Consider the following 144,179-nt stretch of genomic DNA (forward strand, 5'->3'; position numbering starts at 1 on the left):
GGACATTGGGTAAAGGCTGTGCTGCCACAGCAAAGGTCCCAGCGTACTCTGGAGAACAACCACATTCACTGGTGCTAGGACAAGGACGTTAAGGGAGAAGCCTGGTGCCAGATGCGTGTTGTGATTTACCATAATCCCTGAAACACTGCTGTTACACAATCGCGTGAACTTTTTCTGGGGTGGGCTGGCACCCAGACGCAGTCTCTGGGCACTGGCAGCAGCACAGTCTCACGAACATTCCTGGGGGAGGACCAGCACCCAGCCATTGCTCAGTGAGACCCTCCCCCAGAGGGTCAGAACAGGTCAAAGCAGCAGTCCCTCAGAAGTGAGGGGTTGGGAAATATAGCCACATCTGAGATAAAACTCAGGAAGCGGGTGCTGCCTGGCAACCTGATGGCTTGGTCACGGATGGTGTAAAAGCCAGGAGTGGAAGGAAGCCAGAGAAAAGGGCAGGGTGTGTGATTGCTGGTTGGGGAGAACAGAGTTCCAAAACTAGAGACTGGTAGCTGGGTGACGCCATTTTCACCCCTCCTACACATCAGCATACATACCTACATGTGCCACAACAATACACCCCAGTAAGCTAAGCAGCGCCATCTAGTGGAGAATGGAGCCGTTACACTAAGCCCCGTCCAACTGGGCCAACCTTGCTCTTCAGGAACACCACAAGTCTCTTCGCCTGCTTGGTTTATGAACTATAAAGTGCTTCATAGTTTGACCTGTAGGGGAAACCAATGTAATTTCAATCATGCTTAAGTCTGTTTGCTGGTCCATCTATTCAATTTCTTTTTTCACTTTTCTTATTCTTGAATACAGAAAGAGAAAAAATTTATCTTTATTTTCCATTTTTATTGAAAATATTTTTAATTTTTTTCTACATTTTTACTTTGTTGTAAATTTTTCAAATTCTATTTTACTTCCATCATTTCATTTTATCCTATTTCATTATATTCATTTTTTTCAAATTTTCAAACATTCTTCTTTTTTTTGCTTTTCTTATCTTTCCCTTTATTCTCTAATCTATTCAATCTCCTTTCAGCAACCAGATCAAAATACACCTAGGATCTAGCATCCTTTATTTGATTTTTTTGTGTTGTTTTCAATTTTTTAATTTTAATTTTTTGTCTTATTAATTCCTTTTCTTCCTTCAAAATGATGAAACAGGAATTCACCCCAAAAGAAAGAACAGGAAGAAATGACAGCCAGGGACTTAATCATTACAGATACAGGCAAGATGTCTGAATCAGAATTTAGAGTCATGATAATAAGAATACTAGCTGGGGTTGAAAACAGATTAGAATCCCTTTCTGTGGAGATAAAAGCTAGTCAGGATGAAATTAAAAATGCTATAACTGAGCTGCTATCTCGAATGGTGCCACAGCAGCAAGGATGGATGAAGCAGAGCAGCAAATCAGCAATGTAGAGGACAAACTTATGGAGAACAATGAATTAGAAAAAAAAAGGGGGAGACTAAGGCAAAAGAACACGATTTAAGAATTAGAGAAATCAGTGACTCATTAAAAAGGAACAACAACAGAATCATAGGGGTCTCAGAAGATGAAGAGAGAGAAAAAGAAGTTGAAGGGTTATATGAGCAAATCATAGCAGAAAACTTCCTAACCTGGGGAAAGACACAGACATCAAATTCGGGAAGCACAGAGGACTCCCATTAGATTCAACAAAAACTGATCAAGGCATATCATAGATCAAATTCACAAAATACTCAGAAAAGGAAAGAATTATGAAAGCAGCAAGGGTAAAACAAGTCCTTAACCTACAAGGGAAAACAGATCAGGTTTGGAGCAGACCTATCCACAGAAACTTGGCAGGCCAGAAAGGAGTGGCAGGATATATTCAATGTGCTGAATTGGAAAAATATGAGCCAAGAATTAATTCTTTATCTAGGAAGTCTGTCATTCAAAATAGGAGAGATAAAACGTTTCCCAGACAAACAAAAATTAAAGGAGTTCCTGACCACTAAACCAGCACTGCAAGAAATTTTAAGGGGGACTCTCTAAAGGAAGAAAAGATGGAAAGTACAAAAAAGACCAAAAACAACAAAGACTAGAAAGAACCAGAGAATACCACCAGAAACTACAACTCCACAGGCAACACAATGGCAATAAATTCATATATTTCAGTATTCACTTTAAACATCAATGGACTAAATGCTCTAATCAAAAGACACAGGATAATAGAATGGATAAGAAAACAAGATCCATCTATATGCTGTTTACAAGAGACCCACTTTAGACCTAAAGACACCTTCAGCTTGAAAGTAAGGGGATGGAGAACAATCTATCATGCTAATGGTCACCCAAAGAAAGCCAGAGTAGCCATACTTATATCAGACAAACTAGACTTTAAAATAAAGACTCTAACAAGAGATGAAGAAGGGCATTATATCATAATTAAGGGGTCTATCCACCAAGAAGACCTAACAGTTGTAAACATTTATGCTCCAAATGTGATAGCACCCAAATATATAAATCAGTTAATTACAACATAAAGAGACCCACTGATAATACCATAATAGTAGGGAACTTCAACACCCCACTTGCAGCAATGGACAGATCATCTAAACACAAAACCAACAAGGAAACAATAGCTTTGAATGACACACTGGACTGGATGGACTTAACAGATATATTCAGAACATTTCATCCTAAAGCAGCAGAATACACATTCTTCTCCAGTGCACATGGAATGTTCTCCAAAATAGATCACATACTGGGACACAAATCAGCCTTCAACAAATACAAAAAGATCGAGATCACACCACACATATTTTCATATCACAACGCTATGAAACTCAAAATTGATCACAAGAAAAAATGTGGAAAGATAACAAATACTTGGAGACTAAAAACCATCCTACTAAAGAATGAATGGGTCAACCAAGAAGTTAAAGAGGAAATTAAAAAGTACATAGAAGCCAATGAAAATGGTAACACCACAGCCCAATACCTCTGAGAGACAGCAAAGGTGGTCATAAGAGGGAAGTATATACCAATCCAGGTATTCCTGAAGAAGGAATAAAGGTATCAGATACACAGCCTAATCTTATACCTTTAAGAGCTGGAAAAAGAACAGCAAATAAAACCCAAAACCAGCAGAAGACAGGAAATAATAAAGATTAGAGCAGAAATCAATGCTATCAATACCAAAACCAAAACCGAACAGATCTACGAAACCAGAAGCTGGTTCATTGAAAGAATTAACAAAATTGATAACCCCCTAGCCAATTTAATCAAAAAGAAAAAGGAAAGGATCCAAATAAATAAAATCAAGAATGAAAGAGGAGAGATCACAATCAACACAGCAGAAATACAAACAATAATAAGAGAATATTACAAGCAATTATATGCCCATAAAATGGACAATCTGGAAGAAATGGACAAATTCCTAGAAACATGAACTACCAAAACTGAAACAGGAAGAAAGAGAAAATTTGAACAGACCCATAAGCAGTAAAGAAATTGAATTCATAATCAAAAATCTCCCCAAAAAACAAGGATCCAGGGCCAGATAACTTTCCAGAAGAATTCTACCAAACATTTAAAGAAGAGTTAACACCTATTCTCTTGAAGCTGTTCCAGAAAATAGAAACAGAAGGAAAACTCCCAAACGCTTTCGATCCCAAAACCAAAGAGAACTATAGACCAATTTCCTTGATGAACATGGATGCAAAAATCCTCAACAAGATAGTAGCCAACCGGATCCAACAATACATTAAAAAAATTATTCACCACGACCAAGTGGGATTTATATCTCAGATACAGGGCTGGTTCAATATCCGCAAAGCAATCAACATGATTCATCACATCAATAAAAGAAAGGACAAGAACCACATGATCCTCTCAATAGATGCAGAGAAAGCATTTGACAAAATATAGTATCCTTTCTTGATAAAAACCCTCAATAAAGTAAGGATAGAAGGATCATACCTCAAGATCATAAAAGCCATATATGTAAGACCCAATGCTAATATCATCCTCAATGGGGAAAAACTGAGAGCCTTCCCCCTAAGGTCAGGAACAAGACAGGGATGTTCACTCTCACCACTGTTATTCAACATAGTATTGTAAGTCTTAGCCTCAGCAATTAGGCAACACAAAGAAATAAAAGGCATACAAATTGGCCAGGAGAGGTCAAACTTCCACTCTTTGCAGATGACATGACACTCTATATGGAAAACACAAAATATTCCACCAAAAAAAATGCTAGAACTGATCCATGAATTCAACAAAGTTGCAGGATATAAAATCAATGCACAGAAATCAGTTGCATTCCTACACACCAATAATGAAGCAACAGAAAGAGAAATAAAGGAATCAATCCCATTTACAATTGCACCAAAAACCATAAAATACCTAGGAATAAGTCTAACCAAAGAGGTAAAAATCTATACACTGAAAACTACAGAAAGCTTATGAAAGAAATTGAAGAAGACACACACACAAAAAAGGAAAAATACTCCATGCTCCTGGATAGGAAGAACAAATATTGTTAAATGTCAAAACTACCCAAAGCAATCTACATATTCAACACAATCCCTAACAAAATAACACCAGCATTCATCACATAGCTAGACCAAACAATCCTAAAATTTGTATGGAACCAGAAAAGACCCCAAATAGCCAAAGCAATCTTGAAAAAGAAAACTAAAGCTGGAGGCATCACAATCCCGGACTTCAAGACGTATTACAAAGCTGTAATCATCAAGACAGTATGGTAGTGGCACAAAAACAGACACTCAGATCAATGGAACAGAATAGAAAACCCAGAAATGGACCCACAAACGTATGGCCAACTAATCTTTGATAAAGCAGGAAAGAATATCCAATGGAATAAAGACAGTCTCTTCAGCAAATGATGCTGGGGAAAACTGGACAGCAACATGCAGAAAAATGAACCTGGATCACTTTCTTACACCATACACAAAAATAAACTCAAAATGGATGAAAGACCTCAATGTAAGACAGGAAGCCATCAAAATCCTCGAGGAGAAAGCAGGCAAAAACCTCTTTGATCTTGTCTGCAGCAACTTCTTACTCAACATGTCTCTGGAGATAAGGGAAACGAAAGTAAAAATGAACTATTGGGACCTCATCAAAATAAAAAGCTTCTGCACAGTGAAGGAAACAATCAGCAAAACTAAAAGGCAACTGATGGAATGGGAAAAGATATTTGCAAATGACATATCAGATAAAGGGTTAGTATCCAAAATCTGTAGAGAGCTTATCAAACTTGATACCCAAAAAACAAATAATCCAGTGAAGAAATGGGCAAAAGCCATGAATTGACACTTCTCCAAAGAAGACATCCAGATGGCCAACCGACACATGAAAAAATGCTCAACATCACTCAAAATATGAATCAAAACCACAATGAGCTACTACCTCACACCAATCAGAATGGCTAACATTAACAACTGAGGCAACAACAGGTGTTGGTGAGGATGCAGAGAAAGAGGATCTCTTTTGCACTGCTGGTGGGAATGCAAACTGGTGCAGCCACTCTGGAAAACAGTATGGAAGTTCCTCAAAAAATCAAAATAGAACTACCCTATGACCCAGCAATTGTACTGCTAGGTATTTATCCAAGGGATACAGGTGTGCTGTTTTGAAGGGACACATGCACCCCCATGTTTATAGCAGCACTATCGACAATAGCCAAAGTATGGAAAGAGCCCAAATGTCCATTGATGGATGAATGGATAACGAAGATGTGGTATATATATACAATGGAATATTACTTGGCAATCAAAAAGAATGAAATCTTGCCATTTGCAACTACATGGATGGAACTGGAGGGTATACTAAGTGAAATTTGTCAATTGAAGAAAGACAATTATCACATGATTTCACTCATATGAGGACTTTAAGATACAAAACAGATGAACATAAGGGAAGAGAAGAAAAATAATATAAAAACAGGGAGGGGGACAAAACAGAAGAGTCTCATAAATATAGGGAACAAACAACGGGTTGCTGGAGGGGTTGTGGGAGGGGGGATGGGCTAAATGGCTAAGGGGCATTAAGGAATCTACTCCTGAAATCATTGTTGCACCATGTGCTAACTTGGATGTAAATTATAAAAAATAAATAATTAGATTTAAAAAAAAATCCAGGGGTGCCTGCGTGGCTCAGTCGGTTGAGCATCCGACTTTGGCTCAGGTCATGATCTCACGGTTCATGAGTTCAGGCCCCGCATCAGGCTCACTGCTGCCAGTGCAGAGCCCGCTTTGGATCCTCTGTCCCCTTCTTTCTGCCCTTCCCTGGCTCACATGCTCTAAAAATAAATTAAAACATTAAGAAAAAAACACATCCAAATAAAAAGCAGGCAAAGGCTTGAACCTAAAGTTCACTAAAGAGGTCACTGTATATGAAAGGCAAGTAAGAGATCCTCTTTCTCCACAGTACCCAGTAGCATGGCTAATGTAAAAAGCACTGGCAATACCAAGTGATGATGAACAGGCAGAGTGCTAAAACTCTCTTTAATTGCTGGTGTGAATGCAAAAATGGAACAGCCACTCTGGAAGAGTCTGACAGCTACATTAGACCATATGACGTACTCCAAGGTATTTACGCTGCAGTAATGAAATCTTATGTTCACACAAAAACCTCCACACAAATGTTTATAGCAGCTATATTCATAATTGTAAAAAAAAATGGGAAAAACCACACTGTCCTTCCACTGGTGAATGGATGACCAGCTGTGGCCCATCTGTACCGTTGGATACTATTCAATAATCAAAAGGACAGCATCAACAATACACAGAAGAATTGGGATGAATTTCAAAGGTACGATGCTCAGCAAAAGTAACCGATTACAAGAGATTACGTACCTCATGCTTCTACTTACATGACATTCTCAAAACAAAGCTATGGTGTGGAAAAATATGTCAGTAGGTAGCAGGGTGGGGTGGAGGAGAGCTGGGAGGGCTACATTGCATGAGTTAGTGCTTGGGAGAGAGAGGACTGATTGGGATCTTAGTTGTGGTACTGGTGACATGAATCTATATACATGCTAAAATACAGAGACCTACACACCTCTTTAAAACAGGACCAGACAGGAAATCTAACTTTGAAAATCTGTTCTGTAGCAGTCACTTCGAATGTAGTCTCATTAAATCCTCACAGACTGCACGATTGGTTTATTATCTCTATCTTGCGGTCAAGGAACCTGAAGATACTCAGAGATACTCATGAACTTGTGCAGAGTCACATCACAGTGAGTGGTGTGGACACTGGAGTCCACTACCCAGACCCTTCCTCCACCTCAGCTCCTGGGATGGTCAAGTCTGCCCACAGAAAAGACAGGCTGTCCTATTTGTTGATGTCACTTACATGTCTGGCTTCTATGCACAGCTGTGCTTGACTGGACCTGCTCAGCTCTAGTCACGTGAACTGCAGCAGGATCCCTTGGGCTTCTTGGGCTGCTCTGCATATGCGGGTTGGACTGGGTGATTTTGAGGTATGTGATAATATTGACCTAATGGGAAGAATGCTGGACTAAGACCCACCCGTGTTCAATTTTGACTCCTCCCTAGGTAACTCCATCCACTTCCAGGAAGGTGTTGCTGTCTCTTAGCAATGCATTTTAAGCCCAGATAGGATGTCAACCTGAGCTTCAGACAGTATTCCTAACTACCTCTTCAGACGTATCTATATGCTGTCCCACAGGTACCATTTCCTAAAACCAAGTTCCTCACTACCCAGCAGCCCAGACAGCAAAATCCTCAGTGTAAGCCAGACACCTAGGAATCAGGGGGGTCTCCTGAAAACCCCTTGCTCCCCACAACTCTCAGATCCAACATACCTCCCGTGTTACATCCTAAAGCTCTAGCATCTACCACTTCTCCATCTCTGTACCACCTTCCTGCCTCAGCCTACTTCCAAGACTTATCCCTGGATTCCCTCCAAATTAGTCTCTACCCAGCAGTAATGGGAATTTTTCAAAAATACAAATCTGACCATATTGTCCCAACTAAGTATCCTCCAAGGGCTTTCCAGTATCTTGGGATAAAGACAGTAACTTAATGCAGCTTCGTTGCCTGTCTCTCCGTTTCCTTCTCTATCTTCCCCTGCAGCTTCCTGCAACCCTGTGTCCATCCTGGCTTCAAACACAGCGGCTTGCAGGTATCGAGCTGCGTTGTGCCCAAGGCCTTTGGACGTACATTTCTATTGGCTGACACACTCTTCCCCTTCCCAGTCCTACCTTTTGCCAAGTTAACCTGCTTCCTTTAAGGAAGCCTTTCCTGACCTTCTACACTGTAGAGCCACACTGTCCTCAACGTAGCTACTGGCCATGCAGTCCATCAAGCAACTGAAATGCATGACTGCTGCTGAGAACTGGACATTTTGTTTTGTTTAATTTTAATTAATTTCAACTTAAAAACCAGTACCAAGTTCAGTAGTCATATTTAAAACAATGAGGGGGTATGAATCTTGTTCTTTAAACTATAAACTTAATGAAATCTAAATACAGATCAAGTATTTCCACAAAATTTAGCATCTGAATTGAGAGGCACTGTAAAAGTAAAGTGCATACGAAATTTCAAAGACTCCACAAAAAATAGAAATGTCAAGTATCTCATTATATAAAAACACAGGCTGTATGTTATAATAACATGTTAGATATAATGGCTTAAAAATAAGAATACTAAAGTTCGTTTCACCTGTTTCCTTTTCCCTTGCATTAGTCAACGTGGTAGCATCATATTTCTATCAGATGCAGAGGGCATTATCCAGAGCAGGCATGGATGGCCCTCCAGGCTGGGGTTCTCACTGCCTACCCTCAGTGGAGGGCAGAAGGTCTCGTGGGCTGGGATGGGTATCCTTGATTTGAGCCAGCCTTGTGCACCAGGCCAGTCTTCAGTTCTCTCTTCCGTCAGAAGCCCGCCGAAAGGAAAAGAAATTTAAGATGATGGTAAAATAGCTCCACCTAGGTAACAAGTTCCCTACCAGGATATCATTACACGGTTACCTTTGCCAGAAATTAGTTTGTAAGGCACATTATCACATTCAAGTGCTCCCACCTGAGACTGGCAAGCCACCTTGGGTCTCGGGCAGGTAAAGTGTGCTCCACAAGGCAAAGGGAGGAGGCAGAAAGCTCGGCGGCAGCCCCCCTTCTGTCCCCCTATATGCTTTGCTGCCAGGCCACAGCGTATTGGCAGTTATGGAAAAATCGAAGCACATTTAGTGATAGAGCAGGAATTTAATTAATTCATCCCTGCACTTATTGTACTCCTGTAAGATGCCTGGCACCAATAGCATTCGGTTCTGGATACACCATAGTGAGCAGCACAGGTGGTCACCTCAGAAGGGAGTAGTTTAGGGCTTGGATCTCCAGATCCTTATTACACTCTTAAAAATGACTGAAGGACTTCAAAGAGTTTTTCTTCAAGTGGGTTGTATCTATCAATTTTTACCATGTAAGAAATGAAAGCTGAGAAAATTTTAAAATATTTTTTTATTAATTTGTTTTAACAGATCAAAACTAGCCCCATATATGGTGACATAAATTAATAGAAGCAGCTGGATTCTTCTATGTGCAGTCAGGTCAGCCTGTTGCGCTATTACCCATCACATGGCCTCTGGGAAACAGCTGTGCACTGAACCATACACTCCTTTCTAACATTTGAAAGCTGAGTTTTCAAGTTAATATTTTTTCCCCTTTGGAGGACGCATCGTGAGGATGGCAGAATCAGCAATTTATCCACAATCATCAAGCATTCATCCCTGATGAAAACTATTAAGCCAAAATTAAGTATTTTAGTAATATTTTTGTAGCACAAAAAATGAAAACTAAGGTAAGAGGAATGTGAAGGAATCTACAAAACCATAAATAATATTGCTTTAAATCTTGACACAACCTAGGCTCTGAGAATGAATGGGCGTCCTATCAGCTGAGTCTCCATTTCTCTTCTCAAAGGCACAGTCTGGGCAACATATCCAACAAAGGGGTCTTCCTTGGGCTCCAGTGCCCTGCTGTCATTTACAGGTACTGTACTATTTGAAACCATCCACCTCTGCAGATGCAAAGACTATCTGTTTAAAGCTCATTTTGATGGCTCCCCAGACCCCTTCAGGCTGGACTTCTGATTTCTCCTTTCTTTTTGACCCTGAATTCGGAAGAGCTTCTTCCTGAGGTCCTTCTGTCGCTTCAGTTTCTCTTCTTCCTCCTTCTGCTTCACCTTGAAGTGTTCTTTATTGTGCAAATGCCGTTGTTCCTTGGCCTTCTTCATCTTCTGACTGTGCACCGTACTTAGAGCATCCAGCAGTGCAAGGATCTGACAAGGACAAAACATGAGCATCAGAATACTCTTACAGCATGCTTTCCTTCTAAGTTTCCAGGGGCCTAAACACCTCAGCTGATGTATCAAAACTAGAAGCAATCCATGATCCAAATGAACATTAACCTACGAAAAATTTACCCTGAACTAGGACATCATAATTTGCATGGAAGCAGAAATAGGAGCGTATCTAGAGCAAAATACTTAAATAACGGCTTTCACCACAAAACCACCTCTGTTAATCACTCTGGATACTATGGACAACTACGATACAGTGATTTGCCAGCTGGATGCTTCCGTTACTCCCCCATTAAAATGTGTAAGACACAGCATGACTAAACAAAAGGGAAATAGACTCTGGCCTCTCCTCTAAATTTTGGTGCTAGTGCCTTGAATAAGTCTGGCCCTTACCCTTTCCCAATGAAAAATGAGAATGCAGAAGCACCACATGTGCTACTTGAAAGTGCTATTTTCACATCTAAATGCAAGATGCAGGAAGCCATTATCGACAGTACCTTCCTTTCATGAGGTTCCCGTATGACGGCTGGTCTCCGCCTGTCCTTCGGTATCTTGCCTGCCTTTGCTTGGGTCTTGGGCTTGTTCTTAAATGGCAGGGCCTTCTGCAAGGCTTTTGGAATGTGCAGTGAATTAAAATGTTTCTTTTGCCTCAGGATTGGCTGAAAAGAAAAATAAAGACAGTGATGTATTTGAATGATGCTCTATATGCATTTAAAACTTGCCTAAAATCTTCTCAGTGAATTGATTTTTCCATATGATCAGTAACACCAGAGTCTGCTGATCATCAGAAATGAGGATTCAATTGTCTATCAAATATGGATTGCCTCAATGAATGTATACTTCTCTGTTGCAAAACAGAGAAATACATAGAATATATTGATAGTTCTTCCAAAAAAACAACTGTGTCCATGTCTATGGTATGAACTATGGGAATCTCAACAGAGCAGATGAACAGATCCAAAGTTTCTTTTAATGGAAAACCCACGCCTTATTTTGGGGACACTGAGGTAGTTTCTTGTATCTGAAGAATAATCTAGCTGTTCATCTTCACAGTCAACCTCTGTGAATTTAAGGTCATAGTTCTTCCTCCAATCAGCAGCAGCTGAAGTGTCCCCATCCCTGACTGCCATTAAAAAGTTTAACTTTATTCTGTTTCTAATGGAAAGCCAGCTGAGAAAAAGGAGATTAAAATGACACAAAGGCCAAACACCCTCTGCATTCAATTTTTACAGGAGTCTAATTTCTCTGCTTAAATTGAGATGATCAAAATTCTTAGCTGCCTCAAAAATACTAATAAGTTGAAAGTCGTGCCCTAGGTCTTTACCAAGGCCAACATCAACTATATAGAGAATATTTCTGCCACGTCTTTAAATTTACTATGAAAGACATCATCCATGATAATACTCAATATTCCTCTATTTAGGAACCTAAAATGCTTAGAATGAAGGAACTTGGAGAAGTCACATTCTGAAAAAAAGACTAAGCATCATAAGCTAGACAACAGGTACCACATCCTGTAATACATTTTAACAGAAATTCACATAACATAATTCAAAACTGTATTATTAACTATTTCATTAAAAAAGTAATGACGGGGAAACTTCTGTTTCTGGCAGAATGGCAGACTGATATCCTGAACTACCCTCTTATTACAAAACAATTAAATACCCAGCATTAAAATAAATCTTTTCAAATGCATTAACGTGTGAAGAAAATAACAAAAGTTCTCCAAGACCAAAATCCAAATGAAATGGGATTTTGACAGGCACTGAGAACTTAAAATAAAAAAAAATAGTGATGACGCCAACTACTGGCAACTATTGGTGGTGGGAATCTAACCTGGTATGGCTCCAGAATACTACAAGCATCATCCAGTGAAGCTGAACACATGCATACCCTATACCTGGCAATCCTAACCTGGGGGGTCTATGTAAAAGAAATGTGTGCATATGTATATCAAACAAGTCACACGTAAGTATTCAGGGTAGCATTTATAATGGCCCAAAACTGGAAATAATGTCCATCAATGGATAAAACTGACATTGTCACATAATACAATTCTACTTGACAGTAACAAGTGAATGCCTGCTGTACAAAGAACACGAATGAGTCTCATAAAACCGAATGAAAGAAAACAGGCAAAATAGTTTATGCGGTATTTTATAAAACTCAAAAAAAAGGCAGAAATAATTTACCTGTCAGGAGTCAAGATAGTGGCTATCTCTGAGGTAGAGATGGGGTATTGACTAGCAGTCATAAGGGAGGCTTTTGTTATGCTGGTAATTCTATTGCTTGATCCAGGTGACAGCAATTTTGGGTGTGTTAAAATTCATGAGCTGTATGCTTATGATCTGTGTAGTTTTCTGTATGCATGTTAACACTTCACTACAAAGTTTATTAAAACTTTCAAAAAAAACCCACCCACATTGCTTCAATAACAATTAGCACATTAGTGTTTTTAAAAGTAATACATGTATATGGCAGGAAAAAAACAGTTCAAAAGAGTATACAGTGAAAAGTCTGTCTCCTTTCCAACCCACGAAAACTATTACCACTTTCCTGCATTCTTGCCAAAATACTCTATGAATATACACCATGTTCATTCAAATTTAACATTAGATTTCCTACTTGAAAATTCAAAACATTCAAAAACATTATGTACAAAGCATCTGGATGTCCCCCATCTACAGAGCACATGTGTGACCATACCTTATACAAAGAATCCTTGTTGGGCTTTAGTCGGACACCATGGGCAAGCCGGAGTTGACCGGTGGTCCGCATTCCTGACCAGGTGTCTTTCTCACCAACTGGTTTCAACAAAGAAGTCACTGGGTTATAGAAGGCTGGAATGGAGACGGGATACCAAGTCCTCATGAAGACAATATCTGGAAAGAGAGGTAATTTACTTGAACATTTTCAAAAGAAAATTCGTAACGATCCTGTCAAACAAATGAACATTCACCCCAAACTTCTCTAGTTAGTTGCATGGTATTTGAAGAGAGACTTCACCAAGTAAAATTTTAAATATCACAAAACTCTTACTGGGTCTGAATCACATGGCTCCACACACAGCATGACTTAGTACACCGCCTAAGATGCTCCAACTGGGGAGAGCTGGAGCTGATTCCAATTTTCTAAAACCTAAACTACAGCCTTGAATCCACACTGGCTAGAAATCAACAGCGAACGGTAACATGCTGTTATGATTACACCACGATTATATTTACCACTCATCAACAACTTATCCTCAAAGCTGGCCCGGAAAGCTCCTTCTGGAGCCCGAAGTGCTTTCTTGATCTGTCCCCTTATGCCACTGACAGTTCGAATCACAGCACCTTCAAATTTGGCCACTTCCAAAGCAGAATTAAACATTCCCTACAGGTATAAGAAAAAAAAAAAAACCCCACATAACACAAAATCAGATATGTTACTTCCTAGTTTATAAGTAAATCCTTGGTTAAAAAAACAACTCATTTAATGGTGATAAAATAATCAAAATGTATTTTCCCCACTACGAGTGAACTACTACGTCAAAAGGAATACAACTCTATTTCATTTTCCCCAAAATAATATTAAGATTCTACTGTAGGTTCATTAGCATGCTCATCACTGATATCTCTGTAGAAGAAAAGATCAAAAAGATATGTACTAGACTGAACAGCCCTAGATAGCCTCTGCTGTCATCTCACAGCGCTGGACTGCAGCTCATATCCTATGACTTAGGTGCACGTGCTCAGGAAATAATGAGTGTTGGATAAATGCTGGTGATATTATTACTTTATATAAAGAATATTTTATGATCTTAACACTGTATTTTTAATGGAAACACCCTACTAATAAAATTTTCAATAAATGCCACTCAAACCACCCTCCCACGTTACACTGCAGAACAGAGCGTCCATTTCTCTGTACCCCTGGCCAACAAGTATTTTACAAAATACTTGGTCTATTTTTCTACTGAGCTATTTAACAAACCTATGATTTTCCCCTTTTCTTAACACAAAACAAAAGGACAGGAAACAAAACCCAGTGAATGAGATTATATATTTTCACTATTAGCTCTGTCACAGTCTCACATGGAATAAGGAATAGCCTCAATTAGTAAATATCTGTTAACTTGATCTTAAACTTTTCTGAGCATACTTAAGTAACAGAAACCAATATAAAGAAGTAAACCAATATCAAAGACCAAGTTTATAAAAGATTTCAATACTCTTCTGAATGCATCAGACTGTATTTTAGAAGTATTTCATTCCTTCTTTCACAAAATATACATTCATAAACGTGAATATACAGATATACGGACCTTAATGAATGATGTATTCTTGAAAATTTTATATGGAAAACCAGTTAGCTTTAATTTCTTCACAATTTTTATGGATTTATCCAGATCAAGGACAACTCCTGTGGCAGCTATCCGGAAATCAGGCTGGGAAGAACCCCCAAAATTTGAATACAGGAGTAACATCAAGGAGAAAAACTACAATTCTATGATGCAATAAATTACCACAGTGCATTTCACTTACAATCAACTAAGAACAAGAAAGAATATGTGAACATGCAAAGCAATTATTTTAGCAAAAACAATGTGAAACTATAATACATGTAATAAGCCAAACTAATGATGATGTCTTGAATATTCTCCAGAGGGTGATTTCATAATCACGTAATTTCACAACAATGACTGATTCAGAATGGAAAGCAATATGAAAATCTGGTTACAATGTTTAAGAAATTAAATTTTAGACCACCAGGTCAGATTCCATCTGCTCATTGTTCAATTTTTATGTCAAACTGGGCCGATAAAACCTGCTCTGATTGATCAAACGAAGACTGTGTGAACATACTCTGCTAAACAAGCAGTACCAAGGGGTAGTCTTATGTCTACCTGGCATCCGGTATATCCCTAGAGCCGAGTACAACGCTTAGTACATGGTGAGCACCACTTAAATATTTTTAGAAAAATAAGTCCAAAAAACGCATACAAATATAAAATGTTATCAGTACCATAATAATTCTTCTACCTCTCCCTTCTCCATTCCCACACCTTACTTAAAAAGACACAGGAAAACTAAAAGCAAAGAGAAGCTTACTATAAATACTAAAAACATGTCACTTGCAACTTAAAGTTTCATGTACATATTCCATATTTAAGATATATTCCTCAAACATAATCTGGAAAATAAAACATTCAAGATATTTACCATTATGCCACTAACAGACTGTACTGCCAAGAACCCAGTTCCCTGTGGAGTAATAGGACCTTAAAGAAAATAGAAAAAAAAAAAAAAAAGAAAGAAATACAGTGAATCACAAATTTTGGATTCTATTTTAAATATGTACTCCAATCCAAAAAAAAGAGAAAGAAAAATCTTATGAATTGAGATTTAATGGGGAAAAGCAAAACCATAACGATAACGAGTAAACGGTTTAAATCAATCTACAAGCAGCTTATTCTAGTAGCGTATTACCCCAAAAAGTTGCTCCACAATGCATATGCTGTGGAGTGTACTTTAGAAGCCTCTGTCTCCCATTGTGGTCTTCGATGTAATAGAGTGGAATGGTCTGAAACCTCCTCCACCCCACAGAGAAAATGATTGGATCTCGGGACTTGAGGATTTTCTTATACCAACGATGTTTCTTCAGACGCATCTGAGGGGAGAAGAGATTTCAATTTCAATAAGATTATTGGTGGAAGTACATCCAAAGAACCCCAAATGTCAAGCATGCAGCAAAGGGTACCTACCTGTACATATCCGACATTGCCTTCGCTATTGCCCAAACCACCCAAAATCATTGGGTAATGGGGGTCGAAGTTAAGCACAAATTCACAGGGGACATTTTCTATCTCAATTCGAACATACATCCCAGGTCGAAAACCCTCATATTGAACTCTGGCTTCATCATCTTGATCTTCAAATTCTGCTCGATTAAGCTATATATGAGGTGGGGGGGGGGGGAACAATGAAAAAAACACATAGCTGTTATCTTAATAAATGTAAGGTTAACATTTTTAAGACAAGCAATTTCTCAATAGAGGAACATGGACAGAATCATTTACGTTTTATCCTTATTAAAAATAACATGCACTCTTATCTTTACGGTTTGTTTTCTTCTTTGCTACTCCAAGCACAGCAAACGCAAACAACTCTGAAAGCAGCCCTTCATGCTGGTCAGCGAACACTCTTAACTTCTTTCTTTTCTTACTCTGCAAACAATTGTTTCACACTTTTCCTTTCTTTGAATATCCAGTATCTCCTCCCTCATTCTCACTCTCAGCTGCTGTTTCTTAATTCACTCAGGATCTAAGTACTCTAAAAGAACTTCCACAGTCAACTCCTCTACCAGGGTTTACACCCCCATTCAGCCTTTTATTATAGCTTGTTATCATTATATCTATAACTTATTATATTACTGAAATTAATTAAAATTAAAAATTTTAAATTCAGTCCCCCGGTCACAACAGTCACATTGCAAGTGATCAGTATCAACACGTGGCTCGTGGCTACAATGCAAGACAGCACAGATATACATTTCCATTATCACAGAAAGTTCTACTGGGCAGCCGTTATAGCTTATTTATCCGTGCCTTTATTCAATGCCAAACTTCACTTGCAGTACTAGCTATCATTCACTTTTATTCCAACAGGTCTTGCCTGTTATTTCTCCCGTCTTAACACCTTCTTTTGACTCTTTCTCCAACTATTGCCCCATTTTTCTGCTTCTCTCTGAAGTAAAATGGCCCAGAATTTTTCTATAGTCATGGCCTCTGGCCTCTGCTCCCATTCTTTTGAATCCTCCCCAAACTGGTCTTTAACCCACACTCCATAACAATGTTTACCAAAATCATGTAAGGCCTCCACATTCCCAACCCAGTTGTCAATCCTGTCTTCATCACAGTTAACACATCAGCAGGATTTAAGATAATGTATCCCTCTTTCCACAGCAGTTTCCAGCATACCTCATGTTCTCTTAGACGCCTTCTATCTCCTGAGTGCTGCTCAATCCCACTGCTGCTTCCTCCTCTCTAGCTGGCCTCTTACAATGGAGCAGCCACTGTCAGTCCCCGTCCTCTCTCCTGTCTCCATGCTCACTCCTCAGGTCATCCCATCCATTTTATGGTTTTAAGTAGCATCTAGATGCTGAGGGCTGTACATCTGAGTCCCTGGCCCCAACCTCTTTCCAGAGCTCCTCACTGACTACTTGATGCTCCACTTGTCTGCGACAGATCTCAAACCAAACAGCTCTAAACTTCACCTTCCTGGACAAACCTGCACCAACTAGAGGCTTTCCTATCTTACTGACAACTCGACTTCCAGTAAGTCATCCTTGTTTCCTCTCACACACCCCACACTCAATCTACCTTTAATCCACCTTTCAAAAGTATACCCAGAATTTGACTCTCTTTTTCCTCCATGCCACACACCACCCCACCCCACAGTGTGAGTCACCTTAATCTTACTGAACTCTTGCCACAGCAATGCTTTCAAAGGTAAGCAGGTCACACATATCTCTCCTCTGTTCAAAACCTCCATTGATCCCCATTTCACTCAGCATAAAAAATTCAAAGTCCTTTACAATGGCCTACAAGATTCTAGGTGATTTTAAGTAATAAATGAATTGAAGCAAAGACTTCAGAACTACCTTTACATGTCTTAGTTACTTCTATCAAAGGTCGGTACAGACTTGGAACCTACACATTAATGGCTAACCAGGAGGTACTTGAATAGATGAAGGCCTAGGTTGGGCAAAGCCTGCTGATCACATTTTTACAAATCACATTATTTAACCTGTATAAGATGTATTAGGGTATATTCTAGCTTAAAGGCATTCTTGGTACCCCCCACCCTTGTCAAAGCGCAATTCAAACACTCACCATCACCTGCACACACATCTTTGTGTGTCCTTCAGAGTGAGTTCATCAGCTCAGTCTGTTTAGCATAGCAGGTAGGAGGGCCAGATTATCTCCTTTTCAGCATTCTACATGCTCCCTTTATCTCCACATCTGACCTGACACTTGAAATATCCTGTGAACTCTGCCCAAGGTGAGTATTTAGAAAAGCTTCCCTGGAGAGCATTGGTACATGCATAAGACTGGTATGTGCAAGAATCACCTGCCCATTCAAATTATTTAATTATGGCTCCAGGGAGCAGTAATCAGAATGCTACAGCAATGCTTGTATTTAAATAAATAAATCATTACACTGTGAGATCCTCAACAGTTGCAGCCTATCTTAGCCATTTTTGCTACCTCAATGCTTGGTACAAAATAGACACTGGTATCTTTCTGGTCCATTTCTGACTGAAGAAACTATCAGATGATCACATGAATAAACACTCATCTGCAGCTTGACCCAAGAGTCCAAACAGGAGGCACAGAAGCAGGTCAGGGAGTAGAGACCTAAACAAAATTACATATTCACAATACTGTACTATAGCCTTGAAATGAAGCTGATAAGAACCAAGTTTTCTTACCTGTGCTTGTTTATGCATTTCTCCTTTAAGATCATCAAAATATGTGCTTTCTCCTTCATCATATTCTGCATCAAACATCTCCTTCAATTTTCTCTTTTTATCCAAATGCTTTTTCTTGGCACTTTCCTCTGCATTGGGGTCAATTTCTTCCTTAACTTCTTCTACATCTTCAATCTTAAATTTCCATAAGAGAAACAGTTGTAAAAGTTTGTGGAGATCTTTTCTTTAAACATTAAAGCAGATTTTTAAAGTTCTTTTTTTTATGTTTATTTTATTTCTTTTGAGAGAGAGAGAGAGACAGAGAGAGAGAGAGAGAACAAGCAGGAGAGGCAGAGACAGAGGGAGAGAGTGGGTCCCAAGCAGGCTCCACAGTCAGCACATAGCCAGCATGAACCATGAGATCATGACCTTGGCTGAAATCAAGAGTCAGATGCTTAACCAACTGAGCCCTTCAGGCGCCCCAGATTTTTAAAGTTCTATCCGAGCTGCAAAAATCTTGGTTGTGATCATCATGAAAAAAAAAACAAAAAAACAAAACAAAACAAAACACAGAATTTGGCTCTAAAAACATGTACTGCTACAAGAGGCATTTAGGCATCTGCAGCACAATAAACTGTCACTCCTTCATCTGGCTGGAATGCCAAATATAAATAAAAATAACAAGTATTCCCACCCAGATGCTCCCCAGAAATTGTTCTAAAGAAATATTGGGGAGAATAGGGATTTAATTATTTTAAATGGTACTTAAATTTAAGAAGAAGAGAATGATGGCAAAAGGAATGGTAGAGATAGAGACAGTGACTTGGGAGATAAACTTCTATGACTGAAGAATTATAATGATAACAAGAGGTAGTAGGTGTCCCCCAAAAGATCAAGAATAACTAACAACTTTGATCTATTCACAACCTCCATATTTTTAGGAAGGAATCCATCCACTCTGTAATCTACACAGATAGTAAGTAAGATGTGCATTTCTTTTTAATGATAATTTTTTTTAACGTTTATTTATTTTTGAGACAGAGAGAGACAGAGCATGAACAGGGGAGGGGCAGAGAGAGAGGGAGACCCAGAACCGGAAGCAGACTCCAGGCTCTGAGCCATCAGCCCAGAGCCCGATGCGGGGCTCGAACTCACGGACCACGAGATCGTGACCTGAGCTGAAGTCGGACACTTAACCCACTGAGCCACCCAGGCGCCCCAAGATGTGCATTTCTTAATATGGGCCTCTCTCAGAACATAATGACCACAGATCAAGGACCATAATTCACAGCCAGCCACGGCAAAGTCATACCTGAGTATCTGGGCCTGGTTTTCCCTTGTGTACATCCCCTGTTTCCAGGTCTTCAAAGTCACCATAGAGCTCTTCTGGGAAAAGAACATCCAAATAAATCCTCTGTGAATAGGGCCAGCATGTGACACTCTAGCATTACCACATGCACTGTGCACTCTGAAGCCCAAACCTCATTTTTACCCTTCTTATTGCTACACACCCCAGGAGAATCCTATACATACATAGCCTTCTTTTTCTTGTTAAATTATCAGTATTTCATTACCTGTTTAAAATTTTTTTTTAATGTTTATTTTTGAGAGAGAGACAGAGAGACAGAGCTTGAGTAGGGAAGGGCCAGAGAGAGACTGAGACACAGAATCTGAAGCAGGCTCCAGGCTCCAAGCTGTCAGCACAGAGCCTGACATGGGGCTCAAACTCACGAACTGTGAGATCATGAACTGAGCTGAAGTCGGACACTTAACCGACTGAGCCACCCAGGCACCACTTTCATCACCTGTTTAGATGAAGCAAATGGACACCCGCATTTCCTTACTTTACTTCAATAGCTCACTTAACCAAGAGCGATCTTCCTAACACACGTGATAAACACTCTGTAGCAGAGACGCACACAGAGATGCGTAGATTACCCTGCAGGTGAGTCCCCAAGACCAACAGTAACCCAAAAGTGACATGAAAAAAACATGGCTTGATTAATAAATCCCACATGGGAAAAAGAGTCTGAAAGTAAGATCAACACAGCACAATGAGTGACATATCTAGGAAAAGTCTCAGATTACATAAAATACAGCCTTTAGAGTAAGACTGGTAGCTAAAACAGTGCCAAACCACATGCAGAGCTCATTAATTCATTCATCCTTTTGTTTTCGGAACTCCTAAGTTTAGCTCTGGGTCCTATCCTTAAAAGAAAAAGATACTGAAACTCCTTCAGGAAGCAGTATTTAGATAAAACATTTTCATATAAAAAAGAGCCAAAGAACCAAAGAGCCAAGGAAGATACAATAGATGAGAAGATTCCATTTGTAATAAAAACAAAAAAAGGATAAAATACTTAGTAATGAGCCTAAAGAGAAATGTGCTGGAACTTTATTTTAAAAATTTAAAAAAGCGTTAATATGCTACCAAGGAACACATGGAATAACATTAGCTAACACTTTCAAGTGCTGTATATACCAGGCACTACTCTAAGTGTTTTACATGTCTTAACGACATTCTTCAACATGACCTAATTAAGTAGGTGTTATTAATGTTATCTACTAAACAAATATAGATTACCATATATTTGAAAAAGATGACTCAATATCAGGAAGCTGTCAATTCTCCCTTCACCAGTTATAATAAAAACCACCACCAAGAAAAAGACCACTTATGGAATGGGAGAAGATATTTGCAAATGACATATCCAATAAAGGGTTAGTATCCAAAATATATAAAGAACTTATACAACTCAACACCCAAGAAAACAAATAATCCAATTAAACGTGGGCAGAAGATATGAATACACATTTCTACAAAGAAGACAAACAGATGGCCAAAAGACACATGAAATGATGCTCAATATCACTTATCATCAGGGAAATGCAAATCAAAAACCACAATATCACCCTACACCTGTCAGAATGGCTAAAATCAACAACACAAGAAACAAGTGCTGGTGAGGATGTATAAAAAAAGGAACGTCTTGCACTGTTGGTGGGAATGCAAGCTAGAAAGACAACATGGAGGTTCCTCAAAAAATTTAAAATAGAACTACCATATGATCCAGTAACCGTACTACTGGGTATTTACCCAAAGAATATGAAAATACTAATTCAAAAGGAATATGCATCCCTTTGTTTATTGTAGCATTATTTACAACAGCCAAGTTATGGAAGCAGCCCAAGTGTCTATCAATAGATGTATATAAAGATGTGGTATAAATATACAACGGAATATTATTCAGCCATAAAAAAGAATGAAATATTGCCATATGTAACAACATGAATGAATCTAGAGAGCACAATGCTAAGTGAAATAAGTCAGAGAAAGGCAAATACCATATGATTTCACTCATGTGTAAAATTTAGGAAACAAAACAAATGAATAAAGGGGGAAAAAGAGACAAACCAAAAGCCAGACTCGTAACTAGAGAGAACAAATAGATGGTTACCAGAGGGGAGGTGAGTGGGAGGTAAGTGAAAAGGGTGAAGGAGATTAAGTGCATACTTACCATGGTGAGCACTGAATAATATACAGAATTGTTGAATCACTACATTATACACCCGAAACTAATATAACACTGTATGTTAAGCATACTGGAATTAAAATGCAAACAAAACAAAACACCACCAAGAATTTCTGGTCTGGAAAAGATAGTATAGACATTTTCTTCTGTTCCTCCCAACTAAGTATAACCAACTCCAGAAATAACACAAGAGCCTAAGGAAAACCAAAGTACTCTGAAAGGTAGAAAGAAACAGAGAGCTGGCGAGGGTCCCCAGGACCAGAGGAATGACATAATGACCAGTAGCTCACTACACCCACAGAAAGGCAACTCAGAGCCACTGTTTCCCAACCTCCAAGCTAGCAACCGAAGGTAGACCAGATAGACTCATTTCCTACCCCAGACAAATTTGGATCTCAGCAACACTGGACAAACAAGGCAGCACTGGCAAAGAAGTGCTTTGAGAGCCCCACTGACAATAAGTGATGAGAAGTGTTCACCTTCCCTGAAGAGCTTGAATATCCTTTCCTCCACACCAAGATATACTAGGTGGCCAAGGGCTACTGGCAAAGGGACATTCTGCCACGCCTGAGACTCTCCTCCCTCATCTAAAAACAACGTGTGCCCAGGCAGGACCAGCAAAGATCCTCCTACAACAAGCAAACTTGCCCCACAAGCCAAGACAACCTTCCCCTACCTAGCCAAACCAGGGGCCCAGACTGAGGAAGCTCCTCTGTCCTCTCAAACAGCACCTGCAGAGAGACCAATGGCATAAGATAAACTAAGCAGATCAAAATAGCACCACAAAGGCTCTAAAATTAAATTGTCATTAGAACCACCGTCCACAAAGTACACCAGGACCTGCACACTAAACCCAAACAGGATGACTGCCTGCCAAAATAAAAAAATTACACAGGACCAAGTGTCTCCTAACGTAATAACCTAAATGTGCAGGACACAATAGAAAATCACTTTGTCATACCCAAAACTGGGAAAATTATAAGTATAATGTGAAAAGACAACTAACTGACTGACACCAACACTAAAATGAATCAGATGTTGAAACTATCTAAAATCTTACAGAAGCCATTACAAAAATGCTTCATCAAGCAACTACAAATCTTATGGCAACAACCCAAAAACTGAAAATCTCAGCAAAGAAACTGAAGAACCAAACAAATTATAGAACTGAAAAATGCAATGAAAGAAATTTAAAAGCTTGCTAGATGGGATCAATAGTAAGAGTGGAGATGACAGAGGACAGAACCAGAGAACCTGAGGCTAGATCAACAGAATTCACCTAGTCTGAACAACATAGAGGGAAATAACCAAAAAACAAATGAATAGAGCCTCACAGACTTGTCAGACAGAAACAAAAGATCCACCACTTATGAGATCTCACAAGGATACTGGGGTTGAAAGAAATAATGATTGAAGCTTCTCAAATTTGGTAAAAGACATAAACTTACAGATTCAAGAAGCTGAGAAAATTTCAAACAGAGTAAATCCAATGACATCTATACCAAACTTCTGAAAACGGAAAGCAAAGATAAAATCTCGAGAGCAGCTAGAAAGAAATGACAGATTACCTGTAGAGGCACACCATCAAAATGACAGTGCTTTTCTCCTCTGAAATCATGAAGGCCAGAGGAAGTGGTACAATATTTTTTATGTGCTGAAGAAAAGAACGCTTTGCTATGAATTCTACATCCAGTGAAACTACCCTTCTGAAATAGAGGGGGAAAAGACATTCTCAGATGGAGAACTACAGGAATTTGTCAATAGCAGACCTCCCTTGAAAAATGGCTGAAGAAAGTTCTTAAACAGGAAATTATAAAAGGAGAAATCTGGGACCATCAGGAAAAAAAGAAAAAACAAACAACAGAAATAAAGATACATACAACAAACTAGCCTTCTTATGAGTTTTTAAAATCATATTCAATGATTGAAAAAAAATTATAACATTAATATTCAAGCCAATAATATTTAAATGTAGGAAAGATAAAGGGACCTAAATGGAAAAAAGGTTTCCATATATTACCCAAAATGGTAAAATGTTGGCACTAGTAGGCTACTATATTACAATGAGCAACCACTACAAAAACTATACAAAAAGATACTCTCAAAAACACTGAAAACATATCAAGATAGAGGGAAGAAAATGAAAACAGAAGAAAAACAGAAAAAAATAGAAAAACTAAAGCCAGAGTAAACAAACAACAAAATCAGGGCACCTGGGTGGTATATAGTCAGTTGAACGTCCGACTCTTGATTTTGGCTCAGGCCGTGATCCCAGGGTTGTGGGATCCAGCCCTATATAGAGGCTCCACACTCACTGTGGAGCCTGCTTGAAATTCTCTCTCTCCCTCTGCCCCTCTCCCAGACTCGCATGCTCTCTCTCTCTCAAGAAAAAAAATAAAATATCAGACTTAAGCAATTACATATCAGTAAGTACCTTAAATGTAAATGGCATAATGTACCAATCAAAATACAGACAAATACAGAGAGGACAGAAACACATAAAACTATTATATATGCTATTTACAAGAAATTCCTTTCAGATTTAATGACCCAAGTAAGCTGCAAATAATGGAGAAATATATACCATGCAACTCATCTTTTAAAAAAAGCAAGAATGGTTATATTAATATGTCATAAAATAAACTTCGGAGCAAAGAAGAGGATCAGGGCCAAAGAAGGACTTAACTGAACTGTAAGACCTAACATTTCATGTGCTTCCTTGACATCTTTGAGCCTCACAGGGTCTCAAAGACTTAGTTGTGAGCAGGCCTGCCAGCCATGTTCCTGCCCTACAAGAAAGGCTCCCCACCCTGTTAGTTCTTTTTCAGTTGGACCACCTGCACCCTACCTACTCCTCAACCTAATACATTTCACTTCACCTCTCTGCCAGCCCACGAATTTATTCAGACACATTAATTACATCACCTCAAGGGAACCAATCGTCATCCTATGCTATTTAGGTGCAAAGCCTGCCTCCCAAAGCCCCCTGGTTGTTCAATCCCTGTGTGGCATGCAGTGTTCTCTTCCCTCAGGCTGTGAGCATATGTGACTGATAAACTGTTGTCAATCACATCTGTCCACTGTCAGGTGCTGTGTGTTTGGCCTTCTCCATAACCCTAGAGCGGGAATCTCTCCCTCACCAATGGGGTAAATAGGAGGTGACCATAATACATAGCAATAAAAGGATCAATCTACCAGAAAGACATAATAATCCTAAATGTGTGTGCATCAAACAGAACCTCAAATATAAAAAGCAAAAATTGATAGAGCTGCAAGAGATAGGTAAGTCCAGAATTATACTTGGAAACTTCAACATCCTCCTCTCAGCAACTGATAAAACTAGTCAGAAAATCACCAAAGATGGAGCACCTGGGTGGCTCAGTCAATTGAGTGTCTGACTTTGGCTCAGGTCATGATCTTGTGATTTGAGACTTCGAGCCCCACATCGGGCTCTCTGCTGTCAGTGCAGAGCCCACTTCAGATCCTCTGTCTTCCTCTCTCTCTGGTCTTCCCACACTCACTCTCTCTCCCTCTCTCTCTCAAAAATAAACCTTTTTTAAAAAATCACGAAAGATATAGAAAACTTAATATAACCAACCTAACAGAATCTGACATATATAGAACACTATACCCAACAATTTTTAAAGTACCCACAGAACATCTACCAACACAGGGCACGGTCTGGGTAATAAAGTGAATCTAAACAAATGTAAAAGATTTGAAATCGTAAGGGGATGTTCTTATAATATAATGTAATTAAATTGAAAATCAGTAACAGAAAGACAAGAAAATTTCTAAACATTTTGTAGTTAAATAACACACTAAATAATGCACGAGTCAAAGAGAAGTCTCAAAGGAAATTCATGAAAACGAAAATACAACATAAGAAAATTTGGGCAAAACAATTAAGCAATGCTGAGAGAGTAATTTACAGCACTAAATACTCACAGCAGAAATGAGAAAAGGTCTTACACCAATAATCTAAGCAGACTGAAAAGTACAAAATAACCTAACACAAGCAAAGAACAGAAATAATAAAGATATGAGCAGAAACCAACAAAATTAAAAACTGGAACACAGATATGAAACCAAAAGCTGATTATTTGAAAAAAAAAATCAACAAAATTAATAAACGTTACTGACAAAGAAAAAGGAGGACACAAATCACCAGTATCAAGAATGAAATGGGGGCATGTGGGTGGCTCAGTCAGTCAGCTAAACATCCAACTGGCAATTTCGGCTCAGGTCATGATCTCACAGTTTGTGAGTTCAAGCCCCATGTCGGGCTCCACACTGGCAATGCAGAACCTGCTTGGGATTCTCTGTCTCCCTCTCTCACTGCCCCTCCCCTGCTCGTGCTCTCTTGCTCTCTCAAAATAAATAAACAAACTTAAAACAAACAAACAAACAAACAAAAAACAGAACAAAATAGGATTATCACAACAGATTCTGCAGCTATTGAAAGGTTATTGGATGAACACTAGGATTACTACCCACTCATAATACCCAAGCTAGCTTCTTGGAGAAGGCACTTAATGAAACTTCCACTTCCCCAAAGCCTTCGAAATTCCTTGAAAACCAGATAGCAAAATTTGGACAAGATGGAATAAACTAAATTATTTAAAGTATCCTATAACTATTAATGAAATAAAATTTGTCATTACAACTGCCAAGAAAGAAATCTCCAGGCCCTGACCTTTTCACTACAGATTATACCAAATACTTAAAAAATTACATTCTAATTCTATACAATCTCTCCCAGGAAACAGAAAATTGGGAACACTTTGCAACTCATTTTATGAAGCCAGTATTATTCCAATACCCAAACTAAATGAAGATGGTACCAAAAAAAAAAAAAAACCCAAAACAAAAAACCAACAACACTATAGACCAGTATTTCATAAACTTAGATGCAAAATCCCTTCACAAAATACTATCAAATAGGGGCACCTGGGTGGTGCAGTCGGTTAAGCGTCCGACTTCAGCCAGGTCACGATCTCGCGGTCCGTGAGTTCGAGCCCTGCGTCGGGCTCTGGGCTGATGGCTCAGAGCCTGGAGCCTGCTTCCGATTCTGTGTCTCCCTCTCTCTCTGCCCCTCCCCCGTTCATGCTCTGTCTCTCTCTGTCCCAAAAATAAATAAACGTTAAAAAAAAAAAATACTATCAAATAAAGTTCAAAAACATATACAAAGAATTATATATTGGGATGCCTGGGTGGCTTAGTTAGGCGTCTGACTTCAGTTCACGTCATGATCTCATGGTTTGTGGGTTCGAGCCCCATGGCGGGCTTGATGTGGACTCAGAGCCTGGAGCCTGATTCGAGTTCTGCATCTCCCTCTTTCTCTGCCCTTCCCCTGCTTGTGCCTTTTTCTCTCTCTCTCTCAAAAATAAATACAAATAAATAAACCTTAAAAAAAAAAAAGAATTCTATATCATGACCAAGTGGGATTTATTCCAGTATGCAAAGCTGGTTCAAAATTCAAAAACTGGGGCACCTGGGTGGCTCAGTCAGTTAAGTGTCCAACTTTTGGTTTTAGCTCTGGTCATGATCCCAGTTTGTGAGTTCGAGCCCTGAGTCAGGCTCCGTGCTGGTAGTGTACAGCCTGCTTGGGATTCTCTCTCTCCCTCTCAAAATAAGCAAATAATCTTAAAAAATTCAAAAATTAATCAATGTAATTTACTGTATCAAAATTCATACATGAAAAAAATTAATATATGAATAAAATTCATATGATCATATCAACTGACACTGAAAGGCATTTGAAAAAATTTACTACCCATTCATAATTAAAAAAAAAAAAGAAAAAGCACCTCCCAGTATACCAGGAATAGAGAGAAATGGAACACATAAAGAGCATCTAGAGAAAAAACAAACTAACATCATACATAACAGTGAAAACCATTGGGAAAAAGGCAGAATTTCCTCTTAGCACTAATCCTAGTCATTACATATAAAAAAATTAAAAATAAATATAAATATATTTAACATACATATAATTATAATTGCACTGCTGGTATTTACCCAAAAAATATAGAAACACTAATTCAAAAGGTACACGCACCCCATGTTTATTGCAGCGTTATCTACAATAGCCAAATTATAGAAGCAGCCCAAGTGTCCACTGACAGATAAATGGATAAAGAAGATATACGTATATGTGTGTATATATATATATATATATATATATATATATACACACATACACACACACATACACACACACACACAATGGAATATTATTCAGCCGTCAAAAGAATGAAATCTTGCCATCTGCAACAACATAGATGGATCTAGAGAGTACAATACTAAATGAAGTAAGTCAGAGGAAGATAAATATGATTTCACTCATATGTGGAATTTAAGAAACAAAACAAACAAGCAAAGGAAAAGAGAGACAAACCAAGAAACAGACTCTTAGTGATAGAGAACAAACAGATAGTTACCAGAGGTGAGGGAACTAGGGGGAGAGGGATTAAAGAGTACACTTACTATGATAAATAAATAAACAAACAAAATGATTATTAATAAATAAAAATAAACGGCACACAGGTTGAAAAGAAACAAATGATACTGTCCCTATTTGTAGATAACACAATTGTCTATGTAGAAAATCCCAAGCAATCTACAACAACAAAAATCCTCTCACAACTAATAAGTGAGTTCAGCAAAATAAGATAAACACACAAAAATCAATCAAAATGAAATACTAAAGTATAAACTTATCAAAATATATTCATTATCAGGATGCTGAAAATTACAAAATACTTATGAAGGAAATTAAAGACAAATAAATGGAGAGACATACCATGCTCCTGAATTAGAATACTCAAAATAGTAAAGATTCTCCCCAGTTAATCTATGTTTAATGCAATTCCTATCAAAATCCCAGCAGGTTTTCTGTAGACACAGACAAGATTATAAAATTTATACACAAAGTCACAGGCCCAAGGATAAACCAATCTTGAAAAAGAAGAATAAAGTGAGAGGAATCATTCTACCCACTATTAATGTTTACTACATAATCACAGTAACCAAGATATGGGTGGAAGGACTGCACATGAATCAATGGAACCCAGAAATAAACCCAACGATGCTCAACTAATTTTTTTTTTACAAAGGTGCAAAAGCAAATAAATGAAAGAAAAAATGCTGGAGGAATATACACCTCAGGCAAAAAACATAACCTTTAACCTAAACCTCACACTTTATAAAGAAATCAAGATAGATCACTATCATACATGGAAAAGAACAGTTTAGGGGCACCTGGGTGGCTCAGTCAGTTAAGCGTCCGACTTCAGCCAGGTCACGATCTCGCGGTCCGTGAGTTCGAGCCCCGCGTCGGGCTCTGTGCTGACTGCTCAGAGCCTGGAGCCTGTGTCCGATTCTGTGTCTCCCTCTCTCTCTGCCCCTCCCCCGTTCATGCTCTGTCTCTCTCTGTCCCAAAAATAAATAAACGTTGAAAAAAAATTTTTTTTAAAAGAAAAGAACAGTTTAAAACTTTTGGAAAACATAGGCACCTGGGTGGCTCAGTCAGTTAAGCTTCTGACTCTTGATTTCAGCTCAGGCCACGGTCTTACGGTTTTGTGAGTTTGAGCCCTGCGTTGGCTCTGTGCACTGACCACACGCAGAGTCTGCTTGGGACTCTCCCTCTCCTCCCTTTCTCTCTGTCCCTTTCCTGTTCACGCTCTCTCTCTGTCTACCTCAAAATGAATAAACAAGCTTAAAAAAAAAATAGGAGAAAAGCTTCAGGATCTAGGAATAGAAAGTAATTCCTGGACTTGACATTATTCCTAAAAGTGAAAAAATGATAAACTGGACCTCATCAAAATTAAAAAGTTTTGCTCTGTGAAAGGAACTATATTAAGAAAATGAAAAGATAAGCTACACACTAGGAGAAAACATCTGCAAACCACATATCCAATAATGGAATAAAATACATAAAGAACTCTCAATATTCAACAGTAAAAAAAAAAAAAAAAAAATCCAGTAAGAAAAAGGGCAAAAGACATCCACAAATATTTTGTAAAAGAATACATTGCAAATTATAAAATGCAGCAAAAATGGCAAAATGCTCAACATCATTAGCCATCAGGGAAATATAAAATGAAACCACAGTGAAATATCACTATCAGATTAGCTAAAATAAATAATAGGACACTGAATACTGGCAAGAACGTGAAGAAACTGGATCATTCATATATTGCTGGTGGAAATACAAAACAGCCCAACTACTCTGGCAGTTTCCTATAAAGCTAAGTATGCAATTACCATACAGCCCAGCAACTGTATTCTTAGGCATTCATCCCAGAAAAATAGGAAGTTTATATTTATATAAAAATCTGTACACAAATGTTCATAGCAGTTCAATTCTCAAAAGTCAAAAACTAGAAACAACCCAGATGTACTTCAGTGGGTGAATGGTTAAACAAAATGCTACATCCTTATCAGGGAATATTACTCTGCAATAAAAAGGAATGAACTACAGTCACATGGAACAACTTGGATGGACCTCTCTAGGAACTATGATGAACAGGAAAAAAAAAAATCAATCATAAAAAGTTACATATTCTATGATTCTATTTAACATTCTTAAAAATTATAAAACTGTAGAAATGAAAAACAGGTAAGTGGCTGATGGGTCAGAACTTGGGGATGGGTGACAGAAAGGAGCTAAATGTATTTATAAGAGTAATACAAGGTATCCTTATGGTGATGGAAATGTTCTGTCTGGTAACTGTATGTAGACACATAAACCTACACGAACTAAATACAGAGAACTAAACACACACACAAACAACACATATGAGCATAAGTAAAACTGGGGAAATCTATATAAGATCAGCAGATGTTATCAACGTTAATATACAGGTTGTGGTCTTATACTATACAGTACCCAATACAAGATACAAGAAATCTATCTGTATGAAATATATATTAAAAAAGCTATGCATTATAAATGAGTGATTTGGCATGGTTGCAGGATAGGAGATTAATATACAAAAATCAGCCATTTCGTGTAATAACAAGTGCCAACTAAAATTAAAATATCATTTAAATATTAATAACAATACAAAATATTTAGGAATACATTTGTTAAGAAATAAGTGAGAACAGCATCCTAAAATCACTGCTAAAAGAAATTAAAAAACAGAGGCACCTGGGTGGCTCAATTGGTTAAGCGGCTGACTTCGGCTCAGGTCACGATCTCATGGTTCGTGAGGTCGAGCCCCGTGTCGGGGTCTGTGCTGACAGCTCAGAACCTGGAACCCGCTTTGGATTCTGTGTCTCCCTCTCTCTCTGCCCCTCCCCCACTCACACTCTGTGCCTCTCTCAAAAATAAACATTAAAAAAAATTAAAAAACAAAATAAATGGAGAGATTTACTTATGTTCATAGATCAGAAAATTCAATATTGTTAAAATGTCAATTTCCCCAAAATTGTTTTACAAATTCCACAAAATCCCAATCAAAACTGCAGGGGTTTTTTCTGGTAGCAATGGGTAACTCATCTTAAAACTTAAATGGAAGTGCAAGGGACCCAAAATCGCCAGGGACCCAAAATTGCCAGAACAACTTTGGAAAAAGAATAAAATTTGAAGACTTAAAATACCTAATTTCAAGATTAATTATAAAGCTGTAATAGTGCAGGGACACCTGGGTGGCTTAGTCGGTGAAGCATCCAACTCTTGGTTTCAAGCTCAGGTTATGATCTCATGGTTCGTGGGTTTGAGCCCTGTGTCAGGCTCTACACTGCCAGTGCAGAGCCTGCTTGGGATTCTCTCTCTCTCCCTCTCTCTGCCCCTCCCCTGCTCGTGTTCTCATTCTCTCTCTCAACATAATAAACTTTAAAAATAAATAAATAAAAATAAGTTAAGCTATATATAACAGTGCAGTATTGCTATAAAAATAAACAAATATATGAATGGAACAGAGCCCAGAAATCTTGCCCATATATGGTCAACCAATGAAAGGCAATTCATTGTGGGTAAAGGACAGTCTTCAATAAATAGTGCTGGAAAAAGTGGATATCCATAAGCAAAAATAAAAGGAAACCTTGATCCATACCTAATACCACATAAAAAATTAACTCAAAATGGATCACAGAACTAAATGTAAACCTAAAACTGTAAGAGTCATAGAAGAAAATATACAACCTTGAGTGGGGCAAAGATTTCTTAAATACATTATCAAAAGCACAGTCCGTTAAAAAAAATACGGCCTTCATCAAAATCAAAAACTTTTGTTCTGCAAAAGACACCATTGAAAATATGAAAAACAGGGGTAGCTGGGTGGCTCAGCTGGTTAAGCATCCAACTTCAGCTCAGGTCATGATCTCATGCTTCGTGAGTTCAAGCCCCACATCAGGCTCTGTGCTGACAGCTCAGAACCTGGAGCCTGCTTTGGATTCTGTGTCTCCCTCTCTCTCCCCTTCTCTCAAAAATAAATATTAAAAAAAAGGTTTTTTTTAGGGGCGCCTGGGTGGCTCAGTTGGTTAAGCGTCTGACTTCAGCTCAGGTCAGGATCTTACGGTTCATGAGTCTGGGCCCCACACTGGGCTCTGTGCTGACAGCTCAGAGCCTGAAGCTTTGCTTTGGATTCTGTGTCTCCCTCTCTCTCTGCCCCTCCTCTGCTCGTACTCTGTCTCTCTCTCTCTCTCTCTCTCAAAAAAATTAACATTAAAAAAAAATTAAAAAAAATTTTTTTAAATATGAAAAGACAAACTACACACTGGGCAAAAATAATTAAAATCACAAGTGATAAATGACTTAAGGAAATTAAATAGATTAAAATACTGGACAAGAGGTTTGACATTCACCAAAGAAGAAACAGATGGAAAATAAGCACACAAAAATGCTCAATATCATTAGTCATTAGGAAAATACACAATAAAACCATGAGGTATCATTCTATATCTAAAACTAAAAAGACTATATCAAGTATTGGCAAGGATGTAGAATAACTGGAAGTCTCATAAAGTGCTAATGGCAATACAAAATGATACAATCACTTAGAAAAACAATTTGGCTATTTCTTAAAAAATTAAACATACATCTGCCATATCCATTTAACCCACTGTGAGATATGTACTCAAGAGAAATCAAAGCAGTTGTTCATGCAAAAACTTGTGTAAGAATGTTCACAGTAGCTTTATTTGCAATAGCCAAAGCCCAGAAATAACCTAAATGTCCACCAACAGGTGAACAAACTGCAGTGCATCATACAATGGAATATTACTCACTAATGAAAAGAAATTAAGTATTCAGCAATAAAAAGGGATGAAGATGCAAGAGCATGAACATATCTCAAAATAATTATGCTGAGTAGAAGTTAGCCAGAAAAGGGCACATCCTGTATGATTCCATTTATATAAAATTCTAGAGGGTACAAATTACTGTATAGTGACAGAAAGCAGGTGAGTGGTTAAAAGCACTCAAACACACATAAATGAAGAAGGATAAATATCCTTTAAAGAATAATTTGCAAATCAGAAAAAAAAATATATCTACATCTACATCTACATCTATATCTATATCTATATCTGTATCTATGTATCTATATATCCCATTAGAAAAGTGAGCAAAGAACACAAAGAATTCACCAAAGAAATGCCATACCCAACACATCTGAAAGAAATATTCTCATTTACTGGTAATCAAAAGAATGCCAGTTATAAATTTAAGAAACAATTTTCCTTTATCAAACTGCCAAAAATAACATTTTTTTATGGGTGGTATTCAATATTGAATGAAAGCAGTAAAATGTTAAGTACTAAGATACACTGCTTATGGGCACATAAGTAAGAACAACTTTCTGAAAAAGCTTTTGGCAGTTGTGGTCCATAGAAATCACTCAATAATTCTAACTTTTATGAATCTAACTTATGAAAATAAAAAATGTGATCCAAGACTTATTTCAAGGTGGCCCAGTGTAGAGTTAATTATAATACAGGCAAAGTAAATTGCTTAAATGACAAACTGCGAACTGAATTAGGATATGACAGAATAAAATCACAAACATGAAACCTTTGAAAAAATTTAACAACACAGTATATATAAAGTAGAATTATAACTAGAAAAATTTTAAATTTATAAAAAACTAGAAGGAAAAAAATCTCAAAAAATTAATAAAGGTTTTTTTAACATAGGCGGAGATTATGGTATGACATGAACTTTGTATTCTAAATGTTCTACAATGTATACTACCTTCATCATTAACAGAAAATGTTGAGTACATTTTTCACACACACACAAATCCATTTTTAACAAACACATGATAAAAGTTATGGAAAGCTTCTTACTTTTCTTCAAGGTCCACATCTAATAAGTCAGTTAACCAAGGGAAGAAAGTAAGATCACGATAAAAAGAGGAACCAGAATACTACCCATAAACTCCTCTGTCAGCATTCCCCAAAGCATTTCACGTTTGCCTATTATTTCCAACCGTTAAAGATATGGAATAAAACAAAGTATAGATAACAGTCTTCTCTGAAGAACACTGTCCTTTACTTACCATCTTCTGCTAAGATCTTGGCTGCATCTTTATCATCTTCCCACTTCCCAGTCACAAAGCAATCTCTGATACTGTTCATGACCTTACACAAAAAAGTCAACACTTAGCTGACATGCTCCAATTACTCAACAAAACAAGTGCTATTAAGAAACAGTAGCAGGTGAAATACTTTAAATACTTTTCAAGACACACTTTTTTGGAAATTCTCATTTCAAGTTGGGTGAATGAGATAACCTTATCTTTGATGTAGATAGTATAACCACAGAGATAAAAACTTAAGTGTCTTAACATTAAACAATGGTTGGAGAAGTGCTATTAGCCCACTGACCTCATAAGTAAACAGATATTTACCAATGCAACTGATTTTCAAAGTTCATTAGTGTTCCTAAGGCAATACAGTTAGATAGCATTTAGGAAGTTGGTCTTACTATTTGTTAATCCAGACTTATTACGGTTATTTGAAAATTCAACTCTTTGGCCAATGATAATATTCTGACAATGGCAAAATGTCTTATATGAGCACAACAGGGCAAAAAGTACTGATGAGGATCCCAGTCTCGGACCCGCTGGGTCATCTAGTATATACATGTAGTAGATTCTGGGTACCCCTCTTAAATATAGTAAAGCCTTGTACATAACTCTCTGTTTCACAGTCTGTTTCCTGGGGAACCTAAGATAGCACATGTCATTTACTACCAAGGCTTCAAAAAGCACACTTATAGAAATCTTCAGACAGGTCCTGGCTTTCACCTCAATCACATTCTGGTCATGAATCATGTTTTTCATACACAACCTCACTCTCAAAGAGTAGCCTTGAGGCTAGCATGATTACAATGGATACAGAATCAAATTCGTTAGCGTTGGTGGTATAGTGGTGAGCATAGCTGCCTTCCAGAATCAAATTCGTTCATTTACTCATTCCTTCATGCCTATAATCACTCACCAAATATTTAAAGAAAATCTGCTCTGTGCTCAGAAGCTTTGCAGGGCACTGAAGGATGAAAAACTGTTAGAAGAAAATCCTTACTTAATGAAGATTAACAACTGACTTAGGGGAACCAAAGACCAAAAAATAATAAAAGAGACCTTTGGTGATAAAAACACTAAACAAACTAAGAGTAGAAGGGAACTTCCTCCACCTGATCAAGAGCATCCATAAAAAAACCCCACAGCTAGCATCACACTAAATGGTGAAAACTGAGGGCTTTCCCCCTAAGATGAGAAGTAAGACAAGGATGTCTCCTCTGACCACTTCTATTCAACACTGTACTAGACGTTCTAGACCGGACAATTAGGCAAGAGACTGAAATAAATGCATCTAGTTTAGAAAGGAAAACTACCTCTACTCACAAATGATATGATCCCATATATAGCAAATCCTAAGGAATCCACTGAAAAACTATCAGAATAAATGAGATCAGCAAGGTTGCAAAATACAAGATCAATATAACAACAATAAATTTTGTTTCTATACACCAGCAATGAGCAATCCAAAAATGAAATTGAGAGAACAGCTCCTTTTGCAATGGTATTGAAAACAATACTAGGAATAAATTCAACAAAAGAAGGTCAGAGCTTATACCCTGACAACTAAAAAATGTTCTTAAAAGAAATCAAAGAGCAGGGGTGCCTGGGTGGTTCAGTCAGTTAAGTGTCCGACTTTGGCTCAGGTCAAGATCTCACAGTTCATGAGTTTGAGCCACGTGTCGGGCTCTGTGCTGACAGCTTGGAGCCTGGAGCTTGCTTCAGATTCTGTGTCTCCCTCTCTCTCTCGCTCTCTGCCCCTCCCCGTTCACAATCTCTCTCTCTCAAAAATAAATAAACATTAAAAAAATTTAAAAAAATGAAATGAAATGAAAGAGCCAAATAAACGGAAAGGCAGCCCATGTTAATGTAACAGAAGACTGAATATTGTTAAGATATCAATACTATCCAAAGTGATCTACAGATTCAATGCAATCCCTATTAGAATCCCACTTGGCTTCTTTGGAGAAATGGAAAAGCTGATTCAAAAATACAGAAAACACAAAGGATCCAGAAAAGGCAAAACAATCTTAAAAAAGAAAAATAAAGCTGGAGAACTCATGCTTTCCAATTTCAAAACTTACACAAAGCATTAGTAATCAAACAGTAAGGTACTGGCATAAAGAAAAATAGAAATCAGTGAAATATAATTAAGAGTCCATAAATAAGCCCATGTATCCATGGTGAAGTGATTTACACTCAGGGTGCCAAGACAAGGCAATCGGGAAAGAATAGTTTTTTCAACAAATGGTGCTAGGACAATTGGGTATCCACATGCAAGAGAATGAAGTTGAACTTTTCTCACACCAAATACTAACATTAACTTGAAATGGATCAATGACTTAAATATAAGAACCAAACTATAAAACTCTCAGAGTTTATAGGAGTAAACATAGGAGTAAACCTTCGTGATCTTGCATTTGGCAACTTTTTTTTAGATAGGATACCAAACATAGAAACAACAGAAACATAAACAAGTTAAACCTCATCAAAATTTAAAACTCTGCACTTCAAAGGGCACAGAAAAGACAACCTACAGAATGGGAGAAAATATTTGTAAATCACATACCTGACAAGTTGAATACATAAACAACTCTTACAACTCAATGACAAAAAGACAATGCAATTTTTTAAATGGCCAAACAGTAAGAATAGACATTTCTTTAAATGGCTAGTAAGCACATGAAAAGATGCCTGGGATGTTCAGGTAGCTCAGTTGGTTAAGCATTCAATGACCGGTTTTGGCTCAGATCATGATCTCATGGTTTGTGGGTTTGAGTCCCGTGTCAGGCTGTGCGCTGACAGTGCAAGAGCCTGCTTGGGATTCTCTCTCCCTCTGTCTCCCTTGCTCATGCTCTATCTCTCTCTCAAAATAAATAAATAAACATTAAAAAAAAAAAAAAAAAAGATGTCCAGCACCATAAGCTATCAGGGAAAGGCAAATCAAAGCTGCAATGAGATACTACTTCACACCAATAGAATGACTATAATAATAATTAAAAAATATATATGCAGATAATAACAAGTGTTGGTGAGGATGTGAGAAATCAGAAGCCACACACACTGCTGGTGAGAATGTAAACCTACGTAGCCACTTTTGAAAAGAGAAATGGGGAAACATGAGGAAAACAACTTTGTTTTCAGTAATCATATTAATAATAATACATGTAATGTTATTCTGACACTGTTTTGTACATAGGTAGGGTAAAGCAAATTAGTAATTTTCTAATTTCATCATCTTCAAAGTCAAATGGAATTAATTCTCTCGTGGAAAAACAAAGATACACATGTAAGATAAAAGAGGTTAAATAAGAACTCTGCAGGTCTGCATCTGAATTGGATTCTCCTAGCTCTGGTCACTGAAAGGCCTAGAAACAATGACCAATCCACAGCAGTGTGTATTCCTATGCCTAGACTGTGATGCTGAGATGCCATTTTCCTCTAAAAGGAATCAGGACTTCTTATGGCTGCTTCCAAGTCTGGCATCAGAAGTGTACGAGACGATGCTGCAACACCTCATCAGATCAGGCAGAAACAAAGCAATCAAAGACTACTAGGATCATGTCAAAAGAATCCAGGAACCCACTGGCCAGATATGGGATAAATTTATGAAAGAGTATCAAAAAGGATAACAAGTTCAGTGGAAGGAAACACTCAATGATATTAAATTCTATGAGCTGAAAATGATACTAAAAAAAAAAAAGTCACTTTTGGAGAATCATTCTGAAAACTAACAAAAAGAATCAAATATTCATCCTGCTTGTATAGAAATGGGTAAGCAAATAGATGAGGGGAAGTTTCCCTTTAGTGGGGTATTCCAGCTAATAAATTAAGAGCAATTTGAACAGAATATCACCATTTTACATCCTTAATAAATTAATGGATCTAGCTAGGCATTGAGGCTCAACAGATTTTATTTTATTTAAAAAAAAATTTTTTTTTAACGTTTATTTATTTTTGAGACAGAGAGCATGAACAGGGGAGGGAGGGTCAGAGAGAGAGGGAGACACAGAATCTGAAACAGGCTCCAGGCTCTGAGCAGTCAGCACAGAGCCGGACCCGGGGCTCGAATTCCCGGGCCGCGAGATCATGACTTGAGCCGAAGTCGGACGCTTAACCGACTGAGCCACCCAGGCACCCTGGCTCAACAGATTTTAAAATCGTAAGATGATTTTATGTGCCTCCTAAAAACAAACACCACAATCTATGGAGCAGTCTTGACAAAACAACAAAAATCAAACCTAACTCTAATCAAATTCTAGATGTGCTGTCCATAGGGTAGCTGTAACCACATGGTTATGTACATTCTAATTAATTAAGATTAAATAAAACTAAAATAAAATTAAAAACTTACTTCTTCTGTCTCATTGGCTACATTTAAAGGTCTTAACAGTCACAAGCAGCCACACTGGACAGCTCAATGATGTACAGATCATTTCCATCATCACAGACAGTTCTATTGGTATTGTTCTGTACCATTTTATAGGAAATACAGAGGAGAGGAGCCTCATAAACTGCACTTAAGGATGTAATGCAATCCACAGAAACCAAAATATGAGAAACTCTACACATCAAACACTCAGTTTCTTAAATGAATAAAATATAAGAGGTAAAAAAAAAAGAGATGTGTGCAGGGGATTTGCAGATTGAGAGACTGAAAAGGCATAGTGAGAAATAAACCAAAAAAATCTGATAAAACTAACTTATGGTGTTTATTAATGCAAACTTGAAGGATGAAATTATGAAGAAAAGAAGGAAATGATTATCATAAAAGTCATGGTTCCTTCTGCAGGGAGGACTATGACTGGGACAGACACATGGGTTACAGGTGTAACCTCATCTAATCCATTAACTTAGATGGTTGTTTTTATGTGGTTTTCTATAATCTGTATGAAGTTTTACTTCAAAAAAAAATTTACATAAAATCTCTTAAAGTGCCTAAGTGCTACTCAGTGAATTATATTAGGAATATGATAGTGATTGGGCCTCTCTTGAGAAGTGATATTTAAGCTAAACTGAATGATCAAAAGAAGCCAGCCTTAAGAACATCAGAACATTCCAGAAGAGAAAACTGAGGGTTTTCTAAGATGGGATTAAGCCTGTTAAGTTTGAGAACTTAATGAATTCCAGTGTGACTAAAGAATAGTGAACAGGGAAAAAAAATTTACCAGTGTCACGGATTTGTTTGCTTACAAATAGTAGAAATTATAAATGTTAACTCAGGGTCATGAGGTATATCCTAGTTATAAAACACAAAATATTTCAAATATATGAAAACTTATGTGCAATGCTTCAAAATAAAGATTAACACTACCATCCACATTTTCCTTTTCTCCATAACACATGCACATAGTCTACCTAAACCCAAAACACATTATTGCTTAGGATGCATAAAATAAGTAGTCCAATATCTGGGGGAATGTCCTATTATCTTACACAAATGAGGAGCCAATAACAAATAGGCAATACTGAAATCACATAATCTTCTTTTAGAACAATTCCTTAGATGTCTCTTAAGTCAAACATATTATTTCAGCCTTACCTCCTCTAAATCCCAATCATGGGGCGCCTCCACATGAAATCTGGAGCAGTCCAAAGAATCGAGCTTGTGCTTACATTCTCTTGAAGGCTGGCTGACACGGAACAATCCTCCGAGTTCCTCCCTGGTATCACCATCTTCTTCTTCATTGTCCTCTGTCACTGAAGAGACACCATGACGAAAAAGTGAGAAGAAATCTTCACCCTAAAGGACTGAGGGTCCCTGTTTGTGGTAGGTATGGCGGTGCCCCTGAGCGCATCAGCTATAGGCAGAGAAAAGGCCAGGGAACTACTGCTCACGATGTCTGGAGGACTTAGGCCCTCCTGCAAGAAAGCAACAAAGAATCCAGTAAGGAGATATAATATTGGGGGCTGGGAAAGGAAAGGACACTTAAAGGCAAGCTTTTAACCAGCATAAAGCGATTCTCTTGAAGACTCTAATCACCAACAGTACTTGGGCAAAACCTGAAGGGAAATCAGTACACACCAACCCTTTGATTCAATGCTCTGCTCCTATACACTCCTTTGGCATTGTTCTAACCACACAGTAACTGGTGACCACAATACAAAATGCACCACTTTGTTCTTTTCTGGCACTCAATTCTACCCAAAAAAAATCCCATGAAGGACCTTGTATAGAGGGTATAAAATGACATAAGAGAGAGTACTCTCATCAACAGTTTTATGGCAAACCTGTGAGCTGATGATTAAAAACATCTGCCACATACAAACTATGACAGTCAGGGATATCATATGGCTATCAAAAGGACCACCCAAATCCTTCAGTCAACTTCATCTCCTTTCCAGAAAATTGTCTAAGAAACTAAAACGTTTCTGGATCTGAACTAGAGCTCTTACCTGTCCCATAAATAAGCTTTCGAAGGTTTGGAGTTGCCTGTTGCTGCCTCAGAAAGGCCTCAGCTGCCTTTCTGGAAAGGTCTTCCTTCCACTTGAGAGCGCCTGAAAGGACCAACACCAACATCATCAGTTAAGTCTGTTTATTTGTCCTCTCTGTATTCATCCTGAAATCCTATGAGGTGCAATATTTGAACAGTTAACAAAATCTCCAAAAGAGCAGACTCCCAAATGTAGACATTCTTTTTTTAATTTTTTTAATGTTTATTTATTTTTGAGAGAGAGAGCTAGATCATGAAAGGGGAAGGGCAAAGTGAGAGGGAGGCACAGAATCTGAAGCAGGCTCCAGGCTCTGAGCTGTCAGCACAGAGCCTGATACGGAGCTCAAACCCACACACCACTAGATCATGATCTGAGCCAAAGTCAGATACCCAACGGACTGAGCCACCCAGGTGCCCCTGTAGACGTTCTATTGGTAGAACATTTTCAGTGCCAAGTTTATACCAACAGCTACATTAAATTTAAGCACACCTGAAGTTTCTGTGGAATAGTTATTTTCTTCCTTGTAATCTTCTTCCTCTTTGAGTAAGTCTTCTACATCACTGGTCTCATCAATTAAGTTCTCTGACCCCAGTCTCTGACCACTGGCCACTTTAGAAGACTCTGGAAACTTTTTCTTAATAGCCTCTTCATTTTCTGAGTCCTCGTCCTCTGTACTGAGAGAGGAGCTTTCTTCAGTTTCATCCCCAGATGCAAATGCCTCTTCAGCTGTGCAATGACCTGAATCTGAAGTGGTGAGGGTTGCTTTTCTGATTGTCAAAGGATTCTCCAGATTCAAACTGTCACTCAAACCATTAGTTTGTAAAAGTCCTGGTTTACCACGGTCTCCAACAACCCTAGATTCTAAACTATCCCTCTCTCCTGAAGTGGAATCCTCTTCTTCACTGCTTTCATCAGCTTCCTCTGCGTCTCCTTCTTCCTCTGAACTCCTCTCAAGGTCATCATCACTATCAGCAAATGCTGGCAAATCCACCTCATTGTCTTCTTCCATCCCCTCAAGTCTCTGCCGTTTGACACCTTTACCCACCATATACATTTTATTAGTCATTTCAGCATCTGCTTCCTCTTCCGATTCATCAGCACTAGAGCCATTTTCCAATCTGTCGCCTTCAGACATCTCTTCATCATCTTCTTCATCACTATCTCCAGACTCATCTTCCTCATCTCCAAAAATGGCTTTCCGACGCACTCGACCGGTTTCCAAATCTATCTGCCTTTCTTCTTTTGGCATCCAGTGTCTATATTACCAAGTAAACACAAAATAACTCAATTTGTACAATAACTGGCTACTCTAGGAATGGCAAGTCAATAATTATGCACAGAAACAGAAAATAATATCATGGAATGGTTATAAATAACACAGCATAGAAAGGAATGATTTGATAAAAACTAGAATATATGATATGCAAACTCATGCACAGTTCCCTAACACCTCCCTTCAAACGAACTTACAGAGAATCAAAAGGTAAACTTCAAAAACAAAAATTCTGGCATTAGGGAAAAAGTGCTCCAAAGGGAAATGACAGTTTAATCAATCTTTTAGAAGACTGATCTTTTTTTTTTTTTAAGTAAAAAAAAAAGTTATTTTTGAGAGAGAAAAGAGCATGAGTAGTAGAAGGGAAGAGAGAGAAGGACACACAGAACCTGAAGCAGGCTCTAGGCTCTGAGCCACCAGCACAGAGCCCAATGCGGGGTTCAAACTCACAGAACCATGAGATCATGACCTGAGCCGAAGTCAGACACTTACCCAACTGAGCCATTCAGGCATCCCAAGACTGACCGTTTTCAACTCAAAATAGATGGTCCTTAAATGACTGACTCCAGATCCAAGGCAAGGAAAGTACAAAGTAAGCCTGGAACACATCCTATTGTGTCAAAAGCAGTGCTCAAAGGCTAACAGGGAAGTGCCAAAAGGACAGGAGACAGACTGAAGGGACCATATAGGCATGAAAAAAGAATGATAGCAATGGGATAATAACAAGTGGAATTTTTTAAAAAGTCAATTAGTCAACAATGTTATTAAATAAAAAGGTGTAAGAGCTTCCTGTTAAAGAATGACAGCTAACGAATGTAAAAAGAATAACATATTAAGAATATTGTACTTACCTACCATGCTATACCATCTGCTAGTTAGAGCAGATGAATGTTTCCAAAAAATTTTCCTTTGTTTGCATACATTTATAATAAATTCTAACCTAGATAATTTCAATCATTTTCAGACTGATTTTTTATTGGGAGTCATACATAAATCACTACAATAAAACCAGAACATTCACTATGTATAAGATATACAAATTCCCAACCCAGACTGAAAATAATTCACATAAGCTAGATATTAGTGGATACTGACCCAGAAGATAATATAAAACAATTTAAAGAAAACTTTTAGAGACAAGATATGTAGCTTCTCAACAGCCACCTGAACGAGCTTCCTTACTCTGCCTGTACTAGTATTTGGCCACTAAGAGAAAGCCAAGTGGCCTCAGGTCTCCTAAGAAACCAAAAGCAACCTACAGAAAACATTTTGTGACATCTGAGGAGTATTCTGGGTCTGCTAAAAACTGAATCTTGTATAATATTTCAAGAATACCTCCACGTAATGTCACATAACTGAAAAGCCCTCAGAAACATATGTACATATAAAGCAGAGCAAACAAAACAAAACCAGCTTGGAATGCATCCCACCAAAATGTATATTGATGGCAGAATTATGGGTGATATAATCTTATAATTATAGGTAACATATTTTTTATGAAAAACAGGAAAATGGTAAACTTACCCTTGATTATCTATATCCTCAGATCCCAGTGGTTTAGAATCAGAAAAAAGTGTCACTCTACTTGAAGCCATCTTGGCATCAATAGTGGAATGGGTGGAAATGAGGCTCTGTACCAGTTCATGGGTGGGCCTCACCTCATCCTGTCAAGGCCACCAAGAAAGGGAAAGTGAGGAATACACAAGGATTCTGAAGAGAGACACACTGGTTTCAATCAGTTTCTCAAAATTATCCTAAACATAGTTCCTAAAATCATTTCTTACTGCCTCAAAAACAAATAAAAAGATAAAAAATAAAGAAAATTCTTATAACCAAGTCTAAAATTGACCTCTGTCTTCATTAAACCTTTCCCAGTTCATGGGAGTATACAACCTGATAACCTAAATACTTAGCTACACAAACCGTAAGTGCCAATGCTATAGAAAATATTTATTCTGGCCCAATAAAACCCCTCTGCAGAATAAAGAAATGAAAATCTGGAGTCCATTAAAAAAAATTCTGTCTTTTGATCCAAAATTTTCATCTCAAGGAATTTACTGCATAAAAAGATCCCTCCCAATAAGCAAAACTGCATAATTGAGGGTACTAAGTGAGGCAATGTTCAAACCAAGGGAATCTAGGGGTAGCCCCCCGCCCCCTGCCACAGACTGCCAAGGGTTGGTTCAATAAACAAGGTTTATCCATACAGCAAAATATCACACAGCTCTAAAAAAAGACCAAAGCAGCTCTACAAATACTAACAGGGAACAATGGAATCACATATTCTTTGGTGCCCCCCTAAAGCTGCAAAAGCGTTTAAAGTTGAAGCCCATATAATATTACTTCTCTGTCTCACAGACACCCCTACACACAAAGACCATATATGTACACAAATACATGGTATTGACATGTAATAATCTAAATATACATAATATAATCTAGATAAATAAATATATGTTTAGAGAGAAAAATAAAAAAAGAGAAAGACCAAAGAGAGCTAAAAAACATACTGATATTGTGCAGGCATACTCCAGAGATACTGTGGGTACAGTTCTAAACTACCACAATAAAATGAGTCAAATGAATTTTTTGGTTTTCCAGTGCATATAAGAGTTAATGTTTATACTATACTGTAGTCTATTAAGTGTGCAATAGTATTATGTCTAAAAAAGCAATGTGCATACTTTAATTAAAAATACTTTATTGCTAAAAAACGCTAATCATTATTTGAGCTTTCAGTAAGCGATAATCACTTATCACAGATCACTGTAACAAACATAATAATGAAAACAATCGTTAGAATTGCCATAATGTGACACAGAGACACAAAGTGAGCAAATGCTGTTGGAAAAAATGGCACCAACAGACTTGTTCGAAACAGGGTTGCCACAAACCTTCAATTTGTAAAAAAGGCAAATTTTTGGCAAAATGCAATAAAGCAAAGCACAATAAAATGAGGTATGCTTGTATAGAGAGAGACAGGAAGTACAAGTACAAACTGCATGCAATGTTCACACTAGAAGACCTAGGATCCCCTGTGTGTACTGGCAACAGAATGGAGGACATGACTTTTAGTTTCTCCTTGGTAAAACTACATCATCTGTATATTTACAATACGCATTGTGGTTTTTACTATAATTACAAATAGACATAAAAAAGCTTCAGTATGTAAAAGCTGACTACATCACTTCCTGTGACTTTCCTCTCACCGATTCCTGGAAGCCATGGCTGCCACCAAGATCAACATAGACCGCATCTTTGTCATACAGCACACCACCAACTCCAGACAGCGGCGCATAAACCAACTTCTCTTTCTCATTTAAACAGCGCTTCTTTTGTTGTTCAGGAAGCGCACAGGGGTCTGGGAGGAAACTGACATCACTCACAGCAAAATCTCCTACACCTGGAAGACAGACACAGAAAGACGGCTTCAGCTATAGGTGTATCAACTGTTGGCAAAAATGGCCCACAGGTGGAAGGCTTCAACCACAAGGGTATCATCTGACACTGGTCCTGTGCCTCTCTAGCTAGCTGACACCATCAGAGCAGAGGGATTTGGTCAACTCAACACCTTTGAGAGCTGAGGCAGAGTCGGGTTAGTCTTAAAACTTCTAGCAATGTAGCTCTATCTTGCTTGGCCATTTTTCAGCTTTCCTGAGAAATGAAGCAAGCCATCCTAATGGTTCTACAAATAAGGTATATTTTATAACAAAACGATACCTGGCATGTGAATTTGGCTTTTACTTTTCAAGTGTGCTCCTCTTAAATAACCATAAAGAGATACTTTTCGGTCACACTTGATATTTTTTCGAATATCTTCTGGGTTTGTCAAATCTTCCATCCTAGAAAAATAAAAACCAATCATATAGCAGAAATAAATGTCAAAGTTCTTGTACCTCCCTTCACATGTCAAAGATGGCTCAAATTCACTAGTTCACTAAACATATTGTTTAGAAAATTATAGAAAATACAGAAAAAATGAAGCACAGTTCACCATCTACCAGAGGAAAAGAAGCAAACAAATGATTGTATTGCTCTTAGGCTTTATGTGATATACGTTCTGTGAATAAGACACCAGAAATGGGAAATAATGTGCAACAGGGGTCAAGAAGGGATTAGAACATAGCCAGAAAACCCCTTCATGGAAGAAGATGAAGCTTTAACCTGAGTTTTTTGGTGTGCCTTGAATTCTGGCAAGTAGAGAAAAGGGATTCCAGGCTGAGAAGACAATTTGAAAAAAGGCATAAAGGAAAGAAAGCACAGGACACATCTGGGTGACTGGAGCACAATGATTCAAAGACAGTTATCACTGAAAATTAAGGTTCAAAAAGCAGGATAGGACCACATCTTATAGCCTTAAATGCTCCAAAATCCTCACATTTTTCTAAATGTTTCATACTTTACTCCTGAAGCCACAGCACTTTTTAGGTAATGATACAAAGAAGTAGATCTCTTCCACCAACTACAATGCCCCCTTACTATTAAAAAATAAGCACAAAGTAAGCTCTATTACTGCTCTTTTTCTAACCTTTGTAGCTTTGAAATATATGGGCCAGGAAGAAAAACTTCACATGCAGTTTTTACCTGTCTGCCAAGATATAGGGATGAGAGGTCTGCCACGTAAGAGGCCTAAACTTCATAACTGTAATAAAACGGCCCAGATTGTGAATTTCTTGGTTTTGATATTCTCCATGTACCATTCCAGAAAGGTAGAACAGCTTAGCACCCTAAACATTAAAAAAGCAAAAAATTAAATTTCAATTAAATTCTTGTCAATACTACATCAAAATAAAGATGTGTAAATAAGACGCAATCCTAAGGGAGACTTCTGGCATGCCACTTCTCAATGTTTCCTGAACTTCTCCGCCTCTTTCAGGACTCATCTTGTTAAGGCTTAGTACAGTCAGAACTGCAAATACATTTAGCTTCAAGACTGCTCTCCAGCCAAGTAGTGGTGTCTGGAGTATTGCATGGAGAGGGCAATGAGGCTCCTAGACACATGAAAAATTCTATGACACTGAGCCACAGCAGTATGCAGGGGAGGGTGGAGTGGCGATATGTATGCACTGTAGTTGCTGGTCCTATAATTAGGAGAAACTTCTGACAAACTCTTTTAAACAATCACAAATGTAAAATACTTAGAGCCAGATACTGCCTGGTGCTGGGGGGCTACAGAGTAAAAGAGATACACCAAAAGATCTGAAATACAGACTATTTTGAGAAAAAATTGATATATAAGAAGAGATAATAAAGGAGATTCCAAAGGTGAATCCTGAAGGGATGTTTGTTAAGCTCTCCTACTCCTCCTATTTTTTTTTTTAAGATTATAGTGTTAGTATTCAAAACCTAATTCTCTTCCTACCGGGTAAACTTCTGTCCAGAACCGGTGTTTTAATCGCTTCTTTGTCTTCTTCAGTTGTTTATTATACTTAAAGGAATCCAAGTGAGTGAGAACGCCCATAATTTTAGGAAAGCCATGTACTTGACAGATGTTTAGAAACTCAAATGTTTCCATTTCAAAACCAAAGCTGGCATCTATAAGCATCAGAACCTAAAAACAGAAAACACAATTACTCAAGGAAACTACCCAAAACAGACCATAAGCAAACTATGGTCCGTGGACAAAATCTGAGCCATGACCTATTTTATAACTAAAGTTTTACTGGAACACAGCCACATTAATGTATTTATGTATTGTCTACCCCTGTGTCTGCACTCCAACTACAAAGTAAGTAGTTGTAAGAGAAAGTATGACCTGCAAAGCTTAAGATATTTACCATCTGGCCCTTTACAGAAAAAGTTTGCCAACTCCTATTCTAGACTAAATCAAAGCATTACTTAGGGATCATCATGACAGAGAAAATACTACCCTCTGACATTCCCCAAAAGGCAACCATGAGGCAATAACCACCACAATATAAATTTCCACTTCAAGAATTTGGATATATTAGAAATAACTCACAAAAAGCTACGTCTAACTTGCCCCTCACCTGGAAAATTCCTCACTTCAACAAATAAAGTTTTGTGTAAGGTATTTTTAAGCCAAATAACAGGTCTCTAACAGGAAAACCAAATAACAGATCTCTGACATCCAGAAAATGGGACAAAGTGATAATCAATGAAAAATAGCAAAAATATAAGAAAATCAAACATTTTTGTTTCAGTCTTCTAACAGAGGAAAAAAAAAGTTGCTGGGAGATATACAGTAGGAAAACTCTTCTATGTTAATTTGTAACATGCAATTGCTCAGACACTAAAAAAAGCTTCCAGTTTAGAATTAATCCAAAAATAGTAAAGTTATGAATGCTAAGAAAATAGAAGCATATAAGACAATCTTTAAAATTTTGACTCTTCTGGGGCATCTGGGTGGCTCAGTCAGTTAAGTACCTGACTCTTGATTTTGGCTCAGGGCATGATCTTACAGTTTGTGAGTTCGAGCCCCATGTTGGGCTCTGTACTGGCAGTGTGGAGCCTGCTTGGGATTCTCTGTCTCCCTTACTCTCTGCCCCTCCCCTGCTGGCTCTCTCTCTCTCTTAAAAACAAATATACATTAAAAAATAATAATAAAATTTTGACTCTTCAAACATGCAAAATAACTTCAGAGCTGATTCTTCTAGAAGTAAGAAACTTCCAGTTTTAACAACATATTAAAGACATCTCTGTTCTCACCTCTTTGTAGCTAATTCAAAAAACCACACACACAAAACCAGAAAAACTAATCTTTGATTAAATTAAGGAACAGTCATAATCCTAAAGCACAAAATACATGAAGGTGGGCCACCAAGCACTACGAGAAAATGCAGCCGCCACTGCAGACCGCAGGCCAAGCTGGCGCAGTTCTTCCTCGCCACTGGACCAGGCTGAAGGTGAGTGAGCTTGCAGTAGAGTATCACCACACCCCATCTGACACCATAGCATGCCAAGGGGCAAGTGGTTCGTTGTCGAATCACAAGAATAGGTAGCAAACAGTCCTTTAGCGGACAATCTTGTCAACTAAAGATAAATGAAGCCTGTATTATTCCTTCAATGCACACACGTGCACATATACATAAATCCATGTACTGTATGTGTCTTTGCTGGGACTTAGGAGGCTTTATGACAGACAACCCAGAGCAGAGCGATCAACATAAGACAAGTTAAATAAATTATGGTACATACAACGAAATACTTAAAAAGAATGAAGTTGAGCTATAGTACTTACATACCTTTAAGACACATTAAATGAAAAAAAGCAAAGTACAGAACAGTGTATATAATAAACAGTGTGTGCTTTAAAAGGGTTGCATGTATATTTCCATACATATCTAGAAGAATACTGCTTTGAGGGAAACTGAGAGACCAGGGGTCAGAGCAGGAAAAACACGCATTGTACCCTGTAGTATAGTTTGAATATTTACCAAATACATGGGTTCCTAAATCTTAAAAAAAGATGTATATGAAAAATATCTTTCTTAATATGTGTATGCTTTTTGTACTTAGGGATTTGGTATATTTTACATGAAAAACAAACCAATAGAAAAAAAACAAACAAAAAACAATGACTTATACGCGAATCTACTTTAATCATTTCAAAAACACAAGATTTAATATGTTTATACTATTTTTTACTGACAATAACACTTATTTTTATTAATAGTAGCATTATATTAATAGTAGCATTCAAAATTTGAATGGTATTTAGTTTTCTGATATTATTTTTTTTTTTCCAACGTTTATTTATTTTTGGGACAGAGAGAGACAGAGCATGAACGGGGGAGGGGCAGAGAGAGAGGGAGACACAGAATCGGAAGCAGGCTCCAGGCTCTGAGCCATCAGCCCAGAGCCCGACGCGGGGCTCGAACTCGCGGACCTCGAGATCGTGACCTGGCTGAAGTCGGACGCTTAACCGACTGCGCCACCCAGGCGCCCCTAGTTTTCTGATATTATAATGGCACAGCTATAACATTCACATTAAATTACTTTTTATTTTCTATTTTAGAAGACTTCCTAGGCCACAGGATAAAATCTGTAGCTCTTGGTCACCAAGCAGCTTTCCAGAAATTGTTGAACCAAAAACAAACAAAAAGAGGCCTCTGTTACTCCAATCTTCCTAATCAATACGGCCTTACGTTTTTTTTAATTGGATTTATTTTTGTTAATTTAAAATGTAACTAGGAACACTTGGTTGAGCGTCCAACTCTGGATTTCAGCTCAAGTCGTGATTTCACGGTTCGTGGGTTCAAGCCCTGCATCGGGCTCTGCGCTGACAGCTCGGAGTCTGCTTGGGATTTTCTCTCTCTCTCTCTCTCTCTCTCTCTGTCTCTCTCTGCCCGTCCCCTGCTCATGCTTGCTCTCTCTCTCTCTCTCTCAAAATAAATAAGTAATCTTAAAAAAAAAGTTAATGAACATTACCACTAAATGTAATCAAAGCTACACAATTTCCATATGCTGCATACTATCTAGATTTTTTATTATAAATTCTGACAACTTCTCAAAGGCAACTCATGTACTTATTTTGTCACAATCATTAAGAACGGAAGTTCTGGGGGCACCTGGGTGGCTGAGTCAATTAAGCGTCTGACTCTTGATTTCAGCTCAGGTCATGATCTCACGGTTCACGGGTTTAAGCCCTGCATCAGGCTCTGTGCTCACAGCTCGGAGCCTGCTTAGGATTCTCTCTCTCCATCTCTCTTTGCCCCTCCCCTGATCATGCTTGCTCTCTCTCTCTCAAAATAAATAAATAAACTTCAAAGAAAAAAGAACTTAATGAACATTACCATTAAATGCAATCAAAACTACACAATTTCCATATGCTGCATACTATCTAGATTTTTTATCATAAATTCTGACAACTTCTCCAAGGCAACTCATGTACTTATTTTGTCATAATCATTAAGAATGGAGGTTCTGGGGGCACCTGGGTGGCTCAGTCAATTAAGCATCTGACTCTTGATTTCAGCTCAGGTCATGATCTCATGGTTTGTGGTTTCGAGCCCTGTGTCGGGCTCTGTGCTGACAGTGCAAAGCCTGCTTAGGATTCTCTCTCTCCCTCTCTCTCTGCCCCACTCCCAACTCACTTGTGCGTGCACGCTCTCTCTCTCTCTCTCTCAAAATAAATAAATAAATTAAAAAAAAAAAACTAAAGAGAAAAAAGAACAAAGGTTCTGGCACCATCAAGAACAGAGTCCCCATCCTCAGACAAACTACTTAACTTCTAGGACCTCCATTTCATCCTATGTAAACTAGAGAAAATACCTACTTACCTCCAGGGCATACTGGGGGATTAGATGAACTAAATTTCCAGAAAGGTGTTAGCACAGTGCCTCATAAGAGTCCAAGAAATAGTATTTACTATTATATATTTGTATGCCAGTATGTCTATCTGTATATCTTAATTAGCAATGATCATTAACTGTTTTCTCTGTAATTTTCTTTTAGATTTGAGAATACATTTCAATGTGCATATTCCATTTTTATTACAACAATATCATCATCATCAATTCAAACACATCTATGGTATCCCTGATTAGACTCATCATTCCTTTAATAATCATAAGCCTTTCTTTCCTTCAACATAAGATATAAAATAATCTACCACACTGTTGTTAAGTCCTCCTCAGAAATTCAGACTGTCCCTACTGACTTACCAAATCTGCCACTTTAGCCAGATCAATCATCATATTAATGTCACACCCACATTCAATGATGGTAAGTCTGCGCTTTTTACCTATAAAAGACAAAAAGTTTCCTTCTAAAAAAATCTTGGAAAAATGTAGCTATTAACGCTAATTACTATTTTAAATTGTATCCAATAAAGTACCATACACACTTACAGAAAGTATGCCAGAAGGTCAATTTTATGAGAGAAAACTAATAAATTCCCCCTTCGTTTTCTTGCTATCTATATTCTTTAATTATAAATAATACCAAAAGTCTATGTACAAGAATAAAGTGCTCAAATAGGGAAAATTCTGACTGGAATGGACAGACAAGAAAGCTTCATGCTGACCGTGATCCTGCTGTTCAGCAGCAGGCCAACATTTCGTTCTTTATCAAAGTTTCCCATGTTCTCACTATAGCTAAAAACATCCTCAAGCCTAATGTAACAGAATCTTCATGGAACAATCGTTATTTCTAAATTAAAAGAAATCAGTCTGCTACTCTTGATCTCGGAGTCAGGAGTTTGAGCCCCAAGTTGGAGTTAGAGATTACTTAAAAAAAAAATTAGGGTGTCTGGGTGGCTCAATTATGAAGCATCTGATTTCAGCTCAGGTCATGACCTCACAGTTTGTGAGTTCAAGCCCTGCTGAAGGTGAGCACGAGCCCCACATCGGATGAGCACAAGCCCAGCTTCAGGTGAGTTTGAGCCTTGCTTCAGGTGAGCTCGAACCCCACTTCTAGTGAACATGAGCCCCACTCTGGGTGAGCCCTGCTCCTCTCTCTCACTATCCCTTGTGGGATTCTCTCCCCCTGCCTCTCTCTCTCTCTCTCTCTGCACCTCACTCACTTGTGCCCTCTTTCTCTCTCAAAAAGAAAAAAAATTAAAAAAAAAAAAAAAATGGGGCACCTGGCTGATTTAGCCAGAGCATGCAACTCTTGATCTCAGAGTCATGAGTTCAAGCCCCACAATGGGGGTAGAGTTTACTTAAAAACAAAACAAAACAAAACAAAACAAAACAAAACAAAACAAACAAAAAAAACAGAAAGAAAGAAAACAAAATCAGTTAAAATGATAGACATGCCTTTAAGATAAAAAAAAGTCTCAATCCAACTACCTTACTGCTACAGTAAGAATTTCAGAAGCACCTAGCTAGCTCAGTAGGTGGAGTGTGTGACTTTTGATCTCAGGGTTGTGAGTTTGAGCCCCACGTTGGGTAAAGAGATGACTTAAAAATAAAATCTTTAAAACACCAACACCACCAACAACAAAGAAATCTTAGATTCTTCCACTGACATATTGGGAATTTGTTTCACTTTCCCTCAAACAGAAATGTCACCATCTCCCAGAGCAGGCAGATTCTCACAGAAAAAGAGAGGAAAACTCCCTCACTTCCCTAACAATGTGGCTTTATGAGGGCGAGCAGGTATGACTGACATACTAGAGATACTCACTCCCTGTTAAAAGAAGGTGGTCACCAGGACCAACCCAGGGTGCCCAGGCCTGCCAAACCTTTCATAGATAGCAAATCCATGTAGCAGTGAGAATAGGGTATACATCTACATCATTATTATTTTTGGGAATCTATCCTCTTCTGAAGCTACAGTCAACTCAGCACAAGAGAAGTAATATGAAGTGACAATATTACTTTAACATTTAGAAATGTTCAACAAAGCCAAGCCTGTCCCTCAGACAACATATGCCATATCAGCCTGGGGTAGCATGCTCCTACCTGACACGATTGTAACAGGGCCTCTGATCTCTGTCAGTTTCTGCCTAGTGAAGTTCCGAATTAGGCACTGGATCAAAGTGCTCTTTCCAACTTTTGGAGGCCCCATCACCACTACCACTATTGGTGGGGGCTCTAATGGAGTTCGATCAACCACCGGAATGTGATGCTTTTTGGTCTTCAAATCCTGAGTCCTATTTGTAACAAGAAAAAAAAAAAAAAGTAAATCCACTTTCAAAATATGAAGGACATCATCCTTATAAATAAAGATTTTTAAAAAGACAGCAGAACAGACAACATGGATACAACTAATTGGTTAACTTCTAGGCCCAATCCAAATGACCCCTTCAGTAAATACGTAACAAACTGACTTCGACAATACAAAGTACTGAAAACTACACACAACTTAAATCTAATTGTTTTATTAGATGACTGTAATAGTTTAAAAAAAAAAAAAAGGTAAACATGCAGGCAGAAGATCACAATGAATAGCAGCAGAGGCTTTCAAGTTAAATTTGGCTCTCCTATAAGGAGAATTTAATTCAGCAATGTTTAAAGTACACTGCCTCGCATATAATAAGGACTCATTAAATAAAGCTACTTATTACTATGAGTTATATGAAACAAATTCAGAAAAAAAACAAGCACACCTATTACTACAGAACAAACAAATTCTATAAAGAAAAACTCAGAAGCTTTTCTCTTGGGCAAAAAAAAGCCAATCAACAGGCTGATACTGGAGGCAAAGTGCCTTCCACAGGGAAGACTACATGTTCCCATTTTAGTAAAAGGAATATTGCATGTATCTTCATGTCCTTCAAAGTTGTTACAGACTCAGGAATCCAAGCATCATCTGGGGAGGCGCCTTGGTGGCTCAGTCGGTTAAGTGTCCGACTCTTGGTTTCGGCTCAGGTCATGATCTCACAGCTTTGTGGGTTCGAGCCCCACATCAGGCTCTGCCCTGGCAGTGTGGGGCCAGCTTGGGATTCTCTCTCTCTCTCTCTCTCTCTCTCTTTCTCTCTCTCTCTCTGCCCCTCCCTCACTTGTGCTGTCTCTGTCTCTCTCAATATAAATAAATAAAACCTTAAAAATAAACAAGAATAAAAAGGATAAATGGAAAAACAGCTAGACCCCAGCTAAACATACCTGTGAAAGGATCGAGCCATCCGCACAGCAGACTGTACTGCAAAGGCTTTGGGGTTTCTCTTCCGGGCATCTTCCTCATCTCCAATTTGGAGATCCTGCAGATGCCGTTTCTTCTTCTTCTCAGCTTTGGGCCCACTGTTTTTCTTTCTGTGTTTCTTCTGGTCCTTAGTCTCCATAGTGGCTTTTTACCAATTCACAAGTAACTCTAACCTACATTGATGAGGCAGGGATGGGGGAAGCATTTTACAATCCAGACAACACCCAAGGAAAAAGAGTAAATTTCATTTATTTCTTTAGGAAGAGATATGTGTTCACACAAGGATAGAAACTGCTTAATACTATCCCTAATTTCATTTCTCTGTTATGCTAGAATTAGATCTGTTAGTTACTTCTGCTTAAATTACTTTTTATTCATCTTAAGTGTCTATATCAGCACTGCCCATTTCTTCAATGATGCAAATACTCCATTATATCTATACTTTCACAGTGGCCACTAACCACATGTGGCTTTGAGAATTTAAAATGTATCCAGTGAAACTGAAACACTGAAATTGTATATAATTTTAGTTAATTCCATTCTAAATTTAAATAGCCATATGTGACTAGTAGTTACCATACTGGACAGCTCAGCACCTAATATCAATTGGACTAATGAAGTGGTTTCCAAACTTAAAGTATTTTGAAGACATTTTCTTTTTAAAACTTAAAGCATTTTAATGAACCTCCAACATGATAGCAGTGTTACTTTCTAGTACCTGTTGATACTGTAAAATTTTTAAATTATAATAATCACGTATATACATTTAAACAAAAACAGTAACATCTACATGTGTAAGTTATGGCTGGTTGTGGAGGATGCCTGGAGACCACACGGATTTACAGAAACCCTTACAAACATTTCTGAGCATCCCGGGAATTCATAGCCCATTAATTGAGAACCATCAGATTTAGTGAGCTTTTTAAGGAAACCAGGCTGTATACAATCTGAGCGCTTGGTTAATTAAAACAAAACGAAGTCTCTTCACTCAGTTAAGGCACTGAATTAATTTCAGCTCAATAAATACTTGTGTCTGCCTATGATGTACGAGGCATTTTGCCAGGAGGGGACTACAGCTGTTACCTGACTAGCAAAGGAAATCCAAACCACTATCTTCCATGCCACGCAGTAAGGGCGAAGTCAGAAGGCTGCACTTAGGCGATCAGAGATTTCCCACAGGCACGCACCAGCGCAAACAGAAAGTCCACGTATATAGCAGCATAACGTCAAGAAACACTACCCAGGAGTGAGGGGAGCCAAGTTCAGGGAACGCTTTGAAACTAAACAGCTATGTGATTTCGGGGCATTATTTTTCTTCTCAATTTGTTTTGGTCCCGAACTTGTACTGACACTTTTCGCACTTTCAGGACGTGGTGGGGGGAGGCGGAGAGGGATGGGAAAAGCACAACTGGGAATCAACAGATGTAGCTCAGGTCTGAGCCACCTGCTAGGATTACCCCGCCAAGAAAAACTTCGCACTTCTCCCTGTCACCTCCCCTCCCCACCCTGTGCCGACTCTCCGCACGAATTCATTCAGCCATTCCCAACGACCTCGCAGCAAGTCTCCGGCAGGTACGACGTGTGACTCTCCACCTGAGCGCCTGAGGCGCTCTTTGGGGGCAAAGACTGTCCTGAAGGACCTCGCCAAGTGCGACTAGCAAAGCTCTTAGAACCCCAGGTCCCGGAACCCCACCACCGCCGCCTCCCCTAACCCGCGGCCGTTACCGGGTTCACAACTGCTTCTTCTCAAGTCCGCATGGACAGCGCCGGAAACGGAAATGCGCCCTACGCGCGGACTAAACACGCCGGCAGGAAACAGAGAAGCAAAAGAAAGAGACCGACGCAAGGGCGAGTCTGGGAAAAGCCTGAAGGAAGGCTCCTGATTGGCTGAGGAGGGGCGCAGGAAACGACTGCGCGCTGCGATCCAACCTGAAGCCACGGCCGCGCCGCCGCGCTTCCTGTCTGGCGGGGACAGCCGCCGCACTGCAAATACTGGAATTTAGAGTCTCATGCATCCCGCTCGCCCGGGATCCCCGGAGGCTGTGCTGACAGTGCGGCCTGGAGTTCGTTCGTTGGTGCAGGATGAAAGACGAAGTAATATATTTAGTCCTGGTCAACCGGAGTCACGGCACCCGTCCCCTCTAAATGCCAATGGCATCGCGTCCCTCCGTGGCCTGATGGAATATCCCACGGTTGGGAGTCTCTCTGACATATTTGCCTGCCCTTCCTTAAAGATGACAAGAGCTGGAGGCGCCTGGGTGGCTCAGTCGGTTAAGCGTCCGACTTCAGCTCAGGTTATGATCTCACAGTCCGTAAATTCAAGCCCTGCGTTGGGTTCTGTGCTGACAGCTTAGATCCTGGATCCTGCTTCAGATTCTGGTGTCTCGTCTCTCTCTGCCCCTCCCCTCCTCATGCTCTGTCTCTCTGTGTCGCAAAAATAAATAAAAACATTAAAAAAAATTTTTTTAAAGATAACAAGGGCTGACCATTTCTCGGACTTTTGTTTTTAATGTTTTATTTATTCTTGAGAGAGACAGAGTACAAGCGGGGGAGGGGCAGAGCGAGAGAGGAACACCCAATCCTAGCAGGCTCCAGGCTCTGAGCTGTCAGCACAGAGCCGATGCTAGACTAGACCTCAAAAGCCGTGAGATCACAACCTGAGCCGAAGTCCACGCCCAACCGATTGAGCCACCCAGGAGCCCCTCTCGGACTTCTTTAGTGCTGTAATTCCCGGGTTTTGCCAGCACCAACAGACTCAGGGAAGTGACAAACATCATCAGTTTTTACTGGACCATTCCCATCATCATAAAATATGCAGCTATTTCTCTCCTCTTCCAAAACAAACTCCTCTCGGTTCCATTTTCTGTAACAGACACCACACCTTTTCTCCGTGCCCCTTTGTAGCAAAATTTCACAAAAGAATTGTCAATATGTTCTCCAGTTTCTCTCCTCCTATTCTCTATTACATTCTCTGCGCCCAGCACACCACCAACAATCTTGGCTGCTCCTTCTCAGTAGCCTTTGCTGAAGATTCTTCCACTCCTACCTGACATGCTTAAGTTAAAGACAACCCACAGGGCTCAGCCTTTGGTCTTCTTTTTGTGTCTATACTTATTTCCTAGGTGATCTCATTCTGTGGTGTGATTTTATATGTCACCTGTATCAGTTAATGTATCTCGGCTACAAATTCATTCTTCATTGCCTACTTCGCAAACATTTTTCCTTTGACGCTGGCATATATGTTAAGTTTTGTCAGTAGAGGGCAGTGGAGAGACCTTGTAGGAGCAAGCTTTCCGGTCCTGCTCTGCTCCTTGGTCAGGATTCTGTAGATGGGTCATTTCTCCAGGGCCAGCTCCTCCAGTATGTGGTGGCCAGCAGTGCCCCACTCTTTCTCCACGTTCCTCCACCTCTTGGCATTTTTGTCATGGAGTGACTCCCCTGAGACACTTACCTTTTCCGTAGCACCCGGAGAGGGATTTCCAAGTTCCAGTGGTGCAGCATCATAGGGACCACCCTGATACCAGTGGGCCATGGCCATACCCCTTCAATGAGGTCTAGCTCTCCACAGATGGAGGCTGGGGGTGAGGAGTGGGATTGTTCCTGGGCCCTCTATCTCTGTCCTAGGGTAGTAGCTACTCCTCAAATCTGCTATTCTTAATATTCTTTAGAGTTCTTACTAGCCCATACCCCATTGCTCCAATCCCCTGTTGTAGCTAGTAAGTTTTAATGTAAACTTTCCCTGTTCAAATTACAGTGTAGTTTCTCTTTCCTAATTAGACCTTTAAAATACACCATAATTTGCCAACAACTCCCATATTTATATCAATGACTCAGACCTCTTTCTTGAACCCCAGCTGCCTCCCTCACGTATCTATTTGGATGTATAATAGACATTTCAAATGTAACATGCCCAAAGAAAACCCATGATCTCTCTCAAACTGGCCGTCCAGTTTTTTATCTCAGTTGATGACTGTTCTAGCCATGAAGTTGATTAGGCCCAACACTTCAGACACATCCTTGTCTCCTCTCTTTTTCTAGCCTCCATATCCAACCTATCAGGAAATTCCTATTAACTCTACCTTCAAAATGCAACCGCAGGGCACTTGAGTGGCTCAGTCTGTTAAACGTCCGACTTTTGATTTTGCCTCAGGTCAGGATCTCTTGGTTCATGAGACTGAGCCCCAAGTAGGGCTCTGCACTGACTGTGTGGAGTCTGCTTGGGATTCTCTCTCCCCCCTCTCTCTCTGCCCCTTCTCTGCTGTCTCTCTAAGATAAATAAATAAATTTAAATTAAAAAAAAAAGACATGTACAAGAGTGTTCATAGCATTGTCCAAACTGGGAAAAAGCCAAAAGTCCATCAGCAAAAGCATGAATAAACTATAGTATATTGATACAATGGAATAATATGTAACAATGAAAATAAACTACCATGAGCAACAATATAGATGATATTTAGCAAAAGAAGCCAGACACAAAGGAGAACATATATGTTCCTATTTATATAGTCTGAAACTAGGCAGAATTGACATATGGCAATGGAAGTCAGGATAATTGTTCCTTTTGTAGAGGAGGGGAATATATGAGTGTGAGGGGTCTTGCAGACAGCTCTGGAGTGCCTAGTAGTGTTCTGTTTCTTCATCTGGTGCTAGTTTCTGGATTGTTGACTTTGTAATTATTGAGCCATACACTTGGGCTTTGTGTACTTTTGGAATGTATATTCTATTCATGTTTACAAGTCATGTATTTTTTTAGTCAATAAATTGCCATTTTAGGTTCTTTGCCCATTTTTCTTTCCCTTTAATACTTAATTATGGATTAAGATTCCCCATTTATATTTAGGAACCTTCCAGAGATTGCTGAGGGGCTCTTACAGAAAGTGGTTCTTAGCCTACTGGGGGCAATAGATCCCTTGGAGAATTTTATGCATGTCCAGAAAAATTCACTTTTTCACCCTTATATACAGTTGTTAAAATTTCACACATTTCTGGACCCATGAAAGCCTACCATAGCCCAGATTAAGGTTTTCCAAAGTCTACTTCTAAAATTCTCAGGAGTTCTCCTACAGAAAGAGGAGCAGGTATCCAGCCCTGGGCAGCCCTTCTGGGCAGTGGGCCAGGCATGAGGCAGGGCATCCCTAGCTCACAGGGGAAGACCTGGGAGAATGGACAACAGTAAGTGAGGTCCTTATTCATGTCAGCTTATTGAGGTCAGGCTGTTCAACTTCACGGAAACAGCTAAGGTTGAGCATGGCTTCACTGGATGATTTCTGGGCCAGTTCTTGTCAGTGGGATGACCGTGTTCAAAGTTTACCATGAGCACGCTATGGTCATGCAGGGGCACCCAGACAAAGTGCATCAGGTTGTATGGCCACCAGCTCAGTCTCTATGGCAGCATAAAGATGCTGTGCACGAAGGACAAAACCATCTCTACTTTGTGGGTCTTCCATTTGCAAGAAAAGGACTTGTATCCCTGGTAAGGAGAAGTGCTCAGGGTGATAGAAGTCAGTACAGGACAAGCACTACTCCTTGGGGCTCCTTACTTGTAAACTCAAGACAAGCTTCATGAGAGCAATTTCAAAAACAGGCTGGAGGACTTGGGGAGGTGGAATTGGAAGAGCTGATGGCCACAGTGAGTAAGAGGATGCTCTAGGGCCATGGTCTTCAAATCTAGCACACATCAGAATCTCCTGTGGGGCTCGTTAAAACATAGATTGACAGGGGTGCCTGGGTGGCTCAGTCGATTGAGCATCCGACTTCAGCTCAGGTCATGATCTCATGGTTTGTGGGTTCAAGCCCCGCGTCAGGCTCTGTGCTGACAGCGCCGAGCCTGGAGCCTGCTTCGGATTCTGTGTCTCCCTCTCTCTCTGCCCCTAACCCACTCGCATTCTGTCTCTCTCTCAAAAATAAACGTTAAAAAATTTAAAAAAAAACAAACATAGATTGACAGTCCCATTGGAGTTCTGATTCAGAAGTGCTTGGGTAGGGCCTGAGGATTTGCATTTTAAGAAGTTCCCAGGTGAAGCTCATGCTGCTGGTCCTGGGACCAGCATTGAGAGCCACCAGTCTACAGGATTTCAGGTTTCCAGGAGTCCCTGCCTTTGTGGATGTGTTGCCTATCCTGTTGATCTTGGAGACTCAGGTCCTGCCCATAACTGTGGCTTACCAAATCCTTCTCTTTGGCACAAAGGATGACAGGGATCCAGTAAGAACCATTTCCTGGATGCAGCAGAAGCCACCCAAATGCTCCTAGCTGCACAATTCATCTTTCAGTGGCCTCGGCCTTCTCTCCTCTCAGTTGCACCTGCTGGGGAATGAGGTGTGGATCTGGCCTCCATAATACGCCCTGTCATTCACTGTGGGAGGCAGGTCATGCAGCTGCACGACAGGTAGGTGAGGGCAGGCAGGTGCTCACAAGAGCTGTGCACACTCATACACAGTCAGGGTCAGACACCTGGACACGCACCATGACTCAGGCCACAGGGGGCAGGTCCAGCAGCTCTAGGGGTCCAATTCTCCTCTGCGGTCCTTAGTTAAGCAGCATATCCAGTTTGTAGAGAGAAGAGCAAGACTAAGAGAGTCTGAACACCCCTTTGTTCTTCAGCACTATAACCCCGAGCTCTCTTGCTTAACCCAGAGCCCTTGCTTTCTCCAGCGAGCTGCCCACCAGGGCACACCGTGAGAAGCGCTAGGATGGGAGGACTCAGGGCAAAGTCACCTGCCAGAGTGTGTGTGAGGTGGCATCAGGCCTGCTGCCTCTGGGAGCGTGGATGAATCTAAAGGAAAGAGAGAGTAGGGCCATGGCCAGTCAGGTGGAGCTGTGCATCTTGGCCATGGCCCCACCAGTCCCCTGCTCCCCCTTTTCATCCTAATAATATCCATGAATGCCCACTGGGTACCAGGCTCTGATGATCTAGAAGCCATAGGGACAGCCCTGCCTTTAGGGACCCCACAGCCTTGTTGAAAAGAGCAGACACATTATGGATACCTACAAAAATGAAGTGGAAATAAATCAAGAGAGAAAACCACCACTTATTTGGGGAGCACCCAGGAGGGACATCCAGGTGTGCCCTTCCAGCTGCTTCATTCCTCCGAGAAGTAGCCTAGGGCCCCTCGGCCTCTGATCAGGTGCATGTAGGTCTGAAGCAGAGCACATTTTATGCGGTGAAGGCCTGCCAGCTTGCTCTTCAACACTAGATTTCACCACCTGAGGAGAGCTCAGGCATCATACATAGTCCTTGGAGACATGAGCTCAGAAGATTGGATTCCCAAATATATTTTATATATGTATATATAGCTGATATATAAAAAAAATCAATGATATATTAATATATATGTTCTATTATTACTTCCTATTACATTTCACATATTACCAGACCAATTTTGTATGTTCTACTTTTTTATGCTTTCCTTTTGCCTGACTGACCTTGACTCTTGATATTTTATTTCGTAAATTACAGAGACTGTTTTTAGACTCATTGTACGTAAGGGGGTAGTCATCAGAATCATCTGAGGAGCTTTTTTTTTTTTTCTTTTCTTTTGACAATCCATGTGTCTCTTTGTCTCTTTTATCTGAAATTCTCATTAAAATAGTCTAGGGTACAGCTCAGGCTTGGTTATTTAAATTATATATCCCCCAGGTCATTGAGATATGCACATCTAATTTAGAAGAAAAACAATCACATTCTGTAATAGAGCACCTTTAAATATTTCCTAAACATCCTTATCATCAATTTCTCTCACCCACGCAATAAGAATAGTAACCTTTGACAAATTTTTATGAAAAGCTAATTCTTTGTTCTCTTGTATTTTACAGTACTATCCTTCAATTTCCTGTTCTCTCTTAATTTACATTGGGCTGTTACATTCCATATTTTAGTTCTTCTATCGTTTCCTTTAAAATATTTCTTTTGGGGGCGCCTGGGTGGCGCAGTCGGTTGAGCGTCCGACTTCAGCCAGGTCACGATCTCGCGGTCCGTGAGTTCGAGCCCCGTGTCGGGCTCTGGGCTGATGGCTCGGAGCCTGGAGCCTGTTTCCGATTCTGTGTCTCCCTCTCTCTCTGCCCCTCCCCCGTTCATGCTCTGTCTCTCTCTGTCCCAAAAATAAAAAAAAAAAAAAAAAAAAATTTAAAATATTTCTTTTGTAGTTTGGCACTGTGAAGCCTTCCAAACTAGCACACTTTACTTAGACTTATTAGCACACACTTTCTCCCATTAATGGTTTCATTGGTTTGCTGACATAATGCTAGCCCCATCCCATGTTTATGTCATTGGCTTTTCAAACATAATGTTTCTCATTAAACAATTATTCTGTTTGTTTATGTGTCATTTCTTTTGAGTCATTGGATGTCTGAGAAAATCTTGGTTTCTCCTATGAAGGACAATCTGTCGAATTAAAAAAAATTGATGTTTGGTTTATTTGTTCTTCTTCAGGAAAACGTTTGGGCTATACCATAAGTATTGCTACTAAAATGTTTGCTTTGCAAACAAATACAAGTGATGTATTTAAAGAAAAAATTGTGAAAATAATGGAAAACTGGAACTATGATTTGTTTAGGTGTGAAATTCTATGTCAAATTTTCCCACACCATTATTATCTTGTTTTTCTTAAAGCTTATTTTATTTATTTTGAGAGAGAGAGAGAGAGAGAGAGAAAGAGAACCTCAAACAGGACCCACACTGTCAGCACAGAACCCAATGTGAGGCTTGATCTCATGGACTGTGAGATGATGACCTGAGCTGAAATCAAGTGTCAGATGCTTAACCAACTGAGCCACCCAGGTGCTCCTCACACTTTTATAGTTCTTAATGAGATGGTTACACTGGCTCCCAAATTCTCTGCAGTTCATGTAGGGACATTTGTCCAGCTTTGGGACTGTGTACTTCTTTTGTCCACTTTTCATGTCTGGGAGTTCCCCCCACTACATGTTGTGCTTTCCTGAGATGAAGTCGGAGCCAGCATTCCCAGATGTCCTTGCAGCTGGTGTGGCTAGACTGTGGGCTGAGGCTGCAGCCCTAATGCTGGGGTGTCCTCACCTGAGACTAATGTTGGTGGTGGGGGAGAGCCACAGACTGCAAAGAATCTTCTGGCCGTCGTGGCAACACAAATGTTGGCCAGACCTGAATCTCTACCTCTCCTAATGACAAATATTTACAATTAATTTCAAAAACTGTATAAATATGGATACAGTGACAACCTTAGTAAAATACGGGAAACAAGACTTTTTCTCTGTAGCTAAGAAAAAATGCACAAAACCAATTTAGTAGATTCCCATTTAGACCATATAGCATTATAAATGCACACCTGGTACCCAGCTTCTTCTTAGCCCTAAATACATGAGTCAAATACAATCTAATCACCTAGAAAACTTGGAGAACATCTCTTGCCCTTCTCTTACCTTGGGGTGTTAAAGGGAGAAGCTAGGGTTAGGTGTTGAATGACTCAGGAGTGACAGTCTGGCTCCTTCAGATGAGTGTGATTTTTTTCTCTTATCCATTTAGTTCACAACTACATTCTCCTGCTATGGTTTAAAAGCTAAAACATAAGGTAAGGTGGGTAGGGATAGTGTTATTTTCATCTCTCTATCCCTAACTGTTCTTAGAACATTCATTATATATGAATATCTATGAACAAAATCTCCACCTTCAGAAAAATCTTTTCACATAATTATTGATCACAGGCTCATGTAGCTAAGGTGTGATAACCTTTCTAGTGCCAATCCTCTCCAGAGCTGAAATGCTACAACCCCAGGACCCCAGCACAAAACTTTATTTTCCCCCTTAAAATGACCACATAATATTGTGCTTAAAAAAATTTATACTTGCCAATGAGAAAATAGAATCTAAGTAAAGACATCAAAGAGGAGATTTCCATGAGCATGAAATTACATGGCATCTGCAATGGAGTTAGGCCCCCAACTTGCATCTACCCTGTGTTACTTGCTTCCCAATACACATTCTCTTTTTCACCAGACACCACTATTTTTTTAAAATTTTTTAATGCTTATTTATTCTTAAGAGAGCGAGCATGAGCAGGGGAGGGGCAGAGAGAGACACACACACAGAATCTGAAGCAGGCTCCAGGCTCTGAGCCATCAGCACAGAGCCTGATGCAGGGCTCGAACTCACAAGCTGTGAAATCATGACCTGAGCCAAAGTCAGAACCTTAAATGACTGAACCACCCAGGTGCTTCAGACACCACTATTTAGACTTTTCTCCTCAATGCTCCTCTGTTTAGTCAAGAGGGTTTCATAAGGCCTGAGCATATGCTGGAGAGAAATATATGCGGATATAATAGATGATGAGAGGATTTTCAAAAATCCAGGGAGAGAGAGTCAAGGATGGTGACGTGTGAATACCCAACCCCTAGGCTGGAAACTTTTGCACCATCCTAAGATCATGCCTCCCTCAAAGAAAGACCATCCTAGGAGACAGTATTAGTCAGGGTTCTCCAGAGAAACAGAACCAAGAGTACATACATACAGAGATAGAGGTAATAGGATTTATTTTAAGGAATCTGCTCATGTGATTTTGGAGGCTTGGCAAATCCAAAATCTGATGAAGGAGGCTGGCAGACTGGAGACTAAGGAAAGAGTTGCAGTTTGAGTCTGAGGACTATCTGCTTGAAAACCAAGAGGAGCCAATATTGCAGATGAACTCTGAAGGCAGTCTTCTGGAGAATTCCTTTTAAACCCAGGCCTTCAATTGATTGGATGAGGCCCAACCAGGAGAGCAATCTGCTTTACTCAATCTCCACCAATTTAAATGTAAATCTCACCCAGGACACTCTCAGAGAAACGTCCACAATAATATTTGACCAAATATCTCAATTCTGTGGCCCAGCCAAATTGACACATAAAATTAATCATCACAGGGACCTGCTTCTCTAGGGCATGGAAACAAGTACCATCACCAGGGGGCTTCTGGCAGGCCTCCCTTCTGGAAGATACCTACCTCCCTTAATTCCACTACATAGCTATCTCCCCATACTCACGTGGCTTGGTCTAGGAGACATCAAAGGGGCTTCAGATATAATATGAAAAAAAAGTCCGTGCATTTGTTCTATCAATGAGTACATCTGTTTTCATTCAGTAAGTTGTCAATATTTTATAAGTAATCCAGAATCTTTTGGATACTTTAATGATGAGATCTAAATTATATTTAGATCTGCACTTGATGGAGACAATTATATTGCAGACCCACAGTAGTCATGTGGGTCTAAATAATGGTGCCTAACCTACTGGTGTTGGTCTTTCCTGAAGCAGCCTTGAGACTATTAAATTTACTGTTCTGCTCATCTATTGCCATTTAACAAACAACCCCAAAACTTGGAACAACCACAAAATTTATTTTGATAGCTTTGTGCAACCCAAGATCACAAACACTTCCTCCTTTGTTTTCTTCTATAAGTTTTATACTTTTAGGTTTAACACTTAGGTCTGTATCCATTTTTATCTAACTTTTATATTGTAAAAGGTAAAGATCTAAGGGTTTTTTGCATAAGAATATCTAAATGTTCCAACACCATTTGTGGAAAATACTACCCTTTCTCCATTGAATTGCCTTTGCATTTTGCTCATACAGTTCTCCATATATATTCTGGTCTATTTCTGCACTCTGTTTTCTGTCCAAGTAATATATTTGTCAACATTTATGCCACTACCACCCTGTCTTGATTGATGTAGCTTTACAAAACTCGAAACCAGGAAATCTTTTCATTTATTTTTTAATGTTTATTTATTTTTTTAAAGAGAAAGAGAGTGAGCAGGGGAGGGGCAGAGAGAGAGGGAGACACAGAATCTGACGCAGGCTCCAGGCTCTGAGCTGTCAGCACAGAGCCCGACGCGGGGCTCGAACTCACGGACCGTGAGATCATGATCTGAGCCGAAGTCGGACGCTTAACCTGACCAAGCCACCCAGGCGCCCCCTAGAATGATTATTAGAAAGACAGGTGATAATACCAAATGATGGTGAGGACAAGAGAAACTGGAACACCACATGAATGAACCTACAAAAACCAAGTTAGTTAAATAAAAGAAGTTAGACCTAAAGGACCACACATTTATATGCAACATCTTGTTCCAGAAAACAGTTATGTATAAAGACAGAAAGCATATCAGTGTTGGCTGATGGCAGAGTAAAGACAGACAGAGTATTGATTCAACGGAATATTTCTGGGTGATAAAAATGTCCTAAGATTGGACTGTAATGAGACATGCACAACTCTAAAAATATACCAAAACCATGAAATTGTACATATGGTAGGTGAATGTTATGGTATGTAAATTATACCTCAATGAAGCTGTTTTTTAAAAGCCAATGGAAATGCCTCCTAGGAACAAATTCCTCTCTACAGATTAATTTTTCAGATTCTGTAAGCTTACTTTTAGGTGGAGAGAGCAACCATTTCCGGGAAGACTCAAAGGTAAAGTATCTACTAAATACTGGTGTCAGCTAAAATGGTGTTTTATGGTAATCCAAACAGACAAGCCACTTTAAGAAGAGTGTGTTTGGCTATCACCTTCTCAGTACCTGAGGACAATAAAGATCTCTTTCTCTCTCAGGTAAGATGTAAATATAATTGCAGAACACCAGACAACTTATTAAGTTATTCATTTCTTACACTAGGGCATCAAAAGTGGAAAATCATAAAACTATACAAAGCTGCTGGCAATTAGCACCTCTGTGTTTCTTTACTGTAGGAAGTTTCCTCCAACAAAATCTGAAAATAATCTTTTGAGTAATGTCAAAAATCTACATATCCCTTTTGGAATCTTATTAGGCACTCAGCATGGGACAGCTCAAACCAGGACTCTACAACACCCACTGAATTGGGTTAGGAGCCTATAGGAAGAGACTATCACCAGCCTGTATTCATCTCTTTACAGGTGGATGCTGACAAATTTTATGCAGATGGTAAAAAAAAGTTATATATTTCCCAGTGAACAAATATTTGCTCTAGACTAGAACAAAGAGAAATTCCTCAGATTAATCTACTAAGAATCCCTTAAATTATAGGACACTCTCAGCACTTAAACTATGGAAGCAGGAAGTAGATGAATAAACTAGAAGCCTTATCTTTTCTTTCTATTGTGCTTAAAGCTACCTTGACCAATACCCCCAGTATTTACTGGGTTGGAAATTTGTAGCAGGATGCTGCTTATCACTTATCATGGGGTTTTCGTGTTTTATATACAGCTTTCTGGCCAGTGAACTTCCTTTTTTCTTTCACGCTGGCTCCAAATTTGCTCCTGTGCTAAATTACCTGTAAATATTCTAGATAGGAACCGTTAGAAATACCAATTAGTTAATAGAAATGACAGAAAATGAAAATGCTCAAACTAAGCAAAGGTTGCCACTGCAACCTTGCAAGATTCACTTTAAAATATTTTAAGTGATCATTATCATTTTGGTGGTAATGATCTCACAACTACACCCACCATGAGAAATTGATACTATATTTTTTTCATTGTACCAAAAAGATAAATGGTAAAAATGATCAAGGTATTCTACCTTGTCAAGACACACATTCTAAAGGACTAAATGCTAATTCAACAGCACTGGCTTCCCCACCTGTCAATCCTATAAAACCCTGCTCATTTCCACCCAAAACTGGAATATTCACACTTGTACAATCTTCCTCATCAGGACTGTAAGTCCCACTTTTCCTTTTTTTTTTTTTAAGTTTATTTATTTATTTTGAGAGTGAGAGACAGCGCAAGCAGAGAAGGGGCAGAGAGAGAGGGAGAGAGAGAATTCCAAGCCGGTTCCACACTGTCAGTACAGAGCCCAACAAACCGTGAGATCATGACCTGAACCAAAGTCAAGAATGAGTTGGTCACTCAACTGACTAAGCCACCCAGTGCCCCTAAGTTCTCCATTTTATTAACTGTTATCTGGTACTAGTTCATACAGCTTCTTATGACCAAAAAAAAAAAAAAAGGATGTTTTAATTCTGGGGGGCGGCGGGGGGGTGGGGAGAGCTCTGTCTTCAGAGAGCTCTTGAAAATGTACAGTATAAATATACTGTAACTCTAACAAAGACTCAGATTCTCATCTTGGGCCTGAAAGCTGGGCTATGTATTCCTTTTGTATTTTGTTGTTTCTTTCTGTAGTATGTCAGTAGTCATTTATTCTGTGAAATGAGAATGCACTGATAAAAGATTTTGAGTAAATGTCTAGGAGGTTCAACACAATTACAGTTTCAGGGATATGCAATCCCTGTCTTTTCTGCGTGGTGCGTTTTTGTTTTTCATATACTAATTAAAGAGGTGGAGATCAGTCTCTGTCTTTTCTGTTGAACTTGAAATAGCCACCATACTAATGGAAGTGAGACAGATATCCTTCCCATTTTGATTATATTCATTAATTTCAGCAGACATTTCTTCAAGCTTAATATTGAAAAGTGACTTTCCACATACATCACATCCATCAATCACCTTTCTTACCCAGTTTCTATTACCAATCATTAACTCTGAAATGTTTCAAACTTTTCTCCTGTGAGTCACATTTATAGTGAACTGTTCTTGAACCTATAGGATTCATACCCATGTTAACTGCTTTCCCACATGAAGTATTTTTCTCATTAATCAGTGTTTGTTTGTTTGTTTGTTTGTTTGTTTGTTTTGATTAATATAAGTTGCCTGGATCAATGGTCTTGGATGTTCTGGCCTCTCCAGGCTTTTTCTGGAAGAAAGGAAAATTAATCACATCTGATGAATTATATTGGTTATGACTTGGCTCTCTAATTGTACTTAAATGTGGTTAAGTTTTGGCTTCAAGACCAGTCTCCCAGAAGAAAAGGCAAATTCCTCATAACTGGTGATGTTCCACCTATTGATCAATCAATTTATGGAAAAGAACCTTTTGCAGCATCAAAAAAGGAGAGAAGACAATAAAATACAAGTACCTTCAGTATTGTCCAAATGTGACCTTTAACACTGAGTAAGAAATATGTAGACCGAGTGGTGATCCTTGCATCAAGGCCAAATTAATAGATTTATTTTGAATGCTGATTTAGTTATTTTAGTTCATCAGTGCTGATTAATACTGAATCTACGCTAATCATGAATTCCTATTTCTTCCCTTTACAATATTCTAACTTACTGGGGTTTTTTCAAAGTCTTGCTTTATAATAATCTTCTTAACTCGAGCTAATATCTTAGTTCACACATCTGTAATTTCTATTAATTTTAGGAGGGAAGAAAAAAGGTTTTTTCCTCAACTGGCTCCTCTACCAACTAATTAGATAATCACTGAATATATAGTTCTGGTACACATAAACATGAGCAAGAGGGGGAAAAAGGCACTTATCTAGCAAAATCATAAGTAAGTTGAGAGAAAGAAACTCATGAATCAACACACATAAGTCTTGGCAGAACACCTATGTGCAAGTGGAAAACAAGGAGGTAGAAAACAATAACATCTGATGCTAATAAACAATAACCATATTTAATACTAATTCACACTTAATTTGTTTAATCCTCAGAACCCTTTCAGATAGGTTCGCTTACTGTCCCCATTTTACAGATGAGGAAACTAAGGCATATAAAGATTAAGTAGCTTGTCTAAAGTCATACATCTAGAGTGGTAAGGAACAGTTTCTTGAAAACAGTTAGGATTTGAGCATAAAATTAAAGGTTTAAAGTTTCTAGGGAGGCAAAACGCAGTTCAATAAAAGATCTAGATATGTTTCAGGATATTTAAAAATACAGATTAAATGGAATTTAGGATAAGTTTTGGGAAAATAGAGAAAAATAAAATTTGGACAGGCAACATAAGGCTATCATGATAGTCCTTATTTTAAAAAAAGTTGTAGGGGCACCTGGGTGGCTCAGTCAGTTAAGCGTTCGCCTCAGCTGAGGTCATGATCTCATAGTTCATGAGTTCAAGCCCCACGTTGGGCTCTGTGCTGACAGCTCAGAGCCTGGAAACTGTTTCAGATTCTGTGTCTCCCTCTCTCTACTCCTCCCCTGCTTGCACTCTGTCTCTCTCTCTCAAAAATAAATAAACATAAAACAAAGTTGTAGATTTCAGAACTATATAGTAAGTACCAGATTTATCTTCTCAGGTTAGTCTCAAGATAAAGGTTACAATTTTGGTAATCAAATCTGACAAACACAAATAAGAATTCACCTATGTGACAATATGGTTCTGGTCGAAGTTCATGATAACTGAGCACACTGGGGGAACTGAAAGCGTAATAATAACAAGATACTGAGATAAAATGTATGAGAGGATGGGAGAGATGAAAATTTCAGGATGACTCAATCCATGCAAACGGGAGAACAACAGAGCCCAGTGACTAAAAGGAGAATTTGGAAAGTGAATAGACATTGTAAAATGGAAAGTTAATGACTTCAGTTTCTGACATTCTGAGGATGAAGCAAGTAGGACTTCTCGCTGGAAGTGACCTTCCAACAGGCCAAATGCTGCTCTGTGAGGCAGAAGTAAAGTATACTAGAGACGACAGGCAGCACAGAACAGTTTTAACGAGCATGGTCTCTAGTACTAGGTAACTTGGGTATGAAATCAAGGAGCACCACTTATTTACTGGAGGACGTTGGGCATGGAATTTAATCTCCTGGGACTTCAGCTCGTTTATCCACAGAAATAATAATAGTATATGTCCCAGGGGACGGTTGTGAGAAGTAGATGAATTAATACATGTGAACTGCTTAGAACGGTGCCTTGCGCATCACAGGCTGTAACACAAGTGTTGACTACGATGATTGTAATTTTGCCACCAGTTTTGGAGCCATGAACATAAAGACAGGTGACGCCTTAAAAATTGATTAATAGATTTGAAACATCTAGGAAGAGTAGGAGGTATGAAACAAAGCCTTTTAAAAAATCCTAGATTGGGGTACCTGGGTGGCTCAGTCGGTTAAGCGTCCGACTTTGGCTCAGGTCATGATCTCACAGTTCGTGGATTCGAGCCCCGCATCAGGCTCTGTGCTGACAGCTCAGAGCCTGGAGCCTGCTTCACATTCTGTGTCTCCCTCTCTCTCTCTGCCCCTTCCCTGCTCATGCTCTCTCTCTGATTCAAAAATAAATAAACATTAAAAAAAATTAAAATAAATAAATAAATTAATTAATTAATTAAAAATCCTAGATTGAGTGGAATGATTGCATAAATCAAGATTTATTGATTTAATTAATATTTCCTGTATGCCAGCAGTGTGATGAGCCCTGGTGCTGGGTGGTAAACTAGACAAACTGCAGAAGGATAAATAGTTAAAGAAGGTGAATGTGGGGCGCCTGGGTGGCTCAGTCGGTTAAGCGTCCGACTTCGGCTCACGTCATGATCTCACGGTTCGTGAGATTGAGCCCCGCATCGGGCTCTGTGCTGACAGCTCAGAGCCTGGAGCCTGCTTCACATTCTGTGTCTCCCTCTCTCTCTCTCTGCCCCTTCCCTGCTCATGCTGTGTCTCTCTCTCTGTCTCAAAAATAAATAAACATTAAAAAAAAAAATTAAAAAAAAAAAAAAGAAGATGAATGTGACCAAATTAGTTCTACTTACCAAAAACAAGTTTAGGTGTATTATAGAGGGAATATTGAGCACTACCAAATAAAGCACAAAGGTACACAGGCAATTATCATTCTGGGCCAAAAACCCAATGGCTATGAAATCTTAGCAGCAGGGACAAAAGAGAAAATGGATAGTGAGTCTGAACACAGAAAAACATGAGGCACTTCACCATGAAAGGATAGAAGGAAGGAGTAGAGTTACGTGATGGAGCACAGATGTTTAAATCACTAGACGTTTAGCTATTCCTAAAGAAACTGGGGTGCCTGGGTGGCTCAGTTGGTTAAGCGTCCAACTTCAGCTCAAGTCATGATCTCACAGGTTGTGGGTTCGAGCCCCGCGCCAGGTTCTGTGCTGACAGCTCAGAGCCTGGAGCCTGCTTTGGATTCTGTGTCTCCTTCTCTCTCTGCCCCTCCTCTGCTCATACTCTCTCTGTCTCTCTCAAAAATAAATAAACATTTAAAAAAAACTTGGGGCGCCTGGGTGGCTCAGTCGGTTGAGCATCCAACTTCAGCTCACGTCATGATCTGAAAAACTTAAAAAAACTTAAAAAAAGAGGCTATATCCAAAATTGATGAAAATCAAAAGGAGTATATAATAATGGGAAGAAATTGGGCAACTGAAGAATAATGAAGAAATAAATATTGAAGATACAGTAACTAGAAATTATATTTGGGTAATGTCAGAGTGCAAAGTGTCTCTATAAACATCAAGTAGAGAATGAGCACATTCTAAGAGGAAGGTGATATTACAAAATGTTAATTTAAACATCTTGGGAATGGTGGTCAGACATCCTTCAATATTTGTGAAGGTATGAAGTCTCTAAAATGAGATTTCCAAAAATGTTTCAGAGATCTCACAGTAGTCTGAATAATGTCCCTAAAGTTCATATCCACCCAGAACCTCAGAATGTGATATATGGAACTAGGGTCTTGGTAGATATAATTAGTTAGGATGAGGTCATGTTAGATTAGGGTGGGCCCTAAATTAGGGGAGGACACAAAGAGGGAAGGCTAGATGATAACAGAAACAGGGATTAGAGTCAGCTGTAAGTCAAGGAATGCCAAGGATTGCCAGCAACCACCAGAAGTTAGGAAGAGGTAGGAAAGATTTTCCCCTAGAGGCTTTGGAGAAAGTATGGCCCTGCTGACATCCTGATTTTGTACTTCTAGCCTCCAGAAGTGAGAGAATACATTTCTGTTGTTTTAAGTAACCCAGTTTGTGGTATTCCATTACAACGGCCATAGGAAAATATTACAGGTACCAAGTAACCAACTGTCCACTTTAAGATCTGATTTCCAGTAGCTTCCATCTCTTGGGTACACAATAACTCACCTGGAAGACTCTGGCTTGAGAACATCACCTCTATTATCCATGGTTCTTCTCCTTGCTCCAACTGGGAGATCACATCTGGTTTGATTGTAAGACACCCTGACAATGAGAAATGACACAAGACTCACATCTACACACCTTGTGCTTCATGATGCCTAAGGACTGTCATGCATGATGACATTGCTTATTTCAACCCCAGCAGAGCAGTACCTCTCACTAGAGATGAAGACACTGACATCCTTCCTGAAGGCCTAAAGCAATTAAGTATTTTTTTAACCAAACCCTTAGCAATAAAAACAATTCAACTCATGTCAACTATACTCAAATTATATATATAGATATATATAATAAAACAATAAAAATTAAAGGGGTTGCCTGGATGGCTCGGTCGGTTGAGTATCCGACTCTTGATTTAGGCTCAGGTCATGATCCCAGGGTCGTGGGATCGAGCTCTGCATCAGGTTACCTGCTAAGCATGGAGCCTGCTTAGGATTCTCTCTCCTTCTCTCTCTGTCTCTGTCTCTGTCTCTCTCCTTCTGCCTCCTCCCTCGTGCACACACACACTCTCTCTCTCTCTCGCTCTCAAAAAAAAGTAAAAATAAAAATAAAAACAATTCAAGTCTTTAGAGGTATGACATGTTTCATCAACTCAGAATGGAAATTCATGCTCTAGGAAGTTACTTGGGAAACTCTACTTACCCACTGAAACCAGTTTGCTGTAGTTCTCCAGCATCACATCCCTGCACAGGATCTTCTGAGCTGAGTCCAGCCACTGCCACTCCACCTGGGTGAAACTGACTGACACATCCTTGAATGATACTAATCCCTGTAAAAACAGTACATTCTGTTTAATCTGAATTAACCACTGAGGAATGTGCAAAATGTTTGCTTCATGCATTGATAGAGCTTATAAAAAAATTCTATTTGATGCATATAATGCACCTGTTTTCATTTTTAGGGGAGAAATAAATACTGTATTAGAAATATCTTGTCACTATACTAATTGCTAGGGGGCGGGGAAGGCCTATTGAGCTTTCTATACCTGTATACGGAAACACTCTTGTTGCTGTGAAAAATCAAGATGTGTTTGTTCCTGTTCTCAATAACATTCTGGTAGATATGCAAACACCTTTACAATAAGGTACTACAGGAGCTAGGTTAGAAATGTTCACAAGGTATATAGCGTAGACAGAAAGAGGGAAAAGTCAGTTCCATTCATGTTACTAGGTCGGTGCTATGAGGCTGAAAATCTTTGCAGGAATATGCATTAGCCTCCACATGGTAAAATGCACGAAGTATTTTAAAAGTTAAGTATAGGGGAAAGCAAATAGCATAGTGTGTTTGATGAACAGGATGAGCAGATATGGTAAGAAAAAGATACTCAACAGGTATTCAGGGGCCAGATATGGAATAATTTTGGACAAGTTCCTATATATCAATGGTTTCCAAATACCCTTTGATCACCACTCCATCATTTCAAGTGATACTATTTGTACTTATGTATATAAGTACATATAATGACAATCCAAGCATTATTTCTTAATTACTTTCTTAATTTTAGATAAAAATAAAATGCAAATTGTAACACATTTTTCAGAGACCCTGATAGGATAGCTTTGCACACTTCCTGGGATGTCTACCTTCCTTTCTGGAGACCCCCATTCCAGAAAACATGAAACCAGTGAAGAGATGTGAATAAGCCCTGGATGATCCAGATAAATCTGGATTTCAGATTTAACATTCTAGAAAAGGTGGTTCTCGACTCTGATAGCACATTTGAATCTCCTTAGAAAATACATAAACCAGGCTCAATAATGCTATTTTTTAAATGGGAAGATGTCAAACTTACAGAAAAGATGCAAATAAAATATGCACAGAGAACACCCATATGCCCAGACTCACTTATTGTTAACATGTGACTCCATTTATCGTTTGCATGTATTCTCTTCCTGTCTACATACAAACACAAAAATAAGAAAATACGCACACACAATTTTTTTTTCTGTGCCACTTTGAAGGTGAAATTATACACATCATAGCTTTTTACTCCTAAATAATTCAGGGTGTATATATAACCATGGCAATTATTAAATTCAGTACATTTAACATTAGCATGGTACTTTTATCTAAGTAACCTTTCTTATGCCAGTTTGGCTAGCTGACCCAATAACCTCTTTTACAGCATGTTCCCCCTTCCAGTACAGATCTAGCCTAGTGTCCATGCATTTTGTTGTCATGTCTTTTTTAGCTTCCTTTAATCTGGAACATTTCCATATCTTCTATCTTTGGACATAGGCATCTTTGAAATATATGGTTCTCTACTCTTTTTTTTTTTTTTTTTTGAAAAAAATAGCACATTCACTCTTGGTTTGCCTGATATTTCCTCATGGTTAGATTTAGGTTATGTGATCTAGACTGGGAAGTCCACAGGTGATATTTCATGTTTCCTTCACAGGTATCCCATCCATGGCATATGCTGTCATCTGTCCCTCAATGGAAATGCTAATTCTCATCATCCAGGCAATGAGTTGTTTGATCTCTCCACTGTGTAATTACTGCCTTTTTATCTCCCTGAGAACAAATAAGCAGTCTGTGGGGAGATTTTAAGACCGTGTAAATCCCTTAATCCTCATTAGACTGTCTCCTACGTTTAGCATCAGTTGAGGATTCTCGCCTGATGCGATCTCCACTGTGACAGATATAAAATGCTGCTTTTCTAACTCCTACGTTTCCTCCACATTTACCAGTTAGCTCTTAGCATTCTACCATAAGCAAGAAGCCTCTCTTCAGTGCCATTTATTTAAGTATAGACTCATGAATTTCTATTTTCTTCCAATGGTTTACAATTGATTACTGTACTTAATTATTTTGGTCTTCACATTGTCCCAGATTTGGCCAGTAAAAGCCCCTTCAAACATGCCAGCATGATTACTTTAAGTGCTTCTCTACTTTCTGGCATAAAATGATGTTCCACACTCATCTTATATATACCCTGCCCAGCCCTGGAATCAGCCATTTCTCTAAAGAGCGAGCCCTGGTTCCTTTTAGTGGGGAATGGTATTAGACACTAAGCTCTAGACCATACACGTATGCCATGATATGGTTTTTATTTCTCACTTTCTAATTCGGATTTTCAAACCTGAAAAAAAAAGTTGAAAAACACATAAAATGAACACTTGAATTATCATCACCTAAATCCTTTTTTGCAGTATTTGCTTTACCTCTTCCTATATATAATTGTATCTTTTGCTGTATCATTTGAAACCTGCAGCTATCATGACAGTTCACTCTTCCATATTTCAGCATGTATTTCCTAACAATAAGGCCCTGTTCTCATACACCACATTCACACCTAAAGAAACTAAAACTAATTCAATTAAATTGTCTAAAACACAATCCTTATTTAAATTTCTCAAGTGCTTCAAAATAGTTCCTCAATCCAGAATTCAATCAATTCTCACACATCCCATTTGGTTCCTATGATTCTTCCATCTTCTCTAACCTAGAACAAGCCTCTCCACCATTTTTGTTTACTTTGATTTTTTTTAAAGAATCCAGGCCAGTTGTCTTATAGAATATCCCATTCTCTGGATTTGTCTGATTGTTTATGATTAAATGCAGAGCAACTTCTTATCTTTTGGACAAAAAAACAAGAGATGATATCACATGCCTCTTATTGCAACATATAGGGGACTAAACATCCCATTGTCCTTCTCTTGGTGAAATTTAGTATGATCGTTTGGTTAAAGTGGTGGTCACCAGCTCTCTCCTTTGTAAAGGCATATTTTCCCAGTAACTGATGAGTAATCCATGGGCAGCAAAGCAATATTTTGAGGCCATATAATTATCCTGTTCACTTTCAACCTTTCAATCAGTGATTTTAGTATCAATGAATGATTCCTGCCAAATTAATTATTGCCCTAAGGCTTACAAAATGGTGATTTTTTTACCCTCTCTCTTCCATATTTGTTAGTTGGCTTTTTTTTTTTTTTTTTTTTTTTTTTAAGTAAAGAAGAGCTTCCCCCTTCCTCTTATGTCTTTTTCTCTCTTCTGTATCACTAGAAACTCATGGACATTTTTTTGGTCACTGTGTAATAATAACCACTCTTTTTGGTGCTAAGCTACTCCAATTTGGTCAATGATGGGGTTCTGTGTCCTTTTATGAATCCTTTCAGTACATCTTGTTTCTAGCATAAAATTATATTCCAGAATTAATTTATACTTTACATGTTCCAGAGTTAGATTTCTTTCAGTGGAAAAAAGAGTATTTGGAAACCAAGATTTGGCTATTAGGTATGCAACAGATGGGCTAGTGCTTCTAGGCCCTTTCAGAAGCCAGAGCAAAAAATATTCATTTTTTAAAATATCATGAATGGATATTGATTCCTCCAATTCATATCCAACAACATTTTCCCGTTCAATATCTGTAATTCCCTTCTAATAGAACCTGGTTTCTAAGCACTGCAATATATTTACCCATTCAACTGATACAAAGTAGTTTTAGAAATTATAGTACCAATCCAGTACCAATAACAGATCTACTAAGTTAAAGATTTCTTTGCAGTTCTTAACTTTTTATTTTTAAATAATTTTAGACTCCGTGAAAAGTTGTATATATTGTAAAGTTCTTGCATAACCTTCACCTAGTTTTCCCAATGTTAAGATCTTAATTAACATATATATTTACCAAAATTAAGAAATTAATATCGGTGTGTTATTAACCTTACCCTGCTTGTGCATGCTCTCTCTCTCGCTTGTTCTCTCTCTCTCTCAAAATAAATAAACTTAAAAAAAGTATTTAAAGGGTTGACGTGCATATCTCTCCCCAACCCCATGTCACTACAAATGGCTATGGTGTGGTGCATTAACACTACAGACATCAGAAAACACTACAAACCAGGGGGTGGGATTCTCCTAAGAGAACTAGTTGTTAAACATTTACCAGCACACCACTGACAGTATTCTGAACACATAAAATATTGCCTAGCTAAAAGCAATGCTCAGTTGACAGCTAAAGAACTAAGGGATAAAACTGACTTCCAGCAGAAGTACAAAATGATACAACCACTGTTCAGGGCAATTTTGTAGTATTTATGAAAATTATGAGATGGCCTAGTTTTGACCTAAGATCCAGTTATTCTAATTCTAGAAAATTTTTCCTTAAGTTTCACACATACGAAATTACATTTACATAAGGTTATTCAATGAAACATTGCTAGTATCAGCAAAAAACTATACATACATATCCTTCAACAGCAAACTGGTTAAATAATCAATGATAGAGGCACCTGGGTGGCTCAGTCAGTTGAGTGCCCAGCTCTTGATTTTGTTTGGCTCAGGTCATGATCTCATGGTTCATGGGATCAAGCCCCATGTCAGGCTCTGTGTTAGCAATGCAGAGTGTGCTTGGGATTCTCTCTCTCCCACTCTCTCTGCCTCTCCTTGCTCATACACACTCTCTCTCTCTCTTTGTCTCTCTCTCTCTCATTCGATCAAAATAAATCAATAATTGTTTAATTAAAAAAAAATCGATGACCAATGCATACAGTGGAAACCATGCAGCTATACACGATGAGAAGCAGAAGTAATAAGAAGCAGAGTCAGGACTTCCAAAAATTCCTCCATAAAATAAATAAGAAAACTAGCAAAAATTCTAAGAATCAGCTTTTTTTAAAGTTTGAAACTAACCACAGTCTTGCGTAAATCCAGGGAGCATTCATTCAATAAACACTGCTGGTTTGAGGTTTGTGAGGTTTGTGGCATTTTAACTCGCTCCATTTGCATCCTTTACCATCCAGCTCCACGGGAGGCCTGAAAACAAACAGCTTGTAATCACAGTGAAAAGCAGCAACAAGGCAGCCACCAGAGAGAGCAGAAGAGGGATAGAGCTCTTTCAAAGCCTCATCCCCAGAGAACTGTCATTATTTACCTGTCTGATGGTTCCTTGGAAGACTCTACTGTCTTTAAGCTAGCTTGGAGCTTCCACAGTACAAACAGCCTTTTCCCCAGGGGACGTGCTTGGAAAAGAATTAGAGGAAAGTTATTAACTTCACAGCCACCTGAGGTGGTGAATAACAGTTGGAGCAAGCAAGAGGCTAATTTAAAAGCTAAAAAAGGAAAATCTCATAATGCCCATAGGAACTTTGAAAGCTTCAACGTATTCCTAGGAATCTAGAAAGCCACATACATGCCCAGGGACATGCACATGCTCAGGAAAGACCTAAGAAGACCCTAAGCTCTTATTCTCAGCTGACCTTGAAGCTCTGTACATGCAGAAGTAAAGACTAAGGCAGAGTTGTCAATAGCACATCTGAGTGTAGAAGGTGTGTGCCACCAATGCACAGAGAGCACCTGGACACAGACCAGGAGACTTATTAACTCCAAGCATTTGAGGAAATCTGGTAAATCATTAGCTGACTAGCCTACTGAGTAGAGATTTCAGTGGCCACACATGATAAAGAATACAGACTTTACGCAATCAGTTTAGAAAACTCACTAAACAACATAACAATGACAGTGATAACAACAAACACTGGGGAGGGGAGACTCTGAAAGCTGCCAAATAATATTATTTAAAATGTCTAATTTTCAACAAAAATTATGAGACAAGCAAAGAAACAAGGAATAGAGAAAAAATTGTGTCAACTTATCCAGTCTGAAGAACAGTCTGGATTTATCCAGTCTGAAGAACAGAAAGAAAACAATGAAAAATGTTGAACAGAGCCTCAGAGACCTGTGGGATATCAAGTATTCAAACATATGCATAATGGGTTCCTCAAAAATTAAAAATAGGACTACCCTATGATCCAGCAATTGCACTGTTAGGTATTTACCCAAAGGATACAAAAATACAGATTCAAAGGGGTACATGCACCCCGATGTTTATAGCAGCATTATCAACAATAGCCAAACTGTGGAGAGAGCCCAATTGTCCATAGACTGATGAATGAATAAAAAAGAGGTGGTGTATATATATAATGGAATATTACTTAGCCTTCAAAAAAAAAAAGAAATTTTGCCATTTGCAACGACACAGATGGAGCCAGAATGCATTATGCTAAGCAAAATAAGTCGACCAGAGAAAAACAAATACCATATAACTTCACTCACATGTGGAATTTAAGAAACAAAACAGATGAATGTATGGGAAGAGAGAGAAAAAGAGAAGAAAGGGGAACAAACCACAAGAGACTCTTAACAATAGAGAACAAACTCAGGGTTGATGGAGAGAGGGGGGGTGGGAAATGGGCTACATGGGGGATGGGTATTAAGAAAGGCACTTGTTGTGATGAGCACTGGATGTTGTTATATAAGTGATGAATCACTGAATTCTACTTCTGAAGCCAATACTGCACTGTATATTAACTAACTAAAATATAAACAATTTAAAAAATGGTTAAATGAAGAAAATATATATGCATAATGGGAGACCCAGAAAGAGAAAAGAGGAAGGGACAGAAACAATAGCTGAAGAAATAATGGCCAACATCTTCCCAAATTTGACGTAAGATATGAATCTATACATCCACAAAGCTAAACAAACTACAAATAAAAGTTAAAAAAAATCAATTAACCACACACATCATAATCTGTTAAAGGTGAGAGACAAAATCTTGAAAGCAGCAAGATGAAAACAACTCATTGTGTACAATGGATCTTCAATAAGATTAACAGCTAGTTTTGCTTCAGGAATCACAGAGGCAAGAATGCAGTAGGAAGAAAAAGACTATCAACCTAAACTATCCTTGAAAAATGGAGGCGAGGGAAGCCTGGGTGGCTCAGTCGGTTAAGCATCTGACTTTGGCTCAGGTCATGATCTTGTGGTTCGTTAGTTCAAGCCCCACGTTGGGCTCTGTGCTGACAGCTCAGAGCCTGGAGCCTGCTTCAGATTCTGTGTCTCCCTCTCTGCCCCTCCACTGCTCACCCTCTGTCTCTCTCTCAAAAATAAATGAACATAAGGAAGAAAGAAAGAAAGAAAGAAAGAAAGAAAGAAAGAAAGAAAGAAAAATGGAGGAGATATTTTAAAAATCCCCGGATAAACAAAAACTGAGAGAATTCATTGCCACCATCTCTGCCTCACAAAAAGTACTAAAAGGAGTTCTTCCGGCTGAAATAAAAGGACATTAGACAGCATCACAAATCCACATGAAGAAACAAAGAGCGCTGGTAAAGGTAATACTATGTGAGTAAAAAATAGCATAAATGAATGTATTCTGTAATTCTTTGTGTCTCCTACCTGATTTAAAAGACATTTTGCAAAGAAAAAAAAATATAAATCTGTGTTGATGGCACACAATACGTGAAGATCTACAGGACAATAAAAGCACAAAGGAGGGGTAAAGGGATGAATAGAGCTATATAGCATATTGTTTATATGCTATTGAAATTAAGTTGATATTAATCCAAATTTGATTTTTTTAATAGGTGAAATGTACTGTAAATCATTGTTTACTTTCCTGGTTAAAGAAAAAAACCTTATAGTCAATTCTCCACTCACAAGTAGAAGAGGAATAGAAAAAACTCGATTGTTTTTAATCTGGTGTTTATGTGTACCTTTCATTTCACACGTACAGTTTACTGGGTATTACTACCCACCACCAGCAGAATAGATACAAGTAAAACCAAATATCAGAAAGGAAAAAGTATTAACAAAAGGAAGCTCAAAAAGATGTCTTCAGGAGAGTGGCCAGGCTAGTCAGTAGGAGCAGACCGTGTGCAATAAGGCTCTGCTGCTCTTCTCCTCCAACTCCTACAGCAGCTCATCAGTCTCATTCTCTATATCCTCCGTGTGCTGAATGCAATGGCACAACTCACAGATAAGGAATGCGTCCAGGGTGGCCTCTTTATGGTTGTCCTGGATGTCCACATTGGTTACATGCACTGGCTGGCAGGTATCTTGCTCTTTGGAATTCAGATCTTCCACCACCTGATTGTACACTCTCTCTTGACAGGTGAGAATCAGATCAAACAGTCTCTGCAGCTCTGAAACCTTTCTGGCCAGGGCTTGATCCTCTTATTTCTATCCAACAGATGTAAAATGCCATTCTGCATATAGAGTCCTTTGTCTTTCCTAAGGAGATTGTGGTACATCTGGTCCTATGTAGTTTTGAAATTGTAAACTTTTGGCTTGTCAAGTGCCGGTCCTGGGAGCTTAACATGAGTTCCTGTTCCAAAGGACCAGAAACTGAATCTCTGTTTGCTGAGAATGTCGTGCACCTCCATGCTCCGATTCTGGTTGCTCGAGCACACCACTGCCACAGACAGCAGCAACGATGGCATACTGGTGACTACACTGACCACAACACACCCATTCAGGGACTCCCACCCAGCCATGGCACTTCTGTGCAAGCCAATCCAAACCTGATTGTTAGAAACTAAGATGTTAATTGTAAATCCCAGGGCAACCATCAAGAAAATAACTAAACATAGCAAAAGAAACGACAAGGGAATTAAAATGGTACACTAAAAGATATCTATTGAACAGAAAAGAAGGCAGTAATGGAGGAATAGAGGAACAAAAAAGCTGTAGACCACAAATAAGAAAACAACAGACCTAATCCTGCTCTATCAGGAATTACACTAAATGTAAATTGCTTAAACACTCCAATTAAAGGGCATAGTGGATACCATACTGGATAAAAAAAACAAAACAAAAACGTGATAAATAGTGTCTGAAAGAGACTCACTAATAAATAGTGTCTGAAAGAGACTCACTTGAGATCCAAAGACATAAACAGAAAAAAGGATGGACAAAGATACACCATGATGAGAAAGACAGTCTCACGTGTATGGTCTTTCAACCCCCACTCAGCTACATATGAATGAGCCTTGGGTCTGGAACCTTCCTTACCAAGAGATAAAGAGACCACACAGCCTATATAAGCCATTCACCTTGTCAGAATATCTTTTATTTAATTGCTCCTCTGTTCTGATTAAGCATATACTAAATGCCCCTCTGGCACAACCTCAGCTTTCAGTATTCTGGATTCGACAGTAGTAGGGTTGGACTCTTGCTGTGGCATTAAGAGGTGTGTGCATAGGCCAACTGCCTTGCATCAGATGCTGGGGGCACCCACTAGCCTTGGGGGTCCAATCGCATATTATCAGAACTGATCTTGCTTTACCTCTTAAGGGTATAAAAGCACTGTTCCATCCAATGCTTGACTCCATTGTGTCTTCCTTGGTAACTCTGAAACCAAGATGCAGTGGCAGGAGTATTTAAATTTTTATTCCTGTACACTGGCATAATGATGATGTTTGCTATCTCCATCATGGTCAGTGTTGGCATTGGCAACTTGCGAGAGGCATTCTGCTCAACACACTCACCAAAAGACAGCTGGGAAGGCTATATTAATATCAGGTAAAAGAGAGTTTAAGACAAAAATTGTTACTTTGAAGAAAACACATGGTTAAATCTTTAAGATTTTGGATTAGGCAATGGTTTCATAGATACGACAAAGCATGAGCAACTAAAGAAAAGATAAATTGGACATCAACAAAATCATTAAATTTTATGCCTCAAAAAACATTACCAAGAAGGTGAAATGACAATCCAAAGAATGGGAGAAAATATTTGTAAATTTTATATCTGACAACAGTCTATATCCAGTATATAAAGAACTCTCAGAATGATAAAAATTAAACTAATTAAGGGGTGCCTAAGTGGCTCATTCAGTTAAGTGTCCAACTCTTGATTTTGGCTCAGGTCATGATCTCACACTTTGTGAGATCGAGCCCTGCGCCCAACTCCGCACTGACAGCGTGGAGCCTGCTTAGGATTCTCTCTGTCCTTCTCTTTCTGCCCCTCCCCTGTTCACGCTTTCTCTCGCTCTCAAAATAAATAAAAAATTTTTTAAACGTGTCCAAAATGGAACCAAGAAGTTCAATCTAAATAGTAATCAAATCTATCCTTAAGGCAGATAGAAAAACCACTAAGCATCATGGACACTCAAAACTTAGGCTGTAGGAAGAAACTTCTTTAATGGGGTAATTGGTGTGTACCGAAAACCCACAAAGACTATTCCAGTGTTGGCTAACACTTCTTGAGTTATCTTTGAAAAATCAGGCACAAGGTAAGGATGCCAGGTTTCATGAAGCAAGACTGAAAAAGGTGTAAGAAAGAACATGATGAACCTAAAGAAGAATGAATTAAGGACTAATGCAATGAATTAGAATGTCCAGCAACAGATGTGTGCAGACACGGTAATATACTGGATAGATGTGCCATTATAATTCATTGAGAAAAACATTAATAAAGAATTGGTGCTTTATGTGTTAAAAGATAAAACTAGATTCCCTCCTCGTATTATCTACAATAACAATTTCCAGATTGACTCAAGGCTTAAATATTTTTAATAGTACTAATATTAATTAAGCAAAAATTTTAAAATATCCTTATCTTAAGTTAGGGAAGAATTTTAAAATTCAAAAAGAAAACAGAAAAGCTAAAAAGACTGGCCTATGGAAAAATATAAAACTCTAATAAGGCCAGAGGCACTCTAGAGGTAAAGGTCAAGCGACAGACTTGGAGAAAACATTCACAACAAATGTAACAGACAAAGAATTATTGTCCAAAATACATAAAGTATTCTTTAAAATTAATACATAAGAGATGATTAAAAATGAAATCATTCACAAAAGCAATGAAAAGCCAATAGATATATGATGTACAAGATCATCAGCAATCTCAGAAATGCAAATAAAATGGTGAGTTTTTCTCAGAAGTTAGATTGACAATAAATCTAAAGTCTGACAATGCCAGGAACAGGCAAGTAAGTAGCGGTTAAGTACAGTCACAAATACTACAGTGCTACAGTCTAGGTGGGGGAAATATTTATGCAGAGCCATTTAAAGGGCATGTCAACCATTCAGCTGTCTTCCAGATATTCTACACCGCTGGACCAAACAAGACCATTAGAAAATTGTGTCCTCAGGGCGCCTGGGTGGCTTGGTCGGTTAAGCGTCCGACTTTGGCTCAGGTCATGATCTCACAGTCCGTGAGTTCAAGCCCCGCGTCGGGCTCTGTGCTGACAGCTCAGAGCCTGGGGCCTGTTTCGGATTCTGTGTCTCCCTCTCTCTCTGACCCTCTCCCGTTCATGCTCTGTCTCTCTCTGTCTCGAAAATACATAAACGTTAAAAAAAATTTTTTTTAATTAAAAAAAAAAAAGAAAATTGTGTCCTCAAACTCTGTTATGAACTGAACGCTTGTGTCCCCCCACCAAACTTCACATGTTGAAGCCCTAATCCCCAGTGTGATTTTAGTTGGTGATGGGACCTTTTGGAGGTATGTGGGTCATTAGTATGGAGCCCTGATGACATTAGTGCCCTTAGAAGAAACTACACGAGAGAGCTGGCCCTCTATCCTCTCTCCACCATGTGAAGATACAATGAGAAGAGGGCCATGGGCAAACTGGATGAGGGTCCTCAGTAAAGAATCAAATGTGTTGGCACCTTGATCTTGGACTTCCCAGACTCCAGAATACAAGAAATAAGTGCTTGTTGCTGAACCCCCAGTCTCTGATAATTTCTTACCGCAGTGCCAGTGTGTTAGTGCCCTAAGAGACTCATTTTTCTGGTTCTCCTTTGCTGTCAGAAAGATCAGAACGGCAAACTTGCTGTTCAACTTTGATAATTCTGGGACTTTACAGGACCAGCATATATCTATATGCTGACTTTGCTCAATTCTTGACCTGATAGTCTACAGTTAATCTGATGTTGATTTTCATCTATTTCTGTTTTTCTATTTTAATTTCTGTTCCCTTACACACCTCACAAAATCCACTGCAAAACAAAGCAGGAATAAACAGCTTACCTGTGATTCAGTCATTTCCTGCTGCTCTTGGAAAACTGAAGAGAACTGTAAAGGTACAGTTGGGAAAGAAGGAAAGAAAATGAGGTCCTATGCAACCAGGTGAGCTGAGCAGAATTATCTGCCTAGCAAGCTTCACACAGCAGCTACATACAAAGCCCCCCTGGGCCATGCGCTTCAACCCTAAGGGCAGGGCAGAGCTGATGGAGGAGTACCCATTGTCTATGCAGACTCTGACCCGTCACAGCTCAGAATGCGATTTTTCATTAGGTGAATATAAACATTTCCTACTAACTTCCTGCTAAAAAGAATTTACCTTCCCCTCTATAGTGACTAAAATAAATAAATAGTAACAACCAAGGACTAATCAAACAAAGAACAACACAGGAAGACATTGCCTTTATTTCTCTGCATTCCTAGGGAGTGTCTGGCCCTTGAGTTACAAAATCCTCATCAGCATCCCCCTGGAAAGTGCAGGGGTACTTTGTTTATTCTAACTTGGTTATGGTTTCTCAAAAGGATCTTTTCATTAGAAATTTGAGGGGCGCCTGGGTGGCTCAGTGGGTAAAGCATCCAACTTGGGCTCAGGTACATGATTTCGTCATTGGGGGGTGCAAGCCCTGCATTGGGATCCGTGCTAAGTTCGGAGCCTGGAGCCTGCTTTGGATTCTGTCCCTCTCTCTCTCTCTGCCCTTCCCTCACTTGTGCTCTGTCTCTTTGTCTCTCTCTCTCTCTCTCAAAAATAAACATTAAAAAAAAAATTGATGTGACATCACTGTTAAGGATAGACAGCAAGGAGTTCCCTGGGCATGCCACTAATAAATTGTTACTCTAGACAAGTCACTCCCTTATCTTCTAGGCCCTTTTTTTTTTCACCTCTTAAATACAGACAAAATTTTAAAATCTTCAAACTCTTTATACATTAGTTATTTGATTTTTTACTATCAGAACAGAATGATGCACCCTCTAGGTTGTAGAGCAAGTGCAGTGAAGGGAGTATGGCTGATGAGGGTGAACAAGGTCAATTTCTCCTGTGGCTGGTGATTCCTTTCCCTGAACTGTGTCCTCACAAACTTCCTGTGAGGTACCCTCTGCTGTGCTGCCTACCCTTTGCTCATGTTGCCAGCTTTATTTCAAATCTTAAAGCTGAACAGTGGACAGCCTGCAATGATTTCTGGTTATGGTGACATCACCCAAGCATTGCTCATTCTGTAGAAGGACCAAGAATTACTTCTGTCCCGGCAGTCTGAGGATATAGTCTTTCCTGGGCCTCTTCTGTTTCTGTTTTGAGCCTCTGATGAGAGGTCTCAGATCAAGGGGTGATTTTCCAGGTGGGATTCCTGGGTGATAAGGTTTTGGGGGTGATCCAGAGTTGACAGCCAAGAAAGAATTCTTGAAGACATCTTTGGTGCAAAAAGGTGATTTTATTAAAGCATGGAGACAGGACCCATTGGCAGAAAGAGCTGCCCTGGGACCATAAAGAGACATTGGTTACATACTTGGGAGTTAGGGGAGGTAAAATCAAGGGGAAGTTTCCAATGAGATTTTCATATGCTAAAGAAGACAGTAGGAAGTTCCTGGAGAAACATTTTACTCTGCCAGCCTCAAGTATTTGTCAGTGGGCTGCAGGTTATAAGGAAATTCAATTTTATCTGCCATTTCCTTCTGCCTTTGTTTCCCACATCTCACCTCAAGAGCTGTTTTGCTCCAGGAGCCCCTGGGTGGCTCTGTTGGTTAAGCCTCCACGTTTGTGGGTTTGAGCCCCACGTGGGGCTCACTGTTGTCAGTGTGGAGCCTGCTTTGGATTTTCTGTCCCCCACTCTCTCTCTGCCCACCCCGTGGCGTGCTCGCTTTCTCTCTCTCAAAAATAAATAAACATTTCTTAAAAATTTAAAAAAGTACAAGAGCTGTTTTGCTCCAAAAGAGATGGGACCTGGGCAGTGGGGACAAATTAAATTTAGTTGGAACTTTCAAACAGGGCTCCCAACCTGACTCTAATACATACTTTCCCCAAGAATCAAGAGCTTTGGCCATCAACAAACTCAAATGAAGTTCTCCAAAGACAAAAGCTAGACAGGGCAGACCGGACCCAGAAATTGTGCTACCTGACGCAAGCGCTCAGAAGAATAAGAATAATAAAATATCCCAAAAACCCAAGGCCAAGACATTATGCAGTTCCCATATACCTCATAATTATTTTCCTGATACTACAGTATCAGACATTATTAGTGCTGTGAATAACAATGCTGGGTTTTAGGCAAGGCAGTTTATTAGAAGGAACATGAGACGTGCAGAAAAATGGATTGAAAACCAGATTCCTACCGCTGCTGTGTGGTCTTGGCACTTCACCTCTGAGCCTGGTTTACTATTCTCTTAACATGGAGACAGTTAAGCTTACCTCAAATATGGCCGTGAGAGCCTTTGATGGCAAAAATCTACGTATATCTAGCATAGACATTAGCAGCGCAGAACAATCGCATGGGTCAGGTATAAAAACATTCTCATTCTGCAGAAGATAAAACTGAACGTCTTCAGGATTGCTCAGTAACTAGAACCGAGCTCCGCCTGCGGCTGCCCGCGCCCCCTGCTGCAGCAGCCGCCTTTGCGCACGGACTCTGCAACCTCCCAGGACACGCGCCCCCGCGCCCCCGCGCCCCCGCGCGAAGCCGGCCCTTTCTGCTGAGAGAGGAGCCATAGGCCGGTCGTCCCTCCTCCAGGATGAGGCTGCCCCAACCCGCCCTTGGGGGGCCCAAGTGCCAGAGGTCCCGCCGCGGGGTCCCCCCACAACCCCAGACCCGCCGGCTCCCGAGCACTGCGGACGCTCGTCTGCCTTCGGCCAACCCCAAACTCCCCTGTCCTGTCGCACTGGACCCTAGGGAGCGCAAAGACTCGGTGATCCGAGAAGCGCCACCCAGGAGAAGGTATACCCTGGGGGAAAGATTTACAGACCTGCAGGCAGTGAGCACGCGCAGAGTCAGCCCGGAAAGCCAACACCAGAGTGAAAACTACATTTCCCATAAGTCTTTGCTCCCGCACTTTTGGTGGTGTTTACCAAACTCCCCCCTTTCCCCCTGCTCTTTTTAGTTTGAATTGACCAATCCAGCTTTACTCCAGGAGCCCCAAGACATTTTATTCAAAGAACACAATAAAAGCTTGTGCCTCAGGTGATGCCTCCCTCTCTGCAGGCTGTCTTGACCTTCCCACTTGGGTCCAGGGCCTTGAGTAACATACATGTCTATTTCAATTTCTTTTGTAGTCTTTTGTTAAACTGCAAAGAACCACCTTTTCCCATATTACTTAAATAAAACTCGCCATAGACCCGTTTACCTGCTACAAAAGCAGACACACAACCTAAAATTCCCATTCTATGTCTCATAAATGATCAGCTGAACAATGTGTCTCCATGACTAATCAGAACAAAATACCTGTAAATTTTACTTAACTAAATTTCTATTCTCCCCCACACCATCCTGAAATTTGACTTCCTACTAAGGTTTAACAAGCATAGGAATGCCAAACAATCCCTCTCAAAACTTGGCTGACAATAAGGGAAGTTGTTTCCTGATCTTGCCACCTACTCCCTGCTCCTGACACCCAGTTCTTTCTAGCCTTGTTTACACCTCCATTAAAAGAATGAGTTTCCCTCTTTAGTTTTCATTTCTCTGCTACCAGTGGGAGTCTGCATTGTGTGAATGGAGATGTGGGTTCTTGGATTACCCAGGAAAGATTTACCTGAGGATCAGCACTCCAATGAAGACAGGAAAGTAGCAAACCCAAAGCAGTTTAAGGACAGTACACTCTCAAAAAGGGAGGAGACTGGGCAGCCCCCGAAGTGGCAACCCCAAGGGGATTAAGGGTATCTTTTCTTTTTGTGTTTGCAGAGGTTATGGGTCATAGTTAGGGCAGTCTCTGACAGAAGTTGTTTCTATTCGTCTAAGGGACTCCTGCCAGTTGGGAGGCAGAGTTTTGGGCCCTACAAGGTTCTTGCAGGAACTATCCTGGCCATCTTCCCCCATTTGGGTAGGGGTGGGTTGAAACCACAATGTAAATATATGATAATGAAACCATAGGTTACCCTGGGGCAGAGGTTGAGGGTGGCTCTTGGTTCTTCAGTCCTGGGGTGTTGGAATCCCTAAAGCCAGGATGTTAAAAGCCACAAGTCAGGATGTTGTGCCCTCAGTCTTCTAATGTGTCATCTATTTATCCCTACCTTTGTCTCCAGCTCTAACTGCCTACTCTATGAACTCTTTCCTATTTGTAAATACACACACACACACACACACACACACACACCTCTATATGTGTGTGTGTGTGATTTGTGTACTTACACACAAATTTGTGACTACTCTTTCAGACATTTGCAGATCTTCAGAGCTGCTTCCCTATTGCCATCATCACCCTCTTCCATTGCAGTAATCACCCTCCCTTACTGCAATAGGTTTTTTTTTCTTTTTCACTTAATACATTTTATTTTTAGAGCACTTTTAGGCTTGTAGAAAAAAATGCACAGAAAGTACAGAGTTCTAATATACCTGCTTCCTCCACACCCTCATCCCTCCTACAGTTTCCCTATTATTAATGCTATGGAACCCAAGTTTGGCTGCCAGTCCCTAGAAAGGCCATTACTCAAGAGACAAGTTTTGGGGGAACTAGGGTGGCTAGTAAGTTGAGCCCGACTCTTGATTTTGGCTCAGGTCATGATCCCAGGATCGTGGGATCGAGCCCCACATTTGGGCTCCACACCCATCTTGGAGCCTGCTTAAGATTCTCTCTCCCTCAATCCTTCTGCCCCTCTCCCCTGCTTGTGTGCTCTCTCCCTCTAAAAGAAAAAAAAGAAAGAAAGAAAAAAAGAGATGAGTTTTTGATTGGAAAGGAATTTGGGAATAAAAGATTCAGGAGGCCAGCAACCTTGGGAGAAGGTACTCTGAGGTTTCTGCCTGGCTCAGGGGTTTCTAAAGGGGTTTAGGGTAGTTAATCAGCAAAGAGAGTGTAGCGGCCTGCAACATTTCTTGATTATGTGCAGATTCCATGATGTCAGCTACAAAAGTTATCCTAGTACTTGGGGGTTGTGTGAGGGAGTCTGGTTCTTGTTTTATTATGTGCAGGAGTACTCTGTTCTTTCTGCAAAGGAAGGCAATGCCTATGGATACACAAAGGGAAGTCAGTAAAATCATTTGTGTGACCAAAAAAAGAAAAACATTTTACTAAAAAAATTGCCGGGCTAATCCTAAAGCTGAGTCAGCCTCAGACAGACTTGCTGGTTTTTTGGGCCTGGGAAAAGTTCTGGTTCTTCATTCCTCGAGGACAGTGGTCTGCAAATCTCAAAGAAAATTAGTTCTGTTGAAGATCAAGGGATTTAGGTCAGCAAGTAAGGAGAGTTAACCTGAAGCAAGTTAATCCTTAAGACCTGCTGGAGTGCTGTTACACTAACATCTTGCATTTGTGTGGTATATTAGCTCCAGTTGATGAACCAATCAATATCGATACATTATTCCTAAAGTCCATAGTTTCCAGTACAGTTCATTCTTTGTATTGTACATAACATCAAGTATCTACCATTACACTATCATAAGAAGAGTTTCACTGCCCAAAGATGCCCTGTGCTCCACCTCGACCACTCCCCCTAAACCTCTGGCAAGGACTGACCTTTTAATTATTTCTATAGTTTGGCCTTCTCCAGAATGTCATATAGTTTGAATTATACCATGTGTAGCCCTTTCAGATGCTTCTTTCATGTAGCAATATGCACTTAATGTTCCTTCGAGTCTTTGTAGCTTGATAGACCATTTAACTGCTGAATAATACTCCACTGTATGGAGGTACCACAGTTTATTCATCCCTTCACCTGTTGAAAAACATCCAATTTTGCTTCCAATTTTGGCACCATAGAGGGTACCTGATCCCTGAGAGGGAATGGGTATGATCTAGCTCTGTACCTTTGCTTCTCTGAGTCTATTCTGTTCCCAGATGGTATTTGCCTGGAAACGTAAGGACCTAGATCTCACCTACAGGCCATTGAACAGTTGATGACCTTCAGGAGCTACGACTACCAAGACACCTGAAACAAACTCATGCTCAAGTGGACACTAAGGACATATACCAAATACTGGGCCCTATTATCTAATAGGCCCTATTATATATATTATATATTCCTATTTCTAGAATACCAAGTTGGTTGTCAGCCGGCACTTTCACAGGCATATATTCCCTCTTACCTGCTTCTGCAGGATTACTGTGACTTGACATACAGATCTGGTTTGGTGGTCCCAGGCCAGGGCCTTCTGGAAGCTTTAGCATGTGCTGCCAGCATCACTGCACATTGCACGAGTCGCTTCAAACCTTCAACCTCCCTTAGCAGAGAATATTCCTTTGGGAGTATTCTGTAAATAGAGAGCCAGCAGGACTATGATTCTGCCAAATGCTTCAGATCAAGAGTTAACTGAAGAAGGTTTTTTTCTGTACCTAGGGCAACCAACATATACTGCATTTGAATAAATGCTTATGAATCTGTCTCTCCGCCTAGATAGCAAGTCACTTGAGAAGAGGAAATATGTCCTACACGGGTACCAAAAGAGCAGCATGCATATAACTAATGATCGTCCGTGGCTTGCTGACTTTTTAAAAAATAAGGAGCTAATGGCAATGAAGGCTACCTCCGACAAGCCAGCAACATGTTTGAACTGCAGGCTCCCTAAACATCTGAGGGCTTCACAGAGCTATGACAATGACATGAGTAGTGGAACTAATGCTTTTCAGCCCAATGTAGAATTCTAAACTTCAATTGCAATTAGAAAATATCTTTGGGGTGCCAGGGTGGCTCAGTCAGTTAAGCGTCTGACTCTTGATTTTGGCTTAGGTCACTATCTCATGGTTTGTAAGTTTGAGCCCCACATCGGGCTCGCGCTGACAGTGTGGAGCCTGCTTGAGATTCTCTCTCTCTCCCTCTCTCTCTCTGCCTCTCCCCTGCTTGCGTGCTCTCTCAAAATAAATAAATAAACTTTAAAAATAATAAAATAAATTACTGATAATTCTGATCCCTGGTCCTCACTGCCAGAGATTCTGATTCCCTGGACTAGAGACTAGCTCACATGTCAGTTTTTTCTTCTCCTTTTTCTTCTCTTCTCTCTTCTCTCTCCTCTCCTCTCCTTTTTAAAGATTCTCAAGGAGTTTTCTAGTTTGCAGCCAGGGCTGCAAACCACTATCCAAAGCTAACCACTTTATTTAACTGATAAGGGAACTCCTAGAGTTTGACTCACCCAGTTTGTCAATCCAACACAGAAGTGATCCTGGAATTCTGATATTGGACTCATAGTTCTATGCGTAAGTTTCATTTCTTCAAGTAGAAACCCTATCCGTCCAAAGTGAATTTCCCTGTTTAGTTTTCATTGCTCTTTCCTACTTGTAAATACACACACACATACACACAGACCCATTTATAATGGCTGTTTTCTCTCTCCTTAATGCTGCTGTCCTGTGTAGTTTGTGGGTGTGCTTATGCCAAAGACACAGTGGGTAATATTCTGCATACCTAATCAGCTAAGTCAGAGCCCCACAGAACCAGGACTGCTGCCAAATTCATAGTGATCACAAGGTAAACACTTGCTCTGTTTCTCTGGCACACTGTCACTAGGTGCCAATAGGTGAAGGGGATGAAGATGTTAAATCCCTCAGTTATAAAACAAATAAATTATGCAGATATAAAGTACAGCACAGGAAATATAATCAATAATATTGTAATAACTTTGTATGATGACAGATGGTATAGACTGACTGTGGTGATCATTACATAACGTAGATAAATGTTGAATCACTATGTTTTATCCTGAAACTAATACAATATGTCAACTACTTCAATTGAAAAATAATTTTTATGTGCAATATTATTGCGCAAAAAATTCCAAAGCCATACGGCTATTAGTGCAAACAGCCCTTCCAGCCTTTATTTCAGTATTTGCTGACATTTCCATGCCTTTATTTCAGAGTTAGGTCAGAGATGGTGCCTTGCAGAAAATGTTTTCACCTGAAAATTCAATTGGTGTGCTAGAAACATCCCATCTGATACAGAACGAGGAGAGAGCTGAGAAGTGATCCCTGTTCCAAAATTTCTTCTCCCCCACACAAGTCAGTCCCTCCAAGGGAGGGGCTGGATGCTTGCCATCCAAGAGGCTTTGCCAGTCTCCATGTATGGGCATGCCCAGGGCTTCCTGACTTGGGCCCTAAGGTGGGAAGATCTAGGCTGCCCTGGCCTGAGGATCACAGCAGAGTGCTCTGCCTTAGCGTCTTCACAGTCAGAGACATGACATAATCCCCCAAATCATAATGGGGAAGGGTTGCAGCTGGAGGTTAGCGCAGACTTCCCACTGCACAGATGGAGGGACGTATCATACGTCATGAAAATAGCACCCACAGTTACTGAATGCTCTTCAGTATGAGAAGAATGAGACACGCTTTCCATGTGTTATTCCATTTCACTTCACCACGACCCCATGAGGAAAGATCTATTACTATCCTGATTTCATAGGCATGGAGTTGTAGCTTAGAAAAGTGAACCAGGGTATCCTGGCTGGCTCAGAGAGAAGAGCATGCAACTCTTGGTATCAGGGTTGTGAATTTGAGCCCCATGTTGGGTGTAGAGATTACAATAAACAAACAAACAGGCAAGCAAGCAACCTTAAAAAAATGGTGGACCAACCAGCTTATGATCACACAGCAAGCCGCAAAGTTCAATATTGAAACCAGTGTGATTCCAGGTGGCTTTTGCCACCGTGTCTTGTGAACACAAGAGCAAATGAAGGTGAAATGTCTTAATATTTCTCGTTGTGCCCCAGCTGGGAAGGAGTTAAAGGAATCTCAGGAAAAAATGTCTCACTGGCCTTCTATCTGGCAATAAAGATTGTTCTGTGATGGAGCTTTACCCTCTTGTACGCAGCGCACATTGCCCTAAAATAAGTGAGATGGTGTATGTCTGAGAAATCCCCAACCATCAGGTAGTTCTGTCAAGGGACAGGTCTAAGAGGTTCTAATGCCTTAGGTTCTCACCTCCAGGAAGAGAAAGTTTTGTCTAATAGCCACTCTTTCCTTTAAGTGCATTTAGGCTTCCATAGTGGGTCAGCCTGGCCATGGCCCCCCTTCTTTTGTTCCATTGGGTAGTTCTACTCTCCCTTTCTGTGCTTTCATTTTGCTTGGAGAGTTTTACAGCCTACTTCTATAATTAGGCACACTTAGGGAGTGGGATTGAGATTCTTGTTATTTAGGTAATCTTGATTCGTTGGGTTTGGAAATGAACACATGGATCTAAACCATATCTTGTGGTCATAAGATGTCAGGAGGGTCAGCACATTCTTCTAGGAACTAGGAATGGACAGATGTGGTCTACCTCAAGTTAACTGAAGTTAATTAACTTCAGTGAAGAAAGCAGACATTTTCCCCAAACCTAATGCAGCTAACAATCTAGTGAGAAAAAAACAGCAAAACAAGAACAGAGTCAATTAAAGGTCAGCTTTCTCCATAAAGAAGTTTGGAATGTAATTTGTTCAATTGTGCTAAGCAGTTCTCTTGTTTTATGCCATCTGGTTTGAAGCACTATTTATTCAGTCATTTGCTGGTATTGATTTAGTTGCATCAAAAAAACATGAAAAGGTTGCTACATTATTTGAGAGATCATCACTAGCAATCACCTTTGATTATGACATTTTATTAAAAGGCATTGCACACCAAGTAATATTTTTAAAAGGAAAAAAATAAAGAAACAATGTTACTGTTTTCTCATTTTTGTATTTGCTTTGGGGGAGGATGTATTAATTTCCCATTGTGGCTGTAACTAACTACCACAAAATTGGTAGCTTAAAACCATACAAATTTATTGTCTTATAGTTCTTGAGGTCAGAAGACTGAAATGGGTTTCAGTGGACTGAAATCAAGGTGTTGGCACAGCTACACCGCTCCCAGAGGCTCTAGAGGACAATCATTCTTGTACCTTTTCCAGCTTCTAGAAGCTCCTTACATTTCTTGGTGGGGACCCCTAATCCACAAGATTACAAGTCCCCAAGGAATTCAGAGAAATATCTGATAGGATTTTGGGTTTCTACTGAAATTCTACAGGAATTACAGGGGAAGTAAACTTTATATCATTGAGAGTAGGCATCAGAGTCGAATAGAAGCCATCTGCCCAACTTCTTTATCACTAAAACAAGAGATTTGTTAGTTTTAACAAGAATGATATCTTAAAGTGCTTGTGTTTGGGGAAGAATCCTGTGTGTTGCCAATTCTCCCAGAGTGAGAAATATTAAAGGTAAATAATTGTTGGATGATTGCTTGATTCTTCATCAGGCAACTCTTCCCGGTATTGCTATATATCATTTGCACTCAGAAAGCAGAGCTCATTGATGTAAAATAAATCTCTGGATTATGTGATGTGTTTGTGTGAGGTGTGTTGGACAATCTCCAGAGATCATGGCTATTAGAGTGTCTTATAACCTAATACCATGTCTCTGTCCCATCCTTCCCTATTCTGGGAGAGATCTCTGCACTTCCCAGGGCTTAATAACTCTAAAGTGTGGGACAGGCTGGATGTCTGCAGAGAATGACAACAAGCAGCAAATCTAGGAAAACAGATGCTCTTTGGTATTGAAAATGCTTTTGCTAAGCTTACACATGAATATTTCCAGGCACTAACAAGTGGTCTCTTTAGATTAACAGCTGAAGTTCATGAGCTTGTTACTCCCATGCACATGACTGACAGCACCCCATTGGTGTCCTTTTTTATTTATTTATTTTCTTCCAATTTTTTAATTTAAATTCTAGTTAGTTAACATGCAGTGGGATATTGGTTTCAGGAGTAGAATTCAGTGATTCATCACTTACATACAACACCCAGTGATCATTATAGCAAGTGCCCTCCTTAATCCCCATCACCCATTTAGCCCTTCCCCCATCCACCTCCCTCCATCAACCCTCAGTTTGTTCTATGATTTGCTTCCCCCTCTCTTTTTTTTTCTGCTCCCATATGTTCATCTGTTTTGTTTCCTAAATTCCACACATGAGTGAAACCATATGGTATTTGTATTTCTCTGACTTATTTTGCTTAGCATAATACACTCTAACTCCATCCACATTGTTGCAAATAGCAAGATTATATCCTTTGTGATGGCTGAGTAATATTCCAGTGTGTGTGTGTGTGTGTGTGTGTGTGTATGTGTGTGTACATACATACCACCTCTTCTCTATCCATTCATCAGTCAATGGACGTTTGGGCTCTCTCCATAGTTTAGCTATTGTTGACAATGCTGCTATAAACATCGGGGTGCATGTGCCGCTTCGAATCTATATTTTTGTATCCTCTGGTAAATACTTAGTAATGTAATTGCTGAATCATAGGGTAGTTCTATTTTTAACCTTTTGAGGAACCTCCATACTGTGTTCCAGAGTGGCTACATGAGTTTGCATTCCCACCAACAGTGAAAGAAGTTTCCCCTTTCTCTGCAACCTTGCCAATATCTGTTGTTTCCTGTGTTGTTAATTTTAGCCATTCTGATGGTGTGAGGTGGTATCTCATTGTGGTTTTGATCTGTATTTCCCTAATGAGGAGTGATGTTGAGCATCTTTTCATGTGTCCGTTAGCCATCTGGATGCCTTCTTTGGAAAAATGACTATTCATGTCTTCTGCTGCCCATTTCTTAACTTGATTATTTATTTATTTATTTATTTATTTATTTATTTATTTATTTATTTATGGATGTTGAGTTGGATAAGTTCTTTATAGATTTTGGATACTAACCCTTTATCAGATATGTCATTTACAAAAGTCTTCTCCCATTCCCTAGGCTGTCTTTGAGTTTTGTTGATTGTTTCCTTTGTTTGGTGTCCTTGTTTAAAGTTACCCCCACTCAAAAATTTCTCCAAGTGTGCAGGGAGTATCTCTCATGTTCTCCTAAATGAGGCCAAACCACAGTTCCTGCCATTCACTACTGTTAAGGTACTCCAGCCCAGGTCTTTGCTAATTGCTATCTACACACTACTACTGGCTCTAGCTCCTTGGGGATCACCCTAGCCACCAGTGTCTTCATTTCTATGATGCTGTTAGAGCTGGAACTGCATTGGGACTAAGGGCCTATAGCCTGCCCAACTTGAATGACCCACCCTCAGTCTGAGTCCACTGCTCTGTAGCTTATCCCCAGCCATGCCAAATGTGATACAGCTACCTCAGTCCTGGAGTACATGGTGAAGGGATTAGGCCTCCTGGGACATTCCCCTTGATATCTCTCCTTTCACCCAGGCCTCCTCCAGCAGCACCCCCAACTGCTTTTATCTGTATTCAACCATTCCTCTCCTACCTGAAGCCCACTTCCTAGGCCTTTCAGACTGTGCTGTGATGATCAATTCAAATAAATTAGGTGTATAAATGAGGGTATTATTTACAGCAGTGATTCTCAATGGGAGTGGGACATAACAGGGGAGAGGAAGATTTTGTGCCTCAGAGCAAATAAAAAAGCTGCTTTTGCTAACTTATGGAGATAATTTTTTTTTTTTTGGTCACAACTTCAGAGTGCTGCTGACATCCAGTGGGTTAAAACTCTGTCATAAAAAAAAAAAAAACAAAGATGCTTCTTAAACATCCCACAATGCTGGACAGGTTCCCACAACTAAGACTTATCCAGCCCAAATATTAGTTTCCAAGGTTGAGAACTCTGCCTTATATCTATTTCTTAGAGGAGCTACTACTTAACTTTCAGTTTCTCAAGCAGATTTCAGAATAGTTGCCATGTTTCACTTTCTATTTCCCCTTTTCTCTAGTTTCTGTGTTTCACATCTTGATAAGAATAAATTCAAAAGACAATGCATTACTGATTTTCCCAAGAATGCACCCAATCCAACATTCTGTGAAAAAAAAAGATTGATATTCAAATTTCATCTAGTAATTTTAATATGTTCAACACCCACCCACCAGTCAGGTCTTTGTTTCTCTTCAAACCTGAAAATGTATATTCTTTAAATTTTTTACAGATGGTTTTTGCCTTTCTGAATTTGAATTCCCAACAATATAAGTAGACAACCAGGATTTTTTTCCTTTGATGTTTACCTCTGATTGCTTAGTTGCTATCCATTTAAACTTTAATAAGTAAAGACCATCTCTTGGCCCAAATGTAGCTGAGAGAAAGGAAGGAAAAGAAGTAGGAACAAAGAAGAAAACACATGATCAACACACGGGAAATTAAAAAAAAAAAATTTTTTTTTTCATTTTAGAGAGAGCAGGGGGAGGGGCAGAGGGAGACAGAGAGAGAGACAGATAATTTTAAGTAGGCTCCACACTCAGAGTGGAGCCCAACACGGGGCTGGATCCCACAACCCTGGGGTCATTACCTATGCTGAAATCAAGAGTTGGACAGTTGGATGTTCAAACAACTGAGTCACCCAGTTGCTCTGGAAATTTTTTCAAACACTGGACCACTATCAGATTTTTCTAATTCCTTGGGAAGGAGAAAATTCTGGTTTTATTTTTCTGCCCACAGTAAAATATTCAGGGGAGAGGAGTTAAGATGGCAGAGGAGACGGGGGACCCTAGGTTTGCCTCATTCCTCAAACACAGCTAGATAAATATCAAACCATTCTGAACATCCAAGAAATCTATCTGAGGACTGAGAGAACAAAACTGCAAATCTACAAGTAGAAAAATGACTACCTCATGGAAGCTGGAGCTGTACAGAGTCGATTTGGGGGAGTTGATAAGAACTGTGGGACCTGTGGAGGGGAGAGAGCCCTGTTTAAAAGACTACTGCAAGTTATTATAAGCAGTGGAGTGTAAAATCTGAAGTTTTAGAAGTCTGCACCATCACTGGGGTTGGGTCTGGCCAGCTTAGTGGTGCTCCTATGGGGAAGGAGGGCCAAAAGGAGCAGGTGGTGTGGTCTGAGGATCCCCTGGGTCACACAGGGAGAAACAGTTCCCCAGTTTGGAGTGCCCTTGGGAGTGGCAGCATGGCCTATCTGGGGACAGAAGAACCGGTGGTGCCAATGTCCTACACTGTTCCCCAGCATAGGAATGGGGACACTGGCTGAGGTCAGTGAGCCTTGATGCCAGCTTTCTGCTGCGCTTTACCATAAACTCCAAACTGCTGCACGCTCGTGCAGCTGCTTTTCTAGGAGAAACTGGCAAATGGCAAGAGTGTGGTGAGACCCTCCAACGGAGGATCAGTGAGGGGTCACGCTGCACAAGTCCCTAAAATTTGGAGTTTTGAAATCCAGCCCTGTGCCTGAGATAAAACACAAGAGTACTGTGCCACCTGCTAGGCAGACAGCTCATTCACACACAGGGTGCAGGCAGGCATCTGATGGAAGCTGGGGACACAAGAGCAGTGATTGCTCTTCTGTGAAGTCTTCCTGAAGAGTGGTGGGTGGGCGTGAACTCTCCACTCCAGGGATGAGACACCCAGGCAATTGACCAACTTCAGTGAACAAAACAGCACCACCAAGACACTTACACCAAACCCTTCCCCCTGCACCCTGAAGGTGCATCTCCACTAGGGCAAGTCCACCTGGGAATCAGTGCAATAGGCCCCTTCCCCATAAGACCAGCACAAACCCTTCACATGCACCAAGTTTACTGATCATAGAGTGCTGCCAGCTGTAGGGAAAATAGGATCTCGCTTCCTTTAGATTTTTATTTTTTAATTTTTAATTTTTAAATTTTATTTTTTGGATCTAGCTTCTTTTAACAAGCAGACCAAAACACACCTAAGATCTAGCTTTTTTTTTTCATTTCTTTTTTCTGGACAAAATGACAAGATGGAAGAATTCACCCCAAAAGAAAGGACAGGAAGAAGTAATGGCCAGGGATTTAATCAATACAGATATAAGTAAGATGTCTGAACTAGAATTTAAAGCAATTATAAGGATATTAACTAGGCTTGAAAAAAGCATAGCAGACACTAAAGAATCCCTTACTGCACATATAAAAGAACTAAAATCTAATCAGGCTGAAATTAAAAATACTATAACCGAGGGACACCTGGGTGGCTCAGTCGGTTAAGCATCTGGCTTTGGCACAGGTCATGATCTCACAGATCATGAGTTTGAGCCCCACATCGGGCTCTGTGCTGACGACTCAGAGCCTGGAACCTATTTCAGATTCTGGGTCTCCCTTTCTCTACCCCTCCCCCACTAGCACTCTGTTTGTCTCTCTGTCTCTCAAAAATAAATAAATATTTTAAAAAATACTATAACTGAGATGTAAATGTGAATGGATGCCATGACAATGAGGATGGATGAAACAGAAGAACAAGTCAGTGATATAGAAGATGAAATTATGGGAAATAATGAAGCTGAAAAGAAGAGGGAAATAAAGTATTGGATCACAAATGTGGACTTAGGGAACTCAGCGACTTTAAAGCATAATAACACTTGTATCATAGGAGTCCCAGAAAATGAAGAGAGAAAAAAAGGGGGCAGAAGGTTTATTTGAGCAAATTATAGCTGAAAACTTTGGGGAAGGAAAACAGATGTTGAAATCTAAGAAGCACAGAGAACTCCCATTAAATTCAACAAAAGCTGAGACATACCATAGTCACCAAGACATATCACAGTCAAATTCACAAAACACACAGATAGGGAAAGAATCCTGAAAGCAAAAAGGGGAAAACAGTCCTTAACCTACAAGGAAAGACAGATCAGGTTCACAGCAGATCTGTCCACAGAAACTTGGCAGGCCAGACAGGAGTGACAGGATATACTGAATGTGCCAAATGGGAAAAATACGTGGCCAAGAATACTCTACCCAGCATGGCTTTCATTCCAAATAGAGGGATAAATTAAACAGTTTCCCAGACAAACAAAAACTAAAGGATTTTGTGACCACTAAGCCAGCCCTGCAAGAAATATTAAAAGGGACTCTTGGGGTGGGGGGTGAAGGAGACCAAAAGCAACAAAGACTAGAAAAGAACAGAGAAGATAACCAGAAACACGAGCTTTACAAGTAACATAATGGCACTAAACTAATATCTTTCAATAATCACTCTGAATGTAATGGACTACATGCTTGAATCAAAAGACATATGGTATTAGAATGGGTAAAAAAAAAATAAGACCCATGTACATGCTGCCTACAAGAGACTCATTTTAGATATAAAGACACCTGCAGATTCAGTGTGAAGGAATGGAGAACTATCTATCATGCTAATGGATGTCAAAAGAAAGACAGAGTAGCCATAAGTATATCAGACAAACTAGATTTTAAACAAAAGACTATAACAAGAGATGAAGGGGGCGCCTGGGTGGCGCAGTCGGTTAAGCGTCCGACTTCAGCCAGGTCACGATCTCGCGGTCCGTGAGTTCGAGCCCCGCGTCGGGCTCTGGGCTGATGGCTCAGAGCCTGGAGCCTGTTTCCGATTCTGTGTCTCCCTCTCTCTCTGCCCCTCCCCCGTTCATGCTCTGTCTCTCTCTGTCCCAAAAATAAATAAACGTTGAAAAAAAAAAATTAAAAAAAAAAAGAGATGAAGAAGGGCATTACATTATAATTAAGGGGTCTATCCATCAAGAAGTTCTAACAGTTGTAAATATTTATGCCCCCAATGTCTAAATATATAAATCTAAAATATATAAATAAAATCTAAATATAAATAAATTTATAAAAAAATAAATAAATCTATAAATAAATCTAAATATATAAGTCAATTAATCACAAACATAAACAAACTCATTGATAATAATAAATAATAGTAAGGGACTTTAACACCCCATTTACAACAATGGACAGATCATATAAGCAGAAAATCAACAAGGAAAAAATGGTTTTGAATGACACACTGGACTGAATGGACTTAACAGATACATTCAGAACATTTCATACTAAAGCAAAAAAAATACACATTCTTTTCAAATGCATATGCAACATTCTTCAGAGTAGATCACATAGTGGGTCACAAATCAACAAGGAAAAAAGATTGATATCATGCATATTTTCAGACCACAACACTATGAAACTTCAAGTCAATCACAAGAAAAAATTAGGAAAGACCACAAATACATGGAGGTTAAAGAAAATCCTACTAAAGAATGAACGGATTAACCAGGAAATTAAATAAGAAATTTTAAAATACATGGAAGCAGGGGCGCCTGGGTGGCGCAGTCGGTTAAGCGTCCGACTTCAGCCAGGTCACGATCTCGCGGTCCGTGGGTTCGAGCCCCGCGTCAGGCTCTGGGCTGATGGCTCAGAGCCTGGAGCCTGTTTCCGATGCTGTGTCTCCCTCTCTCTCTGCCCCTCCCCCGTTCATGCTCTGTCTCTCTCTGTCCCAAAAATAAATAAACGTTGAAAAAAAAATTTAAAATACATGGAAGCAAAGGAAAATGAAAACAAAACGTTTGGGATACAGCAAAGGCAGTCCTGTCCTAAGATTGAAGGATACTGCAGGGCACCTGGGTGGCTCAGTCGGTTAAGCGGCTGACTTCGGCTCAGGTCATGATCTCACAGTCTGTGAGTTTGAGCCCTGCGTCAGGCTCTGTACTGACAGCTCAGAGCCTGGAATCTGCTTCAGATTCTGTGGCTCCCTCTTTCTCTTCCCCTCCCCCAGTTGCACTCTCTCTTTCTCTCAAAAATAAACATTAAAACATTTTTTTTTAAAAAAGTAATACAGGTCTACCTCAAGAAGCAAGAAAGTTCTCAAATATACAACCTAACTTTACACCTAAAGGAGCTAGAAAAGGAACAGCAAATAAAGCCTAAAGCTAGCAGAAGAAAGGAAATAATAAAGATTAGAGCAGAAATAAACACTATAGAAACAACAACAACAAAAAAACCAGAACAGATCAATGAAACTAAGAGCTACTTTTTTGAAATAATTAGTAAAATTGATACACCCCTAGCCAAACTTATCAAAAAGTGAAAGGACCCAAATAAATAAAATCATGAATAAAAGAGAGAAATCACAACCAACACCACAGAAATACAAATTATAAGAGAATATTATGAAAAATTATATGCCAACAAATTGGGCAATCTGGAAGAAATAGACAGAGTCCTAGAAACATACAAACTACCAAAACCGAAACAGGAAAGGATAGAATATTTGAGCAGACCCATAATCAGCAGAGAAATTGAATCAGTAATCAAAAATCTCCCCCAAAAAACAAAAGTCCAGGGCCAGATGGCTTCCCAGGAGAATCCTACCAGACATTTAAAGCAAAGTTAATACCTATTTTTCTCAAATTGTTCCAAAAAATGGAAATGGAAGGAAAACTTTCAAACTCTTTCTACAAGGCCAGCATTATCTCGTTTCCAAAACCAGACAAAGATTCCACTAAAAAGGAGAATTACAGGCCAATATCCCTGATGAACATGAATGCAAAAATTCTCAACAAGATGCTAATCAAATCCAATAGTACATTAAAAGAATTATTCACCACGATCAAGTGGGATTTATTCCTGAGCTTCAGGGGTGGTTCAGTATTTGCAAACCAATCAATGTGATATACCACATTAATAAAAGAAAGGATAAAAACCAAGTGATCCTCTCAACAGATGCAGAAAAAGAATGTGACAAAATACAGCATCCTTTCTTGATAAAAACCTTCAAGAAAGTAGGGACAGAAAGATCATAACTTAAGATCATAAAAGCTATATATAAAAGACCTATCACTAATATCATCCTCAATGGGGAAAAACTGAGATCTTTCCCCCTAAGGTCAGGAACATGACAAGGATGTCCACTCTCACCACTGTTATTCAACATAGTGTTGGAAGTTCTAGCTTCAGCAATCAGACAACACAAAGAAATAAAAGGCATCCAAATTAGCAAGGAAGAAGTCAAACTTTCACTCTTCTCAGATGACATGATACTCTACGTGGAAAACCCAAAAAACTGCTAGAACTGATCCATGAATTAAGCAAAGTTGCAGGATATAAAATCAATGTACAGAAATTGGTTGCATTTCTGTACACCAATAATGAAGCAACAGAAAGAGAAATCAAGGAATCTATCCTATTTACAATAGCACCAAAAACCATAAAATACCTAGAAATAAACCTAACCAAAGAGGTGAAGATCTATACACTGAAAACTATAGAAAGCTTATGAAAGAAATTGAAGAAGACACACACACACACACACACACACACACACACACACACACACAAAATGGAAAAACATTCCATGCTCATGAATTGTAAGAACAAATATTGTTAAAATGTCAATACTACCCAAAGCAATCTACACATTCAGTGCAATCACTATCAAAATAACACCAGCATTCTTCACAGAGTTAGAACAAACAATCCTAAAATTTGTATGGAACCAGAAAAGACCCTGAATAGCCAAAGCAATCCGAAAAAAGAAAACCAAAACTGGAGGCATCACAATTCTGGACTTCAAGCTGTATTACAAAGCTGTACTCATCAAGACAGTAGGGTACTGGCACAAAAATAGACACATAGATCAACAGAACAGAATAGAGAACCCAGAAATGGACCCACAAATATATGGCCAACTAATCTTTGACAAAGCAGGAAAGAATATCCAATGGAAAAAAAGACAATCTCTTCAGCAACTGGTGTTAGGAAAACTGGACAGCAACATCCAGAAGAATGAACCTGGACCACTTTCTTACACTATACACAAAAATAAACTCAAAATGGATGAAAGACCTAAACATAAGACAGGAAGCCATCAAAATCCTAGAGGAGAAAACAGGCAACAACCTCTTTGACCTTGGCTGCAGCAACTTCTTACTTGATATGTCTCCAGAAGCAAGAGAAACAAAAGCAAAAATGAACAATTGGGACCTTATCAAGATAAAAAGCTTCTGCACAGTGAAGGAAACAATCAGCAAAACTAAAAGGCAACCGATGCAATGGGAGAAGATATTTGCAAATGGCATACCAGATAAAGGGTCAGTATCCACAAAATCTATAAATAACTTATCAAATTCAACACCCAAAAAGCAAATAATCCAGTGAAGAAATGGGCAAAAGACGTGAATAGACACTTTTCCAAAGAAGACATCCAGATGGCTAACAGATACATGAAAAAAATGCTCAATATCATTCATCATCAGGAAAATAAGATCAAAACCACAATGGGATAACACCTCACACCTGTCAGAATGACTAAAATTAGCAACGCAGGCAACAACAGATGTTGGTGAGGACGTGAAGAAAGAGGAACCCTTTTGCATTACTGGTGGGAATGCAAACTGGTGCAGTCACTCTGGAAAATAGTATGGAGATTCCTCAAAAAATTAAAAATAGAATTACCCTATGACCCAGCAATTGCACTACTAGGTATTTATCCAAGGGATACAGGTGTGCTGTTTCAAAGGGGCACATGAACCCCAATGTTTATAGTCCAAACTTTCACTAATTGCAAATGACACGATATTCTATGTAGAAAACCCAAAAGACTCCAGTAAAAATTTGCTAGAACTAACAGATGAATTCAGCAAAGTCACAGGATATAAAATCAAAGTACAGAAATCTATTATATTCCCATACATCAATAATGAAGCAGCAGAAAAAGAAATCAAGGAATTGATCCCATTTAAACTGCACCTAAAACAATAAGATGCTTAGTAACCTAACTAAAGAGGTGAAAGATCTATACTCTGAAAACTATAGAACACTTATGAAAGAAATTGAAGAAGACACAAAGAAATGGAAAAGCATTCCATGCTCATGGATTGGAAGAACCAACATCTTTTAAATGTCTATACTATCCAAAGCAATCTACACATTTAATGGAATCCCTATCAAAATACCACCAGCATTTTTCACAGAGCTAGAACAAACAGTCCTAACGTTTATTTGAAAGACAAAATGACACCAAATAACCAAAACAATCCTGAAAAAGAGAAGCAAAGCTGGAGGCATCATGATTTTGAACCTCAAGCTATATTACAAAGCTGTAATCATCAGACAGTTATGGTACTGGCACAAAAACAGACACATGGATGAATGTAACAGAACAGAAAACCCAGAAATGGACCCACAACTATATGGTCAACTAATATTCAACAAAACAGTAAAGAATATCCAATGGAAAAAAGCAGTCTCTTCAACAAATGATGTTGGGGAAACTGGACAGCAACATGCAGAAGAATGAAACTAGGCAACTTTCTTACACCATACACATAAATTCAAAATAGATGAAAGGTCTAAATGTGAGACAGGAAACCATCAAAAATCCTAGAAGAGAACATAGGCAGCAACCTCTTCCACCTTCCAACCTTCTACCTTCCATCCACCAGTGGATGTAGCCACTTCTTACTAGACATGTTACCAGAAGCAAGGGAAACAAAAGCAAAAATGAACTATTGGGACCTCATCAAGATAAAAATCTTCTGTACCACGAAGGAAACAATCATCAAAACTCAAAGACAGCCTAGGGAATGGGAGGAGACATTTGCAAATGACATATCTGATAAAGGGTTAGTATCCAAAATCTATAAAGAACTTATCTAACTCAACATCTAAAAAACAAACAGTCCAGTTAAGAAATGGGCAGCAGAAGACATGAATAGTCATTTTCACAAAGAAGACATCCAGGTGACTAACAGACACATGAAAAGATGCTCAACATCACTCCTCATCAGGAGATCAAAACCACAATGAGATACCACCTTACACCTGCCAGAATGGCTAAAATTAACAACACAGGAAACAACAGATGTTGGCAAGGTTGCAGGGAAAGGGAACCCTCTTGCACTGTTGGTGGGAATGCAAACTCTGGAACACAGTATGGAGATTCCTCAAAAAGTTAGAAATAGAACTACCCTATGATCCAGGAATTGCATTACTAAGTATTTACCAGAGGATACAAAAATACAGATTTGAAGTGGCACATGCACCCCGATGTTTATAGCAGCATTGTCAACAATAGCTAAACTATGGAGAGAACCCAAACGTCCATCGACTGATGAATGGATAGAGAAGAGGTGGTATGTATGTACACACACACACACACACACACACACACACACACACACACACACACAGGAATATTACTCAGCCATCAAAAGAGGATGAAAGCTTCCCATGTGCAACAATGTGGATGGAGCTAGAGTATATACTATGCTAAGTAAAATAAGTCAGTCAGAGAAATACAAATACCATATGGTTTCACTCATATGTGGAATTTAGGAAACAAAACAGATGAACATATGGGAGCAGAAAAAAAAGAGAGAGGGAAGCAAATCATAAGAGAACAAACTGAGGGTTGATGGAGGGAGGTGGATGGGGGATGGGCTAAATGGGTGATGGGGATTAAGGAGGGCACTTGTTATAATGATCACTGGGTGTTGTATGTAAGTGATGAATCACTGAATTCTACTCCTGAAACCAATATCCCACTACATGTTAACTAACTAGAATTTAAATTAAAAATTGGAAGAAAAAAAAAACCCTTTCAGTACTTTTTCTAAAATGTGGCTTCCCACTTAAGATAAAGATTACAATAGCCTTCAGGCCCACCACATTACCTCTCTGATCTATATTCTTATGATTTTTTCCTTGTTCTCACCATTCCAACCACACCATCCATGCATGCCAAGTGTGCTCCCACCTCAAGCGATTTGTACTTAGTGTTTCCCATGTCTGGAATATTCTTCTCTAGCTCCATATCTACAGTGTTCACTTCTTCACCCACCTCAGATTTTTGCTCAATTGTGACTTTCTCAATGAAACTGGCCCTTCTGAACATATTTATACTAGCAAAAATCACCCTGGAGTCAAAACCTCTCTATGCTTTTTCTCCATAGCACCATCTGATATATAATATTTTATTTGTTCTTTATTATTTCTATCTCCCATACTAGAAGATAACTTCCATAAAGCTAGGTCCTCTATCTTCATCATTGCTATATTGACAGTGTCTTGAACAATGGTTCTTAGCAGTTGTTCAATATAACTTGTTGAATGAATGAACGAATAAATCCAAGATGAGCAAAAATTTTGGTTTATGGGTATTTGGCATTTTCTGCTTAGACTACAAATACCACCCCCATCTTTACGAATCTTATTATACGGAGAACAGTTGGCAAAGGCACAGAAAGCAGGCACTCTCACACAACTGTGAGTGGAGGTGTATAAACCTCTTTGCAAAGGTATTCTGCAATACCTATCAACTTTTTAAATGTATATGCATTATGCCCCCCCCCCAAATCTCTTTAAATTTGCCCAACGGAAATAATGGCACGGGTGCACAGCACTGCACCTGTTTTGTTTGTTTGTTTGTTTGTTTGTTTGAATCAAGACTGGAAGCAGGGGCTTCAGTTTCAGCTTAGGATGCGGGAAGCTGGAAAGAGCATCGCTGCCACCCTTACGACAAAAATGCTGAACGATTTCCTGGCGTTTTATTTAAAAATAAATGAGGTTGCTCGAGCGCCACGCAGGCTCAGCGAGACAGGGGAGAGCCCAAAGTCCAGAGGGCCAGCTGCAAATTCCACACCGAACCACCGCGAGGTCCGTAAACGTGCCCCCCACCCCCACCCTGGGTTCCTCAGCCCCGCTGGGGCCCCACTCAGCTCTCGCGTAAGTTTCCGTTTCCTGGAACTGGACTCCGCCTAGTCCGGGATCAGATTCACTTTTCAGTTTCCTTTTCCCGCTCGGGTCCTGCGTTTAACAAAGCCCACGCCTGGGCAGCGACCTCGCGCCGCCGACGCCCCGCGGGAAGCGCGCGCCGCCCGCCCGCACTCCTCGCGCACGCGCACACGCCCGCCCGCGCGCGTCCCGCCGCTCGGCAGCTGGGGATCCCAGTCCTGAGGAGAAAGCCCGAGGGGACAGCCGCCCCTTTCCCCCCTCCCGGACGGCCCGCAGCGCCCAGCCACCATGAGGTGAGGGCTTTCCCCGCTTCTGCTCTCAGACTGCGTAGGCCTTTGTTTCAAGCCGGTGTTTTTCTTTCATTCCGTTGCCAGCGCAGCGGCACGGCCCTGCCGGGGGCCGAGCCCCTTGCGCCCTGCAGCCGGGCGTCGTGTTCGGAGCGCTCCCCGAGAGCCCTGTCCCGGTCCCGGGCGTCTGGAGTCGGGCCTGGCGGGGAGGGTGACCGCGCGCGCTTCCCCGGAGCTCCGACCCTCCAGGGCGTCCGCGGTCAGGACTGTCGGGTCGGGGAGCCAGGCGACGCGCCCCGGGAGCCTGTGCCCTCCCTGCGGCTTTTCTCCGCGGCGGCGACGGCCGTGCTTGGTTGTCGTCCGCCCCCGGGCCGTTCCCGGGCGGCTTCTACGTGGCACGCGTCTCCTGAGGCCCGTCGCCTTCCTCCCCTTACCGGGACCGCAGCTGCCATTCCCCCCGAGGAGGACAGACGCGGTTTGGCCGCAGCCCTGCAGTTGTCACCTAGGTCTACTACTGCCATTTTGCCTTTCCGATTCTGGGTCTGAGTCCTTCCCTTCCTGGGAGCTGCCTTTGTGCCGCGTCCAGATTCTTATTGTTCCCCCCAATCCGCTATTTTACGGGGGTGTCTTCGTCAGTCTCCTTTACTGCCTTTTGGTGGTGGGGTCCTTTTCTCACCCGTTTCGTATCCCCGGGGGCTGGCACCCTGCCCGGTGCATTATTAGTGAAGCAGTTAATAAGTTGACGGGTGAGATTTGGGGCTCCTGAAGCTGAAAGCCCTTTCTTTTCAATCCTGACTCTGAACATCTACTAGTTGGGTGACCCAAAGCAAAGTTGCTTCCACGCTCTGAGTCTGTTCCTTATCTGTGCAAATTACTGGCATCCAAATCTTAGGCCTCTGGGCTTAATGCACGGCGTAGTACCTAATATTTGCAAATGTTTACTATTATTTTAAGTAAAAAAGAAATTTAGTAAGTGCCTCGCTTCTCACATCTGTAACAAGGGAGGGAGGTATCAGGAAGGTGCCTGAAGAAACGAGGAGGAAAAGGGGGGTGCTCTGTATGTGTATGCAGGATGGGCTGGAAGAGGGGTGGACCCCAGTGGGGACTTTCTCCCAAGGAAGATGAAAGACTGCTTCTTCCTGAGAAAAAGCCCCAAATTGCCTAAAGATAAATGTTGCCTTTTCAGACACAATAGCCTCTCTCTGCCAGCTTCCCAGAGACTGAATTTAAAAATTAAGCAGAGTTTAAAAAATAACATTTCTCGAGGCATCAAGTTGTGCATAAATTCCAGAGCCTGGGCAAGGCACTTCAGTGACTGAATAGCCCATTGAGATCTCACAACCACGTTCAAATTACCTGAGGCAGCCCTCCTTATCGTTCTTGAGGGGGGCTGGTGTAAACCTTCACAACAAAAGCAGATGTTCATTTTACTCTGTGGATGGACAGGGGGCTGGTTAGCCCGTTTGTCACCCATCTGGGCAGGCTGTTAAGGAGATGTCTTGCCTCTGAGTTTGGTGCAGTTACACCAGAGTAAGGAACAAACTACCACGGGACAGCCATACCAGGTTTCCCAGTCAGGACCATAGGACATAGTCCAAAACTTATTTTCAGAATCAAAACATGGAGCCAGACAGAGAGTATGCCAAGATATAAAGACAAGTGGGATAGGGAGAACTGCAGTGGGAGAAAAGTTTGGAGCCATTAGCAGGAAGCGAAGAACTAGTAAGAATTCCCTCCTCTGGAATCCAGGTACTTGTTATGCTGATCGCCTATTCCTCTGGGCTGGACGTGCCAGAAGTTGCCAGCATGTAACTACATTCATTCAACAAATATTTATTGAGCTTCTGTTAATTGCCTGGAATAATAGATTCCAGGGACACAGTAGTGAAATACAAAAATCAGAACAAGGTCCCTATTCTTATGGGGCTTAATTTAAAATGGGGGAAATAGGGGCGCCTGGGTGGCGCAGTCGGTTAAGCGTCCGACTTCAGCCAGGTCACGATCTCGCGGTCTGGGAGTTCGAGCCCCGCGTCAGGCTCTGGGCTGATGGCTCAGAGCCTGGAGCCTGTTTCCGATTCTGTGTCTCCCTCTCTCTCTGCCCCTCCCCCGTTCATGCTCTGTCTCTCTCTGTCCCAAAAATAAATAAACGTTGAAAAAAAATTAAAAAAAATAAAATGGGGGAAATAGGGGCGCCTGGGTGGCTCAGTCGGTTGGGCGTCCGACTTCGGCTCAGGTCACGATCTCACAGTCCGTGAGTTCGAGCCCCGCGTCGGGCTCTGGGCTGATGGCTCAGAGCCTGGAGCCTGCTTCCAGTTCTGTGTCTCCCTCTCTCTCTGACCCTCCCCCGTTCATGCTCTGTCTCTCTCTGTCTCAAAAATAAATAAACGTTAAAAAAATAAAATTAAATTAAAAAAATAAAATAAAATGGGGGAAATAGGGGTGCCTGGGTGGCTCAATCGGCTGAGCATCCGGCTTTGGCTCAGGTCATGATCTCACAGGCTGGTGGGTTCGAGCCCCACATCGGGCTCTGTGCTGACAGCTGAGAACTTGGAGCCTGCTTCAGATTCTGTGTCTTCCTCTCTCTGCCCCTCCCCAACTCGTGCCATGTCTCTGTCTCTCAAAAATAAACAAACATTTTAAAAAAATTGCCTTTAATGGGGGAAATAGATAAACAATAGATCAATACAGAAAGTGTTAAGAGCTACAAGGAAAATAAAATAGTGTAATGGGCTAAGAAAGTGATCTAGAATGGAGGGGGCTATTTTAGATAGTTCTGCCACAGGTGGCCTCTTGGGTAGGGAATGTTGGAACTGAGTTACAGGAAAGAACTAGTCATGTAAAGACTTAGGAGCAGAATATTGCAAGAATAAAAACAACAGGGATAAAAGTCCTTGAATTTGATATGTTTGAGAGAGAAAGAAGGTCAATATGTCTAAAACAGTGAATGAGGAGGAAAGTAGGAGGAGAAAAGGTTGGACAGATAGATAATACCAAGTCCTTTAGGGACTTCTAGGACATGACAAGGGCTGGATTAATATTTAAGGGTGTTGGGAAGCCATTGGGAGATTTTAAGCATGAGACTGACCTATCTGGTTCACATTTTCAAAAGTTTACTAGTACTCTGAGGGGATCAAGAGCCAATGCTGGGAGACCAGATATTTGCTCCACCTCAAAGGAAAGGTGATTGTGGTTTAGACTAGGAAGAAATGGAGTAGAAATGGAGAAAAGTGGATGGATTTGAGATGTATCTGGGTGATAGAATTAACAGGACTTCCTGTTGTATTGGATGAGAGGTTGAGGGAAGAAGAGAAATCAGATTTCTCCTAGATTATTTGGCCTGTGGAACTAAGAGGTGCCAAAAAAGATGAGGTCCTGAGGAGCAGGCTCAAGGAATCCAGATTTCTGGATTGGCTATGTTTATTTGAGATGCCAGTTGATGTTTATTTTTAATGTTTATTTATTTTTTTTAATGTTTATTTTTGAGAGAGAGAGAGAAAGACAGTGTGAGCAGGGTAAGGGCAGTGAGAGAGGGAGACACAGAATCAGAAGCAGGATACAGGCTCTGAGCTTTCAGCACAGACCCCAACCCGGGGCTTGAACTCACATCTGTGAGATCGTGACCTGAGCCAAAGTTGGATGCTTGACTGAGCCATCCAGGTGCTCCTGAGATGCCAGTTGAACTTCTAACTGAAGATGTGAATAAAAAGTCATTAAGTTTGGAATTTAGGGCAAAGATCAGAGATCAAAGAAAAATATTGGAAGATCATCAGGTCTACGTTAGAAAGTCTTGAATTGTGGGAAAAAATATTTTAATTCACTTCTCTTAATAATGATGATAATTGGATCTTGATAACTAAGAGTTTTGCCCTTCCTTTGCACCATTTCAAAAAAATGTTTTAATCTTTATTTTTGAGAGAGAGAGACAGAGCAAGAGGGAGACACAGAATCCAAAGCAGGCTCCAGGCTCTGAGCTGTCAGCACAGAGCCCAACTCCTGAGCCAAAGTAGAACGCTCAACTGACTGAGCCACCCAGGCACCACTGGTTCATTTTTAAAATATTTTTACCCAGCTTTTTTGTTGTTTGAGAGAATCACTAATCATCCTTAAGTAAATCTCTCTGCCACTCCTTATCTAAAGCACTGTGCACAGCAAGTCCTGGTGAGAAGTAGTTCATCTAAAACAACTGCAGCAATGTACAATGTTGTGACTTTAGAATGAGGGTTCATATTTGAAACCATTGTTTTCTTAACCTGAGACCATTAAGTAAATATCTGGCATATCCTTTCTAATGGGCAGCCACACAGACCTCTTACCTGCTCTTTAAGCTGCTCTCTAAAATCCCTTTATTTTTATTTTTATTTTTTTAGGTCCTCCTGAGGCAAAGTGAATTTTAAATACATTATATATATCACATATTTTAAAGCAAGCTCTTCTGTAAACAACCTCTAATTTTTATATTAAAGAAGCAGTATACCATTATGGTCGAAAGGCATTAGCTTTTCAGTCAGGCAGAACTAGGTTTGAATCTGGGCTCAGCCAGTTTATAGCTGTGTAACCTTGGAAACGTATTTTAAACTCTTAGCTCCCTGTCTTCATCCATAAAATTGGGAAAATAATAAAAGATTCTTAGAAAAATTACATATAATTCGTATAAAGTGCTTGGCACACTGCCTGGAATATAGTAAACTATCAATGAATGGTAGCTTCAGGGTTGTTATTTTCTTTTTTTTTTTTTATGTTTCTGTATTTGCTTTTTTTTTTTTTTTTTTAAGTTTATCCATTCACCTTGAGAAAGAAAGAGATCATAGGGAGAGGGGAAGAGAGAGTGAGAGAGAGAATCTCAAGCATCTCTGCATTATCATTGCAGAGCCAGATTCAGGGCTCGAACTCACGAACTGTGAAACCATGACCTGAACCGAAATCAAGAGTCGGATGCTCAACCGACTGAGCCACCCAGGAGCCCCAGCTTCAGGGTTTTTTTGTTTTGTTTTGTTTTGTTTTGAGTACTCATCTGATTCTAGATAGTATGTTATAAATAATGTAATATTCATACTAACAAACTGAATCTGCAGTGAGCCCAGGTCCTTTGTTTAAGTTGTTTTTTTAAATTTTTTTTTTTTAACGTTTTATTTATTTTTGAGACAGAGAGAGACAGAGCATGAACGGGGGAGGGGCAGACAGAGAGGGAGACACAGAATCGGAAGCAGGCTCCAGGCTCTGAGCCATCAGCCCAGAGCCCGACGCGGGGCTCGAACTCACGGACCGCGAGATCGTGACCTGAGCTGAAGTCGGACGCCCAACCGACTGAGCCACCCAGGCGCCCCAAAGTTGTTTTTTTAAATATGTTCTCGTCTGTCATTTAATTTAGCTCTTCACCTTGAATAAATAGCAGAAATTTCAAGTTAAAGGAAAGCTCTAACCTGTTGGGCTTGAAATCTTTTTATCTGTTAAGCCCTATAGGCCCAGTGTCTCTAACTCTCCCATCCCATATAGTAGCCATTAGTCATATATGTGGTTATTGTAATTAATTAAAAGTAAATAAAAAATTAGATTCCTTACCTGTACTAGTCACATTTCAAGTAATCAGTGGCCACATGTGGCCAGTGTGTCATATTATACAGCACACATAAGAACATTTCCATCATTGCAGGAAGTTCTTTTGGAAAGCTCTGGTGTAGAACCTACTACATATGCTAAAATGTGAGACCTGTATATTTAATTTTATTAATTAATTATAAACTTAAATGCCCCCTAAATATAATATTAAGTCAATTATTTATGTTTACATTTAGTATTTATAAAAATTGGAAAACAATTCATGGAGTAGTATTTGAGTTATAAATATGAAATGGTTTTATTTTTCCAATCACTACTACTAATGTGCAATTAATTCAGTTCTCTAACTCTTCTGTTACTTTTTGCTATTAGGACAGCCCCTTTCCAGTTCCTAAAGACTCTGTCTGATTCCATTTAAAACCTAAATCTCATATTTTTTGGGTTTTTTTGAGAGAGAGAACATGCATGCACAGGCAGAGGAGGGGCAGAGGAAGAGAGAGAATCTTAAGCAGACTCTACACCCAGCACTAGCCTGGCATATGAGATTATGACCTGAGCCAAAATCAAGAGTCATACACTTAACCAACTGAGCCACCCAGGCGCCCCACCATATGTGATTTAAAGCATTCTTCTCCTCCTTCTCACTCCCCACCAAATATTGATGTAAGTGCTCTACAGAAAGGGAAATATGATAGACTAGACTTTAGGATGACTGGCAAGGTGGGGGTGCAGCTTTAGCTAAGGTGATTAGGGGTACCACTCTTTAAAGCGCTGACATTTGAGCCAAGACAAGAATCGTGAGAATAAGTAAGCCCTAGAACTCTCTTAGGAAAAGTTCACAGAATGTGGGAATAAAAAGTACATGCAGATGCCCTTAGGTAGATACGTACTTCGCAGAAGAAATAACAAAGAAATTTTTTTAAAGGACTGTATGGCTGGAGTGCAGTGAGTGGGAGGAAAGTTGTACAAAATGAGGCCAGAGAAGTAGTCAAGGGCTGGATGACATGGTTAGGAGTTTGAGACTGGAGATAAAGATTTGAATATTAACAATGTATAGCTTCGCTTCTGCATCATGTTCTATCTTTCTTGCAGTTATCCTCACCTCTCTCCCCCAAGCATCATTTTTTCCCTTACTACTGGATTATTCCTATTGGCATATCATTAAGTTATTAAAAATATTGTGAGTAAAAATTATTTTGACGATTCCCTCAGCCTCCTACCTTCCTTCCAGATATAGCTCTATTTCTCTACTTCCTTCATAGCAAAATTCCTTGATAAGAGTGGCCTGTATTCCCCATATCCACTTCTTTACCTTGCATTATCCCCTCAACCCACTCCAGTAATATTTTCATCCCTACCATTCTAGTGAAACACTTAACATGGTCCTCCACAGCTTTACTCCTGCTAAAACTGTGATCTCCTGTCTGTCCTCGATTACTCAATCTCTTAGAATCATTGTACACTTGCATATTGATCTCTCTTTCTCAAAATAAACATTTTCTTCCTTAGGCTTTCATTGATACTAGGTTTCTTAGTTTTCCAGCTCCCTCACTGATTATTTTTTCTTGGCCTCCTTTCCTGGTCATTCTACTCTGCTTCATTTAGAGTGTCCTGCGGCTTAGTTTTTGACCTTCTCTGTCTATGCTCACTCCTTAGGTAATTTCATTCTAGATATTGTGGTTTTAAAGTTCATCTGCATGTTGATGACTCCCAATTTTATATCTGTAGTTCTAACTTCACTCCTTGTTCCTGGTATTTTCTTCATTAATATCCAACTTCATACTTGGTATCTTCACTTGAGTGTGTAATAGACATCTCAAAATTAATATTTCCAAATAGTCCTCTTGATTTATCAACTTACTTCCTGAAGTCAAAAGCATAGGCATCATCCTGCATTTCCTCTTTTCCTTATGGCCCTCCCTACACCCAGTCCATCAGAAAGACCTGTCAACTCTGCCTCAAATATAACGAGTCCAGTCCTCACTAACCCCATACTGCAACCACAGTGTAAGCTTGCATCATCTCTCCTTGGATTTCCTCTACAGCTTCTTTCATGTCTCCTTCAGGGAGATTTGCTCTGGCCATGTTCTTTAAATTTTAACCACTTCTCAGAACCCTGCCAACTTTCCATTCCCCCCCCACCACCCTTTCTGCTATATTTTTCTTTTTATTACCATCTCACATACTCTATACTTTCATTTATTTTTTTTCCATTTTTTTTTTTGTCTTTTCTTGGTACACACCACTGCCCTATCTATTATAAGCTACATGAAGTCAGGTTGTTTTTTCTCTTTTGTTAACAGGTATATCCCAACACTTAGAACAGTGCCCTCTACATTGTAGGCTCTTAGGGAAATTATTTATTCAACCAAGATGTACTATCAGTTTTCCAGCTTCCTCTCTTGATGCTTGATTGTCCGTTCTCCTCAGAGCAGCCAGAGGGATTTTTTTTTTTAAAAACTCTTGCTTCAAATTGCCCCTTTCAAAAAGGCTATTCATTCACAATTATAACAGAAGTACTCCCCCAACCACCATCACCCTTAATCCCATTACTCTGATTTTTTTTTCTTAGTTTAATTAACACTTACTACTATCTGGAATTATAGTGTCCATTTGTTTTCATATTGATTTGTTTACATATTTGTTTTCCATCAACTCCTTTTGTTCCTTCCTCTCCCAGAATGGAATTGCCATGAAGAAAGGGCCGTTTTCTAACTTGTTCACTGCTATATCCATACAACTAGAATATTGCCTGGCATATATGACATGAGGTGGTCAATAAATGTTTTGAGGGCACTATTACTATAATTCCCAAAGACATTTATATAACTATATATTTCACATACAAGTGGGTGGAGGATTCTGTGTGCATCAGAAAGGGAAATAAACATACATTCACACACACATGCCCTGTATACTGTTCATCCCATAATTAGGGAATTTTCATCTTTGAGAGAAGACTTAAGGAATTTATTTTCTGTACATTTCTTAATTATAGTTAATAGTAGATTTAGAAAGTCTTTCCTGACTGCCACACCACCACTATCAGCAAAACAAATGAATAAAGCCAGAAATGTTAATTAGTTGCAGACAGTAGAAACCTAATTCAGAGTGGCTTAAGCAGACAGAGAGAGGTTATTTCCTTAAGTAAATAGAAGTCCAGAGTAGACGAGGTGATCCAGGCAAAACTAGTTACTGTCATGAACAATTTCTCTTTCTTCCCATCTAAGCTGTGCTTTCCTCTCTGTTAGATTGTTTCTCAAGCAGGCTGACTCTCCCCGAGTTTGGAAAGATGTCCACCGGCAAATCTAAGCTTATACCAACTTAAAATTTTTAGAAGGAAGGTGGATAGTTCTATCAGAGTCCCATTTCAGCACAATTGTATTTTAATTGGACTATCTCTGAATAAATCCCTGGGACCAGGTGATGGCCGGAATATCATGTGTCTTTCCAGACTAAGCAGTAGACATCCCATTTCAAATCACATAGACTGAGAGTAGAGGGAGATGTTCCAGAAATGGAAACCAAAAGAGGCATCCTTACCAAGTAAAAACCACGGATGTCCACAGCATCGGATTACGTATGTTTCCTGGGTCACTTGCAAGAAACTTCATGCTGAGTTGTAATTGACTACTTATAAGGTCTGTATAAGCAGGGCTGTGTCTTGTTCGCAGTTACATACCAAGGGTTATCTAGAAAATCTTACACATAAAAGGTTCTCAGTAATGAATAAATATTTCCTTGTCCTTCCTTTCCCTTTCATCTTCCTAGTTTCAGAGACAGTGTTTCCAGTGTGCCCTGCAGATATTCCACTGTGCCTTGCACAAAGGGAGCTCAACAAATATTGTAAAGTGAATTTTAGGGGCAATGATAGGGTAATAATAAGTATTAGCTATTGTTGCCCACAACCCCAGAGTTCAGAAGGATGTAGCACTTAATATCAAATTTACTAAGCTTACTAAATTTCCTTTTGCCTTTTCCCCATCTATTTGGAAATATCTGTTACTCTCCTTTTATCTGTCTCAAACTTATGCTTCTCCTCATCTTGTGGTATACCAGTTACTGTGTGTTTCTGTGACTTTTCTCTCTGTGGGGTTTCCTTCCTTTCCTTCGTCTCTCTCTCCTTCTCGTCCTTCCTTCTTTCACAAAAATGATGCATTGGTATGGCTTCTGTGTCTCCTCCAGTGTGCTTCTTTTTCTTATTTCTCACCTCCTCTTCTCCCCCTTCCTACTCATAATACAGAAGTGTAATTTTTATATTAATTATTGACTGTGTATATAGTTATTATTCTTAATTTTTAAGGCAAGTAAATAAAAACATTTTAAATTCCCTTTTGTAAAAATTGGAGGTACTGGTGGGTTAGTGACTGCCAAAGGAAATATATATTCTGTGACATAGAAAACCCTGACATCTCTCCAGAGCTGCTTTTGCAATAAATAATGAGAATATTTCTAGACTTTAACTCTACACCAAGGAAATTAGTGTAAAGTTGTAGGGGACTAGTGCTTGAACTGTAAGATCAAATAAAAGATAGAAGTGTTGTTAAGCAAAAAACAGTATTTAAGGTTTAAAGATTGATTATTTCCTTTATTTCTTCAAAGTTAAAAAGGATTTTATCTTTGCAGTGAAATTCCTAAGGACTCCTTGAAGGCCCTTCTGTTGGAGTTAGAATGTCACTTTACATGGAATTTACTTAAGGAAGACATTGACCTGTTTGATGTGGAAGATACAATTGGGCAACAGCTTGAATTTCTTACCACAAAATCCAGACTCACTCTTTATAACCTATTGGCCTATGTGAAACACCTAAAAGGCCAAAATCAAGATGCCCTAGAATGCTTGGAACAAGCAGAAGAAATAATCCGGCGAGAACATTCAGACAAAGAGGAAATACGAAGTCTGGTCACTTGGGGAAACTATGCCTGGGTATATTATCACATGGACCAGCTCAAAGAAGCTCAGAAGTATATAGACAAGATAGCAAACGTTTGTAAGAAATTGTCTAGTCCTTCTAACTACAAGTTGGAGCGTCCTGAGATTGACTGTGAAAAAGGGTGGGCACTCTTGAAATTTGGAGGAAAGTATTACCAAAAGGCTAAAGCAGCTTTTGAGAAGGCTTTGGAAGTGGAACCTGACAATCCAGAATTTAACATTGGCTATGCCATCACGGTGTATCGGCTGGATGATTCTGACAGAGAGGGGTCTATAAAGAGCTTTTCTCTGGGTCCTCTGAGGAAAGCTGTTACCCTGAACCCAGATAACTCCTACATTAAAGTTTTTCTGGCACTAAAGCTTCAAGATGTACATGCAGAAGCTGAAGGGGAAAGGTATATTGAAGAAATCCTGGACCAAATATCATCCCAACCTTATGTCCTTCGTTATGCAGCCAAATTCTACAGGAGAAAAAATTCCTGGGACAAAGCTCTTGAACTTTTGAAAAAGGCCTTGGAGGTGACACCAACCTCTTCTTTCCTGCATCACCAGATGGGACTTTGCTATAGGGCACAAATGATCCAAATCAAGAAGGCTACGCGCAACAGACCTAAAGGAAAGGATAAACTAAAAGTTGATGAGCTAATTACATCTGCTATATCTCATTTCAAAGCAGCTGTGGAAAGAGACTCTATGTTTGCATTTGCCTACACGGATCTGGCCAATATGTATGCTGAGGGAGGCCAGTATAGCAATGCTGAAGACATTTTCCAGAAAGCCCTTCGTCTGGAGAACATAACTGATGATCACAAACATCAGATCCACTATCACTATGGCCGCTTTCAGGAATTTCACCGCAAATCGGAAAGTACTGCTATCCACCATTATTTAGAAGCCTTAAAGGTCAAAGACCGGTCGTCCTTACGCACCAAATTGACAAGTGCTCTGAAGAAATTAGCTATCAAGAGACTTGGTCACAATGCTTCAGATGTGCAGAGTTTAAGTGCCCTAGGGTTTGTTTACAAGCTGGAAGGAGAAAAGAGGCAAGCTGCTGAGTACTATGAGAGGGCCCAAAAGGTAGATCCAGAAAATGCAGAATTCATTACCGCTCTCTGTGAACTTCGACTTTCTATTTAAACACATACTCTAGGAGATTAGTTATAAGCTTTTGTCTCCATTTTGGGTTGTATTTTTTGTTTATTATTTTAATCCATTGTTCATTATAGAGCCCATTCTTTTGAATGATTATTATGTACTAAGCATTATGCTAAATACTATTTTATATATGTAATGATGAATCTTTTTGATGTTTTCTTCTCTTTTAAATTCATATAATCCTTTGAGAAACAGAAACATTTCAGCTCTTATAACTCTTAAAAATGGTTTGGTCATTATGACTTTATACCCTTTATCTTTGTTATTTATAATAAGTTTTTATTAAATTTTATCAAATTTCCCATATTATTCACACAGTGAGTATAATTCTGCATAAACGCTTGACACCTAGGTCAGGAATATTCTTTCAGCAGAATTATATTAGTTAAGCGTTTAACTGTGTAGCTTGCAGAAGATGAACCCTTCAGTTACAGATGTTCTCACTTTGAGAACCTGATAGTCACCTAAAGAATCCTCTTTGGTGAAAGAAAAATGTTCATAATAATAAAAAACTTGTTATCTATGGTGACTTTAATAAAAGGAGAAAAATCTAGAACAGGAAAAAAAAATTCTTTAAATACAGAACTAAGGGACCCATGAGAAATCACAAGCATTATCTCCCAAAATGTTCATTAAGTAGCTAGAAATAGTTGTGAGAAAAAAAAATGAATGGAAAATCACATCTCAAGTTTCTCTGGTTCTTTTAACTAGAAGAATGAACTTAAACTAATCTAGATGAAATTAATTTTATTCTTTCACATTAAAATTGCAGTATTTTTAGGTTAAAATCGTTAAGCTTGAAAGCAGACTAATTGGGAAATTGGGAGAAATGATATACAAATGGGTAAAATAGATGTCCCTAACATACATCCCTAGATTAACAAGATTTCAGTGATTTGGGTTTCGGTCTGGACTGGATCATTCTCATACCCCCAATTTCTGGTCTTTGGTTCACTATTTTAGTATTCTGAAGTTACTTCTGTGAATCTTTTTCTTTTGTCTAAAGTTTTCAGACTGACATGTTTTCCTATAGATCCTTTCAGTTTTAATATCCATCTTGAAGGGTCACTGCTTAAGGGCGCTTACCCCAGGGGACATTGTTAATTGGAATATTGCTAAAAGTAGCATCTCTAATGTTGCTTCTTTGATTATGGACTACACAATTATATTTACCACCACAGTATTAGTGGGAAAGTGTGCCATGTGATTTAATTCTCCATACCTCTACTGTAGCTCTTAAAACTACTGTATATATGTTTGTGTGTTTTTTACTTTTTTGTTACTTTTTAAATTTTTTTTCCTGTTATGGTTTTGATTATTATAAAAGTAATGAATTCTCACTGTAAAATTTCAAACTTAACAGAAGCATATGAATTTAAAATAAGAGCACTCCCCTCACCCTTCCCTAATTCTATGCCCCCATGGTAATCTGTTAACAATTTAATATGTATCCTTCCAGATATTTTTTCAATGCATATTCAAACATATATCCATACTACAATGTATTTCATAAATTAAATTTTTAAAAATGTTTGTTTTACTTAAGCCCCTGCTGTTTTTGTTTATTTTGCTCATTTGCTTATTCAAGAAAGAAGAATGGGGGGCGCCTGGGTGGCGCAGTCGGTTAAGCGTCCGACTTCAGCCAGGTCACGATCTCGCGGTCCGTGAGTTCGAGCCCCGCGTCGGGCTCTGGGCTGATGGCTCAGAGCCTGGAGCCTGTTTCCGGTTCTGTGTCTCCCTCTCTCTCTGCCCCTCCCCCATTCATGCTCTGTCTCTCTCTGTCCCAAAAATAAATAAACGTTGAAAAAAAAAATTTTAAAAAGAAAGAAGAATGGGAAGGGAATGATCTTAAGTATTTCAGAAATTTGGGACTGAAGTCCTGACCTATCAGTAGAAGCTTGTGTTACACTCTGCAGCAAATATTTTATTTTGCAGCAAGTCATTTTCCCCCACTGGGAATAATGTAATTAAGGTTATATTCCCAAGTAAGGAATTTGCACACAATGTAATACAGTTATGATATCAAAACAATGACACAACTATAAGCCTCTATTTAAATACTTAGAGTCTATTAAGTGACTTTATTTTTTTTTTTAATTTTTTTTTCAACGTTTTTATTTATTTTTGGGACAGAGGGAGACAGAGCATGAACGGGGGAGGGGCAGAGAGAGAGGGAGACACAGAATCGGAAACAGGCTCCAGGCTCCAAGCCATCAGCCCAGAGCCTGATGCGGGGCTCGAACTCACGGACCGCGAGATCGTGACCCGGCTGAAGTCGGACGCTTAACCGACTGCGCCACCCAGGCGCCCCTATTAAGTGACTTTAAAATTCACTAGAGGGGCGCTTGGGTGGCTCAGTCAGCTGAGCATCTGATTCTTGATTTTGCCTCAGGTCAGGATCCCAGGGTCATGAGATAGAGTCCCACGTGGGACTCCACACTGAGTGTGGAGCCTGCTTAAGATTCTTTCCCCCTCTCTCTCTCTGTCTCTCTCTGTCTCTCTGTCTCTCCCCCTGCCCCTCTCTCTCATGCTCACTCTCTTAAAAAAATAAATAAAATTCACTAGATATTATAACATATCAACATATAAGAAGTCATAAACACCAAGAAAGTATAAAATTGGTGTATGAAAAATACAACTCTATAAAACACTGAACTAAAATTAGTATGCTTATAATAACTGTAAGTTTTGTCACTAATTTTGGGCTTGCCTTCCTAAAATTTAAAACTATTTAGAGATAATTTCAGAGAGTCTTAGGTTTTAAAAAGACCTCAGAGTTCATTCACCTTTATCAATTAACCATCAAAACTTGGAGCTTGAATTATCTTCCTAAATGATAATTTCATCTTCAGATAGTCCTAATCTTAGAAATTTGTTCCTTCCATTTAACTGCATACTTTTGGCCTGAAGTGTATACATTTTGGTCTGTCTTTAGGGGCCTCAAAGATCTAATCCTTTTTAGAGGTGACATTTTGTATCAAAACTTGATTGCAGGTGGCATAAAACCTAGCTCAAACTGACCTAAGCAAAAATGGGAATGTAATGGCTATTGTAATTTAATAGTCTAGGGGCAGTACTAGGTTCAGATAAATTTGAGGGGACGAGTCACCAAATACATATCAGTGGCTGTTATTGTAAGTCAAGTGATGCTGAGTAGCCAAAAACCAAGTGTCTACTATATATGTCTAAAAGTATTTGAAGACAATTGCTCTCTGTCCCCTAAGAATCTTTAAGTTAAGCATGCTATTTTCTTTCAGCCCACCCCCATCTCCATCATGGTCAGTTTTAGTTCTCTCCAAATTGTCTCTATCCTTTGCTAATGGTTTGTGCTCAAAGTTTAACTTAATACCCAAACTGAGGTTTTAGGATTATAGTAGAATGATCCTTTCTTTTTTCTATGAACTATACTCCTATTAATGTGGCCCCAACCAAAATATCTCCTTGGTATCTACCCATATGTAGGTTTTTCCACCCATGCCATTTAAAGGTATGTTTTTCATATCCTATACCTGAGCATTTGGCTTTTAAAAGTGCTTTATGTCACTTGGTAGCATTCAGCACTTCAATTCAGATAACCCATACCTCTTTAAAAAGTTGAGGAAAAGTTTATATATAAAATGCTACTCATTGCAAATAACAACAGATAATGGAATCCTAACTTGTCTTTAAAATAGTAGCAGAGGGGCGCCTGGGTGGCGCAGTCGGTTAAGCGTCCGACTTCAGCCAGGTCACGATCTCGCGGTCCGTGAGTTCGAGCCCCGCGTCGGGCTCTGGGCTGATGGCTCAGAGCCTGGAGCCCGTTTCCGGTTCTGTGTCTCCCTCTCTCTCTGCCCCTCCCCCGTTCATGCTCTGTCTCTCTCTGTCCCAAAAATAAATAAACGTTGAAAAAAAAAAAATTTTTTAAAATAGTAGCAGAAATAAATCTTGTTTTCAAGCAAGACCTAATCTTAAGAGGTGTGACCAAGACATAATCACTCTACCCAGCTCTGATCAGATTTGGCTCCATTCTGAGAAAGCTCCATCTTTGTGATACTAAGATGGCTGCCGCATGTACTCTTATCCCAATGCAGTGGAAAAGAGTGTATTTGCTCTCCCAGCCGCTTAAGAAGTCTAGCTTTGCTCTCTGATAGGACTGCCTTAAGTGATGTGCCATTCTCAAATCAGTCATCATGGCCAGGGAGGAAGTTATGCTCATTAGTTAGGCCTGAGACACATAGCTGACCCTGAACGAAGAATGGGGAGAAAATGGACTCCCCTAGAAGCATATGGATTGCAAGCTGCAGGGGTGAAATTTTCAGGAAAATTGGTAGTGGATACTGACAGCCAAAACACCATGGGTATATAGATTCAAATTAATACCTTCTAACTCCATACATTTCTCGGTAGCAAGTAAAATATTTTGGAAAGGAGTTAGAGTCATTCTTATCACTGAAGCCCCCAGTAAACTTTCTGATGGGATCCGAAGTGCTGTGTCTCCTTATTCTGGTTCTCTTAATTCCTCTTCTGTATTCCTTCAGATCTGCACTCCACCTTGGCATCATAGAGGGCAGCCTGGTAAGGGAGTGGTATATGGAAGATGGAGGAAAGGAAGAAGTCAAACTCACACTGTAGTGATGGCTACCAACTGTAATTCAGACAACTTCAAAAAATAAAACAACCAGAGGCATTATGGACTGTGTTAATTGAATAAACTATATCCAGTAAAGCTGAGCAGCCCTTGAAAGGGCCATCACCACCCTATTCACCAGCTGCTGTGAGGTCTCCAGGTCTTGAACATGACTAGTTCAAATTCAAGGTGACAAAAGTAGAGAATAAGAGTGGGCATGGAAATATCTGGACATCAAAGCCCAAACATTACATACATGAGATATATACTAAATTAGCATTACGGTTTTTAAGTTCCCTAGGTGAAATTATTGTACTGCAAAGTTTGAGAGCCTCTGGCCTAAAATATGGAAAATAAGGACAGAGAATATATTCTCTATCCATCATCTATCTATCTATCTAATCTATCTATATTAGTAAGCTACTAAGTGATGAGACTAGGACTTAAAACCAGACCTAACCTAAATTTGTAGTGTACTCTCTCTCCATCGTATCAGTGGTTCACAACCCTAACCCTAAATTAGAGTCACTGATTAAGCTTTTTAAAAATAAAATTCCTAGGTTCCCCCCACAGACTACTAAACTAGAACCTCTAGGGGTGAGATCTGGAAGTTTACATATTTACAAAGCACCCAAAGTGATCCTGAGGATTAGCCAGGTAGGGAAATGGCTATTACAGCCTACAACACCACTGGTGGGTGGCCTTGTTGTTCTATATCCTATGCATTTCATTTGCAACTAGAAATCCTAAGGGCAATTGTATATGTGTTAGGTGAAAGTTAACAGTCCAAATTTAGACACAATTCTCAACCTGTTATGTGCAAGCTCTCCAAATAAAGAGGTTAGGGGAAATAACTGAAGGAAGAGCAAGAATAATGATCAATCGGGTTTGGGAAGGGTCTTGCCTCAGAATGTCAGCCTAACTTAGAATTCTGGAGCCACATCAGCTAAAGTAGAATCAGATAACCTAGGATTACCTTGAATCTCTTCCCAAAATTCTACCTCATCAATTATATTAAGAGTCTCTTCAAAATCCATCAGAGTTGCCCACTAAAAGTTTCCATCTCTCCTCTCTCACGTGCATATATACCTTAGCCCTTTCCACTGCGAAATTGGATTTTCAGGATCAGCTCTCTCTTTCCCCCTCCCCATGGCCTTTCTCTGGGACCTCAGTATGAACTATGGAGCCGTCCTGTTCTTTTACCTTAAAGTACATAGTAACTCCAACATTTGCCACCTAATTCAGAAAACTCTCATATTCAGGGGCCATTGGGAGTGAGTCATAGAAAAGAGTATTCATTTCATCTAACTTGTTTTTAGAAATCAGCAAACAAGAGCTGCCTTATACGCAGAAGTCTTTGGGAAACATGGCCTACTGCAACACTTAATCAAACTTTAACGTGCTTGCAAATAACTTGGGCATTTTGTTAGGTAGATACTGATTCTGTAGATGTCACAGAGGGTCTGAGATTCTGCAAGATCCCAACTAATAACAACACTGCTGTCAGGTAGGAGTGTACAAAACTGTTCGTCAAATTTGGCTACACATTGGAATCACCTGAGAAGTTAAACAAACTATTGGTGTGTGGGTCCCACCTCAGAGGCTGACTAAATTGACAGTATGATTTTTAAGTTCCCTAGGTGAAATTATTGTACTGCAAAGTTTGAGAGCCTCTGGTCTACAATATGGAAAACATAAACAGAGAATAAAATTAATTAGGCTAATAGACTTAATTCTGGGGATCCTAGATTTCCTCAAGTATCTTGCTTTTACTTGACTTTCTCAGTATATAACACAGTGCTTGGTATATAATAGGTCTAATAAAAGTTGCCTAAATTGAATTCCATAGTTTTTGTCCCCACCTCTGAAAGCTGGCCTTACTAGTTGACTCAAAGCCCGTGAAATGGGTCTAAAATCAGACTAGTTAGATAAGCTCATCATTTGGCCTGATAAAGTCCAGAATTATCGGGCCTGAGTTTATTTCTTTGCCTATTAGACAAACCAAAAAATACGCTCAAGGAAAGTGACTGTAATTGATTTCAGGTAATTTGCCCCTTCAGGAAGACAGAAATGCTTCTCTCCGAGATGGAAGGTGCTCTTGGAAGCTGTTTTGTTCAGCACTAAAGCTATGCTACAAGCCTCACAAAAGCTGAGATAAACCCTTTCAACAGGCAAATCAGCTGGCAGGAAAACCAGCTTCAGAGTAATGGAGTTTTAAACATTTTCTGGGGGCACCTGGGTGGCTCAGTTGGTCAAGGATCTGACTTTGGCTCAGGTCATGATCTCACAGTTCCTGAGCTTGAGCCCCACATTAACAGCACAGAGCCCACTTTGGATCCTCTGTCTCCCCCTCTCTCTCTCTGCCTCTCTCTCTCTCTCTCTCTCTCTCTCTCTCAAAAGTAAGTAAACATTAAAAAACAAAAGAAAACATTTTCTGTCCTCTCTGGGTGCAGAGCTGACTTTAGCAGTTGATCACATTCCGTCTGCTGGACTTTCAATGACAATAAAACCAGGCAATATTCTTTTCTAAAAGTCCAAGATGAAAATTACCACAGTTCAAGAAAAACTGCATAGACCCACAGAACTTTGGAACGAGGAAGACCCTGCTCTAACCAAACATATTGATAAGAAAGTTGGGATCCTAGTTGGTGATGTCACTTAAGATCTCACAAGTTATGGACTACGATTTCTTCTCCTTGCTCCTGGTTCAGCAACACTCCTCACTGTTTGACAGTTTCTACCTATAATCAGTAACATTTGTTATACCAATTAAACTTTGACAGTTTGGCCATGATATGCCTATGCCTGAATGATATCAACCACAACACAAGCAGGCCCAAGGATGGTTCTTTTATGATATGTGTTTATTGATGAGATTAAAGAACATGAAAGAAATGTAAAACAAATGAAAATGCAGCATGCTTTTGTATAATTGGTGGATTATAAGAAATAAAAATCTATTTGGCCTTCACAATTAGAATAGTTTCCTCTGAATAGTTCAGGGGCAATAACACTGTAACCCTAGTGTGGTGGCCATGAGAAGCACCTCTAAGATCTCCAGCTACATGGAGACTGAGGGTCCCATCTGCTATACGCGGACATCCATTATTGAATTTGCACTGAGGCCATTCTTGCTGCCATGGCAGGGACACCAACTCGGGCCCTGACCTGGGAGACGCACAACTCCTCTGACAGATGGCTTCGGCTCAAGGATTCTCGATCAGCCTTGCCAAATTTTACTTAAAACTCTACTGTACCCTGGGGCACCTGGCTGGCTCAGTTGGTGGAGCATGTGACTCTTGATCTCGGGGTTGTGAGTTTGAGCCCCACGTTCGGTGTAGAGATTAAAAAATAAAATCTTTAAACAAAACAAACCAAACCTATACTGTACTCTAAGATGCTTCTGCCCAACTTCTCTTCCTTCTCTCTCTCCTACACTTGGAGACAGACATGAATCACAGTCAGATGGCTCTCCAGCCTCTCTTTGCTCCAGTCCATTTTCTCTCACACGTGTTTCCCTAATGAATTTTTTGTATTCAATCCTATGTTTTGTATTCAAAGTCCTAGGATTTTGTATTCAATCCTATGTTTTGTATTCCATCCTATGCTTTTGGAGGCCAAATTAACTCACCTATTGAAAGAAATACAATTAGATGACTCTAACTGGCTGTCGAGTAAATCATGTTTACCTAATGTTAAATGCTTTTCAACTTTTTGGATCAGTAATATGGTTAAAGAACAGAACCTAATCTTTCTAACCTTGTAATTTTTGAGTTGGAAAAGAAAGGGGGAATGAGGTTAGGGGAGGGTAGAAACCAAAAAAAAAAGAAAAAAAAGACCTTATCTTGCAAAAAGGGAAGTCAAGACATTGAGTTACAACCTGACAGAAGAAATAAAGGTTTAAATATTTTATTGTACATTATAAAACTAATTGATAAAGTAAGAATTGAGCCATAACTGTCTCAAAGCTGTGAGGAATTGGAATAGGAGTTCTTCAAATTCAATAATTAAGTCCTCTCTTAACATAGCAGGCAATCAATAAAGTCTACATTAAATAGATCAAGAAATAGCATTGTAAGCCCACCACAGGCACCCACTGTAGGTTAGGATGGACTCCTCCCCTAAACCTGACCTTCCTCTCTCCCTCCCCACAGAACAACAGAGTTATTTTATATCCAATGGCCACACCTTTTACCACTTACCTCTCTACTCTGACATTTCCTCCTCTCTTCTTCCCCACTTCTCCCCCAAGACCAAGGCTCTCGTGCCTCTCCAATTCTGTTCTCAGCCAAGGTTCTCTGCATCTTTGAGATGTGGTTTCTTCTCCTTAGCTTCCTCTTTCTCTGTGATCACGCCATATATCCCTCATCCTACCCCAAACAAAACTACCACCTTCTCTGGAAGTTTCATATTTCCTAAAATAAATTTGTTCATTAAGCATTTGTTGCCATTCACTATAAATGAATTAAAAAACAGCATCTAATTACTAGAAACATGCACAGAAATGGCATGTATGTATTCCCATATCTGCTCTGAACCTAGAGGTCTTTATAAGTGATGAACTAGAATTCTCATCATCTCCTTTCATGTTGGCACCTAGGCAGAGTAAGCAATGAAATAAGGTGAGATGTGTAAGTTTTGGGGAAGCCGTATCTCATGACAGGACATAGACGCCTCAGAGATAAACTCCGAAGGACAAGCATGGATTGGTGTCATTTGGATTGAATACTGAAAACACTGAACATACTGGCCTTTCCTCTTCTTCAGGAAAAGCCGTTTCTGTCTAAGCTTCTTCCATTCCTACACCCAGGGTAAAAGGGAGTAAAGGTAAAGAAAGAAAGAGAGGAAATGCAAAAGTTCAGATGTCAGCCTACTGATGAGTTCCTTCTATACATGTCCCTAACTAACCATCAGACTGGAGCAAAGCCCTAAGAAAAAGGGAATGCCAGTTTAGCCACATCCGTAGATGCTAGTGACTCATGAATAATCACGGCTAACTCTTACTTAGTACCCACTATCTACCAGGGGCTGTTCTAAGTACATTACATGTATTAAACTTATAAAATCCTCCCAAAATCCCTACAGATAGCATTTTTATTCCTTCCTTTGCATGTGAATAAACTGAAATTTGGAGAAATTAAGTTAGCCCACGATCACACAGCTAAGAAGAGGTGGAAAGGGATTCACACCCTAAATGTCTGGTTCTAGAGTCTAGCACTTAACCACTGTATAGTGTTTTCAAGATAGTCTTTTTTTTTTTTATATGAAATTTATTGACAAATTGGTTTCCATACAACACCCAGTGCTCATCCCAAAAGGTGCCCTCCTCAATACCCATCACCCACCCGCCCCTCCCTCCCACCCCCCATCAACCCTCAGTTTGTTCTCAGTTTTTAACAGTCTCTTATGCTTTGGCTCTCTCCCACTCTAACGTCCTTTTTTTTTTTTTTTTCCTTCCCCTCCCCCATGGGTCATTACCAATTTCAAGATAGTCTTAAAATTGGTAATGAAGGATGTGGGAAGATAGGACCAATTTTTGCAGAGACTGTAGGAAAATGCTACAGAGGATCACACCGAGGTCAGACATTCTACAATCATAGGTCACCCAACACTGTTTTACATAGGGTCCGAAAACTCCCCAGACGGAATTATGAATAAAGAAGAACTGGTTGTTCACATTAGCTGCCTTTGATGCTGGGATTCAAAGCTACTCTCAAACTCCAAAGAATGGCCTTAAGAAATCAAGGAACTCAATCTAAGGGAGAGGCCTATCTCAAGGTGGATGTTGGAAAACAGAGATTTGGAATGAACCTACTTTGGAAGGCTGGAGAACCAGTAGACAATTAGAAGCCAGGACACCCAGTCCTTCGTCCTTGGGAGAAAGGATACGTCTTCCACACCAACCAGAGTCAGAACCTTCTCCCAGTGCGGAGAGCAGCACAAGAAGGCAGGGAAGGAGAGTGCTGTAAAAATGTAACAACCAGAGGTAGGCTAGGACCACCTCCCCTTTAAGATGGCCTGGGTTTGCCTTGGGCCTCCAAGCTGTGGATTTTGGAAAGTGGCTCTGAGCCCTAATTCCACTGAACATTGATTTAGTGTAAGAGTAGCTTCACATGACTTTCCTTCTCCACATCACATTAATTCCAGCAACCTTATGTGCCAATCTCACCAAAACACACAAACAACAACATAAGAACTAAAACAAATCCAAAAATATATAAACCACTTATATATCATTTGTATATAAAAACACTTCACTGAGGGTTCAGGAGGAAAGATCTACAACTTAAAATTTAATATTAGATAATCCCCTCTTTTTTTGACAGAAAGGAGGGAAAGAGGGACAGGGTAGAGAAAGAAGTAAGGAAAGGAATGTGAGAGGGATTGAGGGACAGGGAGAAGAAGGAAACACCCTCAACCATTTCTTGATGACCCTGCCTCTTTCCATGATTCTGGGCCTTACCTCTTCCCTTTCTCTCTTCTCGCTCTGAAATAAGAACCAATTCGTCCATTTTTCTTAAACAGCAATTCAGTTCTAACTCATCCTCATCCACAGACCCACTTAGATGTAGCCAAACTCATCAAGTTGCTTAGTTCAATAAAAGGGTCTTTAACAGAAATATACTTTCCTTTGAAAGCAATTGTTGTTATACACAAATAGCAATTCATAGGAATTACACATTTTTAAGGAAATCCAATCCCTGAATCTCGTAATTTGTGTACAATACAATAAACATGATGTTTTATGTTTCCAAATTGACACAGAATACACTCCCCTATATCACTTGGTTTCAACATTTCTCAAAATTTGACTTCTGATAGGTGTTTGAGATTCTGTGTCTCACACTCTGACACTTCATTAACTCATATCAAAACAATTAACATATTAGTAGGGGACTGGCAAGGGGGCCCAGAATGGCAATCTGGATTCCTAAGGAAGACAAGAAGACTCAGAAAACAGTTCTTCTACATTACATTTACCAATTGCTATCTTTAGTCAAATCAATCAAAAACCATCGTTCATATCAACTTTGATATTCCACACAGAAAACTGACCTAGACAATCAAAATGCTGAAAAATACAACATAGCATCTTTATACCTGTATTTATGTGTGCTGCAAGATACACGTGGGATGGGTAATGAGCAGGGAACTGGGGGCTGGAGGAGAAGGAAACAATAATAAACGTCAATGTTTATTTGAAGGCTGTCCTTGTCCAATTGAGCTATAATTGGAGGAGTCAGCAAATTCTGGGAGGTGGTCTCATAATTCCAGCAGATGGCAGTACCGCATAACATGTCAAAACAAAACCAAACCAAACCAACAAAAAACTTCCGGAAGCTGTGGACCCTTTAAGATAGAAAACTTACAAAATGATTCCTTTTCACTTATTTAAGTTTTCATTTATTTAAGTAATCTCTACACTCAATGTGGGGCTTGAACTCATGACCCCAAGATCAAGAGTCACGTGCTCTTCTGCTGAGCCAGCCAGGCTCCCCTAAATGGTTCCTATTCAGAGTTGAGAAGTGAACATCGAAGTATATAACCCCATTCCCTGAAAATTCCCGTTTTCAAATTAGAGACGCCAAATGCAACCCCAAATCCCAGCAATCCGCAAAGTCCCAGACACCGTTATGGATCCCTTCATCAGAACATTTGTTAGTGTTAACTTAGTGCTGCATTGGCCTCGGATATCTATCTGCTAGAACCTCAAGGAGCCACATGAAGCAGCTGCCCCATATCCCTTACCCCTACTCCCAGCTTCTTACCTTAAAAAGAGTAGAGGCCGGGGCGCCTGGGTGGCTCAGTTGGTTAAGCGTCTGACTTTGGCCCAGGTCATATCTCATGGTTCACGGGTTAGAGCCCCACGTCGGACTCTGTGCTGACAGCTCAGAGCCTGGAGCCTGCTTTGGATTCTGTGTCTCCCTCTCTCTCTGCCCCTCCCCTGCTCATGCTCTGTCTCTCAAAAATAAACATTTAAAAAAAATTAAAAAAAAAAAAAAAGAGTAGAGGCCGATTCCAACCCATTCGGTCCTATACCTGAGTTGCTTGGACCAGCCTTAAATTTCTCCAGCCCTTAATGAATTCTTCCTCTTCTAACTCCTTTGCTTAGGGTGCCCTGAGCCTCAGGTCAGCATTTAACAACTTCATGGTGTTGTTCTCATGGTGATGGTTTCAATTTACCAATTAGGCAATTAACTTGAACTCATGGGGCTGTGTTCCGTGTATTTTCAATTCTCCACCAGAAAAACACAATATCAAATCCTGATGAGGCACTTAATACATAGCTTAGTTGATTAAATTCCTCTCACCAATTCTTAAACATATTTGCCAGCACGCTAATTTTCAGTAATGTCCTATGAGTTAAGAGGCCAGCCATAGGGACTGTGCAAAAGACTAATTGGAGACTTCTGCTCCTGGCCAAATACTGGTGTCATTTTCCAGTAAAGTAAAAGCGGCTTGTGTGGTGCCTGTTCCTGAAATCCCCTCTTCTCGTGCATGAGGCACACGTGCTCCACCTTTTCCTAATGTCCCAGGGCTCCTTGTGCATTGCCCCAGCCCCGGGCCTTCCACTCAACTTGAACACAACCGAGCTTTCCAAGTAAGCCTGTATGGGTTGAACACAATCACATCATTTTTACTTTCGGGCCTCAATCGAAAGGTTTAGTTATTTAATATACATCTACCAACCCTGCTCTTTGCCACCTTTATTTGCTTTCGCAAACCTGCCCCATGATACCCCGTGCTCTGGAGCTCCACTATTCATATGACACTTCTCACCGGTGTCTTACTGAGGCCAACCGAATGGGGAACATCTAACATGTCCTATCTGTTTTGGGTACAGGGGCAATTTCAAGCAATTTCAAGGGTACAACCCTTCAATCAGCCCCATCCCTGCTGTGTTACAATTCTCCTGAACAGCTTCTTCATTCCTTCTTGTTTTCATCTGATTTTTTTTTTCCATTCATTGACTCATTCACCAAGTATCTATTGAGCGCCTGCTACATTTTAGGCACTGGACTGACCGGTGAATAGTCAGTCGTTGTGATCCCCATCTTCAGAAAGCTTGTGGTTTTGTGGGGATGACATTTTAAACGCACAAATGAGTATTAATTATAATTAAACTCTATTCTTTAAAGGAAAAGAACAGTGTTATGAAAATGAGTAACGAGGGTGGTGATGGTGTGGATATGTAATTTAGATGGGGCAGTGGTTAAAGATGGGGTGTCTAGAAAGTGACATGACAGTGAAGGATCAACATGCGTGAAATGACCTAGGGCACCTGGAGAGCCGGGCCTGCAGTAGAATGAGCAGCGAGAGTATAGCCCAACGTGTGGGTCTGGAAGTTAGGTGGGAGCTACACCCCGCGCGACCTCATAGGCCCTATTCCAGTGTGCGTACCCAGTGCTCACACCAGGCCTGTAACTTGTGATTCCAAAACAGGGTCTCCTCTCCCCTGTTGAATTTTGAAAACTAGAGTCAGATGTCCAAATTCTTCCACCTCTGCTTGGGCAGGGATCAGCAAATTTTAGACCCAGAGGCTTTCAGAGTCTGATGGAATCTCAGGTAACCACATGGCCCTTTCCCTCACTCGCATTTCCTTCCCCACCCTGAGCCACACCCAGACTTTGCTCAGGGCCAGTTGCAGAAACAAGTTATCTGGGAATAAGAATATGTCTTCAGCACAGCTAGCACTGGGGCCTCTCTTTTTCTCCCGTCATTGTGTTAGTGAGAGAACACCTAACTTGCCATCACAAGTGAAACAATTTTATGGGAAAACTAAAAGGGCTGCCTTTTTATTTTTTAATTTTTGTTTTTGAGAGAGAGAGAGAGCGTGTGCATGCCAGAGAGCACAAGAGGGGGAGGGGCAGACAGAGGGGGCAGAGGATTCAAAATTTTTTTTTTTAATGTTTATTTATTTTTGAGACAGAGAGAGACAGAGCATGAACAGGGGAGGGTCAGAGAGAGAGGGAGACACAGAATCCGAAACAGGCTCCGGGCTCCGAGCTGTCAGCACAGAGCCCGATGCGGGGCTCGAACCCACGGACCACGAGATCATGACCCGGGCTGAAGTTGGACGCTCAACCGACTGAGCCACCCAGGAGAGGGGGAAGAGGATTCAAAGCAGGCTCTGCACTGACAACAGCAGGCCTGATGTGGGGCTTGAACTCAAGAACCAAGCTGAAGAAGTCAGAGGCTCAATCGACTGAGCTACCCAAGTGCCCCAAGGGTCATCTTGTAAAATGTTAATTTTAATACCTTTTAATGTCAACTAAATCTTAAGTGGGCCATAAATTAATTCCTTAAAAATAGGGGCACCTGAGGGGCTCAATCGGTTCAGCATCCAACTTCAACTCAGGTCAGATCTCACTGTTAGTGAGTTCGAGCCCCACATCGGAGTCACTGCTGTCAGCCTATCAGTGCAGAGCCCATTTCAGACCCTCTGTCCCCCTCTCTCTGCCCCTCACCTACTCGCACTCTCCCAAAAATAAATACATAAGTGAATAAATAAATAAACGTACGTACGTATGTATGTATATACATATAGTGCTTTTACTCCTGAAAGAGGTCGCTGACACTTAAAATAATTAAGAGTAATAATCATCACATTTTTCCAGAATTCAAAAGCACTTTCACTTATATGATACCTCCTTAAGCTTCAGGTGGATAGATCACATGGGGGCTGGGGAAAGACAGAGGAAGAATTTTAACCTGTAACTTGGATGCCCAAAGTCCACAGAAAGAAAGCGGACCCAATCAGCTTTGTAATGACGTGGTCCATTAATAGGTGATACTAAACCACCCAGACCCTCTGCTTGCAGGAATAAATTATTGTCGCCAGGTTCAGTTATTCCTTGGCAGCTGAAGGAAGACATACCCTGTCAGCATGTTAATGTATTTCAAATAGGTTCATCAAGGGGGAGGGTGAAAGATAGATAATCGTAGGTGCTGTGTGGTAGTTATGTCGAGTTCATTTTACTGTTCTTTTTTTGTACGTTTGAAAAGTTCCATAATAAAATGTTTTAAATGTCAGTCTTTTGATCATGATTTAGTATTTTCCCATTCCCCCCTACCAAATATTTCTCTGTGTTATGGGACAAAATCCCAGTCGTCTCTCACTAGTAGCTGCTCTGGCAACAGGTATAAAAATCTATTGTTTGGTTTAGAAAAAAAAATAAAGGCTCGAACTTTGAAGTATGAGAAGAGAAACTCAGATATCTACCTTGATGTTTCATACTATCTCAGCTCAGTAAACAATTTCAGAATTAGACCCACTGAGACGAGGAAGGTGAGTGTCAGATAGACATTACCATCTCCGTCATCACTGGGCAATGGTGCAGGCACTTAAGAAAGAATTCAACTGTTGACTGAGAAAGCATGACTCTGGTAATGCAGAAGGTGGAACTCTCTTTTGGGACAAAGTATGTTTCCCAACCTTCTCCTTCTCCCTGTTACATACACGTAAATGCTCCCCAAGAGAGGCCTGGATCAATAGACAGCAAATTAAACCACTTAGCCTGGAAGTAGTGGTCTTGCTAGAACCAGACTCTTGGGAAAACTCTTGGAAATTTCCATTCTAGAATCTTCCTACCTATACGAATTGGTAGACTGAAGCATAATCCAGAGGTTTTTTTAAAAATTTTTCTCGAGGGAGGGGCGCCTGGGTGGCGCAGTCGGTTAAGCGTCCGACTTCAGCCAGGTCACGATCTCGCGGTCCATGGGTTCAAGCCCTGCATCGGGCTCTGGGCTGATGGCTCAGAGCCTGGAGCCTGTTTCCGATTCTGTGTCTCCCTCTCTCTCTGCCCCTCCCCCGTTCATGCTCTGTCTCTCTCTGTCCCAAAAATAAATAAAAAACGTTGAAAGAAAAATTTTAAATTTTTCTCGAGGGAGGGCCTGTTTCCAAATGGCTTTTCAACACACATAAGATAACCCAGATAGGCACAAGGGGAAGGAGGCAGGGTCCAGCATCAGATAGATTCCTGGCTTTACCAGATTTCCCTGGAGGCAATGGAAGTGCAGTGGCCACGTGCTACCCCAGTTTCCACATCTATCAAGTGGTGATAATGGAGGTTATGGGGATTAGATAATACAATGCATAGGAAGTGCTTAGCACAGTAGCTAATACATTGAAAACACTCAATACATGGGTTTGGCTTTTGTAAATTATTTGATTGTTTACCACATCTTTATATGCCAGCTACATTTTAGCATAATCCAGACAAGCTCACTCGCCATTCAATCCAAACCCCTTGTACAGGGAAAAATGTGTTTCCAAACACAAATATAAACTCATTTTATTACGCTTTTGAAATAAGAAAATATGAGCATAAATATCTGATCTACTAGTAAAATCACAATCTGAAAAAAAAGAAAAAGGCCCAATGGTACAGTGTATCGATAGAAGTTAGCTTCTTTGCTTTTCTACTCAATTTCAAAGTAGAGCTCACAGTGATATGAAGAAATATTTTAAGATGCAGAATCATCCTACCACAATTTTGTTCTTGATTCCACAAAACACATCATTCCTACGAATCTCTCCCTTTTGGAAAAAACAGTATAGGCACATGGAACCTTAACAGTAAAATTTTGTGGAGATACAATGGTGGAGTCTAAGATCTACATTTTCCTTGCTGGTTTTCTAAAATTGCTCTCCAAATGGGCAAGTAAAATACAAATTTATGCATGTAGAAAGTAAAAATATCCCAAATACTTTAAACAAATTTTTTAAAGCTCTGGTTTCTACACTCATTTTTCAGGAACACTTATAATACTTCAGAGAAATCATATTGCAGAACTGGAGAAAGAAAATTTTACTCTGGCCGCTAGGAAAAAATACGTCTAGGAATATTTAGAACTACTTATATTTCAAAAAATCTTTAGGCTTGAAGATTCAAGAAATGATATCTAGTATAAAGTGCTATTCCAAACACACATAAGTTCATCATAACTTTGACTTTTTACAGATATTTTCCAAGTATTATTTGTAGATTGCAAATGATCTAGTAAGTGGGTTCAAAACTTAATTCTTGAGCTAAGTAAAAAGATAATAGGCGACATTCAAATTTATCTTTGGAAAGCAGCAGTGAAATATTACAGTTTTCTTCCATTAAATCAAGTCAGTATTTCATTCTGAAAGCAATGTATTAATATGCAATTTTATGAAATAATCCAGTTATAGGCGAAGACTCTTGGTGAACACGCTTCGTCAACCTAGGATCCTCCTCAGTGCCGACCAGGCATTTGTAAGACCGCCTGAGGGACAATGGATTAAATGGCCTTTAGGGTAAAAATATTTCTTTGAGGTTCAGATTTAAAATTTCTCTATAATTAAAATCCTTTTTCAATTGTGTAATTTTCTCCTAATTTACAGGTATGACACGATTTGGCGATTCAGGGCTATCACTCTGTGGATTTAAAAGCGGTTGGAGTCAAGCTGGAGGCTCTGGCCTTTCTCTTCTCTTTGATACCCTCCCTCTGAAGAGTCAGAAATTGTCCCAAACTATAGGAAAATAGACTACTTGAGAATGAGTAAACTATTCTAATCCAAGGAGTGAAGGTATGTGAAAGAGTTCTATGAACTGTAAAATACCACACCTCTAGCCTTCTTAACATTCTCCTCCCTCTCGCCTGAACAAAGCTCTAATTAATGAGAGGGCTAGGATGCTGAGGTTAACCCCTGAAGCCTTCTCATTCATCTGGAGAGGCCCATAAAGTTTCGAACGATTATCCATCAAGAGATAAAGGGCAGTGGACATTGGAACAAGAATTAACACAGGCAGAAAGGAATCTCACCTCTGGAATATCTCTAGAACAATCTTTTTCAGGCAAACCTCCCTTTTGGGTAATGATGAACCTAAATGTCTGGTCTGAAAAGAAAACTCCCATCAGACCCCTGCTGATCTGAGAATTCAATTCCTGCCCAGTTGGAATACTGCCAACATTTTTCAGTTCCTAACAGGAATGTGTGTGCAAGTTCAATAAAAGCTTTGTTTCTAAAGACGTGTTGGTGTTAACATTTCAGGTGAGACTGAGGAATCACCCTTGTGACTTGGCGTATTCTGCTGAACTCAGTATTATATGTGATAGGAACAGAGGTGAGGGCCGGGTCAGAGGTGAGGGGCTCAGTCTTAGGAAGAAGGCTTTCAGTGGAGGTGGAGAGGTGAAGATGCCAACCCTTCCTCACAGTGGAGATTCTCATCAGGGCTTTAAACAGAGTCGTTGAAGAATACTTTAGATTCTTCAAAAGGCAGTGATTCATACAGACCCCCTTCTCCAAAAAAGCATAAAGTAAGCTCACCTACACGTCATTGTTTCTCTTTACCTTCTGACTGAGGAAGATGGAGGGCCAGAGAGTTGGAGACAAAGCTTCCCAATGTCATCTTCTTTGGTCATGCCTTGAAATTACCCCCAATTACCACTAACTGCATCAGCTATGTCCTAACATTCTCCACGGAGTGATGCTCATTGCCTGAAAGATGTGAGTTCAATTGTGAGTACAAATCCCAAATGAGGAAACTCTGAGCCAGTCCAACGTGCTTTGTTATTTGCTATTTTCCCCTATAAACGCGTTAATAAAACAACAATAATTTCCTCGGAAGGCAGTGCTTCTGCCAAAATAAAATGCTTCAGAGACACACACGGTCTGGTGGTCCCACCTCTGTCAGCCCTGAAGATTCCCAGGCTCCGGGCCACTGGTCATGTGGGGTTGTAACCAGACACTGCGACAGCGACAGATGCCTCATCTTTGTGATCTAACTCTTTTGCTACAGAGTAAGCCACCGATCCATTGGTCCAGAGCTGCAGCTTCGGGTCAGACTCTTTGGCCAGGAACTGCAGCTGGGTTTTTTTCATCTTCTTTACAAGTCTAGCAAAGCCAAGCAACACAGAACTAAATATCATTGAGAATCCACAGAGCAGAAAGGCTGCAGTGTAGCTGCCCGTCGTATCCACAAGCCATCCTGTAATAAGCAACAGCGAAATTACATTGTGGAGTTGACAATTCAATTATTTACCTACTCTCAAATCTAATCATTTCTTTTTTATTTTTTTAATGTTTAATTTTGAGAAAGAGAGAGAGGGAGAGACAGAGTGTGAGCAGGGGAGGGCAGAGAGAGAGAGAGGGAGATAGAATCCGAAGCAGGCTCCAGGCTCTGAGCTGTCGGCACGGAGCCTGACACGGGGCTCGAACCCACGAACTGTGAGATCATGACCTGGGCCGAAGTTGGACACTTAACCAGCTGAGCCACCCAGGTGCCCCAAATCTAATCATTTCGAAGGATAAGAACAATAGATTGCTAGCACCACCATTATAATTTTGACATGAGAAGCAGATCTAAAAATATGGTGCAGCAACTGAAAATGCATTCTGTTTTCTAGGAAAAGTTCTTAAATGGATTGTCATCGCTAGGTAAAGTGTTTGGAGGAGTGTCCCATTCTTAGTAATCGCACAAGAAATATTGTTATTAATCCTAGAAAATATGGTAGAAAAGATAAAAATAGCATCAAATTATTGATATTGGGATCACTTATCTCTGGTGTTAAGAGAATATAATTGTACCAAATGCTGGTAGTATTCCCAACACCCACATAATGTCTATCTTGAGTGACATTAACATGCTCCTGGATATAGAAGAATCCAAATTTTCGGCTGGATCCAGTCATTGTACCCCATACAGTGAAAATCAGAACTTTGGGCCATCTTAGATGCGGCCAACGCAAACTTCACAAGATATCATTCTGCAATCATGGCTTTTTTTTTTCTTCTTTTCTTTATCTCCTTTTGCAACAAATTAATCCCAATATCAATTCCCGCTCTAAATTTTGAGGAGAACCAGGGCATATGATGTGCAAAATATGGGCCACAATGATCAGAGAATCGATGGCATCAAATTAGACCTTGGCAGGCAATTATTTTACGATTAAAAAGTTTTTTAAAAACTCTTCTAAACTTCTATGCCAAGAAATCCTCTGGAAAAGTATATGATTTTTCCTTTCACCCACTTCATTAGTCAAAAACGGTATGCAGAAATTGTTACAAGCCCCACAAAGTTTCCTGTAATTCAAACTACTCTCGAATATTTTAGTTATCCTGTGATTTGCTTATGCATTTCTGTAGCACCAAACAAAAGAGACTGAGTAGAGAGTTGTCATTTTAACGGTAATTAAATAAGAGAAGTATTATGGTAAGAACTTACACCCTAATCCTCCAATGCCTGGCAACGAGAATGTCTAATTTGCCAAATGAAGGCCATGGATCAAAAAAAAGGATCCAGGAATCCAAATTTCATTTATGCACTATGACTTTTTAACTGAATTACACTGCTCCCTCCAAGGTTGGTAAACACAAAAATTGGCTACCAAGGTAGGATTGGGGGACCTTATGGGGGCAGTTTCCAAAAAATGAAGCACTAAAAAGATGGTCCTATATCACAGAATTTAAACTGACCAGGAAATTTTTTAAATGTTTATTTAGTTTTGAGAGAGAGAGAGAGAGAGAGAGAGAGTATAAGCAGGGAAAGGGCAGAGACAGAGGGAGATATAGAATCTGAAGCAGGCTCCAGACTCCGAGATGTTGGCACAGAGCCCAATGCAGGGCTCGAACCCACGAACCATGAGATCATGACCTGAGCTGAAGTCGGAGGCTTAACTGACTGAGCCACCAAGGCACCCCTGACCAGGAATTTTTATCTGCAGCTGAGAAACAGCCACAGTTTCCCCTAGTTGGCTGCTTTAGCAATGGCTGGGTTTGGAAATCATTCTATAGTTTCACTATACGCTAACTAATTTGAATGTAAATTAAAAAAAAAATAATAATAAAAATACTATCTGTAGTCTCTTAAGAATATAGGGCTCCTTTGGCTCCTTTGGCTGGCACTCAAGACCCTCCGCTATGACACCCACTTACCATTTCAGCCTCACTGCCCACTCTCCCCAAGTGGAATCCTGTACTCCCTCCAGACTTCCCTCTGAATGTGCCTGACTTATTTATAAGCCTGAACAGCTGCTCCATTCCATTGCTCCCATCATTAGTGTGGAATGGAATCAAGACCCTAATTTTGGACTTTTTCTTTCCAAGTAGGCTAAAGTCTCCACTTGGCTGGAAGGAAATGATAAAACAAGGATACAAGTAAGACCATGATACCTCGGTGGCTCTTGAATCCCTTTCTCTTTCGCTCTTCCCAACTTAACTTCCAGTTCCCATTGTCTGTGTGTGAGTTGACAGTTTTCACATCAGTATGACAAACAGCAGAGGTGTCTGGGGGATCTCTCTGGAAACTTACCTGCGATGGGTGGGCTCACCAAGTATGGCACTGCATGAAGGAAGTACACCACACCGAGGGCTGATGACAAAGACGAGGTCCCTACT

General features: G+C 39.8%; 3 protein-coding genes and 1 pseudogene across 4 annotated transcripts in view; 1 reads left to right on the plus strand and 3 right to left on the minus strand.

Annotated features, from left to right (window-relative positions):
* Positions 1–9,462: 9,462 nt before the first annotated feature.
* BMS1 (BMS1 ribosome biogenesis factor) lies at positions 9,463–89,336 on the minus strand. 2 transcript variants are annotated; one of them, XM_047073146.1, is made up of 29 exons: positions 89,158–89,336; positions 86,763–86,807; positions 84,076–84,296; positions 79,881–79,968; positions 79,640–79,762; positions 74,651–74,777; positions 73,955–74,050; positions 55,059–55,268; positions 53,916–54,106; positions 52,173–52,252; positions 47,909–48,097; positions 47,131–47,273; positions 46,267–46,388; positions 45,756–45,949; positions 44,071–44,210; positions 41,763–42,529; positions 41,235–41,336; positions 40,381–40,538; positions 34,815–34,896; positions 20,085–20,158; positions 18,794–18,967; positions 16,065–16,253; positions 15,790–15,970; positions 15,523–15,581; positions 14,625–14,747; positions 13,546–13,693; positions 13,028–13,203; positions 10,816–10,977; positions 9,463–10,297 (listed from the first exon to the last, which is right to left on the minus strand). In XM_047073146.1, the coding sequence occupies exons 8-29, from the start codon at positions 55,232–55,234 to the stop codon at positions 10,067–10,069; spliced, it is 3,861 nt and encodes a 1,286-aa protein (XP_046929102.1). In that variant the 5' UTR covers positions 55,235–55,268; positions 73,955–74,050; positions 74,651–74,777; positions 79,640–79,762; positions 79,881–79,968; positions 84,076–84,296; positions 86,763–86,807; positions 89,158–89,336; the 3' UTR covers positions 9,463–10,066. The 2 variants fall into 2 exon arrangements, with proteins under 2 accessions (XP_046929102.1, XP_046929103.1); XM_047073147.1 differs by lacking the exons at positions 73,955–74,050; positions 74,651–74,777; positions 79,640–79,762; ... (2 more) ...; positions 86,763–86,807; positions 89,158–89,336 and adding an exon at positions 56,821–56,874.
* Positions 82,553–83,493, minus strand: LOC124506980 (RNA polymerase II subunit A C-terminal domain phosphatase SSU72-like; annotated as a pseudogene).
* A 21,008-nt stretch (positions 89,337–110,344) lies between the features above and the next one.
* Positions 110,345–123,750, plus strand: IFIT5 (interferon induced protein with tetratricopeptide repeats 5). Its single transcript, XM_047073148.1, has 2 exons — positions 110,345–110,567; positions 120,744–123,750. The coding sequence occupies exons 1-2, from the start codon at positions 110,563–110,565 to the stop codon at positions 122,185–122,187; spliced, it is 1,449 nt and encodes a 482-aa protein (XP_046929104.1). The 5' UTR covers positions 110,345–110,562; the 3' UTR covers positions 122,188–123,750.
* A 15,368-nt stretch (positions 123,751–139,118) lies between these two features.
* Positions 139,119–144,179, minus strand: part of SLC16A12 (solute carrier family 16 member 12) — a 22,527-nt gene continuing 17,466 nt past the window's right edge. Inside the window, 2 exon segments of the mRNA XM_047072644.1 lie at positions 139,119–141,771; positions 144,094–144,179. The exon segment at positions 144,094–144,179 is cut by the window's right edge and continues 174 nt beyond it. Of these exon segments, the coding sequence (XP_046928600.1) occupies positions 141,509–141,771; positions 144,094–144,179 (349 nt within the window). The 3' untranslated portion in view covers positions 139,119–141,508.

Source organism: Lynx rufus, unplaced genomic scaffold (genome assembly GCF_022079265.1).
Source record: "Lynx rufus isolate CCGP_SWC_20201006 ecotype Redwood Valley unplaced genomic scaffold, mLynRuf1.p SCAF_11, whole genome shotgun sequence".
Taxonomy (NCBI): domain Eukaryota; kingdom Metazoa; phylum Chordata; class Mammalia; order Carnivora; family Felidae; genus Lynx; species Lynx rufus.

Bases quoted from the DNA above. Each gene is read 5' to 3' on its own strand.
- BMS1 (XM_047073146.1), bottom strand. From the start codon at position 55,234: ATGGAGACTAAGGACCAGAAGAAACACAGAAAGAAAAACAGTGGGCCC. The intron at 44,211-45,755 runs GTGAGAGGAAAG...TGGCCTTGACAG, and splicing joins GCCATGGCTTCCAGGAATCG to GATGAGGTGAGGCCCACCCA. The intron at 40,539-41,234 runs GTAAGAGCTCTA...GTGTCTCTTCAG, and splicing joins AAAGCTTATTTATGGGACAG to TGACAGAGGACAATGAAGAA.